A 135,030-nucleotide genomic window follows, 5' to 3' on the forward strand; every position below is an offset into this window, starting at 1 on the left:
CTCCAAAGGCTCAGCCCCGGCTGCTGCTCCCTGAGCTGGGTCTGCTGGTGGGGCAGGACGGGGTCCCCCGTGTCCCCCAGTGCCACCTCCTGCCTAACACCTGCTTTGGGGTGTCGGGTGCAGCTGTTTTGCTCAAGTTTTGCCAGAAAAGCAGGTGCCAGCACATTGCTGGGACACCTCAGCTGATGAGATGCTTCCCCCAGAGACTTTGTGGATTTCCCATCCCTGGAAGTGTCCAAGGCCAGGTTGGAAGGAGCCTGGAGCCACCTGGGATAGTGGAAGGTGTCCCTGTCCAGGGCAGGGGGTGGCACTGGGTGAGTTTTAAGGTCTCTTCCAACCCAAACCAGTCTGGGATTTTGGGATTCAGATGGATCCTCCATGTACAGCAGGGACCAGTGAGGGGCAGCAGGGAATGATCCACATTTAATTAAAGTGGTTCCTGCACTGGTTTGCTGGAGGCTCATGAATTCTGTTCTGACACTTTCCCCATCCTGAATCACCCTCCTGTGCAAAACCCCCTCAGCATCTGGACACGATGGATCACATCTGATCTAACTGACATGAGCAACATTATCCCTCCGCCCTGGTGTGGATTCCCAAAGTTGAGCTCAACCCCAGCAGGGCGGGACAGGCTGTCCTTTATTCCAATTGCACCCCAAGGGAGAGACAAAACCCCTGTGATCAGCCTGGAGCTGGGCAGCACAGGGCAGAGGATGCCAGCTGCTTCCTGCTGGGAGGGAGGAATGCCAGCTGCAGTGGCGAGAGCTGAACATTTCGGCCCGTGCACTGCCCTTGGGCCCTGATTGAAAGCAGGCAGCAGCCATGAGTCAGCTCCTGATGGTGGAAATTGTGCCTCACTGCACTCCTCCAGCTGAGCTTGATGTTAAAAATTCCAGTGTAACCCCTTTTTAGTCACTGTATCTCAACTATCTTAAGCTGCAATATTTTCAATAACTTGTACTGAAGTCTAGAGTTACCAACTGAGAGTACAACAACTGCTGCTGTCAGGATGGACATTCAGAGCTCCTCTGGGTGGCACTTCAAGGGAGAAGTGACCCTGAATCCTGACCCTGGTGCCCTCCCTGCAGCTGTGTGCCCCTCTGGAGCTGTGCCCCAGCCCGGCCCGGCCGTGGGCAGCGCCCCAGCACTCACCCATCCTCACAGGACACGTCCACTCGTGCTCCCAGCTGCAGGTCTGTGAGCGGCCCCGTCCTCCCCCCGGGCAGAGCTCCTGGGGCACTGCAGGACCTTCCTGGGGACACAAAAACGCTGAGTGAGACACGAGGCACAGGCTTGGAGGGGCGTTCCCAAAGGTTCCGGAGAGTTTTGCTCCATGGGCGATACAGCTGGGCTGGCAGGACTCAGCTGGAGGGAAGGTGGGGATCCCCCAATGCTCCACTCTCACTGCGGGGTTTCCAGCGCAGTGGAGTAGGAATAAGGTGTTTGACTGTGGAAAAACACTCCTGTCACACCACCAGTGTGAGTATTCCCTGGGTGCCACCACGAGGATGCTTTGCCTTGATGGTCAGTGCCAGAACAGCAAACTGGGATTTGTCCCCTGCGTGTGCCGTGTCCCAGTGAAAACATCCAAAAAAGGTTGGGAAAGACCTCTGAGATCACCAAGTCCAACCAAACATTCCCCAGCATGAAAATCAAACCAGACCTCAGAAAAACCAAAAATAACATCCCTGATACTTCTGCTGTCTGAGCTTAAATGGGAATGACAAGGAAAATCCACCCAAATTTGTGTTTACGGAGCTGTTGGGACGATAACGACCAGGCTGCGCTTTGGGATGCAGGCTGGGAGCAGCCAGGGCTGCTTTTTTTGGGGCTGTGGGAGCAGCAGAAATACTCACTCCTGCACAGCTCAGCAGGCTGGGACCAGGTCAGGTTCTGGAGGCAGGTGCTGGAGGGCAAACTCTCCGAGGTGTTCTCGTAGCCGGGCCGGCACACGTAGCTCACGTTGGTGCCGACAGGGAAGAAATTCCTCGTCTCATCCTCCTTGGACAGGGCAGCAAACCTCAGCCTGGTTGGGACAGCGCAGCTCCCTGCAGCCAAGGAGAGCTGCCCTGACAGACCTGCCCACCTGGAGCGTGGAGAACCCCCCTGGGATCACGGGAGTGCTGCTGGAGAGCTCCTGGCAGGTTAATTCGGCTTCCTCACCAGGCTGCAGGCACCAGAGCGGGGATGGAGGGGAGTTAGGGGCTCGGGGAGGGGTTTAGCACGACATGGGGAGCACAGGCACAGGCTGGGGGACACAGGAATGCCCAGCCCCTGAGTGACCCCCTCCCAGCCTGAGTGACCCCTGTCCCAGCCCCTGAGTGACCCCCTCCCAGCCTGAGTGATCCCTCTCCCAGCCCCTGAGTGACCCCTGTCCCAGCCCCTGAGTGACCCCTCTCCCAGCCTGAGTGACCCCTGTCCCAGCCCCTGAGTGACCCCTGTCCCAGCCCCTGAGTGACCCCCTCCCAGCCTGAGTGATCCCTCTCCCAGCCCCTGTGCCACCAGCGGCTCCGAGGGGAGCAGGAGTTTGTCCCTTGGGATGGGGACAGGGTCAGAGGGTTTGTCCCCTGGGACAGGGACGGTACCAGTCACCAGCAGGGACAGGGATGCTGGCCCGGGGCTGTTTCAGATAAAAAAACGAGGTATTTACGGCCGCAGGGCTCGGGCAGTCGGGACCAGATGTCTCCGGGCAGGCATTCCACGGTGTCGGGCAGCCCCGGGATCCTGCGGGCGCCCTCGGCGCAGGTGAAGGTCACCCTGGATCCCACCGGGAAGCTGCTGGAGCTGCTGGAGGGCCTGGAGTGGGTCATGGCAGGAGGGGGCCCACAGTCACCTGTGGCAGGAGAGCCCCTCCTCAGGTGAGGAACCCCTTCCCTGCCCCTTCCCCGCCCCAGGAGCGGGACTGGGATGGCCCGGGGCTTCCCTGGGGGAAAGGCACCAGCCAGGGCCGGGTCTGTGACAGTCCCCAAGCCTGGGGGGTGGCATCACCCAGCCCAGCCCCTGAGCAGCCAGGTGGGCACCAGGCAGGTGTCTCTGCTCCTTCCCATGGCCCCGTACTCACCGTGAGCCCCAGGAACGCTGAGGAGCCCCAGCAGGGCCAGGAGCAGCACGGGGGGACCAGGGGCCACCCCACAGCCCGGGGGGTCAGGGTGTCCCCCCCATCCCGGTGCTCCAGCCTTCATTGCAGCCGGTGCTGCGCTCCTCTGTCCAGCCCTGCTGCCTCCCAGGGCTGTGTGCAGGGCTGGGAGGGGATGCAGAGGCTCCACCAAAGCCTCTGGACGTGTGGAAACCTTCCCAGGACACCCACGGAGCCGAAATCTCCGTCAGGAGCATGGAGAGCAGCCAGGGTGGGGACAACTGTCACTCACAGGCTCGGGCAGAGCCTCCTGGTCCTCCTGCCCCTTGTGTCAGCCTCTTCCTTTGTGCTGAGCCTGGCTGGGAGCTCTGACCAACGCGGTTTTTCCAAAACTACGTTCCCAGAGAGGAAAAGACGCCGTTCCAGCCCCAGGCTGAGCCCAGGGTAGGAAAACACCTCCTCGGTTATTTGCTGGCAGGTGATGCACCACAGCTCTGCTGTCAGTGAGGCAAGTGAAAGCATTTCCCTTCTCCTTTGCTGTTTTTTTTTTTTTCTTCATTGACTGCCTGACTCACTGGTAATGAGGAACGGGTGTGAGCAGCTGCATCTGCACCCTCATCATCCCTGTGACACGTGTGACATCAGCCCGGGCTGCTCAAACTCCCTCTCGCACACACACCCAGGTTTTATCCACACTTGGGGGTGCCAAGCCTTGCAGGGGGAGATAAAACCCCGGACTGCAGTCCCAGGTGAGCTCAGGGTGGAGCGGACAGAGGTGTCACCCCGGGAAGGTGCAGCCCTGCTCAGGGAGCAGCTCTCCTGGCTGAGCTCCTCACCTGGAGGTGGAGGAGCAGGGGATGGATCCCAGAGCACCTGTCTGTGCAAAATCAGAGTCACCACCTCTTCCCTGGCTGTTGGTTAGGCTCTGGTAACAAATGAAGCAATTTTTAATCATTTCTAAAAGCACAAATCCGGCAGTGATGCTCGTGCAGGAGGTGAAGGCTCCTTCTCCTCCTCCTCCCACCCAGCCTGGCCTGCCGCAGCTCCCCGAGCAGCCCAGGGCTCACCCAGCTGCCAGGGCTCAGCTTTCCCCCAGAACCGCCACTGGATCTGGGAAATCCGCCCAGTTTACAGCCAACATGACGGATCACAATTCCCCCCTGGATAAACCACAGGATAACCCCCCCAGGAATAACCAGAGCGTCAGGGCTGCTCACAGGGTCTGACCAGCCTTCACTGGGGAACAGGGACGTGCTGCCCCATGCTCTGCCCTTGGAACTGGTTGAATTCCAGCACCTGCTCTGAGCATTTGCTCACCAGAAATAGGGATGTGGAACACGACACCGGCTCGGGGGTTTGGCAGGGCCGGGAACCTGTTCCCTGTTTAAACCCAGGGGTGAGGTCACTGCAGCCTCATCACTGCGCTTCCTGTGACCTGCCCTGACCCAGACAAACAGAAATCGGGAGCTGGAGGAACAGAAACCAGGTTTAACGTTTATTGTTTCCAACAGGGTGCCAATGTGCCCAAACCCAGCTGGAGCAAGGAGCAGAGGCACCTTCAGAGCCAGCTCTGGACTCGTCTCAGCTTTCCTGGGCTTCACTCCCATTTGCCTCAGCTTACCACAGTTAAGACAGTGGTTTTAAAAAGCTGAATTGAATTTCTTTCTATGCTTCCTAAGACGAAATGTGAAAGAACTCGTTAGTGAAAGAGCAAATCAAGCTTGTATGTTAGAGCAGAGCCCACTCCCTGCTCTGGCATCCAGCACTGTGAAAGCAGCCTGCCACGCACTGGTGATTATTTTCCTGGCTCCAGGCATGCAAACATAAACTATAAAACCACCCAGAGCCTTCTCAGAGCTGCTGTGGCTGCCAGACTGTGAGCTCACCAAAGGTGAGGGTTACAGGGGTCCACTTTCATTTCAGTTTTCTAGTTCCATCCCTAGTTTTTTAATCTCCAGGAAGAGTTTCTGGATTTCCAGCAGACTTTTCACTTCTTCTGCAGGCACACCGCATTCAAAGGTCGATTTAAGGTAATGAACCTCTTGACACACGTCAGCATCACCTTCTTTCATCTGTTAAACGGGAAAGCAAAGCCCAGGACAGCCTGTGGGGATGGGCTGCAGCACAGGCAGAGCCACCCACTCCTCAGCTGCAAGGCTGCCCTGTCCCCACAGGGGCTGCGTCCTCCTCAGGACCAGGAATGAAAAGATTTTGAGAAATTTCGGCAGGTTCCGTGTCAGAAATCAGGCAGCACCCCTCCCAGGAACTCAGCCAGGCTCAGCACCCTGGGGCTCTGAGCACCTGGAAGGGTTGGACCAGGGCAAGGGTGGAACTGGATGATCCTTAAGGCTCCTCCCCAACCCGAACCGTTCTGTAATGCCGTGGTACTCACACACTTGGGCAGGGGTGTCCAGCTGCCCCCAGGCAAGCAGGTGGCTGTCCAGGCCTCTTCCAAAGGCGTCATTTCGTTGTCCAGCAGCTGGTAGCCAGGCAGGCACTCCAAGGTGACAGTCTCGTTGGTCTGGTACCACGTTTTACCACCCAAGGGGTTTTTCACCCTCCCATAGGGCACCTGGGGCTGTGGACACAGAACTGGAAGGGAAAGCCAGGGCTGAAGGCGGCTCCCCAGAGGCCAGAGAGAAGTTTGGGAAGGCTAAGCCAGTGCAGAGGAACTGCAAACTGTGGAGCTGTGGAGTCAGATGCGAGAGCAGGAATGCTTCTCCTCAGGAGGGAGAAGGTCAGAGCAGCCCCTCGAGGTGCTGAGAATTCCTGACGGATTCGCTGTTTCCTGGCGGTGTCTCAATCCAGGCATCCCCACCACGGGGGTGGACACGGGGCAATGAGGGAAGGGGAAGTCAGTGAACTGCTCTCCTGGCTCAGAGCCTCCTTTACACACAGCTGTCCATAAAAACTCAACTGTTACCTGGAAAACACCGGCTTTGGGAAGGTTCCCCAAAGAGGGGAAGACTCAGAAAGCCCCAAGGACAGACCGAGCCAGGCAGTGCTGCTCCCCAAGCCCTCTGCTCTGCCCCAGGGGCTGTGGGCTGAGCGGGGAGATTTTGGGAGCACCCCTAAATTCCCATCAGATTTGCCGTTAGAAGGGCACAGTTTCCTTCACCCCAAACCACCATTTGTTGGTGAATCACTACATCCGCCCGCCGGGGGGGTTTGGGACACTGAACTGAAAGGAAAATGTGCATTAAAAATCAAGGAGGAGGAGATGGAGGGGAAGGTGCTGGCTCACCTGGCTGGCAGGTGGGCACGGGCGGGTCCCAGGTGCCATCAGCCCGGCACTGGCTCTGCGCAGCCCCGAGCAGCCCGAAGCCTTGGTCACAGGAGAAGTGTAAGAGCAGCCCGTAGGGAAAGGTGAACGTCTGTGGGCTCATCCTGCCCCTCTGCACCACGGGCCTGGGGCACCGAACGGCTGCGGGACAGAGCAGAGCTGGGAGTGGGCTCTGGGGACAGCAGGGCCTGGGCACAGCTGCTCCTGCCGACCCCCTGATGGCCCCAGGGAGGAGAACCAGGGTCTGGCACTTCCAGGTGGATCCCAAACCCTGACCCATACCCTGATCCCATACCCTGACCCCATATCCTGATCCATTCCCTGATCCCAAACCCTGATCCCCTACTCTGACCCCACACCCTGGCCCCAAAGCACTCACCCCTGCACTCCGGGGCAGGTCCGCTCCACGTCAGGTTCTCCCCGTCCTGGGAGGTGCAGTAGATGGACTCGTCGCCGATGAGGGACAGCCCCTCCACACAGCTGTACTTGACTTCAGAGCCGTAGGGGAACTCCTGAACCCCCGGCGCAGAGTGCTTCCCGTTGGCGATTTTGGGAGGGGGATCACAGACTGTGAGAGCGAAGGGAAAGGTCAGGTTTTCCTCGTTCCTTTAGGGGGGCTGAACGCAGGGGGGTAACAGGAGGGGCTGGTTCTCTGTGCTCTCCTCACACTCCTCCGTGCCTCTGGCCAGCTTTGGCCCTGGCTGTCCCAGAGTCCCCAGTCTGGCCCAGCCCATGAACCAACCCTCAGCATCTGTGCCCTCCCCTTCAGCCCCTTCCCCTTCCTCATCCCCTCCTCCCTTCCATGAGGAACGATCCTGCTCCTGAGCAAGGCCAGGGAATGCTGAGTGTCATAAATCCCTTGAAGAATCCTTTGGGAAGTGCCTGCAAGTCCCATTAACCAGCGGATTTCATCAGTCTCAGTTTTGGCAGAGGATGGAAGTGCTAAAACCCTTCAAGGCTGTGGCTTGGGCACCTTCTCCTGACACCTCATGCGATTTTCTCCCCGCAGTCCCTTCCCAGGGATGGCATTCCCAGCCCTGTGTCCCTCCCCAGGGATGGCACTCCCAGCCCTGTGTCCCTCCCCAGGGATGGCATTCCCAGCCCTGTGTCCCTCCCCAGGGATGGCATTCCCAGCCCCACTGTCCCTCCCCAGGGATGGCATTCCCAGCCCCACTGTCCCTCCCCAGGGATGGCATTCCCAGCCCCACTGTCCCTCCCCAGGGATGGCATTCCCAGCCCTGTGTCCCTCCCCAGGGATGGCATTCCCAGCCCTGTGTCCCTCCCCAGGGATGGCATTCCCAGCCCTGTGTCCCTCCCCAGGGATGGCATTCCCAGCCCCACTGTCCCTCCCCAGGGATGGCATTCCCAGCCCCACTGTCCCTCCCCAGGGATGGCATTCCCAGCCCTGTGTCCCTCCCCAGGGATGGCATTCCCAGCCCCACTGTCCCTCCCCAGGGATGGCATTCCCAGCCCTGTGTCCCTCCCCAGGGATGGCATTCCCAGCCCTGTGTCCCTCCCCAGGGATGGCATTCCCAGCCCCACTGTCCCTCCCCAGGGATGGCATTCCCAGCCCTGCTGCTGCTGTTCCCACTCACCCCGGGCACAGTAGGGCACGGGGGGTTTCCACGTCCCGTCCGACGAGCACTGGGCTCTGTCGCTGCCCTGGAGCACGTAGCCGTGGTCACACTGGAAGTCCACCTGCTGCCCGAAGGTGTACTCGGCTCTCCGGGGGCTGACCTCGCTCCCGTGGGGGATCACCGGGCTGGGACACTGCACCTCTGGGGAAGGGCAGAGTCACGGAGAGGGGATTTGCACGGAGGAGGGATTTGCACGGAGGAGGGATTTGCACGGAGCAGGGATTTGCACGGAGGGGGAATTTGCACAGAGCGGGGATTTGCACAGAGCGGGGATTTGCACAGAGCGGGGATTTGCACAGAGGAGGGAATTTGCACGGAGGGGGAATTTGCACAGAGCGGGGATTTGCACAGAGCGGGGATTTGCACAGAGGGATCCCCAGCACTGGTGCTGCACTGACCAGTGCCAGGCAGCGCTGCCTGACACCTCTAACCACAGCTGGCAGGCTCGGGCATGGGAATTACAGCCTAACAACCACTTCTCCGGTCAGGCAGAAGGATTAGAAGCCGTGCTGAGGGCGTGGCACGTCCCCGCCTGCATCCCTGAATCCTCGTTGGAGCCGCGGAACAAGCAGCGGGAGCCGCAGCTTTCCCTTTTCCAGCCACGCCGCCCTTTGAGCAGCCAAATTATTGCCAAAAGCGCTGGAGGAAGCGCTGGCGGCCCCGCAGCACGGGCCGGGGGCTCGGGAGCCGTGTCACTCCGTGGATGATTCCTTGGCAAAGCAAAGGGAGCGATTACTCACTCTGGCAGAGCCGCGGGGCCGGGGACCAGGTGTAGTTCTGGAGGCAGGTGATGGTTGGGGTCACCCCGGGGATCAGGGAGTAGCCCAGCCGGCACGAGTAGCTCACGGTGCTCCCCGCAGGGAACTCGTGGTGCTGCAGGTCGCGGCGGCGCCGGAGGTCGGCGAACTCCACGGAGGGAGGGTAGCGACAGCGCCCTGGGGACAGAGCAGGGGACACAGGGCAGGGGACAGCGCAGACCCTGAGCACCGCCCTGGGGACGACACAGACCCTCAGCACCGGCAGCTTTTCTTTGGTGGAAAACCCCCCCAAATCAGTGAGGGACAGCAGCGCCCGTGAGCGTGGCTGCGGGTTGAAGAGGAAGGGAAAAACAGCGGGAGAAATCCACCAGAGGGTGTGAGCGGAGGGAGAATCTTCATTTTCGGTACCTCGCGGGTGTCCCCTGCAGGAAGGGACAGCCCGGGCACGCTCCCCAGGGCGATCCCAGAGGGAATCCTGCCGGCCAGCAGCGCTCCTGGTGATGCCCGCCCTCCAACCCCCCTCCAAGCGTTTTTGGGGGAATGGCAGCAGCGGAATGCAGCTGGCACGGAGCAGGAGGGCGGGCTGAGCTCACCTGGCACGCAGGAGGGATCCCCCGGGTACCACCTGCCGAAGGACGTGCAGGTCACCGTGCTGCGGCCGCCCTGGGGCGTGAAGCCGGGCTCGCACTGCAGCGTGGCTGTGCTGCCGTAGCTGAAGTTCCCTGCAGGGCTCAGCTGCCCGTGGGTGATGTGAGGGATGGGGCACGGAATCCCTGTGGGTCACCAAAAAATAAAAAATTTTAAAAAAATAAGAAAAATAATTTAAAAAGGGCATTTTCGGGGGTGTTGTCGGGTGATGCCACCGCGGGGATCAAGTGTCGGGGCGGCTGTGTGTGTGTGAGGGGGAGGAGATAAACCTGTGTGTTAAATGCGGGGATTGAGGCGCGGGGTTTGGGGCTTAATGAACATCCTGAGCAGCCACCAACAGGACCCTGAACCTGTCGGGTTTCCTTCCCACACAGTCCAACACCTTTTCTGCCCTTCTCTTGGAGTGCTTGCTCAGGCAGGGCACAAGCGACCCAGCTCAGGGGGGTGACTCCGGGGTGCAGCCCCTCCAAAAAAAAAAAAGAGAGGCTCTACAAAAACTGCATAACATCTGTCACATCACTGATGTCCCCACAACAAACTCCTCCTTCCATGTGTCCCATGAGAAACACTTGGGGCCTTATCACCATATAAATAGAATATAGAATATATATAATAGGGAAAACAAAACTCCAGCAGCTCTAACGGGGATTTCTTCATGCCTGGCAGGTCACCAAGACAGAGTTAAAAACATATTTGGACATCCTGGTTCACATCCAGGTGCTGCAGCTTCCCACACCTGCACCTATGCTGCCTTTGGTGCCATCCCCATGGAAAATATCTTGGAAATTATCTTGTTTGTGCCTCCTCCAGGCCCCAGATTAATTACTGGCACCTCATTAGCAATGTTTGGCTTTGGGAAATGAGCTGAGAAGCAGCAGGGAGTAAAAGCAATAAATACCAGGAACAGAGCCCGTGTGCACAGGCCGTGCTGCTGCAGGGAGGGGCTGGGACGGGCTCTGCAGCCTGGAGAAGTTTCTGGGAAGGTTTGGGTTAAACTGAACCCCCAACTTCCAGACGGAAACCGCAGCTTATTCCCCTTCCCAGAGACATTCAGTGCTCAGCACATTTGCACTTCTGCAGTTTGGGGTCATCCCGGGGGACCCCTGGCCGTGCCCCAGCTGCCTTGGGCACGTCTGGGGCTGCCCCAGGGCTGAGGCGTCGCAGAATCAACCAGAGAATCGTGGAAGGGACATTAGAGTTGGAATGGAAGGGACATTAAAGCCCACCCAGTGCCACCCCTGCCATGGCAGGGACACCTTCCACTGTCCAGGCTGCTCCCAGCCCTGTCCCAGCCTGGCCCTGGGCACTTCCAGGGATCCAGGGGCAGCCACAGCTGCTCTGGGCACCTGTGCCAGGGCCTGCCCGCCCTCCCAGGGGGGAATTCTTTCCTAACACCCCATCTAATCCTGTCCTGATTCACCTTAAACCCATTCCCCCTGCCCTGTCACTCCCTGCCTGGTGAAAAGCCCCTCCCCAGCCTTCCTGGAGCCCCTTCAGGCGCTGCAAGGCTCCATCAGCTCTTCCCAAAGCCCTCGAGAAAGGAAAAGAGAGCCCCAGAAGACCCCGAGGAGGGAGGGAGCAGACCCCGAGGAAGGACAGGAGCAGAGGCCGGGGAGGGAGAGGAGAAGAGCCCGGGGATGGGGGGGAGCAGAGCCCGGGGAGGGAGGGGAGCTGACCCCGGGGAGGGAGAGGAGCAGAGCCCAAGGAGGGAGAGGAGCAGAGCCCAAGGAGGGAGAGGAGCAGAGCCCAAGGAGGGAGAGGAGCAGAGCCCAGGGAGGGAGAAGAGCAGAGCCCAGGGAGGGAGAGGAGCAGAGCCCAGGGAGGGAGAAGAGCAGAGCCCAAGGAGGGAGAGGAGCAGAGCCTGAGGAGAGAGGAGAACAGACCCTGGGGAGGGAGAGAAGCAGAGCCCAGGGAGGGACAGGAGCAGAGCCCAAGGAGGGAGAGGAGAAGAGCCCGGGGAGGGAGAGGAGCAGAGCCCAGGGAGGGAGAGGAGCAGAGCCCAAGGAGGGAGGGCAGGACACTCACTCCGAGTCCCCGCGGGCTGCAGCAGCAGAGCCATCACTGCCAGGAGCTGCCCCGGCCCCAGCAGCCTGGGCATGGTGAGAGCTGGAGCTGCCCTGGGCAGGAGAGATCCTCGGCCCCCAGAGCCCGCCAGGGAAGGGGAAGCAGCAGTGGGAAGTTGGGGACAGGCCACACACGCCACTGACACCACCCCCAGCCCTGAGTTCCAACAGGGTTTTACAGATTTACAAACCCCTCTGCGGCAGCCTGGCCTCGTGTCTGGAGCGCGTTTACACCTGGGCAGGTGGGGTGGAGGTGTAAACCCCACCTGTGCTGTGAAAACACCCCCCACATCCCTGCACTCATGGAACAGCACCTCATGGAGCTGTCTGTTCACATACACTAGAAATAAACCAATATTTATATTTATATTTATATTTATATTTATATTTATGTTTATGTTTATGTTTATGTTTAATGAAATATAAATATATCTAGATAAAGATATATAGATAAATAAATACATATAAAATATATATCACATGTATTATATATAAATATATTATATCAAAAATAATATCATTAAATTAAATCTGAAAGCATATATTTATATTATTTCTATATTTTATATTACTTTATATATTATATGCCCTTCATCCGTGTTGTACAAACACCTCCCTTTCCTAGAGACAGGACAGATCATTAAAAGCCAGGCAGAGCTGTTATTCCAATTGCAGGTTTATTCTAATCTCTGATCCCATCACAAGTGGCCCACACAGAGCTTCCCCTTCACTGGATGTTACAGAAAAGAAAAACCAATTTAGAACCCAACCATGTCTTTCTGTACGGTTTTATTTCTCCACAGAGATGTGGCACTGCCATGGACCCATCCATGCTGCTCGGGACGGAAATCTGGCATTTTTGCTTTGCTAGGACAGAGGCTTTGAGGTTTTCTTGGTCACAAGAAAGGTAATTAAGCAGTGAAAGGGTTGTCCCCACTAATGAGTGCAGCGTGGGTGAACTGGGCAGCGCTGGGATGGACTGGAGAGGTGCAGCAGCTGGAGGGGAGTGGCTCTCACCACCTCCGTGCCCCTTTGTACCCCCAAAATTCCCTTTCCACTCAGTTCCCTCCTCACTGTGCACTGCCAGCGTGGCAAACAGAGCTAAATGTGAAGCTTTAAAAGGTGTAAAGTGATCTACAAACTCAGCCCGGTGAGCCCTAAAGACTGACTCACGAGTCACTTCGGCTCCTCAAGTGACCAAATCTGGGCACAAATTGTTGAGTTTTGTCCTGGCTACTTCAGCACTAGCACAGATTACAAAGTCATTAAAAATGCTCGGTCAGCCCCGTGACCCAACACACAGAGGATGGTTCTTACAACCCCAGTGGCCCCAGTCAGCTGTTGGTGGTGATTTTTAGCTCCTTTGCAAGCTTCTGGATCTCCAGGTAGAGTTTCTGGACCTCCAGCAGGGTTTTCAGATCTGACAGGGGAATCCCACACTGGAAAGCTGCTTTGTTTCGAAGGATCCTCTCACACACATCGGGCTTCTTCTTTAAAAGAGCCAAAACAAAGGCAGAGTGAGACTGCGGGGTGGGGTGACCACGCAGCCGGCCTTGTGGAGCAGGAGCAAAGCTATTCCAGGCCACAAATGGGGCAAGAGGCAGGAAAAACGGGGCGAGAAACAGGAAAAACGGGGCAAAAACCAGGAAAATGGGGCAAGAAACAGGAAAATTGGGAAAGAAACAGGAAAAATGGGGCAGCTGGTGGTACTCACACACGTGGGTGGTGGTGTCCAGGTGCCATCAGCTGAGCAGGTGGATTTGGAGGGTGTCCCTGAGTACCCATCACGTTTGCAGGAGAAGGTCACCGTTTCGTTCACCTCATACCACAGCTTGTTGAAGTGAACCACAACGTCCTCCTGCCACGGGAGCCGGGGGCAGCGAACTGGAGGGGAAACACACAAGAAAACCAAATAATGGGAGGGGATGGAGGAGAAAACACCCCGAAAACTCCACTTGTGACCCAGGAGAGCAGCCCCCGGGCTGGGCAGGGCAGGGCTGGCAGGTGGGCAGGGAACAGGAGATGGAGGGGAAGGTGCTGGCTCACCTGGCTGGCAGGTGGGCACGGAACAGGAGATGGAGGAGAAGGTGCTGGCTCACCTGGCTGGCAGGTGGGCAGGGAACAGGAGATGGAGGGGAAGGTGCTGGCTCACCTGGCTGGCAGGTGGGCAGGGAACAGGAGATGGAGGGGAAGGTGCTGGCTCACCTGGCTGGCAGGTGGGCACGGGCGGGTCCCAGGTGCCATCAGCCCGGCACTGGCTCTGCGCAGCCCCGAGCAGCCCGAAGCCTTGGTCACAGGAGAAGTGCAGGAGCAGCCCGTAGGGAAAGGTGAACGTCTGTGGGCTCATCCTGCCCCTCTGCACCACGGGCCTGGGGCACCGAACGGCTGCGGGACAGAGCAGAGCTGGGAGTGGGCTCTGGGGACAGCAGGGCCTGGGCACAGCTGCTCCTGCCGACCCCCTGATGGCCCCAGGGAGGAGAACCAGGGTCTGGCACTTCCAGGTGGATCCCAAACCCTGACCCATACCCTGATCCCATACCCTGACCCCATATCCTGATCCATTCCCTGATCCCAAACCCTGATCCCCTACTCTGACCCCACACCCTGGCCCCAAAGCACTCACCCCTGCACTCCGGGGCAGGTCCGCTCCACGTCAGGTTCTCCCCGTCCTCGGAGGTGCAGTAGAGGGTCTCGTTCCCGATGAGGGACAGCCCCTCCACACAGCTGTAGGTCACCTTGGCGCCATAAGGGAACCTTCTGCCAGCTCCGGCAGAGTTGTCCCCAAAGGGGATTTCTGGAGGGGGCCCACACACTGCGGAACAAAGGGAACTGATGAAGAGAGACACGCGCAGTTTTCACCCCCAGTAGGCGAGGACCAAAAACATTCCTGTGAAATCAGCACAAAGTTCACTCCGTGGCGGGTGTGAGGCAAATTCACAAGGAGCTGCTGCCCGGATTCCGGCCTCTTACACCAGCTCAGGGCTCCAGAAATATCAGGATATTCCCAGTGGTGGCCCTCCCCGCTGCTGGAAGTGTGCAAGAAACACCTGGATGTGGCACTGCCACCACGGTGGGATTCAATCAAACCCTGGGCCTGATCATGTTGGAGGCATTTGCCAACATTAATGATTCTAATTGCAGCTCTGGGCAGGGGACACCTGGCTCTGGGCAGGGGACACGTGGCTCAGCTGGTGTCCCCAGGAGCAGGTGCTGCAGGCAGATCACCCAGAGGTGGCAGGAGATCTCCTGTCCCCTGTGTCACACGTACCTTTGTCACAGGAGATCTCCTGTCCCCTGTGCCACACGTACCTTTGTCACAGGAGATCTCCTGTCCCCTGTGTCACACGTACCTTTGTCACAGGAGATCTCCTGTCCCCTGTGTCACACGTACCTTTGTCACAGAAAGGCACTTGGGGCTCCCAGCTCAGATCAGCCCCACAGGTGATGCTCTTGGGGCCCCAGAGGTGAAATCCCTCCTCACACTCCAGCTCCACCCGGGTCCCCACCGTGTAGTCGCTCCTGCTTTTTTCCACCTCTTTCGCATGAGGGATCTCCGGCTTTGGGCAACGTTGTTCTGGAAAAAAGGGAAAAGAAAGGATGTTGTGTATTCCCAAGGAGAACTCCAGTCACGCTTTCTGTGGAGGAGAGTTGCCAAGAAACCTGGGCAGAAAAGTGACCATCCCCAGGTGCAGGTGTCAGGCTACAACCCTAAAGGGTCAGTTTTGGGAATTGTCCATGCTCTAAAGCTGCCTGCCCCGCGAGGAGGAGCAGGCTTTTCCCTCCTGGAAAGGTTTTCCCTGAGATTTTGTGGATGTTGCTGTGGTGCTGGGTCAGGAGCTGGAGCCGTGTCAGTTCTTTACACTCGTTTTCTCCTGACTGGGGAAATGCCTCGGGAACATCCTCTGCTCCCCAGCCTCGTGTCAGCAAAGCAGCCCCAAACACAAACCACATCCCCTTCCAGCTGGGTGAATGTCTCCCAGGGCTTCTCAGGAACCTCCCAAGCCTCCCGAAGCTCCCCACACGCCACCCTTGCCCCTCTGCAGACACCAGCTCAGCCCTGCCCAAACCCTGCCCTTCCTCCATCTGGATCTTTGGCTGCCTGCACATTCCACCTTAACCCAGGAGAAGAAGAGCTGGGGCCACCTGGAGTGGGGGAAAATCCTCCACAGCTTCCATCACGACCATCTCTGTCCCACCTGGGATGCACTCTGGCACTGCTGGGTCCCAGGCACCATCGCTGCCACAGCTCAGGGTGATGCTGCTGCTGCCACGGCTCTTGAAAACAAATCCTTCCGTGCACACCACCTGCAGCCTGTCCCCGTACTCATAACCCGCCTTCACTCGCCACGGGGACAGCAAGGGCTTTCCGTTTGGAATGCGTGGGTCTGGGCAAGGAATTCCTGGGAAAAGCCAAACATCAGCGAGGGTGAAACCGTGGCAGAGCCAAAAGTCGTCGTGAAGACAGGGATGGGTGTCTTGTGGGACACAGACACATCGTGACATTAAATCTGCCCCAAAAGCATCCCTGGGCTTTCCGGGGGGGGTGGAATGTTTGTGGCGCACCCTCAAGACCACAAGGGATGTTTTGCAGATGGTCAAGGGACCGGAAAGCAGACCTGGCTAATAAAGAAAACTCTGCAGCTGGGGAATAAATGAAAGGAATTCCCGAGTCAGCAAAGACCCTGGGGCATCCCCCTGTCCCCCAGGCAGTCCCCACCCCCCTGCAGCTCCTTTCACACGTCCTGGCAGTCGCCAGCAAGCCCCAGGCACCCACTTTCACACGGAGGTGGGCGTTCACTCCACACAAAACCCTGCAGGCAGCTGATGTTCCAGCTGGCTTTCCCCGTGCTGAACTGGTGGCCCTGCTGGCACTCGTAGGTGACCACGGTGTCCACGGGGAACAGGTTCCCAGCCAGCCGGGCTTTCACAGCATTCCTCACGTCTGGGGGGTCATCGCAGCTGCCTGGAGGGGAGACACCAGTTGAGGGCCAGTGGTGCATCCCAGGGATGGAGGGAATTCGGGAAAAACCCCTGGGCTCACATTGCTCATTCTGAGCTGCACTGAATCACCCAGGCTCAGGAAGGGTAAAGAGGGAATGCAAAGGAGACAAATGAAGATATACAGTTTATTTTATTTTTTTCCCTGGAGAGAGACTTTTCCCAGGGGGATGGGGTGACAAGACAAGGGGAAAGGGCTTTAAGAGGAAGGAAGTTGGGTTTCCATCAGATATTGGGAAGAAATTGTTCCCTGGGAGGGTGATGCCCAAAGCAGCTGTGGCTGCCCCAACCCTGGAAGTGTCCAAGGAGAGGTTGGACAGGGCTTGGAGCACCCTGGGATGCTGGAAGGTGTCCCTGCCCATGGCAGGGGTGGGTGGGGTGAGCTTTAAGGTCTCTCCCAACCCAAACCATCCCACGACTCCGTGATTTTGGACTCCATGGCGATTTTCACTGTTACAACAACCCATCACTTCCAATGCAGTGGATGCTCTCAGAGCAGGGAGGGGGCTCCCAGAGGCTGTCCCTGCATACTCACTGGGCTGGCAGAGGGGCAGGGGGGGCTCCCAGAGGCCGCTGTCCCCACAGGTGGAGGCTCTGCTGCCGCTGAGGCTGTAGCGGAAGTCACACTCGAAGAGCACGGTGTCCCTAAAGGTGTAGTGGGGCCGGTACCTGCTCAGCAGCTTCCCGTTCGCCACTCTGGGCTGCTCACAGCTCACCACTGCACCGGGGGAAGCACAAAGACAATCAGCAGTCAGGCTCCAGAGGAGAGGTGAGGGTTTTGAAAAGAATCCCTGACGCTGTTTTACACCACAAGGACGCGGACTCCGAGATTCAGCAGGCTGAAAATGACGCCTCTGTTTTTGGGATGTGTCTCCCTTTTATTCTGTTTCACACAGACCAATTCCATTGGTGACACAAAGGCAAAACCTCTTCACTCACATCGGTCAGACCAGAGGGACATCAAGAAGTCCCTCCTAGGAAAAGGAATGAATAACAAAGCTACAGTCTACAAAAACACTTCTTTTTTTGTCAATAGAAAATTCCCTGGGAGAAGAATTTCGGAAAACCAAAACACCTCAGGCACGGAACCAGGGCTACAAATCCCCATCGCCTTTTGTCACCAAAAGGGCTGAAAAGGGCCAGGAGAGCCAGCGGGGTGACACGGTGGGTTTGTACATCTTACCCCATGTTACAGGAGGGGATTTTAAGGCAAAGCACAAAGAGAACATGGGGCAGCAGCTCTGGGAATTCTCTGTTGTATTTTACAGCAGCTGCCCTGTGAGCACAGTAAAACCCCACTCCCACATCCCTGCTGACACGAGGGCAGACCCTAATTCCTGTCACAGCTGGTGGCTCCCATCTGCACCAGGCGGTTCCACTCCAGCAGGGTGAAGGAGAGGGGCGGTTCCAAGGGAGGAAAGAGCAGAGCAGGAGCTGGGGCTGGGCTGTGGGAGCAGCTCACCTTTGCATTCCGGAGCTGGGCCGCTCCACACACCGTTCAGGTTGTCCTGGGTCATGCAGAAAATTGAGGCCTCTCCCACCAGGGAGAAAGGTCTCTGGCCCATCGGGGGGCTGTGGCACTGGTAGATGACAGAATCCCCGTACACAAAGTGCTCCTTGTCCATCCCACTGTGCTTCCCGTTGGCTATTTCTGGAGGGGGTGCACAGGGAATCGCTGTGGAAGATCAGCATGAGAAGGAAGAAGAAGAGGGAAAAAAAAAATTAATTAGTTTTAAACCAAAGATCTGGCCAGAAAAAAATGGAAACAGGAGGTGGCAGAAATCAAAGGCAGGTCTTGAGGAGCTGCACCAGCCCTGAGTGGATTTGGGATATCTCAGGCTCAAATGCAGCTGCATCACTCCCAGAGAGTGAATGGACATTTCTGCAGGAAGGGAAACAAAGATTTAAAATGTCTTTCCAGGCTCCACCGTGCACTGAGATGCCAAAATCCTCAGCAGAGCAACACAACAGCTTCTTTATCCAGCCCCAGCCACATCCCAGATAATTAAAGAATAGATAATTAGGGAACCCTGCTTACCCTCACAAGTGGGAATATCTCTGCTCCACCTCAGAACCTCATTTCTAACCACACATTCAATCTCAGAGGGTCCAATCAGCCTGTACCTGTGTGAGACAGGGGAGAGGGAATCACTCCACACACTCAGCCCTGGTGTCCACACCACCAGCAGGAAGGTTTGGGCTCCTTTGTCAGAATTCCAGAGGATCAGAAACTGGTCAGTGGTCAAGGACACACTGGCTTTTGCCAAAATTAAATATAAAAAAAATGACACGTTTCTAAGGAAGAGCACATACTTTATCAACCACTTAGAGCCCTGAGCTCGGTGTTCACACCTTTCCTTCAAACACACACTGAAACATTGGGAATGGTTTGGAAAGAGCCAGGAGGGTGAAGGTTGGGAAGAACTTACCCGGAATTGCAGGTGAAGTTGACCGTGGAGCCAAAAGTGAAGGTTGCAGGCAGGACCAGTTGGCCGTTGGCCGGCTCCCCGGGGTAGCTGCACGCCTTGGCTGGGGACAACAGGGCTCCAGTCAGCTCCCAGCTCAGATCCTCGGCAGGGAAGCCAAAGAGTCCCCAAGTTCTGAGCCAGGCGATGGACCAGGGAGCTCCAGATCTCCCCTCCAGCCCGGGGCTGTTCTGTTATTCACGGTGCTGGCCAGCCCTGCCTCGGGAGCCCTCTGGGGTTTGCAGAGACCCCTGGCAGCGTCTCCTCCCAGCCAAAGGATTCTCCCCCTGCAGCTCAAATGCTTTTCCAGACACCAGAGTTCAAAATGCCGGAGCAGAAGGACATCCTTGGGGTCAGCAGCGAAGCCCAGGCAGCCCCAGAGCTGATTTCAGCTCCTGCCATCACTGCCGGCACCCAGAGGAACAAAACCGGTGCTTCCCTTCATCGCCACCGCCCCCAGGGCTCCCTTTGGGTGCTGCTCCGACAGGAGGAGCTGACAGCGCCAGCAAACAGAAACAAAACTCACAGAACCCCAGGGAAAAACAACCACAGGCTGGTTTGGGTTGGGAGGGACCCTGGAGATCACCTTGTCCCACCCCTAGGACAGGGACACCTCCCAGGAGTGGAGGGACACCCCAGAACACATCCCAAAACACACCCCAGAACACACCCCAAAACACCCCAGAACACACCCCAGAACACCCCAAAATACACTCCAGAACACACCCCAAAACACACCCCAGAACACCCCAAAACACACCCCAGAACACCCCAAAACACACCCCAAAACACCCCAGAACACACCCCAGAACACCCCAAAACACACTCCAGAACACACCCCAAAACACACCCCAGAACACACCCCAAACCACCCCAAAACACACCCCAGAACACCCCAAAACACACTCCAGAACACACCCCAAAACACACCCCAGAACACCCCAAAACACACCCCAAAACACACCCCAGAACACCCCCCAGAGCACCCCCCAGAGCACACTCACGGGTGCAGATGTCCGCGGGGCCGCGCCACTCCCCGTTCTCTCCGCAGGTGAGGAAGTTTGCCGTGCGAGCCTTCCTCCCGAAGCCCGGCCGACAGACAAAGTGCACCGTGTAGCCCATGGGGAACTCCTCCGTGCCCGGCAGCGGCTCCCGGGGCTCTGCCGACGGCAACCGCGGCGGAACGGGGCAGAGACCTGCGGACACACACGCACACAGAGCCCGGCACAAACGTGCCGGCAGGAACAGCACGGGGAGTTCTGCCCTGATTCACCCTCCGGGAGCTCCGCGGGGAAACCTCTCAGTGCCCCAGAAAAGCCAGGAGCAAAGAGGAGTGCAGCCTGTGGTTGGCAGGGACCCCTCCAGTGCTGCTCCTCAACCAGCAGAGTGAGCAGCTGGACACGAAGTCCAGACGGAGCATTTCTTCTCCCCATTTAGTATCAATTATTGCACTTTTTTTCAGCTAAAATGGTTTTGTGTCTGGGAGGGGGAAAATACAAGGCAAAGGAAGATGGATTCTGCTGGCAAGGATTTACAGAGCCCTTGAAGGCAAAAAGGCAAGGAGGAGGAGAGAAGGATTCAAGTCTTGCAAAAGCCGGCAGAGGGTTTTCCTTCAGGGGAGCTTGGTTTATCCTGATGGGCTCGTTCACTTACTGTGGACAGTCACAATGAGAGCGGCAGTGAGGAGTGACCCAAGGACACAACTCATCCTCCCCAGCTCCAAGGCTGACATGGTCCCTCCTGCCTGGAGATCCCACAGAGGTCACCACATTCCCTCCCTGGGCCAGGCTCTGTGAAGAGAGCAGAGGGGGATTTAGGGGTATTTCTACTCAGCTGTCTGATTTCTCCACCCCTGAGCAGTTCCCACAGTCACAGGAGATGAGGAGAAGGAGCAGGAGATGAATTTTTTCCTGGAAACTTATGGGGCGAAACACTTTATTTGTAGTAATAAATCTCTTGGCAGTCAATTGGCCGTCAGATGAAATCCTGCTGGAGTCAGCAGTACAGTCCCCTAACAATGAATTCCCCCCGGGGAGAGGGAGAAATATCTCAGCAAAAAGTTCCCTCGGTTCTGTGCAAATATTACCTGAGTCAAGCTGTGAAACTCAATCAAAGCAAACCGCTCTACAAAATGGGATTCAAGTGCAATTCGCACTCACCTGGCAGCCCTGGGGATCTGTCAGAGCCCTCTCTGAGTTACCCAGGGTCATTCACGAGCCTGAACCCTCCCAAAATTCCGTAACCTCCCACTGCCCTGGAGATGAGGGTCCCCCTCACTGCCCCCTGCCCCAAACCCAACGCTTCCCATGCCTGTGTCACTCCTCTGCCTCTTTCCATCCTTGCATCCTAAACCTCCTGGTTTAATTTTATTTAATTTCCTGCCCTCGGTGCCTGCTGGGGCTGCACAGAAGCTCCAAGCCAGCTCCCAGGAGCAGCACTTGGAGCTGCCTGGCTGGGAATTGTCTTACCTGGAGGTGTGGAGGCAGGAGATGGAGAAGCCCTGGAGCGTTCAGCACTTGCAGGATGAGACAGGGACTGCTCTCCTCCAGCCCCCCCGGCTCCAGCCCTGGGAAAAGGAGGAGTTTTATAACCCTCACGGGCTCACATCTGGCCCCACGAGAGAATCTTCAATTCTGCAGAAACCAGAGCTGACCCATGAACCATAAATCATTAAGGAAAGAGTTTATTCCACCCCCAGAGCAAAACACTACAAAACTGAACGCAACCCAGATGTTGAAATTGTTTGGTTTTGGTGCGTGGAGGTGCCAAGACTTTGCAGTAATGCTCTCTGGGACCTCGGGCACACTGAGGGGTGTCCTCAGCAGAGCTGCTTCACCCCAGGGCATGGCCACCCTGAATTCACCCCCTCTCACCCCACAAAGCCATGGCCAGGCGGTCTCACCCCATGGAACCCCATGGAAGCAGCACAGGAGGACCCCGAGCATCGCTGGGAGCTGAACACGCAGAGAATTCCAGAACGGTTTGGTTGGAAAGGACTTCAGAGCTCAGTTCCATGGAAACCCTGAGGTTCTGAACTCCAGTGAAAACATCCTTAAAAACTGAGGAGAGAAAGGGAACAGCAGCAGGGTTTAAGAGTTCCCCATTTTCAGCTCAGATTCCCAAACCGGAGGACACCTGCAGCCCCTCTTCCTCCAAACACATCCCAGTGGCTCCCCGAGAACCAGCACACGGAGCAGAGAGAGAGCAAACAGTGGAAAAGAACAGAGGAAACGATCTGTGTGTGTGGTTTTTTTAAAGTCTCTTTATTGTAAATAAACACCGACAGGTATTTATGCTCAAGCGCACAGGGCACACAACACGCAGCACGAGCTGACAGACACTGCAGCGTTTGAAACCTAACAACAAACCAAAACCCGCTTAGAAGGCAGCAGAGCAGGGAAGTTCACAAAGCAGCTGGGTGAGATCCCTCTCAATAAACACCCCGGACAGAGCTGCAGCTCTTGTGCAACCTTTGTTTATCCCGGGGTGTTTGCAGGCCCGGTGCCAAGGAAATCAGGTGGTTTCAAGGAAATCCCTGGCACAGGGAGCTGCCAGGAGATGCCCACTGGCATCAGCCCAGCCCTGCAGCCCCCCGAGGGCTCAGCAGGACCCAAAATCTGCTCCCAAAAATCGGCTGCTGCCCCGCCCCAGGCGTGTTTGCTTTCCACCTTTTCGAGGCTAAAAAAAGCAGGAAGGAAAAAGCTTTAATCAAAGCACTGAGGCACAAAAGCTGCAGAGGAGGATGAAATTCCATCCCACAGCCCCGAAAGGGATTTTAAAAAAAAACCCCAAATAAGTCACGACCACCAACACATCAACAGCGACATCCACAAATCCCAGCAGGTAAAAATATAGATTATTTTTTTTTTTTTTTGTCTCCTTACAATCATTCGCTGCCCAGTGACACGAACGCAAGGAACTCTCCAGCAAGTTCATCCCAGCGTTTTTTTGTGCGTAAACATCCTACAGTACGTTTTCCACTCCTCTCCCCGCAGAGCAGGAGGGGTTGGTTTGCTCAGAGCAGCCTGACGAGGACGGGTTTGTGCGTTCAGAGAGTTCCGGAGTGTGAGGACTGCCGTGGACAGGCTCGAAATCTCTTCCTTCAACATTTAACTGTGGGTTTTTTCCTGGTTTATTTCTAAGCACAAAAGCATTTAAAACCCAAGACCAGACCTGGGGGGGGGGAGATGGGAAGTCCTGAGGAGAAAAAACTCATTAAAACTCAATTTTTCACCACTGAATTCCACCCCTCTGTGGCACAATTGCTTTAGATCAACACATTTTTCTGCTCCTCAGAAATCCTGAGGGGTCCAGATTAGTGCCTTGGTCCTCTCTTATCTCAGTTTTATCAAATTACAGCTCTGGGAGTGTTTAAAACCACCAAATCTGAGCTCAAAATGCCCAGGCAAGCCTCAGGCTCTGGGGCTGCTGACTCCCCCACAGCCAGGGCACAGTTTCCCTGCTGTGAGAATACCCAACATTTATTTACACGTTTAAAACAAGCAACATCTGGGGCTCAGAACTGCTCAGATAAAACCTGGAGTCACCTGGGAACAGCGGGTCCAGAACAGCCTCCTGCTCTGCACCCAAAAGTTCCTTTTCTTCACCCACCCTCAGGGTGCTGCCCTTGCTGCAAGAGCAGCTGGGGGTCAAGACTTGGGGGAGAGAAGTGGAAATTTGGGGATTTTAGGAAAGGGTTTAAGTTAAGACACGCAGAGCCGCACCACCTGTGCTCTAAACTCTACAACAGCTTTAAAAACTACGAAAGGCAGCACTGGCAACGTTCACAGCTTATTCACAGGCGAGTTAAAAGCTCACTGTGGGCCTTAAATTTGGTGTATTATAAAGAAAACTGGTCAAAAAACCCTTGTGCTTCCTGCAAACCCTGCCCAGGAGCCCTGCTGGTCCCAGCCACGCTCCCATCTTTTTGGGGGGTTAAATTGATAAAATATCCCTAAAATGTTTTTAGGAACAGGCAAAAATGAGTGAGAGGATGAAGTTTAGCTGGGGATGAGAAGCTAAAATAGGTTTTGAGGTGGGATTTTGAAGCACTGGGAGCTGTGCAGCTCCCGGAGAGGGCCAGGAGGGTTTGTTGCCCTCTGTCCCTCACTGGAGGCAGCCCCGGGGATGGATGTGCTGGCCTGGCTGTCACATCCAGGCAAAAACATTCCCAGGGCAAAGGAACTGGCTCAGACTGGGGGGATTCCCACCAGCACCCAGGGAGGGAAAGTCAAACCCGACCTGGGGCTCCACCAAAAAAAAAAAAGAAAAAAAATCGAGTTTGAACTCGGATATCACTTGGAAATAACTTGGAAACGGCAACGGAGAAATAAAAGCTCAGGGATTTGGCCTGGAAATGCCTCTTCCAAAGAAAAGCTGCCTGACTGAGTAAAAACATGATTATTTTGTCCTCCCACTGCGGTTAATTTTGGCACCTGGCCAGGAGGAAAAGACGTGGGACACTATTTCAACACCCGGGGATGCGTTGGCTTACGAGCGCTAAAAGCAGCTTGGGGGAAAAAAAAAAAGTCTCCACAACCCATCTTCTCCAGCCCCGTGGACAGACATCCCAGCATTTGGAAAAGAAAAGACACACAGACAGGCTCGAAAGTCACAGTTCAAGGCGAGGAGTGGCCAGGGTGGCTCCAGGGATGCTCCAGGGGCAGCTGCTCCGTCTTCTCCTGGCCCCGGAATTCCCGGCTGGATCCAAGGTGAGAGCAGGAGCCCCTACACTGCTAAAGTGGCCATTCTCTGCAGGGAGGAGAGACACAGGAGAGGTCACAGCAGGGAAGGCAGCAGGGGGAACAGCAGGAGACAGCTCAGCACATGGAGAGGGGACTCCAGCTCCATGGATTCCATGGCAGGAACCACCTGAGCGTCTACTTCATCCCTTCCATCCGTGTTTCACTCTTTACATCTCCCCTCAACCTCCTGCCAGCCCTCCTGAAGGGTTTTCCCATCACAGCCTGAGCCCACACGAGCTCAGAGAGGTGGAGAAGCTCAGGAGTAGTGAGTTACTCAGGGCTGCTCACGTTATTTACCTCCTCCATGGGGACTCACACCTCCAGAACCACCCACAGTGACCACCTGGCATATTAACCACGATAAATACTCAGAGCTTCGATAAAACTCCTTCCTCTGCCTCACTCAGGGCCCAACAGACACCAGGAACACACTCAGGCAGCGAAAGTCAATAAATCCACGATCCAGGGACTCCTGCAAAATCCCTGAGAGCAGCAAGGCCACCACACCTTGTCCTGGGCACAGCCCCGCTCAGCACCGGTGTGGAGCCATCCCACGTCCTGATCCAGGGCTGGAGCAAGCTGGGCTCCCAACACAACCTGCAGCAGCCAGCGCAAGCACAAGCACCAGCACCAAGAGCCCCTGGATCAGCAGGCTCAGCCCCACGGATGCCCCCCAAAACCTCGGCTTTAATCCAGCACAAGATCCCTTCTGCTCCGTGGGTCTGCCTTTGCCCAGAGCGGTTTTGCCACGCAACACGAATCAAGAGAAATGCCACTTACTAAGCCCAAAGAGAGCACACCCAGAGCTGCCTGCAGTGGGACTCAGGGGCAAGCATTTCCCTCTGGAGGCTGCAAAGGAAACAGAGAAGCACAGCAGGGCTCATAGTGCATCTTAAAGGAGACTGAGATAGGAAAAGCAGCAAAGCAGAACGAGGGGAGGAGTGAGGCAGCCCCAGAAGTTCGTGTCAGCCCAGGGCAGGTTTGCGTGGCAGCAGGAGGTGGGAGGAGGCAGGGGCATCACTTGGCTGCAGGGAGAAAACCGGGACAAAGAGGGGGTTTGGAACTGCTCCAATCAGGTCTGAGCCCAGAGGCAAAACCCTGCCCAGAATGAACCCCCCTGCCAAAAGCCACTGATGGAAACCCGCCTGCGAGGAGCCTGATCCTGGACGACTGGCACCAGAATTCCACTCGGATGGGGGGGGGCGGGGATTTTTCTGTTTTGGGGCTGGTTTTCAGGAGTTTTTTGGTAGTTTTGGGGTTTTTTTTTTCCCCTTAATCCAATCCAGGCTGGATGATTTCCACGCACAAACACGTGGAACCCTGCTGAGGATCTTGGCTTTCAGAGAGGACCACGGGTGATGGTGGGGACGGGGGGAGCAGGGGGAAGGTACCACCTGGCCAGTGACCTCCAGCTGTGGCTGCTCAGCCCCTTCTGCAGCTTCCAGGGATGGGAAAGGCCCTCGAGCTTCCAGGGATGGGAGAGGCCCCGGCAGGTGCAGGGGTTTGCTGCCCAGGCTGTGGTGCCGCGGGCGCTTTACGGTGTCGGCGCTTGCCCGCGGGGTGAAGCTGTTCCTCCTCATCCTCACAGGGCTCTGCCTGCTGGGGGGCCCGTGCTGGTCCCACACAGAGGGAATCACCAGGAATGAAAAGGGGGGAACCGGAGTTTAAAGCCACGTCACACGCCTGCAGCACCCCACCCTGAGTGTCCCGGTGACCCCGCACCGGGCTGGGCCTTCCCCAGCTTGGGAAACAACTTCATCCATCCTGGACCCAACTGCAAAGCGATTTTTTCAGCAGTTTTAGTTCCCTTTGGGGTTTTTGTTTTGCTTAGGTGGCTCTGTTTGGGTTTGGTTTCGGATGTTTTTTATTTTTTTTTTTTTTCTCTCTCTGCACGATCAGTTCAGGGGGAGAAGAGAGATAAGCAAAGAGAAAACTCTCCCTCCTTCCTGTTTCTCCTGCCACAAAGCAGCTGCGTCCCCCAAGCAAAGCAAAGAACAGAAACAGCCTCCAAGAGGGCAGCAATGACTTCCATGCAGGGATCACAGAGGAGTGAGAAAAGTGACAAATCCCAGAGTGGTTTGGGTTGGAAGAACCTTTAAACGTCCCCTAATCCAACCCCTCGCCATGAGCAGGGACGTGCTGGAAACCACGAGGACCCAAACAAACCATGCCCAACATCCTCACTTTGGCGTTTGACAGCTCCACAAACCCTCCAGCCACAGCTGCAGCCCCTTGGCACAAAAGAATGACCAGATCCCAGCCCAAGAGCTCTTCATAAAATACAAAAAAAAAAAGCCTAAATGTACCAAAACCACCTAAAATCAGATGGATGCAGACTTCCTGTGAGCCAGCAGAGCAGAGCTGGTGTGTGCTCTCTAATTGGGGGCATTAATTAGAGGCAGTCACTGAGGGTTTCCCTGAGAGTCCCTTTGGAACACGGGGTTTGCAGAACCCAGGAGCTCAAAGATCAGCAGCTCCCCCAGATTTAGGACGTGGTTACAAGGTGGATGGCCAACAGCAGAGAGAGGATTTCACAAAGGGAAAACTCATCGAGACAAAGAGGAAAATCCCCTTTAACCCTTTTGCCAAGTCTTTTTTGAAATTACCAATAAGCACCAGCAACAAACACTGCATGGAAAACTGAGAAGGAGACCTGGAGTTTAAAATCTGTGCCCTAAATTTGCCCACTCTGTTCCCCACGACACCTCTGAAGAAACAGAAAAATATCAAAATATGAAAATATCAAAATATCCCCCCCTGGCCTGGGAAGCACTAATGCACGCTGGAATTAATTCTGCTTCTGGGGGTTATTTCTGAAGGCAATCCTTCTGCTCACTGAAAGGCACCAGGCACTCCTAGCAGGTCTGTGACTGATTTTGGAGAAGGTGCAGCCAGAGGGGTGCAGCCAAACTTACTGAGTTCAGGGAGGGTTTGTCCCGGTGGGTGTTCACTGCTTCCACATTCAGGGCAATTGTCTCCACTTTGCAGCCTTCACCCAAGAGAAAGAGAAGTTTAAATGAGTCATTGATTAAAAAAACAGCAGGGAAAGGAATAAATTTCTGATTTATAAACAATAGCACAGCTCATTAATCCACAGGTCACCCCACGAACAGAATTTTACACTTCGCCTGCTGGTTTGCAGTGTGAGAGCCCAGGCCTGCCTTATCTGGGCTGCACAGAAAAGCCAATTTGGGCACAGAAAAGCCAATTTTAACTGACTTTTAAAGCCCAAGTCTGGAGGCTACAGCCTGCCACACCCACAGGGAAAATCCAATCTAAAAGAGAGGCCAGGGGAGGAGACCCTGCACCTCCACATCTGCTCCCCCAACCCTCCAGAACCCTTTTCTCGGTTAATTGTTGCTTTGTTAACCAGGAAATAACCTGTTCGTGTACTACCAGAAGCTTCTAGAGCACGGCCAGGTGCTGCCAGACACGGACACAAACCTGCCCATAACATCCCCACACACAAAGCGGGACGGGAGTTGAAATTAAAAATTAAAACAAAGCAGTTTATTTACCATAGGCAACAGGTGTGAGCTTGAGAATGGTGTGGAGGGGGCAGCGCAGGTAGGGCAGCTCATCTGGGACAGAGAAAAGTGTTACGGGGTCACCTGGGATGCCACAGCCCCCCTGAACCCATCTCAGAAGGGTTGGATTAAACCCTTTTAAGGGGCCCTTCGACCCAAATGGAATGGAAATTGTCCTGGGAGTGCCTGTGGATGGCACCCAGACATTCCCTCTGACAGCAGGGAGACTCAGAAAATCAAAATACACGAGCTGGAAAGGAAAGTGGAGCCCAGTGTGGCTCAGGGCTCTCCAAAACCTGGCAGTGCTGGGTTTAGGGTTGGACCCAACTCTCCCAAAGGGCTTTTCCAACCCAAACAATTCCATCATTTCCACCTCCAAAGCACTGGGCCAGCCAGAGGAAACCCCTCCAGTGGGAAAACACCTCAGCAACAGCTGCCACGGGCCCACAGGAGATTTATTCAGAGCTGTGTTTGAAGGTTTATGAAGTCTGTTAGAAGTTTATGAACTTCATCAGCAGTTTTATGAAGCTCTAGTGCCACTCACTGGAGCCTGCAGCAGACTGGAACCTTCCAGCTGTGTGCAAGAAATCAGCACTTTCCTGGGATGGAGCACTCCTGCCAACCCTTCAAGGCCACTGAGGCACTTTAATTCATCAGGAAACTTTTTCTTTACATTAAAAACCAATCCCCTACACGTTCTGTAAGGGCTGCTGCTGGAAACAGCTCCAGGAACAACATCTGGGCAGAAAAACAGCAGCACATCCCCGGGGGAGCTCCTTGCACTGCTGCACTGCAAGGGTTAAAGCACTGCTGAAATGTCTCCTTTCCTCCTTTTTCAAACAGCTTTTCCCTCATTAAAACAACAAAAAAAAAAGCCAAACCAAAAAAAAAAAAAAACAAAACAAAAAAAAAAAAAACAACAAAAAACAACCCCAGAAAAACCCAAAAAAAACCACCCCAAAAAACTAAAAAAAAAAAACAAAAAAAAACCCCAAAAAACAAAAACCCCACCCAGTCATTACAAACCACCCCTCCCAAAAAAATCCCTGTGAGGAGAAGCAGGGAGAGGAGCCAGCCCCAGCACCATCCCTTTATTTCTGTACCTGCACTCTTGTCAAGGAAATAAGCCAGGAGGCACCTCATGACCGCCTGGTGGGAGATGACCAGGACGTTTCCCTGCCTCTCCAGCTCCATAATTACCGGCTCCAGGCGCTGCACCAAGTCCTGGTAGGACTGGAAAACCAAACAGGAATTGGTCGAGGGGTTGTGTAAACACGGGGTAGAAGCAGAGGCGGCAATTAAGAGCCTCACGTTCAGGGAAATGTCAGTTAAAGCAGCGAAATGAGGAGGTCATGGGTGAGGTGGTAAAAATAGTAAATAAAACCTCCACAAAACAAAACAAAACAAAAAAAAGCCAACAGCAGAAAGCAAAATTCAGGGTCAGAAGCCTCAGACTGTGGGAGGGCTCAGGTTACTGGGAACTCAGTGAGCGCAGTCAGGAAAAAACCCAAATAAAATAGGAAATGATTCATTTCAACAGGGTGGGAAGTCAACCCAGAAATGACTCCAGGCCACGCTCACGGTCATTTTGTTTCCCAGTGACAATTCCAGCCTGGGATTCAGGCAGAACCCAGCAAGTGGCCAAATGCATGCACTGAAAAGCATCATGTGCACACCCCAATGAGGGAAATCAAGAAACATTTCCCCCCAAAGAGAATTGGGCACCTAATGTTTTCAGTTTGCACGCAAACATGGGCAGAATAACTGAAAACTGAGTCAGTTTTAACTCCAGCCCCACACCTGAGTGTTTTCTTTGGCTGCACTGTGTATTGCTGTCTCTTTAGGGTGCTCACCTCCCCTCCAGGATAACGATAAAGGTATTTCTCCTGATCCCTCATGGCAAACTCATCCGGGTACTTGGCTTCGATTTCTGCGTAGGTCATTTCTTCACAGACCCCCTGAGGGAAGGAAAAGCTGCTGACCACAAACCCCATTTCACCAGAGACACGACAGGGAGGGAAGGAAAAGCACAGGCTGAGATCAGGGCTCCCTTTATGGCATGGAAATTTTGGGTGTTGCATCTGACCCAGCCTTGCCCCTCAGTGCGGGTTCCAGGGTGGTTTGAAGAGGCTGAGCTTTGGTTTTTATCTCCAAACCAAAGAAGGACAACGTCCCTGGTGTTTGTCGGGGATGAAAAATGAGCTCTGGCTTCCCCAGCAACCACCCTGCAATTTCCTGAGAGCATCAGAGTGGGAGCAGCAACCTTTGCCCAGCCAGGAGGGTGTGACAGATGTCTGGGAGCTTCAGTGTTATTTTCCTCCTCCTCACCAGCTGCAATGTCCCCAGCCAGACCTGGCAGCTCTGAACACCCTCAGCCCTGTACCCAAACCACCCCAAAGCTCGTCCTGGACGGCTGAAACCCACGATACAAAAAACATGGCTACAAATCCACCGAGAACAGCCGGCTTTGTGGTGATTAATTCAGCTCTAAACATCATTTCCCAGCTAGAAAAGCTGAGGTTTTGGAGCAGCCTCTCAACTCACAGCATCGATCTCGTTGAGGATCTTCCACTGCTCGTAGAGCACCCCCAGGGACTCGGCTGTCTGGATTGTCCTCTTCAGCTGGCTGGTCCACACCTTCAGGTCCACGATCTCCTGCTCCTCAATGAACTTCTTCAGCGCCTGGGAGAACTGGGGACAAAAGCTCCGGGGAGGTTAGGGGGGGCGATGCCTTTTTGGGCTCCCTAAAAACACAGGCCAGATCAAATTAAGAGAATAAAAAGCAGTTTATTTGTATTTATTGAAGGGCTTTCAGGTACATGTCAGGCAGACAAAGCCCCCCAACAATGAACAATTGTCACGGGTTTGCACACTTTAATCAGTTTGGTCCATTTGCATATTGGGGGTTAATCTTCCAATTACAGCTTCAGGTAATGAATTAATTTAACCCAAATTTGCCCCCCCCCCCCACCCCAACTCACTTTTGTTTAAATTTCTCAGGGCCTGAGGCAGTGAGGTGTCCTGGGTTCCCAGGCCTGGAGAGGAACTGTTGTGTCAAAATGAGAGAACAGCAGCTCACACTGTGTGTGGAGTTTGGAGTCACACACCAAAGAACTGCAGGATTACAAAGAGATGGAAAATATGAAAGATGGAATAAATGGAAAATATAAAATCCTGAGGCATCAAGGGGGCAGGGGAGGCTGCAGCTGCTCACAGCATCGAGGCTGTGGGGACACAGAGCCCTGATGCCTTCAGATTTTAACCTTTCCAATTTCCAAATCCTGTACTGCATTAGTGCCTAACTCTAAACTCCATATAAAGTGTTAATAGTATTAATTACTTTATACTGTCTGACTATTTTATACTGTCTATTTTATACTGTTTAACTACTTTATACTGTCTAACTACTTTACACTAACTATTCTATGTTGCCCAACTACTTTATGCTGTCTAACTATTTTATGCTAACTATTTTATATTGTCTAACTATTTTATAATGTCTAACTACTTTATCCTGTCTTCACACCTTGGGCAGACAAAACAATCCCTCTGGGCGTGGAACTCAAGGACACCCTACAGCCTCAGAAAAGTATAAACCAAAGTGAATTATGGGGGAGCGAGCTGGGGGGACGTGACTTCATTACCTGAAGCTGGAATTGGAGAATTAAGCCCTGATATGCAAATGGACCAAACTTATTTCGGTCAGAAGAACTCGTGGCCATCATTCATTTCAGGTTTAGTCTCTGGGAGGCTTCTGTGTGCCTATTGAAGGCCTTAAATAAACACCTGCTCCTATTTTCTTAGTGTTATCTAGCCTCTGCTCCGGGCAGCCACTCCAAGGGCTCAAGCCCAGCTCCCAGGGCACAGACACAGCCCCCACGTACCTGCTTCCCCCGGGGTGACAGCCCCGAGTCCCCACCAATCCTGCCCACCAGGTTGTACTCGCTCTCGCCGTGCCGGCACAGGTAGATGGTGCGGGGCTGCACGTGGATGTTCATCAGGTAATAGACAATTTTACTCTGGATGTAATCCTGCACCCGGTTGACCAGGAAGCGCTGGCCCACGTTGATCACTTTAATGAAGGAAAGGTCTCTGGAGTCGACATAAGATAAGAACGCCCACAGGGCTAGTTTTAAAAACGAGGTGCCTGCGGGTGGCACCCAGCTGCTCCTCCTCTAGGAAAGGCAGGACAGGCTCTGAACTGCTGGGCTTGAAAATCCCTCCCTGGGAGGGTGGGGAGGCCCTGGCACAGGGTGGCTGCCCCTGGATCCCTGGAGTGCCCAAGGACAGGTTGGAGAGGACCTGGAGCAGCCTGGGATAGTGAAAGGTGTCCCTGCCCATGGCTTTTAGAGCTGAGCTTTGAGATCCCTTCCAACCCAGACCATGCTGTGATTCTGCAGCACACAGAGAAAAATCCCTTCAAATCTCACTTGGGACCCGTGATCGACCTGCACACAGTCTCACCTGGGGAGAGCAGAGGTGTTGGAGCATCCTGAGCCCAGCAAAGCGGCTCAAGTGCCCGAGGACAAAGGGCACCTCAGGGATTATCTTACTTGTCACTGGCATCCGGGTCCAGGGGCTGGTAGGTGACCTTGTAGCACTCGATCCTCTTCAGGAAATCGTCCATCACGTTCTCCCGGTGCCTCTCTGGGTAGTCGGGGCTGGAAACTTTCACCTCCTGCCCAACAGAAAGGGAACAAAAGCACCGACGAATAACATTATCCCCCCACTTTTTGAAACAAATCCGCATTGTTTAAGGCTGCCCTGAGGAAAAAACCTGCTCCTGGCTGAGGAAACAAAGGGCGACTCTTGAGGCACTGAAGCGCTTGGCCCTGACAGACAGCGCTGGCTCCGAGCTCTGCCCTCCCTCCCTGGCCAGGACAGCGCTCCAAGGTCACCCGATTGCCCGGCTCCGTTTGATTTCCACACTCTCACATAAAGGCACCTCCGGCTTTTAATAAACCTGCAAATCCCGGCTCCTTATTCAGCAGGTGAAAGGCGAGAGGGAGGCGTTTGCAGAGATCCTCAGGAGCTCCCCCAGCCCGTGACCTTGCCCCGAGAGTTCCCACGGCAGCCCGGGAAGGGCAGCACGCACCAGGATATTGGCAGCGATGACCTCGGGATCGTCACACACAGACTCCACGAAAAACACCTCGGGAGAAGGCAAAGAAGCACATCTCAGAGTCCAAACTCGAGAGCTCCTGCGCCGGGGGAGCCACAATGGCCCTCGGGGCAGCGACTGCAAATTTAACAGGCAATTAAAGCACTACCTTGAAAGCATTTTCCTTCGCAAAATCTAAGATCAGGTCCCGTCGCTCCCGAGTCGTGTTGGTGGCATCAAACACCTGGCAGAAAAAGAGGAAGGAGCACCGAGCAAGTTTATCTTTAGACTTTTAAACCCCAGCCCCAAATCAGGTCCCCCAACACTCCAGGCAGCTTCGAAGTGCCCTGATGTAGAACTACTTTTAGTGCAGAGGATCTTACAGCGATCTGCCCGCACTCCTCCAGGAGATAAGACTTCACATCTTCCAGAGCCACCAGGGCACAGCGTCTGCGGGACAGAAATAGGGATGGTCACAGCTGATGGAAAGCATTCCCACAGCAAAGCTCCTGAGCCAGCAGGGAGGCATTCAAACACCTCCCTGCCACCCCTGCACCCCCCTAAGAGCCCCAGAGATTTGGGGACACCTCCATCTGTGACCTGACCCTGGGCGCCCCCGAGCTCTGTGCCAGCCCCAAACTCCCACGCCCATCCCTGGCAGGATCCCTGCACAGGCTGTGCCGTTCCTCCTTCCTTCCCCGGGCACTCAGGGTTATTTCTGCTCCTCGGACACGCAGCCTGCCAAGGCTCCAGTGCCCCCAGCCCTCCACGGGGCAGGGACTCACTTGCGGATTTCCATGGCCTCTTTGTTGTCGTGCCTGAAGAAATCGTAGGACTTGTAGGACTTCACCGCCTCGCGCCGATACACCCCTAAATTAAACACTTCACACACGGGAGAGGGGAGTGTGAGGGCCCTGCACTGGCGGGGGGGCCCGGCACGGGGCAGGGGTGTCCCCACACACCTTTGGTGGGCACCCCGATCCAGTTGAGGTAGCGGGTGAGCTTTTTGGACATGTAGGTCTTGCCCCGCGCGGGCAGCCCGATCATCACGATCAGCGTCGGGGAGTTGGTCATGTAGGAAGCCCATGCTGCAAAAAAAAAAAAAAAAACCAAACCAAAACCACCCCAAAACAGCATCAGCGGCGCTGCGGAGCATAAAGTGAGACCCAGACCAGCGTCATCCCATGTCCCGGTGGATAAAGCACCTCCGTGCATCCCAGGACGGGCTCGCGTTGTGTCCTTGTCGTTAATGAGCCGCTGTGACCACTCCGTGGTCACCCCGGTGTTTGTTAATGAGGCGGAGCGGCAGCATCGCTGCCTAATGGGGCTTTTAGCGTTAAAAGCATTTACCGTCCGGGCAGGAGCCGTCAAGGGCGAACGAAAGATGTTTTTAACAAAACGGTCACGTTCTCTCAGCAAACAGCCCGAGCAAGCTCCGAGAACGGCCGTGGAGAGGCGGGTTTGGGGGGCAAAGCACGGGATGGGGATGGATGCGGCAGCCGGGAGGTTGGGGGGGAGCGGGACAGGGGAACGGCGGGAGGGGACAGCCGGGGACCCGCGCTCGGAGCGCGTCCCGCGCGGGATGGATGCGAGCTTCGGGGCAAACGCGCGCTTCTCCCCGCGCAGCCTTCTCCCCCCGCAGCTCTTTATTTCATTTCTTGGCGGACACGGAGCGCGCATCCTCCCCCTCACCACCCGCCGGGGCCGGGGTTACTCACAGCACTGCTTCTCTCCGGCCCTGCCCCGCGGGGCCCCGGCGCAGCCCCGCGGCGCCGCCGACATGGCTCCGCGCCGCCGCTCCGCGCCGCATGCAAATGGCATGCAAATGAGCGGCGGAGCGCGCGCCCGGCGGAGCGGGGACGGAACCCGGGTCCCCGGGAGCGGACACGCGGGAAAAGGGGAGCGGCGGGGCGGGAGGACGGGCCCGCGTCACGCGCGCGGGGGCGCGCGCTGTATGCAAATGAGACCGGGTGGGCGGGGCAGCCACGCGTTGTATGCAAATGAGATAGGGAGGGCGGGGCAGCCTGGCGCTGTATGCAAACGAGGCCGGGAGGGCGGTGGGCGGGGCGAGAGGGGAAGGGGAGCGCGCGCGCCATGCAAATGAGATGGGCGGTGGTGAAAGGGGAGCGGCGCTCGCGCATCTATGCAAATTAAGGCGGGCTATGCAAATTAAATAGGAGGCAATCATCGGGGAAGGGAGGGGACGGGAACTCAGGGCAACACCTCGCGTTATGCAAATGAAATGGCAGGCGGCGTCCGGCTGCATGCAAATTAAATGGAGCGGGGGGGAGGGGTCACTTCTTTATGCAAATCAGACACCCGGCGTGTCGTACCAATGACACGGGCGCGGCGCCCGGCTCTATGCAAATGAGACACGCGCTATGCAAATTAACCCCCCGGCGGGGCCGCGCTCCGATTGGCCGCCCGCCGCCGGGGGGGGGGGTGGGACGCCGCGTGTCCTCGCGAGAGCGGGGCGGGGGCGCGGGGGCCGGAAGCGGAAGCGGCGGCGGCCGGTGCGGCGGCGGCCCCGAGGATGCTGCGGCTGCGCTGCAAGGCCCGGAGCGGCTCGCACGCGCTGCCGGGGCTGTCGCCGCACTCCCGCCTCCGCGACATGCAGGCCGCGCTGGCCGCGCTCACCGGAGTGCCCGCGCCCGCCCAGCGCCTCCTGCACGGCTTCCCGCCGCGCAGCCTCGACCTCAGCGACGGCGAGCGGCGCCTGGGCGAGCTCGGCATCCACTCGGGTGAGCAGGGCGGCGGGCGGCGCTCTGCGGGCTCTGCTGCCCCGCCGGCTGTAATTATGTTAATTAAAGGGGCCGCGGTACACACGCCCCTCATCAGCCGGCGGTCGGGCCGGTTCCTGCTGCCGGGGGAGGTGACACCGGCTGGGCAGCGCGTCCTGCTCGCTGGAAGGGCCGGTGGTGCTCGGGCTGCCTGGCGGGGCTCCGGAGGGGCTGGAGGGGACGGGGACCGGGCCAGGTGAGTCCCGCGGGGACCGTTGTGCTGCCGCCGGCTGTAGGCTGGGGCTGTTTCCCAGCGGGATGCCGGGCTGGGGAAACGGGCGGAGTGGCCGGGGCCGGGTTGGACGGGGCTCGGAGCGGCCTGGGCTGGCAGAAGGTGTCCCCGTCCTTGGGACAAAACCCCAAACCATTCCGTGATTCTCTTCTGCCATCCTCAGCAATGACAGCACAGCCGCGTTGTTGTGTTTGAGGAGCAGCAGCAGCTTTAAATCCCCCCCTTAACGTGCCTCTGACCCGTCCCTCCTCCTGTCTGGCAGGTGACACTCTGATCGTGGAAGAGGACACATCCAAACCCGAGCCTGCCTCTCCCGTGGTGGCCAAGAAAGCCATGTCGCAGCCTGTGCGGGAAGCCGTGCCCGTGCTGGCCAGGAGGGTGGTGCCAGCAGACAACTCGTGCCTGTTCACCAGCGTGTCCTACGTGGTGGAGGGCGGCGTGTACGACCCCGGCTGCGCCCCGGAGATGCGCAACCTCATCGCCCACATCGTGGCCAGCGACCCCGAGTCCTACAGCGAGGCCGTGCTGGGTAAAACCAACCGGGACTACTGTGACTGGATCCGCAGGGAGGAGACCTGGGGGGGAGCCATCGAGGTCTCCATCCTCTCCAAGTTCTACCAGTGCGAGATCTGCGTGGTGGACACGCAGACCGTGCGCATCGACCGCTTCGGGGAGGACGCCGGGTACAGCAAGCGCGTGCTGCTGATTTATGATGGGATCCACTACGACCCGCTGGAGCGGCGCCTGCCCGGCTCTGACCTTCCCCCCCAGACCATTTTCCCCAGCAGCGATGACGTGGTGCTGGCACAAGCCCTGGAGCTGGCCGATGAGGCCCGCAGGAAGAGGCAGTTCACGGACGTGAACCGCTTCGCCCTGCGCTGCATGGTGTGCCAGAAGGGACTGACGGGGCAGCTGCAGGCCAGGGAACACGCCAAGGAGACTGGGCACACCAACTTCGGGGAGGTGTGAGAGGCTCAGCCGCCGCCGGGAGGAAGGTGCCATCGACTACCTCAGCGCTCCGGGATCACGTTCTGGAGTCTCCAGATAAGCTGTTTCGTGTAATCATAAAGATTCCGTTCACGGAGCTCGAAAAGAGAATTGACTCGGTGGTGGCCGACGCGCAGGTTTGGGGACGGGGGGTTGGGAATGAGGGGACGGCACTTGGGCAGGTGGTGGACGGTGGCAGCCACACCTTGATTTCATCACCTTCCCTCTGTGTGTGTGTGATCTGAGCAGACAGACACAGCCAGGCTTGTCCAGCGCTGGTGTGAAGTCCACCTCCGAGGTGCTGAATGTACGTTGGCAGGGTAATTCAGTTAATCCGAGGCTTTGGGAAACACACTTACACTGAGAATTAGGCTCTGCACACGTGAGCAGCTCTCAAGAGGGCAAACTGCTCGTGTTGGTGCGTGATCTGTGATGGAAATATCATGTCCAGTATCAAAATACCATTTGTAGTGGGAAGAGGATCTCTGAGCTGCCCTTTACCATCAGGAATAGACTTTGTGTAGTTTGTGTGCAGAGAACTTTAGGGAAAGCAATGGCCTCTAAGCTTTAAGGTGTAGCCTTTAAATTAATGAGTAGATGGATAAGTGTTGAATAAAACCTATTAATCCTCCGTAGGTAGTTTTTAGTTGCTTGAAAAATAACTCTCAACCCCCCTGGTGTTTACACTGCATCAGAGCATAAGCATGTTTCCTGGAATACTTGGGATTCTTCTTCATAGTAGCATTGGAAATTCCTGCAAGAGGGAAGTGACTAGTTAGGGAAGTGACTCTGTTAAATACATTGAATATTTTACTTGAGTAGGGCCAGTCATGGCCACGGTGTTACTAAGCTGTTCCAGTTTCCTAATACTGTAAATGAGCACTTTAAGGTTGAGTTCTCGCTCTTTGCTGGTGAAAAGTTTTGCCCTCTGAAGGCCAGAGCCAGGAGGGAGGCTTGAAATTCCATCTGCTTTCTGCCTTAATGTGTTTGATTCGTCACCACTGGCTGTGGAGACTTCCATGGTGATAACAAAGGGTGCAGCTGAACATGCAGAACAAAATAAGCTGGGAAAAGTGCCCCCCCCCCACTCCTTGGGCTGCTGAGAACCAGGGAAGGTGAAACTGGTTTAGTTGGAACACCTTACCTCACAGTGGGGCTGTGGAGCTTAACAGCAAGTGCTTTTGAAGGCTTTTAAAAGGTGCTGTAAAGGTGCATATTACTGACGGGGATTTATGTTGTTTTTATTTGTTTGGTTTTTTTCTTTGAAATGCCTGCAACACATCCTTGTTTCTTGAATTTTAAAATACCCTTTGCCTGCCATTCTTCTGTTGCTGTTTTGAGTGGCCTTCCTTGCACTTTTAGGCTGGGCAACAAGAACGTGCCTCCTCGGACTGAGGCAGAAATAAACCCACTCTCCGCGTGGAGCCTAAAACCCAGTTTGAAAGGCCTCTGTTCCCTCGGGCACCTGCCCAAACTGGTGCAGCAACACCGCCTTTCCTGCAAAAATCACCTTTCAAGTTCTCAGCAGAGGCTCCCGGTCGGATCTCGAAAATGCAGGAGGGTTTTACTGAAGAAAGAACGTAATTGCATAAGTGCTTTGCTGAATTGAGGCATGAATAATGAAACAGCCTAGAATCACCCAGAGCACTGTGGACCAGGTTTGTTTTTAATTCAGTATTAAAACACATTAGCACTGTTGGGAGCTCCCTGTAGAAAGCCACTTTAGCTTCCAGTGTTAAACCCCGCTCTGCTTTTAGCCTGTCATTAGGAAAAGAAGATAAATCCCCCCCCAAAACCCAACATTAAACCCAACCCTGTAGAAGCTGATGCTTAAAAACTTCCAGAAATACCTGACAGTTCAAAGGAACTTGAAGATTACACTGTGTTATAACTACTTGAGCTGAAATAGTGGCTAGGAAGGAGACCAAGAGACTGGCAAGTGAGCTCTCAGCTTTCCCAGGGACGTGCCTGGGACAAGGAGCTGATCCTCCCCCTTTGCCACCTGTCACCTGGACACAATAACCTACCTCAGAGAGGTGCACGAGGTGTCTTTGAAACACAAGTGGAAGATCCATATTTATTGTCTGCCTTGCCTTTGGGGAGCAAACCCTTAGATTTTAGCTTTGTGTCCTGGATGGGTTTCTCTAAATGTGTAAAACTTTTTTTTTTTTTTTTCTGGTATTTCTCAGTTGCAGTATTTGACAAAATGAGCTTTATTTAATCCAGAGTGTTGAGCTTTGCTAGATCATGTTTGCATTGGGAATCTGCTAAGAGAGAATCAGTTCCGTTGGAAGGAGACGTGTCACTATCACTGCTTGGATGTTTTCTTTTGTTGCCTAGAAAATAAAATCTCTTTGGTTAAAAAAAAACAAACAAATACCTGTAATTTGTGGTTGTAAAAGTTGATATTGTTACAGGCCTGACAAAGAAGAAGAGAAAAATTTCTCCTTGCTCTCCTAAACTTTCCCAAACAAAAAAGTATCTCCATTATTAAAAATGTAAAGTCTGGATAGATTTAAAGTACAACTCCTTTCCTTTTTAAAAATTATTTTTAGGTTGTTTTTTAGTACTTTTTAACTAGAATTTTCCTGCCCTTAATGACACGGAATTATCCCAGAAATGGCATCCTTCTAATGGTGGGATAAACTCTGAATGTCAGAATGGGATGAGATGAGCTTCAGGGTCCTTCCCAAGCCAAACCACTCTGGGATTCTGGGAAATATGATACCTGAGATATCAGCTGTAAAGAGAGTTTTACATCCCTCCAGAATCTCTTATGCATTGAAATGTATAAATTATGAAGTAGACTTCACAAATATTTGTGTCCAGTATTACACAGATCTACTCCGTGGATGCAATAGACTGAAAGAGCAGTCTGGGGGAAAGTCAGTAACAACTGGAATTTCTGAAGGACAAACCTAATTCCGAAGTTCTGAGCAAACTCCTACCAAAGGAGCAGTTTCTGGGGACAATACTGAGAACAGGAACGTCTTGTTCCATGGCACATCTGAAATCAGCACCTTCCCCTGAGCACGGCCACAGCGGGGGCCACGGTGACACTTTGGGGACAGTCTCCTGTCCCCATCCTGCTCTCCTGGAGAATATCCCAGCTCTGGATCTGTGACCCCACAGCGGTGTTTGCCCTTCTCCTCTCGGGAGGGGACGGGGCCGAGCGAGGAGAGGACAGAAGTGTTCTGCTGCCTGCCCGGAGCTGGGGGAGTGTCTGAGAAATCAAACTGACACACGAGTGCTGAATCATCCCTACTGGGCTGATTTCACTGCAGAACCCACCCATGGAACCTCTCCCTGCCCAGGAAACTCTCCAGAAGAGGAACTAAAAGTTGTCAGCTTGCTGTTTGGAAAATTGCAGCTGCCGTGCAATTAAGTGTCTGCCTGCATTTGAAATCAAACTTTGCATCCAGCTCTAAAACCGCCGTCGGGTTTGCCCCAAATAAAACTCCTTCAAATCGGGTGGAATCACTCCCGCTGTTTCAGCTGTCTGAGCACCAAATGCTCCCTGAAACAGGAATATAACAGAGGAGGTAACAAAACCAGGTTATCCAAGATCACAGTGCCCTTGTCTATTATTTTTAATTAAAGTCTTGAGGAAGATGTTGGGGAGCTATTAAAGCTTGAGAGCTGCCTTCTCTCCTCTGGTGTTAATGGTAAGCAAGCTGTGGGAACACCTCACCTCCCTTCTCCAGCTCTTTTCTGTAAAACACAGATAATAAACAGAGCTCCTCGGCCATGTGGGGGTTTAATGAGTGCTGTGCAACGCGAGGCATTAACTACCTGTCATTTTCCATAACTGATTTGTCAGCACGCGGGCTGTGCCTGCAATTTGGGCAAAGGAGAAGTGCCCAAGAGTCCCACAGAGTCAAATAAACGTCCTTACCTCGACAGGAATCTTATCAGTGACGCCGTGTGGATTCTTTTCCTCCGGGGCCAGGCCTGAGTCACTCGTGCCCTCGTGTTTAGGAACAGGGTGAGGCTCAGCAGGGCTGTGGAGCTGCCAAAGTCCTTCCAGGGCACTGGGAAGTTTTCTCTGCATCACTTGACTCCTTGCATATCCTTCATGCCATCTCCGTGAAATCACACCTTATTTTTGGGTTGGAGCTATTTATGTTTGTTGCAGGGAGAGGGATGTGGATAAAGAACTGGTTCTTTCTGGGCTCCTGGTTCAAGAGGAGCTTCGAGATTTCTCCTAATGGGTCGTGGCACTTTCCTGACCCAGGCAGGGCTGCAGGCAGCCAGCTCTGCCTGTTTGACTGCCCACACTGGAGCCCTGCTGGTGTCAGGACACCCCTGCCCGTGCTGCTGCTCACTCACACCCTGCTGGCACTGCAATAACAAAATAACCCCGGCTTTGGTTCCCTCCCTCTCTCAGAGCAGCCTCAGCAGCACCGGGCGCAGCTCGACAAAACCCGCTCAGCTCTGAATTTCCCACTTCAAATTAAAATTAATGACTTAATTTAAAATCAAACCCACTTCGTTAATTAAGGGCACATTTAAACTCTGCCGATGCTGTGCCATCCAGCACAACTCCCCAAGCACTGGCACCAAATCCTGCCCTCAATCCCTGGTCGTCACACCATTCCAGCAGCTCTGGCTGCTCCCGACGTGCTGCATCCCCATCCCTCACCTGCTGCAGGCCAGCGTGGGAGAGCAGCAAGGGCTGGGGCTGGCTGGGGCTCTCGGCAGCCTCTGCTTTGCTGATTTGCTCTCCGGCACATTTTCCCTTCTGGAGCAGCACTTGGCACTGCCGGTGGGAGCCTCTGGCTCATCTGCTTTCCCTCCGTCTTCCCGCGGCTTTAATCAGCTGATGTTTCCACTTCCCCCTTCTGCCGAGCAGGGAACGCGTGTGGCAACAACAGCCTTTTGCTACAAATACAAATTAAAGGAGGGAAGAAAAAAACAATCATTGGAGCGTGGAAATGTGAATGAATCCGGCAGCTGTGGCAGCCCTGGAAATTTCCTGCAGGCTGTTTGTACATCTGCAGTGAGGTGAGCAGCACCTTGTCAAGCAGGTACAAGTCCACGCTGCGTGTGGGGAATGGCCGAAGCCTTCTTTATCAGCAGGAAAAGCTCTAATTTTAACAACAGAGCCCAAAGTCAGAGCGAGGAGGAGGCTCTGCTGGGAATCAGTGTCACCCTGCTCAGGGTGGGGACATCTGGGCCCTTCTCTGGGGGAGGCAGCAGAGGTGACACCCAGGGGCTCAGAGCAGGAGAAATGGCCCAGCAGAGTCCCTGAGGTGTGAAGATGAGTCCGATGAGCATCTCGGGGGGCTTTGCCTTTCACCAGAGGTGCAGGAACTGCCCCCGGGCTGCCTGGGGAAGGAGCCTGCCGAGGGTTTCGGTGCCCACAGGGAACGGAGCCAACCGGGCCAAAAGCAGCTGCAGGTCGGGACAGGCAGACGGAGCCTGAGCTGCGCAGACCTGGCCCTACAAATAAATCCGTGCCGAAGCTTCCCTTCCAAACCCCTTTCTCTGCCTGTCTTTCCAACCTCCTTCCTTTGCAGGCAGCAAACTTTTGGCTTCTGGGAAGCTGCGGTGAAAAAGGCGAGCACCAACCTGCCCCAGCCCGGGCTGGTTTGAGAGGCCAGCAGGAAGCAGCTCCCACCCCGAGCCGCGACATCCCCGCGCAAACCACCTGAGAGGAGAAACCTGCTGCAGGTGACGCGAACGCCCGGCCAAGGGACGTAATTATTGTGTGCAAAACCCGGCTCAGGGCTGCCGCTGTCAGCGAGCAGCTATGCGGCAGAACAGGATGCCGGATTAAGGAGTCCCAGGCCAAAGCCGTGCCCAGGACAGCAGGGGACAGCAGGGGACAGCAGGGAAGTGAAGGAGCTGGGTGGTACCGAGCGGAGCTGCGGGCGCAGCCGGCTCACACCCAGCGCGGCAGCCACGACCCAGCGCTCTGGGGTTTTTAGGGGCTCGGCCACGCCTGGAGCTGCAGGAAAAGCGCCTTTGCAAGGGGTGCAAGGATGAATTTCGTTCGCCCTGGCTGCAGGTGAGGGGCCAGGGATCACCTGTCACCTGCCGAGCACCCACCTACCCGGGCAGCACAGGCTTATCTGCAGCAGGGGAGCAGAGTTAATGTGTAACCCGGCTGTGTTTGGTTAGCCCAGAAAAGCAAAGAAGTCCTGGGATAGGCACGGCTGGGACAAGGAATTGGGCAGCACGGACCGACGGACGGCCTGGTAAAACAGCAAACGAGATTAATAATAATTTATTTCTCTTCCTGCTTGTCCTTTGCTCTCTGTGCTTTTCCTGCTGGATGGGCTGAGGGTGAGGGGCTCGGGGGCTCTGGGTACTCTGCTTTGGAAGGGCGAAATGTGGCGGGGGATTCAGCAGCGAAGCTGGACGAGGTGGTTTGAAGGCGGTGGGAGGAAAGCTGAGGAAACCTGTGCCCGGGACAGCAAACAGCTCAGGCAGCTGCTGAGGTGCTTCATTTACCTGTTGAGACAGGAGGAAACCCAGATCTGCCCCCGACCCCTTTCCCCTGAGCTGGGATCCGGCCCCCAGGGCTGCTCGGAGCTGGGACGGAGCCTGCTAAGGGGGGGTTTGCTTTGGGTTGTGTTTGGGGCTGGCCAGGACAAAGCCCTTTCCCGGGCAGGAGGGGTCTGGCTGCTCTGCCCCCAGACACCAAAACCGAGGTCTTCTAACCCGGCATAAAGAGCTTGGAGTGGTGCTGGCTAAAGGAAAGTAGCCTCTTCTCTAAAGCAATTAGCATTAATTGCTACCCGGCACCTCTTTGATGGGCTTTTAAAGGACAGTTATGGCAACGGCCACAAGAGCTGAGGGACCTGGCCTTTGGATTTCGATAAAAAACAGCTTCTTCTAAATATGTTTTCAGTTGGGGAAGAGAGCTACAGCACTGAAACCCAGCCATAAGACTGCTTTTGGAGTACTGTGTCTTTTAAATCAAACGCTCAGTCACGTTTTTAGACTGTGGCTGTTACTCACCGCAAAGAAGGAACTAAAACCCTTCTGAATCGCTAAAACTGGGGGTTTCAACACTGATTTTTCCCCTTTCCCGAGCTGGGTGAGTGTGCTGGAGTCATAATCACATCAGAGAACCAGTGGGCAGGAAAAGGAACTTCTTGTTTCGGTGCAGGTCCTCCGGCAGGCTCGGGCTGAACTTTGCCTCCCGTGAGCTGGGGCTCCGTGGGTGCCAAAGCCTTGGCAGCTGCTTTAGGTCCCTGAAAACGCTGTTTGAATGAGAGAAAATGATTTCTTTAATGGGCTGGAGTGCTGGGGGGGATCCTCACGGAGAAAATGCCTCCCTGCTGGCCCCAATCAGCTGCACACTCAAGTTCCAGCAAAGCTTTCACTTCCCCAGGAGGGTTTTGCTGTCAGAAATTTGGGAGGGAGGCAGCCAGGAGCAGCACTACAACCATGGCCAAGCCTCCTGCTACTAAGGAGTCGATTTAAATCTATAACTGTATATCTCCAGTTCTGATACAAATCTAAATTTCACGCTGTGGATGTTCCAGTGCACAGCAAAACCCTGCAAAGGTCCAAGGTCCCCCAAGCTCAGCTCTGCCTCCCCACAGCTCAAATCCCCAGCTCTGAAAAGATCTGAATTCAAAGAATCCAGGGAAGTGCTGCTCCAAAGCCACCACTTACTGCAACGTCACTTAAGCAGTAAATAATGCAAAGCTGAGACTGGAATATTAAACTCCTCCTGCGTGGAAGGATTAGATCTGTCAGGGCGTGGGTGTTGAAATCTGATTTTTGCGGCGTATTCCAATTACAAAGGAATTCTTTCAGGGTCTAACGCTCTGAACAAGCAGCCAGTTCTGCTCACTTATCGCTGGATCTAATTCCCTGATCCTGCTACAAGAAAAAAAAAGAGAAAAAGCAGCAGTGTGTTCCTGCCTGCAGGTTACAGCACAAAGGGCTCCTCTGTCTCCCGAGGAGCAAATCCTCTCGCGTGGGTCCCTGTGTCTTGCAGGGGCTGTTGGTGTTTGTTTTGCTGCTCCCTCTCGCCCCCACGGCCCAGTTCCCTCCCCAGGAACGGGGTGGTGCGTGTGGAGGAGAGGAATTGGTGGTGCCAGGAAATTTTGGAAGGTAAATCTAAATAGCGGGGGTTTGGAACCAAGAGTTCTGAGACAAAGGATGAGCCAGGTCAGGTCTGTCCCGCCTAGAAAATTGAATTATTTTACCAGCACGGGCAAAGTTTTCCATGGAGCAATCCGAGATAGTGGAAGGTGCTTTGTGTGTGCCAGTGATGACACCTTCTGTGGGTGCTCACGGAGCTCTGTGCAGGGATAACTGTGCCCTGTGCCACCCTGCCCCTGTGCCAGTGCTGGAAACCCAAATCCAGGCTGTTTGTCAGGCGGCTGCTGCCACACTGGGGTCCCACTGGTGATGGGAGCTCTGGGCTGCATCAGGGGGACGCTGCTGGGAGCAGAGGGGACTTTGGGGTGCTGCCTGAACCCCCTGGGCACAGCCCCAGCCTGCCCTGCTCCCCACAGGCTGTGCCAGCCACGTCCCCAAACGCACCCAAAGGCCTGGGGACACCTCCCTGGGGACACCTCACCGGGGAAACCTCCCAGGGTCCCCAAGGAAGGGTGGCAGAGGCAGCTCCTCGCCAGGAGGAAGCTCCTGACAGAGCGAGGATGTGAGTAACCAGCAGCATTTTGGGCCAGCACCCAAAGTTCAAGCTGCAGGGCTGGCACAGGGTGTGGCACGGGAAAGAGGTCCCATGAGTCGGGGCTGGGATTCCTGAGCTGGGCTTGCGGCTTTTTCCTTCTCCACCCCTCTGGGGTGAGCAGAGAGCCACCAACACGAGCTGGCCGTGCAGAGATGACCCCATTTCCGATTACTTTGGGGAAAACTTCAAGGATGATTTTTAAAAGCCCGGCCGTGCCTTCCCCTGGAAGCCTAAGATGGAGCACAGTTCCTCCATCCTGCACCCTCAGAGCCTGCCTGTGCTCCCTCCCAACGTGCTTGAGTCACCCCCGGGGGAATCACAACTTAATGCTTCTCCTTTCTCCTGCTCCAGCTGGGATATTCCCCCCGTGCCAGCCTCCAGGGCAGCCCGTGCTATGCCCAGGAAGGAGCTGGGGACGGCTGGCTGCAACTCTGGCAGCTGTGACAGCATGGCCAGCACGGCCTCCAACCACTCGCAGCGGGTGAGTAACCCCGGGGGGCCCAGCCCAAGCCGCCCCTCTGAGCTGAGGGAGGATTTGGGACAGATCTCAGCCCAAATCCGCTCTCCCTCGGGGCTTTGGAGGCAGCTGGAAGCCCTGAGACAGCACCAGGAGCAGATAAATCCTGCCCCAGAGCACTCCCAGCCTTCCAGGTGTGTGCAGCAGCTCTGGCTGCTGCAGGGGCTGCTCTGGGGCAGGACGGGATCCCTGGAGAGGGGGATCCTTTCCCTGGAGAGGGGGATCCTTATCCTGGAGAGGGGGATCCTTTCCCTGGAGAGGGGGATCCTTTTCCTGGAGATGGGGATCCTCTCCCTGGTGATGGGATCCTATTCCTGGAGGTGGGATCCTCTCCCTGGCCATGGGATCCTCTCCCCGGACATGGGATCCTCTCCCCGGACATGGGATCCTCTCCCTGGCCATGGGATCCTCTCCCTGGACATGGGATCCTGTGCTGCCAGGGGTGCAGGGTCAGAGCAGTTGGGTCACACTGGCACCTGGAGGAGACAGCGAGCCGAGCTCCTCCTGCCTGGCAGGAGATGAGTTCCCCAGTTAAGGCCGGATGAGCTGGGACCATGGGTGTAGATGTGGCATTTTTCACCATCAGTCCATTAGAGCTTGTTTGTCTCCCCACACCGATCCCAAGACTGATGGGCTAATTACATCCTGCCTGACTCGGAGCTTAATTGATACGTGTGAGGGCAGAGCTCAGCCCTGGCAGCTTTTCCATTTGATGTATTGCAAACCAGAACCAAACCCTCCGAGTTTAACTGGGATGGAAGAACTGGTTGTGATACTGCAAGGGGAAAGATTTGGATCTGGTGTCTCTGCAAAACAACTCCACCTGGGATAATTCCTGCCCCGCGCTGGTTGATCTGGCTCACATTCCGTCCTGCGCTTCACGGCAGATTGCAGGAATCACTGATTGATATCTGAAATTCCAATAACACATCTCCTGGTGCCCAAAATACAACAAAAAATCAAACAACTCTTGCCCAGGGATGAATGGGAAAACAAGGAGAGTTCATCACCTGCACAGAAACCTTCAGGACTTACGGTGGTTTCTAAAATTCTGCAGGTCTCTGTACCTACAGATTTGTTACCCCTCTGCTCACTTTTCAATTTAAAGAACTAAAAGTTAAAGGCCAAGTTCCCAAGTTCAGAATAATCCTCCTTCTGACCCACAGAGTAGGGTAATATAAAACAGGCTTTAAGTATATATGTGTATATATTTCTTCTTTTTAGAGGAGGTTGTCTAGTTTTCTGGAGCTGAAAATACTCATTCTTGAACAGCCACTGGCCAAGAAGCTGTCACAGGCTCCCTAAACTACCTGAATATTAAATATAAATATATAAAACATTAAAATAACATATAAAATATATAAATACATAATATTTATATATATACGGTTATATATATAAAGTTATATAGTTTTATATATATGAATGTTATATAAAGTTATATATATGTAGTATAAAGTAAACCTCTCTTATATATTTATGAAAAAATGTGATATATATATGAAGTATAAAGTAAACTTCTCTTCCTTGATATATATATCTAGTATAAAAATGTCATATATATATAGTATAAAAATGTGATATATATATAGTATAAAGTAAACCTGTCTTTCTTTTATATATATATGAAATATATATATGAAATATATCTATTAGAAAGTAAACCTCTCTTTCTTATATTTATATATGAGGAATATAGATATGAAATATATATATATAGTATAATTTAAACCTCTCTTTCTGACCTGCTCGGCCTTACCTTCTTTTTCCCAGAGTGACAACAGCTATGACTATTTATCCGTGGAGGAGAAGGAGTGTTTGATGTTCCTGGAGGAAACCATTGGCTCCCTGGACGCCGAGGGGGACAGCGGCGTGTCCACGGACGACACCGACTCCGGGGAGCCCCCCAAGGCCAGGAGGGGCCCCGCGGGCCGGGGTGAGCTGGGAACCTTCCTTGGGGGGTTTTTAATTAATTTTATCCCTGGGCAGGGAGGGAGGGAAGGAGCAGAGCCCCAGGTCGATGGGGCACGGGTGGTTCCCAGCCCTGTACCTGCGCCAGGTGTGCAGCAAAGCCACAGAACCACGGGGCACAGCATCTTTGAATGCTCAAATTCACTGAGCAGAAGTTAATTGCTTGCTTACAAGGGATTTCCAAACCTGCTTTCCTCACGGTGACTGACCTTCAGTTCATATAGGATTAAAACAATATTAAAATCTCTTTGTTTCTTTCCCCAAATAGTTTCTTACAGTTTCTTATTCTATTCTTCAAATAGTTTCTTATTCTCATTACATGTCCTATCTAGCCATGAATATTTTACAAAATTTTCTGACACCGCAACCCAACAGCTTCAAAAGTCTACAATTTAACAACAATTAACATTTACATCTAATTACCAACTAAATTAAAATGTTACAATTTCGTATCAATTGAAATTTACATTTAACCACCCTTTAATATCAATTAAAATCTACATTTAATTACAATTTAATATCATTTCATTATCAATTTACTTACAACTTAATTAACATTTACAATTCAACATTACAATAAATATTACAGCGTTTATTTACCATAAATATCTTGCAGGTATCCTGCCTAGTGTCAGTAGTCGCACAGATTAACGAGGCTTTGTCAGGCCCGAAGGATCTGATCCCAAATTTCCCCAGCAGTGACGGGTCAGAGGAATCGGGGGAGCCCTGGGCTGTGGCTCTGCTGGCCCAGAAGGGGTGAGGGATGTTTTGTGTGGTTTGTGTGACTTTAATTCCCTCTCCTCCCAGATTTGGGGACCAAGACTCCCCCTCCAAGCCGAGATCAGCAGAGACCAGGGGCCGAACAGAGGAGTGCTAAAATCATCTCCAGCCCGGGTAATTCCGGCCTTCCCAGGAACATCCCCGCAGCCAACGGAGCTTCTGGCAGCAAGGGCAGTGTCCACCCAGGAAAACCTGCCCAGGAGGAGCCCAAGGAGCGCAGGCTGGACCAGGGCAGCCACACCAAGTCCGTGATGATCCAACCTCCAGACCCTTTCCAGGAGGACCTGGAGTGGTCACGCAGCCGTGGCTCAGAGGCCAAGGAGACCAAGGTTCGGACTTCTTGGGGCCACCCGGAGAAATCGGCGCTGGAAGAGGCCCCTCAGGAGCCCGACGCCAAGCGTGGGCCGCCGACTGCCCCCAAACCGCGGAGGTTGCCACCGAACATCATCCTGAAAACCAGCAGGAGCAGCCCCGTGCCGCTGGCCACCGAGCACAGCCAGAAGGTAAAAGCAGCACCTCCACCCTCAGCCGCCCCTCACGCCGGCCCTGCCGGCGACAGCGCCGCTGAAAAGGGGAATTCGGCCCACCTCGACCCCAAGGAGAAGGAGAAAGCCCACCGGGAGGCCCTGGAGAAGCTGGGACTGTCCCAGGACAGGAGGGAGCCCAGCGCCCACCTCCATCCCCACCCCAGGACGGAGACACCGCTCCCCATGCCTGGGCAGGCTGGGCAGGGCTCCGTGCCGGGGATCCGGCAGATGACCTTCAAATCCAACACCCTGGAGCGCTCCGGGGTGGGGCTGGGCAGCTCCATGGGCGGCTCCAAGGAGCAGAACTCCAGGAGCAGCAGCAGCTCCCTGGGCAAGATGTCCTTCATCGAGCGCCTGGCGCCCGGCTTCCTGCGCGGCAGCCGCCCCCGGCCCGCCTCGCTCGGGGCTGGGAAGGACTTCGCGGGCCTGAAGGAGCAGGAGGAGCAGGACAAGAGCAGCAAGAGGAGATCCCACCCTCTGCCCGGCTTCCCCAGAGCTGCCCGCTCCGCTGTCAGCGTGAAGATCTCCCCCAAGGGCGCGGCCGACGAGAACCGGCGTGAGGCGCTCAAGAAGTTGGGGCTGCTGAAGGAGTAGCTGGTGGGGCTGCTGAAAAAAGGGGGGTTTTCACCCCAAATCCAGCGGCCTGCACTGCCTGGAGCCTCGGGCACGAGCGGCTGGTGCCGTCTCCTGCGCCAGCGCCTCGGGAGAGGCGTTGGGAGCTTCACACCAAATAAAGGAACGTGGGGTGTACAGGATATTTTGTATATAGCAGATGTATATGAGCTATTTATACGAAGCGTCTCTCAGCGTGGACGGGCTGTGTGCTCCTGCAAGGGCTTGAATGCGTTTTGGGGATTCATCAGAACAGGGAAGCCGTGGAATTCGGGGTTTGGCTTGTTTGCAAAGGGGTTGCCTGTGGATGAAGCGTCTCTGGGAAGAACTGCTGGACTTTCGCTGCTCCTTTAGGACTTTTTGGGGGTTTTTTTATTAATTTTATCACAGCCTTTGAGGCCTTAGCACTCACCTGCCACGTGAAAGTGCCTCCCAAAACCACCACTGCCTGCTGGGGCGGGCTGGAGGGCTGCACAGACATCCCACTGCCTCCCCTGCCACACTCTGCTCTCCCACCCAGCCCTGGCCACCCGGATCCAGCTCCTGGAAGAGGCTGGAACTGCAGGAAGTGCCAGCTAGGGAGGCTGTGCTGGTGTCAGTTCCAGAAGTGCTGCCCAAAATGGGGCAGATGCCAGGCTGGGAATGCTCCAGCTCATCCCTTCCGAGCTGTCCCGGCCCCTCTCAGGCTCAGCTGATGCTGCCAACACCTTGGGGAGCAGAGGTGTGCGTTAAATAAACCTGTGTGTGACCAGAAAAGTGCCGTGTGGTACAGATTTATGCCTCAGCCAGGTAAATCTGGAGAGCGGGGTTTGAAACCAAGAGTTCTGGAACAAGGGATGAGCCAGGTCACGACTCTCCCACCTATAAAATGGGATTATTTTATCAGCACAGGCAAAATCTTCCATGGAGCAACCTGGGCTAGTGGAGTGTGGCCCTGCGTGTGACAAGGGGAGCAACAAGGAGACCTTCGAGGTCCCTTCCAACCCAAGCTGCTCCATGATTCTGTCATTCCCGGCTCTCCCCGCCAGCACAAAGAGGGAATGCGGAATTCCCGGTGCTCCCGTGCTCGCTGGCAGGCTCGAACCAGCCCGATGTGCGGCCAAGGCAGCTGCGGAGGTTCCACCCAGCCCCGAGCTGCTCGGGCTGCGGACTTTGGAGTGCAAATTATTCACTTGAAAGGCGGCGAGAGCACGGTGTGGAGGGGAGGGGGGAGATTCAGATTCAGAGCCAGGTTAAGAGCTGAGTAAAAGGGTCAGCCAAGCTCCCGCCTGGGTTAAAGCTGCATTTCCATCCCCGTGCTCCTCTCCTCTGCCCACTGTGTCTCACCCAGGGCTGGTTCCAGCTATTTAATGCTCTCACTGCTCAGCACCTGCGTGATGCGAGTCCCAAGTCTCGCATCCTCATCCTCCTGCGAAACCTCACCTTGTTTATCTAACGAGGAAGGAGGAGAGCACTCAGGACCCTCTCAAAGCATTTTTTGCCCTGAAACAGAACATAAACATTTCTTAAAACCAGATTGTTTTGGAAACAAAAGGTTTCTCTTCCGATCCTTGGCTGTAGTCAGAGCCATTGTGTGCTGGTGTCACGGAAGCTGAGTTGTGTTCGGATTTCCAAGGAGAAATCTCACTCCCGAAGATCCCTTATCAATCTGTGACGTGGTGATGCTCACAAACGGGCTGGTATGAAATGGAAACAAAAGAGAGAATAAATTCAAACAACAGCCACAGAGCAGCAGGGTCATTCCTCTGGGAATGGACTCCACATTTCTGTGCCTTTCCTGGAGCTGCCGGACGCTCTGGGCTGGATCACTCACCACGGGCAAGCCCCGTTCCATGAGCAGCATCACTGTTCAATCCTGCCAGGGGAACGTGGAATTTTACCTGCTGGATCTGTTTGTAGCCCTTAGAAACGGAGCTGTTTATGCCCAAGGGCTGGACCTTATGTAAGAGCAGGCCCATGACTGTGCTGGTGCCACCCAGAGCCGAGCCCTGCTGCTGGCAGAGGGATCCTGTTCCTGCTCCTGATCCTACTCCTGATCCTGCTCCTGATTCTGATCCTGTTCCTGATCCTGATTCTGATTCCGCTCCTGCTCCTACTCCTGATCCTGCTCCTACTCCTGATCTGCTCCTGATTCTGATCCTATTCCTGCTCCTGATCCTACTCCTGATCTGCTCCTGATTCTGATCCTATTCCTGCTCCTGCTCCTACTCCTGATCCTGCTCCTACCCCTGATCTGCTCCCTCTCCTCCTCCTGCTCCTGAACTTGATCCTAATCCTGCTCCTGCTGCTGCTCCTGCCCCTGGCCCTTCTGCTCCTGCAGGGATTGAACCTCAGCTCCACCTGGAGCACCTGCAAGTGCCTTCCTGCAACCCAGCTGCTCCTTCTGCCTCCTGCTGCTGGAGAGTTTTCCCCTCCTGATGTGCAGGCTTCCATCAGGCTGGCCAGCCCCGGGAATTAATTCAATGAATTGCTCAGCTACAAACCAGCATTTCCCTGCTTGTTTCCTGCACCAGTGCCTCGCATTCCTTGGATTCCTTGCACACCTTTGGTGTGGGGCAGCTCTTTACTGGGATTCCCTCCCCTCCTCTCCGGGCAGAGCAGCTCCGGTGGCGTTTGGGGCGGGATTGAAAGCCCGAGTGTGGGTTGTGTCAGCCCGAGCCTGTTTGGTATTCACAGACCGTCTGGGGAAGGTGCTGCTGCTGCTGCTGCTGCTGCTGCAAGGTCAGGGAGGGAAAGGGCTGAGTGCGGCTCAGTGCTGCCAGCAGTTAATTAACAGCAGTAAATTGCTCAGTGCAATTACCTCCACGGGTCAGCCCCTCTCTCTGTAAAGAAAGCCTGCATTAGTTTGGGAATTAAATTGCCTGTGAGGAACAAAGGCTCTTGCTTGGTCATCATCCTAAAATCATGGAATTGTTTGGGTTGGAAGGGACTTTTAAGCTCATCCAGTTTCACTCCCACTATCCCAGCCTGCTCCAAGTCTGGGTGGGGGACAGAACAACACAAACAAAATCTACCCCCAGGTTCAGCCAGAGCCCAGCAGAACTCCTGGGTTCCTGTCTGGGGACCCCTGAAATCAAAATCAGACTTCACGCTCAGGCGGGGGGTGGAATGAGAGGAGCTTTAAGGTCCCTTCCAAACCAAACAATTCCATGATTCTGTGAATCCGATTCTGGGCGTATTTAACTTGATTTGTGCCCGGAAGGCAAAGTCCCAGCAGAGCCCAGACACAAAACAGCCACCAAGAGAGATCACAGCCTTGCAGAAGCACCGAGTCTCAGAGGAGTTGGTAAACGTACCCTCAGTGTCTTCATGCAGATCACCCAGACTGAGTTTACGTGTTAACAATGTGAGAAACAACAAAGAAAACACCCGACTGTGCATTTTGCCCAGAATATTCATCTCATTCCTAACTATCAGTCCCACCCTGGCTCAGACGTGTCATTTCCATGTCTGCCTGAGCCTGTCGGGACCTCCCGTCTCAATTAACAACATCCCTGTGCACATCTTTCATTACAAGGATCAGATTCAGTGGCTGGTGGGATCCTGGCAGTGTCAGGGAGCAGCAGCTGCACCAGGCCAGGGCAGAAATAATTGGTTTTAATAACAGCTCTTGTGCCTCCGGGGCGGCGTCAGCGGAGCCTTGGGGCTGAGGGGTGGGGAAGGAGGTTTGGATGCTGCTGAACCGAGCTGGGAAACACCAAACCTGGGCTCCAGGATCCAGCTGGGCTCCCTCCAGCCCTGTGGGAGATGCTGGAGATGAGGCTTTTTTATCCCAGCACGGTCTGGGCAATACCCAGGAGCTGAGGCTCTGCCCTTTCCCTGCTCACAAGGAGACAAGGACCCTCTCCAACCCCACCGGGCTTCTCTGCGTTATCATTTATTTTCTCTTTTTGTCCCTGCTCTTTGTTTCTAATGGAATTGCAAAGGAAAAAAGGCCCAACCTCGTCCCTGCAGCTTCACAGAGCCAACAACCTGCAAGGAGGAGTCGCAGCAGGGGCATTCCAGCCTCGTGCAGCAATCAGGGTTTATTGGTTTGGGGTTTTGATTCCCTCTGTTTGCCGGTGACGTGAATTTACCTGATAGTATCTCAAACCGGACCCGATGTTCCTCGTTCCTGCTCTTAAATCCCGGTGGGTTTGGGATCTCCGTGGCAGGGCAGGGGGTGAGGATCTCCAGTCCCCGAGGTCTCGGCTCTTTTCTTCCAAACACCTTCGGACCTGGAAGTCCGGGAGGAGACAGACAGGGGCAGTGTTGTTCCTCGCAGAGGGGTTTGTGTGCAGCAAAACCATCCCCGGCTGGTTCCAGGCAGGAGTTTGATCATTAACCCGGCCCTGTGGGGCAGCCAGGGGTTGTTATCAGTTATTAATTACGGCTCTGAGCACAGACAGGCTGGGCTGAGGTGCTGGCAGCGACCTCCACACCTGCACGGGGATGGGATTTGTGGGATGGAGCCTCTGCCCGTCCCGGTGCTGCTCCCAGGGAGAAGATTCCCCCTCGAGCCCAGGTTTGTCAGAGGAAGAGGAATTGCCTTTACAAGCACAGCCCAGAATTATAAATACTGAAAGACTTAGCTCTCCTTTAGCAGTGGAAGGTGCCAGGCAGTGGTATTAGGAGGGTGTCCTGTAATTCCATGGCTTTATGATCCTCTAAAATAACACTGAGTGTTCCCAAGGGGTTCCCACCATGACCTGTATCCCATTTTATTGCTCACACAAAGCCAGTCCTGGTGCTTGGCTGCTCTCGTGGCAATAAATGCCCCCAGGCTGAGCAGTTCTGCTGGAGCCCAGCCAAGAGTGGGGAATTTATGGCCCAGGTTTGGTACAAAACACAACAATTGCTGCAATAGAAGAAATCACATCACGATTAACAGCACAAAACTGCCCGGTGGAGATTTATCTCCAGCCAGGGAGATTCCAAAGTGCTCCGAGGATTGTCTTACACAGAAAACAATCAGCTCTGCAAGCCCTGTGTGACCCCAGAGGGGAAGATCAAGGTCCTGGACCCCACAGGACTGGAGAACAAAGTGGTTCCTCTGATGCCTGAAGTCTGAGCTCTCATGTATTTCGGGTTCTGTGCTGCCCAGGGCTGCAGCTGTGAGCCTCATATTAAGTGTTAGTGAGCTCTCTCCATAGGGGAGGTAGAGAAAAAAAATCCTTTTCCTGCTGCGCACCAAGGACAACTTTCAGGCCCAACAGCAAAACAACAGTGGACTGAAGGGAGAAAACAAGCAGGATGGGACTTCATAATCTGGAGCAGTAATGGGACAGTTAAACCCCAAAATGCAAATGGACCAAAACTTATAAAAGTGTGAGACCTGGTGACCAGGGGTCCATTTTGTGCCCATTTTGGGTCCATTTTGTGCCCATTTTGTGCCCATTTTGGGTCCATTTTGGGTCCACCTTGGGTGTGGCCCTGGCCAGGCTCTTCTCCTGCCCAAGGTGTACCTTAAAGACCTTTTAATAAATCTCTACTTTATTCTCGTAGCTCTGTCCAGTCTCAGTTCCAGCTCAGCCTTCCCGAGGCATCACCTCTAAATCTCCCCCTGAACTCCCCACATTGCTCACCCAGAGCTGTCCTGCAGGTCCTGGGGACACTCGTGGTGCTGGAGCCTCCTCAGAGGTGCCCCAGGTGGGTTTCTGTCTGCATCATTCCCAGTCTCTCCTAATGGAAGGCAAAGCAGCCCAGAGCCCCTGGCGAAGACTGAAATGCCTCCACGGGTTTGGAGCCATCAGCACATCCAAACTCCTCTCCGTTTTTTTGGTTCCTGCAGAAGAGGAATTGTGTTTGTGGTCAGGAGCAGACTGCCCTGAGTTCCACCTTCACACCCCGCGGTCTGAACCCACCTTGTTCACTTTTCAGGGACTGGTTTAGGACAAAAATTGAAGCAGGAACCATCTTTTTGACCCCAAAACAGGATCAAGGCTCAGTGAAGGTCCAGCCACACCGCAGGTGTCTGAGGAACCTTCCACAAAGTTCTTGATGTGAAGTTCTGCCTGGAAGTGGCTCACAAACACCATTTCATTAAAAAAACTACGTGTTTTATATTAGAGCAGTTTGCCTGCAGAGCAGGGGAATTCCTCTCAAACTCTGCAATTTCTGCTCCTGGCCTCTTCACCCCTTTTTTTTTTTCCCCCTTCCATGATGTCATCACATCCCTAGATGGCTAAAAAAGACCATTTTTGGGTCTTTTAGGTGACATTTCTGCTACTCCTCTGCGCATTTTGACCATCTCCACTCAGCTCAGCAATGCGCATGGAGACCTCTGAAGATTTTTAGTGTGCCCATTTTAAAAACTACACATTGATTTATGAAAAAAGAAAAAAGAATTAAACATCAAGAGAAAAGCGAAGACTGCCTGAGCTGCAAAAACAACTTTATTAAACAAAATCCAAGCTGGAGGTGAAGGAAGATAAAATTTCCAGCACCAGAATCATCACAATCAAAGGTAAGTGAGCCTCAATTTGCCCTTAAAATGCTGTTTTTTGGAGAACAGTGCTGTTGTGGAGTGATTATAGGAGAGAGATGTCACCTGCAGTCTGTAACAGTTCTGAAACCCAACATAATTATTTCTATAAAAACAAAGGTAGTGACTTATGATGATTTTTTCTCCCCACTGTGGCTTTATTTGTTTTTTGTCCTTTTAAAACTATAAATTAAATTACTGCCCTTTTTGGCCAAAAAAAAAAAAAGAGAGATGGATGAGGTAAAAATGCATCCCAGTTCTGGATGGTGGCAGGATAACGGTTTAATCAGGTGCCAGAAATGGATCCCATAAATATTTTCACACTATAAGACTGAAATAAAGACAGGAAGAACCCAGCCATCCACGGTTTGCTCCTGGGATTTCTCTGCCTCTTTCTTGTCTCTTTCTGCTTTATTATTTAATGCCCATTTGTGGGTTAGCACTAAAAAAACAACTCCCTGCCACAATCCCTCTCCTCTGCTTGATAACACAGAAACCAGCAAAACCCCGTCCCCACCGTGAGGTGTGTGAGGATTGCCGAGGGAACACTCGAGTGGGATGGACATGGTGCTTCTCCTCCTTTCAGCAGCTCTGCTGCAAGGTGAGTCACAGGACAGTCCCCAGCCCCTGGGGGGAACAGGTAAAGCTGGAACTGGGGACGAGGCCGTGTTCTCCTGGCTGGTTCCTCCCCTGGACACCCAACACCTCCAGCTGCGGTGTGGAAACCAGTCTGAGCATCCCCCTGCCCAGAGAGCCACCAAACTGTGGTGAGAGCTGGGATTCTCCTCCCCTGGACACCCAACACCTCCAGCTGCGGTGTGGAAACCAGTCTGAGCATCCCCCTGCCCAGAGAGCCACCAAACTGTGGTGAGAGCTGGGATTCTCCTCCCCTGGACACCCAACACCTCCAGCTGCGGTGTGGAAACCAGTCTGAGCATCCCCCTGCCCAGCCCAAACCTGCCGAGATCTGTGGTGAGAGCTGGGAGGAGAATCCCAGCCGGGAGGAGAATCCCAGCTCTCCTGCAGCATCCACAGGGAGAAGGACGTCACCAGGTCAGGCAGAGTTTGCAAATGCCAAAGGTTTTTTGGGGTTTTTTTTTCCCATTAATTTCTGCCCTTCACCTTTAACTCCAAGGCTGGAGGAGTCTTGCAAGGGGCATTGAGGGTCTCCCCATCCGTGCCAGTGACACCAGGGGCACCCAGGGAGGGGGAACGCCACATCCAAAAGGGATTTTCTGAGCCAGGTGTCCCCTGGTGCCCCTCAGAACCAGAGCCCTGCCTGGAAGGAGCCGTGCTGGGCTTCTGCTGGCTGCCTGGGAGTGACCAAACCCCCGTTTCTGTCCCCACAGAGCCCGTGGGCAGCAGCCTGTTCGGCTCCAGGTTCTTGGCAGGAGGACTCGGGGGCTCCGTCACCCACCAGTGCTTCTACTCCCCCACGCCGGCCAACAGGCACGAGCGGAAATATTGGTGTAAAATAGCGCCGAACGGGGTCTGCTACACCGTCGTCTCCTCCAGCAGCTCCCCCGCCGGGGAGTACAGCGGTAGGGTGGCCCTGGGGGACGTCCCCCACAACGGCACCTTCAGGGTGACAATGACAGGCCTGAGGAGCAGCGACTCGGGCACCTACAGGTGTGGCATTGGCAGCACCAACCAAGGGCTCTACGTCAGCCTCAACCTCACTGTTCTGGCGGGTAAGAGGTTTTCTTATTTTTCTTGGCTCCTGGGAGAGGTTTGGGATCAGGTGCCTCTGAGCTTTTTCTGCTAGCCAGGTATTTGTAATTTCATATATATTTCTTTATAATTTATTTTATGTATATTATCTATTTATTTATATAATTCTATTTCATATATATAATTATATATATATATTTATCATTTTTCTGTTAGCCAGATATTTGTCATTTTGGGGGTGGAAAAGCACTCGGGTTTGGCTAAATCAGAAATGTGGAAGGAAATCCTCTCCTGCCTGTTGGAAACACAGGTTTGGAGATTCTGGGGAAGGGCACGGGGGAAATGTCTGAGTGAACGCGTTTTGGAGAAGTAAAGGAAACAGCTGATGGAGTTTCAGGGTGTGAACTGTGTGTGTGTGGATATTACAAGCTAAAAGATGAATATTTATTATCCTGGAGCAGAGCTCAGGAGCACGGCCTGATGTAACTGATAGATCCAGAAGGATTGGGGCAGGTTTGGGGTCTCTGTGTGCCGACAGTCCTGCCCATAGCTCATAGAGCCAGAAGGATTGGGGCAGGTTTGGGGTCTCTGTGTGCCGACAGTCCCTGCCCATAGCTCATAGAGCCAGAAGGATTGGGGCAGATTTGGGGTCTCTGTGTGCTGACAGTCCTGCCCATAGCTCATAGAACCAGAAGGATTGGGGCAGGTTTGGGGTCTCTGTGTGCCGACAGTCCCTGCCCATAGCTCATAGAGCCAGAAGGATTGGGGCAGATTTGGGGTCTCTGTGTGCCAACAGTCCCTGCCCATAACTCACAGAGCCAGAAGGATTGGGGCAGGTTTTGGGGTCTCTGTGTGCTGACAGTCCCTGCCCTGCTCTCTCCCCACAGGTGCCACGGTGTCAAGGCCAACCCAGCTGATCCGAGGGGAGCTCCACGGCTCTGTCACGGTCCTGTGCCCCTCTGGGGACACCCAAAGTGACCACAAGAGGTTCTGGTGCAAAGTGGGCAGAAGCATCTGCACTCTGGTGGTCAGCTCTGACGGCTTCGTGGGCAGGAGGTACCAAGGGCGGGTCGCTATCACCCCCCAGGACAGCTCTGGGGCTTTCAAAGTCCTGATGAACGACCTAAAGAAGGAGGATTCGGGGCTGTATGTGTGCGGGACACGGGGGCTGAGCGGCCAGCACAGCCCACAGGAGGTGGTTCTGCAGGTGGCCACAGGTAGGACAGGGCAGGGGGGGCTCAGTGCTGGCTGAGGGGTGTGAAATGCTCACTGTGTGCCCTCCCCTGCAGCCTCCGCCCGTCCCCGGAGACCCAAATTCCTCAGCGGCACCGTCGGGGGCTCCGTGTCCTTCCAGTGCCACCACGACCCCAAGGCAAGCTACGAGAAGAAATTCCTGTGCAGGTGGAAAGGAGGGAGCTGCCAGGTGCTGCTGGACCAGGAGGGGTTTGTGCTGGAGTCCCACCGAGGGCGGCTACAGATGTCCAGCGGCGACCCCGAGCACGGGAGCTACACGGTGCTGCTGAGGCAGCTGAGGGAGGAGGATGAAGGCTGGTACTGGTGTGGGGCCAGCAGCGGCCACTCGGAGCTCACGGCCTCCCTGAAGCTGCTCATCCACAGGGGTAGGTGGCGGCTGCTCCCCAAACCCCCCCACGGCCTGAGAAACAGCAGCTCTCCGTTTTCCTTTCATTATTAGCAATAACAGTGGTGTTGGAGGTTTTAAAGCTGAGCTCTCACTCTCAGCTTTAAAAATTTCAGAAAGAAATATTTTAATTTTTTTTTTTCCAAAGAAATTTACTAGGTCTGGATGATGTTATTGGTTGATTATGATGCAAACCCCCCAGGATGTGACATCCTGCTCCTGGCAGGTGCAGCACAGGGCCCTGAAGATAAGCTGGAGGTTGTTTTGCAGTTTGAGAAACTGCAGAGCATAAACAGATCCATGGAACTGTTCCTCTGGCAGAGGCAGAAAGAGTGGGGTAGGAGTAGGAATGTTGGCCAGGTATCCAGGTTTCCATCGGTGCTTTCTGCAGCACTCCAAGGAGAACAGGCATGCCTGAGTCTGGGGTTTTTTCACACAAAATGCGAAGTGTGTAAATCTTTGCTAAATCTGACAAACACCTCTGCCAAACAGCCTCAAAATCCTGTTCTCTGCAGGAACCTGCTCCTCCCGGGACCCAGGAACGACCACGGCACCAAATCCTGCTGCCCACAGCACAGCCAGGCACGGGAGCGTGGCAGAGGTGACAGGCACTGTCCCCAAGGGCGCCACCATGGGCACTGTCCCCAGGGGCGCCACCATGGGCTCTGTCACCCACGGCAGCCGCTCCCTGCTGCCCACTGTCACCTCTGTCACCTCCCCAGGTGAAACCTTTCAGGAGAGGTGAGTCCCCAGCCACATCCTTGCTGTTTCACACCCCAGTGTCTGCCCCACTCCCCGGGCTCCTGGGGGGGCTGTGCCCAGCTGAGAACACCCCCAGGAGCCCCGGGAAGGGGGAGAGGGCGGCCAGGTCACCTCATGTCTGCGCACACTTTGAGCTTGTCCCTGACCCTCCTGCGGAGCAGATGCCAGAGTCAACAGCCGTGCTCCTGCCTGTTTCCCTGGGCACAGGAGGGACACAGGACTTTGGGAAACGTGGCTGAGGCTTGAGCAACAGCCCTGGTGACAACCTGGGCACCCTTTCCCCGAGCCCTGCAGCAGCCAGGAGCCCAGGGGCAGTGCTGGGAGCTCGCTGCTCAGCCAGGAGGGAGCTTTGGGCAAGGTTCATCCAAAGGCTGGCAGCGTTCTGGCCAGGAATTATTCCGTGGTCCTTCTCCACACCAGTTCTTGTGTCTCTTCCTGGTGGATTTTTCCTGCTGTGCTCGCTGTGAGCAGCTCCCAGCTCTCCCCCAGCTTCGCCCCGACCACATCTCCCCGTCATCCTGGCAGAAAGAGGGAAGACACCTTCCAAAAACCTGAGGGTCGTGACCACTCGCCAACAGGATGAATTTGTGAATTTGCGTTGTGCAAACAGCTCCTTTTCCCTCTGGAGGGGCTAACCCAGCTGGCAGCGCAAACCCCACACGTGGAAATCGCTTCCTCAGAAGCCAAACTCCAGATCAAACGATTGGAGCTCTCCTTGACTCTGTTGACTTTTGTTTGATTCACTCAGAGTTTACAGCTCCTTGGTGCTCTTTAGTGTGAAAATAACCACCCGCACGAACACCAAAGGTGCCTCCAAACCGGATTTAATCCTGGTGGTTCATGTCCCCAGCTCCTCGGGGGAACCACGGCTGCTCCCAGTGGTGTTACCAGCTCTGCTTCTGCTGATTTGCATCACCATCGCCCTCCTCACCCTGGCCATAGTCAAGTTTCAACAGCAGGCAGGTAAATTGGCCAGGCAGCACCTTTTGGGGTTAGTTTTTTTTGGGGCAGTTTTGGGTTTTTCAGTGGTTGTGTTCCAAGGGCTTTGCCTGTGGTGTCCAAGGGCTGGAGTCTGACCCGTGGAATATTTCCATCTCCCAGACACGTGTCCGTCCTGCGGCCCCAGAACGTGGCCGGAGCTGCAAGCAAAGTCCTTGAGAAGTTGTTTGGTTTTGTTTTAAACGTGCTCAAAGGCAAAGCAAATGAAGGAAATGGAAACAGCCCTGCTGAAAGCAAGGCTGAGTTTTGGTGTGGAGAGGATTTGTGGCTCCGTGGGTGATGGAAAATCCTGGAGGGAGGGACCTGTGTGGTGTGGGTGGCTTCACTCTGGGCCAAATCCTGCTCATTCCGTAAAAAACTGACAAGGACAGACCCAAAAAATCCCTCCTGTTAACTGATTTGCAAAGATACGTGCATCTATCCGAATCCAGACCGTGTTATATCCACAGAAATAAATTTAGGGACAGAAAACCCTTCGGTGATGACCACGGTGAGGGGAAATACATCATTCACAAGAAGGAAACTGTGAAATAGTGGCCTCATTTGGTGTCTGGGATACTTAAGAGGTGCTGGTTGGTGTGCTTTGTTTTTAAGGAGAAGAAAGAAGGACCACGGGGAGCCTGGAGCCAGCTTTGGGCCGTGCTGGGCTGAGCCCTGGAAGGGAGGAAAGGATGGAGGAGACCCCGAGAGCAGGAGAGGAGCAGGAATTCCGGACGGGCTCTGGCAAATGTAGGTGGGTGTTGGCTGAAACTGGCACTGCAGGTGTCGTCTCCCCTTGACGAGAGAGAATGAACCGAATTTTAAGCGGGGAATTTGTGGCTTAGCAAGGAAAACACCTCCCCAGGAGAGGCGCCGGGTTTGCAGTCCAGGAATTACAACCCGCAGTCCAAAAATCACATTCTGCTGCCAAACTCTTGCCTTTACTACTTCCCAAGAAATGTTAAGCCATGGATTTCATAAGACTTGCATTAAATCCTACATGAAGTTTATATATTTATTGTAGGGCCGATTATCATTTTTGATTGCAAGCTGTAAAGCTGCTATCGCTCTTCCTGCCTCTTTCAGTAAATTCTGATTCCTTATCACCTTCCTCAGAATTACACAGAAGTAATTATTGTTCTCTGTGTTGTAACCATGTCATTCTTTTTCGTTCTGTTGTGCAGGACAATCTCTGGAATCCTTGGAAATATCAGGATGACCAGCCTCTATGTAAGAGTCTCAGATTGTTGATGCTTTTTAGAGAAGAGCTCCTGTAAAAATCATCCAAGGAAATATTTTAAAGTGTGTTTAACCTGTAGGAACTTGTGTCAGTGAGAAGGACTCCACCGGAAAAAAAAAAAATCAGTGGATTTGTGGCTCAGAAATTTGTGATTTCATGTTCTCTCTTCAATGCACTCAGAGCCAACAGGGGTCTTCTGGGATAAAATAATATAAAGAATAGAATAGAAATATTCTATATTTAATATAGAATAGAAAGAAAAATACACAGATATTAAGATAAGATATAAATATAAAGAATATAAAGGAAATATAAATGTAAATATTAGAATATAAATATAAATATAAATATAAATATAAATATAAATATAAATATAAATATAAATAATAGAAAGAAAACACTACACCTCCCCTAAAACCTTGAAAATAAACTGTAAATGTTCTGTGAAAAACTCCAAAAAGGGAGAATGAAACCCAGAAATTGTTTGTGCCTTTTCTCCCCAGGGGGCTAAGGCCTGGGATATTTCTCTTAACTGAGCAGGAGGTTGACTCCAGAACTCGGGTTTCTCCACTTTTCTGTTCTCAGAGCTCCTGAAAACCTCATTTAAAACACCAAGTTTGGCATAAACACCCATGAAACGACTTCTACAAATACCATGGGGAGGCAATGCCGGGTCACAGCTTCTCCTCTGTTCCATTGTTTTACAGTTACCCTGTGGGGAAAAATTACTTATCAAGGTGCCTGATGAAGACTTGACCCAGAACCTTCTGTGAAAACCCCTGGGTACCTGAGCTGGGAATTTTCTCTGTGGAAAGCCAAGCCCCCAACACCTCCCACTTCTCTCCTCAGAACCCAAATCCCCAAATCCCCAAATTACTGAGAGCTGAACCCCCACACTGCCCAAACTGCTCCGTGTTCTGCAGCAGAAACAATAAAATAACCTGAACCCAGCTCTTGGTGGGTTGTTTCCCGGAGGAAAAGGTAAAGCTGGGGAGGGAGGGAGGGGGAAGGATAAATCTCTGTGGCTTCAGGGCTGCTCATATCAGAGAATCACAGAGTGGTTTGGGTTGGAAAGGATCAGGCTGCTCAAAAAATAAGGATTTTACTGGTTTTTTTTTTTTAAAAACCCTGATCCATGGAGTGGTTTTCCAACACATAAACCACGTCTCGTTTCGGTTTCTCCGACACCCACATTCCCACGGGCTGTTTTTCCTTCAGCTCTCCTGCAGGGACATCCAGAGCTCCAGAACCAGCTCAAATTCAGCCCAAACACGGCCCAGCCCCGAGCAGCAGCGCTGGCTTCACACTCAGGTCGTGGTTCATGCTGCAATCTGCGCTCCCCAAATAAAAGCGATCCGAAGGTTGTTTGTTTTCTGGAGATGCCAAAACGTTTTGGAACCTGTGACTTGGCAGGGAAACGTTTCCTCGTGTGCTAAAGCAAGGAAATGCATTTCAAATATATTTGCATGAGGTGAGGGATTGTTTTTACTGGAAACCTTGAGGGCGAAAAGGGGGGTTTGGTTAAAAAAAAACCTGTTCATTCACCTGGATTAATTTTTCTCCCTGAGATGCACCAGCAGCTACAGGCTCCCATATTTCTGCCAGGTTTTCCTCTGCCCATGGCCATCCCATCTTCTCCTGCAAGGTCTTAAAACCACATTTCCACCCCTCTGCAGGATCCAGGGAGGCTGATCCTGAGGGATCCATGTCTGGGAGAGTGGGAGCTGCAGGAGAGCAAACACAGCTGTGTCCACTGTGGTCGAGCCAGCACAGCTCAGCGGCCACGAGGCAAAAAAAAATAAAATAATGCCAGAATTACCTGGGGAATGTTTGGGATGGTCAGGGAAGCAGCACTGGGGGGAAGCTTGCACGGGGTCAGGGTTTGTTCCCATCCAGGAGAGGTGCTGGTGGCTGTTCTCTCCGGCCAAGATCCCCACAAAGCGCAGCAACAGCCAGGAGCTCCTTCCTCACCCCAAGTGATCCTTCCTCACCCCAACAGCTCCTTCTTGCTCCTTCCACTGGATGGGAACTGGCCAGGCAGTAGCTGGGCAGCTGCTGGGCACTGACTGGACAGTGGCTGGACAGCGACTGGGCAGTGGATGGGCAGTGGATGGACACTGACTGGATACTGTCTGGACAGTGACTGGGCATTAGCTGGACAGTGGCTGGGCACTGTTCGGACATTGGCCGGACACTGTCTGTGCAGTGGCTGGGCATTAGCTGGACAGTGGCTGGGGACTGACTGGGCACTGGCCGGACACTGTCTGTGCAGTGACTGGGCATTAGCTGGACACTGGCTGGGGACTGACTGGGCACTGGCTGGGCACTGGCCGGACACTGGCCGGACACTGTCTGTGCAGTGGCTGGGCATTAGCTGGACATTGGCTGGGCACTGGGCAGACATTGGCCGGACACTGTCTGTGCAGTGGCTGGGCATTAGCTGGACAGTGGCTGGGCACTGTTCGGACATTGGCCGGACACTGTCTGTGCAGTGGCTGGGCATTAGCTGGACACTGGCTGGGGACTGACTGGGCACTGGCCGGACACTGTCTGTGCAGTGGCTGGGCATTAGCTGGACAGTGGCTGGGGACTGACTGGGCACTGGCCGGACACTGGCCGGACACTGTCTGTGCGGTGGCTGCCCGGCCCTCCTGTGGGCAGAGCTCACCTGGCAGCGCTGCTGGATGTTGTTCCTTTAAGGCACGACAGGTGGAAATGCAAGGCTAAAGGTGCCGGGAGTATTTAAAGCCGGCTGGCACTGCCACAGCCCTGTGGGGACCGGGACACAGGACACTCACAGCAGGTCCCCAGGAGTGCCAGGAGGAGCCTGGAGTGTAAGTAAAGCTGCTTTGGCATCTTTGGGAATGCACAGCCTTTTGTAGGGCGGTGCTGGGATGGGGAAGGGGAAGAACACGAATCCTGAGCCGCTTTTGGGGACCCTTCCTCACACAGGAGGGAAGGTTTGGAATCATTTCATTTTCAGAGCTCACTGGTGGGAGGCTGATTTCTGAAAGATGCATTAGGAGCAGGCTTATGGCAGTTATGGTTTCTTCTCCACAGCGGATTTTTAATATTTAATTTCTGAAAAAAAAAAACCCAGATTAACTATCATTACAATATTTGCATTGAGTTTTATCGCAGGAAATAAAAGTTAGCAAATATTACCATAGTAATCTAAATTTTGTGGCTCAGCCTGAGGTCATTACTGGCTTTTGAGCCCCAACAGGCAGATTTTGAAATTTTAGAAGAGAATTGCTGCAGTCGTGTCTTAAAGGAGCTGCTTTAGAAGTTCCCTGAGAAGTTTGTAGAGTTGCAGGAAGATAAATAGAACCTGAAGCTGAAATGAATGGGCTGGATGTGGTCTCCTAAAATTGAAATTAGAGGAGCCTGGCAGAGCCCTGTCCCACTCAGGGTGTCCCACACACCCAAATTCCTGCTCTGCAAAGGGAACATTCCTAGAGATTTAATACGTTGCTGAAGTACAAATAACCATCACCTAATTGCAATTGGTAATGAGCCCACACTGGCACCATCCATCCCTGCAGACTCTTGGGCCAGGGGATGTTCCTGCTCCCTCCAGGGAGAGGAGAATTAAACTAAAATAATTTAATAGTGCTGAAGTTGTTTCACTTTCCAGCCCAAGGAACAAATGAACCGTGAAGGTCTGATCTGAAAGGCAACAAGTGGGTGAGTGGAGGATCAGAAAGGAACATAAAATCAGGTCTCAGGTTAGTGTAGAGTGGATCCAACAGCTGAAAGGAGCATAGGACTGGGCCAGCAGCACAATCTCAGCTGGGATCTCAGTCGCCGCCATGAGCTGCCTGTTTATTCCATTTATTTCCTTTTCTGAAAGATGTTGCCCATGTATTTAACCGACACACACATTCTTAGTTCCGAGGGTCCCAAGCACTGCAGGCATTCATAAAACTTGCTGATTTTTTGCTAAATCCTGATAATCTTCAGCAAGCTCTCCCTAAGTGCTTCTGCTCAGTGCATCTCCAAACGAGCCCTTCCTATGAATTCTCTCAATATTGTAAAGGAGGCATCTGCTTGGAACTGGAAATGTTGATTTTCTGCACGTGTTTGGGTCAGCTCGATCTTTTATCTGGAAGCTGATTTCTCATTCTTAACCCCATGAAAACGGGGTGAGTTGGTGGCTTTTCCCCATCCCACTGCAGCAAATAAAACCCGAGGTCAAGGCAAGATCAGCAATGATGGGCAGCTGGAGATGTGAATGGTCCAGTCCTGTGCAGGATGAAATTGGTTGCTGTGCCCTTTTTCTGGGCACAGGAGGCTCCAGCACCTCCTCAGACCACAACCCTCTCTACAGCAATTTGCATCTGCACAGCTTCCCCAGGGGTCAAGAGGATTTGAGGGGGGAAATATCACCTAGATATAAAATATATAGAATATATGCAATATATCACCTCCATGCTATTGTTTCTCGACTATTTGGACAGCAGCAAACATTCCACAAAAAGCCAGAAGTGCTCCCAGGCTGGAGTGACAAATGTTCACCATTAAACTTTGGTGTTTTGTCAGTCCCATGGCACGGCCTTGACGCTGGTCGTTGTCAGGAGCAAAAGTTAATATCTAATGGGCTGGACTGGGCTGATTCCTGGCAATCCCTGCAGCTGGAATTCAGCAGGATTTGGGAATTGGGAATTGTTCCATACCCAGAGAGAGCTGCTGCTGCTGGCTCAGGTTTGCACAGGTGCTGGTCTCTTCCAAATCCTCATAAATCCGAAGATAATTCTCCCCAGGACTGGCAGACAGAATCCCAAAAGCACAACAGGAACGTGGATAAGTCTTGTGGTGGATGAGATTTGGAAGAGGCAGCCTGGCCAGAGAGCACTGCTGCCGGAAACCTGGAAAATATCAAAATTTAGGTAAAAAATAGCACTGGAGAGGAAAGTGATGGTCCCAGCCCAGCTCCAGAGGAGTGTCCTGGAAATGACCATCAGCCAGTTTTAAGGGTAAAAACACATCTATAAAGAGGGACTGGCTGAGGGGGGTCTGCCCTCCCCAGGGCTGCACACACAGCACTAAAATGTCCCGGTCACCCAGTGGAGCTGCAGTGGGGTTTGGAGCCCAGCACCAAACCAAAGCAGAGTGTTTTTCATTCTCAGGACCACATGAAAACAACAACAACAACAACAAAATCTGTCCTGAGTAGGAAAGCAAGAGAAAAGGTCGTTATGTTGCAATTTTTCCATTTACATTTTAAGAGCATCTGAGAAAACAGGGCTGGAGCCAGCTCAGGGCTGTGAGTGTTGGTGGTGCAAGAGCACTGGAACCACTGGTTTGGGCAGGCAGAGATCTTGGGAACCCTTCCAGAGCTGACAGAACAACGTGGGCTGCACCCCGAAAGAAGCCGAACTTTTTGAAGAAATCAGTAAAAACAGATTATTTCAACTTCTTTGCCAAAAACTGTGCAAGGCTGAACTGGGTCCTGCTTGCACCACGGGCAGGAGGGCAGTGAGGTGACCATCAGGAGCTGCTGTCAGCCGGGGGCAAACATCAAGGCCCTCTTTGTGCCACCTTGTTTGCTCTCTGCAGATTTTGTTATGTTTGCCTTGCTGGCTACTTCTGGGATGTGTTTGAAAGAGAATTTTTCATGCTCAGTGAGTTAATAATTAGCCACGGACAAGCGGCCATTGAGCAAGGAGAAATCACAATACAAGGAAGAGGCACAACAGAACACCTTTCATCTTAACAGGGAAATAAAAGCTTTTCTTCTTCTGCCGGGAATTACCCTCCATAAAATTGTGTCACTTGATGCCCTGAAATCAAATTCCTCTGTTTTTTTTTAATGAGGGTTTTCCTTGGCACCTCTCGTCAGCTGCTGTGGGTGCCTTCTACGAACTTGGAACGGGCAGGTGGATCAAGGGGTGTGCTCAGGAAACACACACAGAATCTGATTTTTGGAGGAGCAGAGCTGAGGTAAATCCCCACAGCTCGCTCAAAGCTGAGGGAAGAATTAAAAAGTGGAGGTGAGAACAGCACCCTTTTTCTCCTGTGTGTGTCCTTGGAGAGATCAGGGAAGCAAAGAGTCACTAAATACAGGCCTCAGTCAGGAATTCCGTGACAGAGGGAACATTGGGATGAGATCCACGGGTAGCCCCGCTCCCATGCAGCAACCCAGACAAAATCAGAAATATCAACTCCCTTTGTCCCATCCAATTCCTCAACAGGAGCAATTAAACCCCAAATTTCTCTCTCCTTCACGTAGCCACAACCCTCACATCCTCCAAGCACGAAGATTATTAGATGATTAACCTTTTGCAAACGTGATTGTTCAAGACTTTCCGCATCTTTTTGCAGGGAATGAGAGAAAAATGACGTTACTGGCCTTCGTCTTCCTGCTCGCCTTGCTCCCAGCTGGGTCTGCAAGAGGCAGACACCCCCCCAAGGCAGCCAGTGAGTGTCACCCCTGGGACACAGGTTTTGGGGTGGCCGAGGACCACAGGTGGCACCGGGAAAGGGAGAGGAGGGTTGGGGTGATGCCTTGGGAAGGCTGAGCTGGAGCTGAGACTGGACAGAGCTAAGAGAATAAAGTAGAGATTGATTAAAAGGCCTTTACGGTACACCTTGGGCAGGACAAGAGCCTGGCCAGGGCTGCACTCAAGGTGGACCCAAAATGGGCACAAAATGGGCACAAAATAGGCACAAAATGGGCACAAAATGGGCACAAAATGGATGGCCAGTCACGAGGTCTCACACTTTTATAAGTTTTGGTCCATTTGCATTTTGGGGTTTGATTGTCCAGTTACAGCTTCAAATTATGAAGTCCCGTCCTTCTTGTTCCTCCCTTCATTCCACCATTGTTTGTGTTTTGGGGCCTGAAAACTTGTCCCGGTTGTCCTTGGTGTCCATCAGGAAAAGGATTTGTTTTGTGTCCCTGCTCTGAGCAGAGCTGAGTGACGCTGACCGTGAGCTCAGAGCTGCAGCCCTGGGCAGCACAGAACCTGAAAAACACGAGAGCTGAATTTAAAACCTCCCACGGCCCGCGTGGTGCTCGGGGCACTCACACCCAGCCCGTTCTCCCCGCAGTCTCCAGCCCCGTGTTCGGCCCTCGGGAGGTGCAGGGCGTGCTGGGCGGCTCGGCCACCGTGAAATGCTTCTACCCGCCCACCCCCGTGAACAGACACGACAGGAAATACTGGTGCAGGCTGCAGGGCTCCAGGTGTGTCACCGTGGTGTCCTCGGACTACGTGGCTCCCGCCTACCAGGGCAGGATCTCCCTCAGCGACCACCCCGAGGCAGAAAACTTCCAGATCAACATCTCGGCGCTGGGGCTGGAGGACGCCGGCACCTTCCAGTGTGGCGTGGGGGTCAACGGCAGAGGCCTCTCCCACACGGTCACTGTCAGGATTGTTGAAGGTAATCTCCACTTTGGGGACTCCCTAAAATATCGTTTCCTTTGAGCTTTTTCCCCCTTCTCCCTTTTAAGCGATGGCCTGTGCGGTGCCTGAGAGCCGCGGGGGCTTTCAGGGGGTTCAATTTCTATCCCGTCCCTGTGCACAGACCCACGTGAGGCGGCTGAGCTCTTCTACGTGAAGCTCCGCAGCACCTGGACCGTGTCCTGCAGCTTTGGGCAGGAGACTGCCTCCATCAGGAAGTACCTGTGCAAGCAGGAGAAGGGAGGCTGCCGCAACATCGTGGACAGCCATCAGGACATCGATCCGGATTTCCAAGGGAGAGTTCTGCTGACTTTTGAGGAGCCTCCAGGCACCTTCAGCGTCACCGTGACTCAGATGGACTGGGAGGACACAGGCCTGTACTACTGTGGGGCCGGTGAATACGGGAAGGACGACAATTTGAAGGAGCTGGACGTGTTTGTCTACGAGGGTGAGCTGTTCCCCAGGTGTTTTCCTCTTCCTCTCTCCTTCTCTTCAGAAGCATCACCAGCAGTCTCACTTTATTTAGCAAGAACTTGAATTTCTCTTTGCTATTATCCTATTCTCTCATCCCCACACTTCTTTCTGTTCATTTAACCGCCTGTAATGCACTAAACCATCACTGAAATAAGGCTTGGATCCACACTTCACCTTCCCAGAAGTGGGTGACTCTGTTCCCCAGCCCAGAACTCCCGGAGACAAATTCCACCCCCTCAGTCTGAGGCAAGCAAGCTGCCTCTTCCAGCCCCCAGATCCTTAAATCTCGAGCTGACAGATGTAGATGGTCCCTCCAGCAAAGGGAGCAAAGCTTTGGAATCTCTGTCCACAAAGCCAACAGCACTCAGCGAATCTGGGGAAAAGCAAGGCCTGGGTGACCCTTTAGGATCAATTCCCACCAGTGCCAGGACAACCTCCTGATGTTTGCACCCCTGAGCTTTGCCTGGCCTTCCTTCAGCCACAGCAGCTTCGTCTGATCTGATGGCATCGATTTTCTTGGGAGGGACTCTTACAACCCCTCATTTCATTCTTCCCAACAGACAAAAACTTCCCTCAGTTAAAGACCAAGGTAATTGGAAAAACTGGAGGTTCAGCAACCTTCGAGTGCCTCTTCGATCCTCTAAAGAAATCCTCCACGAGGTTCTGGCGCAAGCTGAGGAAACAGGGAGGGTATGAGACCATCATAGACAGCACCGGGTTCGTCAAGTACGGCTACGATGGAAGAGTGGCCATGCTCGACAACCCCGAAAACAGAAGTGTCACCGTCATCCTGAACCAGCTGCAGCCCAAGGACGAGGGCTCTTACTGGTGCATGTCAAATGAGCTGAAGGAGCAGCAATCATCAACGGAACTGAAGGTGGTAGAAGGTAAGGGCCGTGCTCTGGCGGTTCTCTGGAGGTTCAGGACCACCCCAGGGGAGCAGTGTGGGTTTTTAGCAAGAGACGTGAGCTCCGAGCCTGGACTCACCCCAGCAGCTTCAAAACTGAGACAGAAAAGATTCAGCTTGGTGGGAGTGCGCTCACGGAAAATTCTCGTGAAGTATTTCTTAAGCCTTGCAGGAAAAGAACCATAAACAGCACCTTTAGTGTTAATTCAGCATTTTTAGTGTTAATTTAGCAACTCAAGGAGCCCCTTCCCTCCAAGCTCCATGCCCAGCAGCACCACTACTGCTGAGTGCCATCCCCACCCCTGAAAGGGAAAATCCTGAATTCCCCACCCCTGAAAGGGAAAATCCTGAATTCCCCACTCCTGAAAGGGAAAATCCTGAATTCCCCACCCACACTCCCTGCGCGGGAAATGGATTTGGAGGGAATCTTCAAAGCCTGACAGAAGGCTCACACAGTCTTGTGCATCCATTTGCAAACTCTGGGATAAAGTGTGCTGATTTAGAAAGGCCATGGGGTGGGACAGACATTGCCGAGGGAGGAATTGAACTAGAAACGAGTTTGAAATGATGATCTTGCAAATAGACTGGCTAGTTTAGAGACATAGAACTGTGAAAGATGTATTGCAGCAAGACCACGTAGGGTAAAATAATAAGTGGTTGGTGTTAAAAGTTTTAACAGCGTTGTGTAGCAAAAGCTAAGAGGATGAAAAGCATTTATAAGGTATTGTAGCAAAGAAATAGTTTAGCTTCTAATTCTGATAGAGTAAACTGTACCATCTGTACCTTCTCAGGAGAGTGAAAATAGAATAAAATCCTTTTAAATGCCTCTCAGGAGCCCCATCTCTAGGTCAGAAAGACGGTTTTTCCGACACCCTGCAGCCCTGATGTCCTGTCTGCCCCCACAGGAAAACCTGCCCTGACGGGAGACAAGAGAGTGGAGGCCCAGCCGGGCTCCCGGGTGGATTTAACCTGCTCCTACCCCTGCCAGTACTACTCCTACGAGAAATACTGGTGCAAGTGGAACTACACGGGCTGCCCCGTGCTGCCGGGGCAGCAGCAGGGTGTGCCGGGGCCGGCTGCCAGCTGTAACGCATCCTCCAGGACGGTCCAGCTCAGCTTCGACCCGCTCACCGAGGATGATGAGGGCTGGTACTGGTGCGGGGTGAAGCGCAACGGCGCCTTCGGGGAAACCATGGCCGTGCAGCTGCTGGTGAGCTCAGGTGAGCTCCAGGCAGGGCTTTTCCTGCTTTTCCCGGTGCCCACGGAGGGCTCTCCATCACCGCTAGGCTGCAGCAGCTCGAAGCAGAAGCGCTGTCGCCCCGCAGCCTCACGGCCGCGCTTTGCTCCGCGCGATTTGCCTTCGGTGTTTTCATTCGCTCCGTTTTGACATCCCCTGTCATAAAAAAAAAAACCCAGTGTAAAACTCGCCTCTTTCCACGCCACGGTTTTACTTTTAACCCCGTGCTGATGAATTGTTCTTATTTGACAGTGTTTCGTTTAGGCAGCATCTGGCTTGACCTTGCAGGTAAAGGACTGATCAAATTCAGAGCTCTTGCTCCAGGGAAGTTCTTATCCTAATAAAAAGGAAACCAGTAAGGAGCAGGAGAAGCTGACACCAACAGCACGGGGCTTAGTCTCAGCTTTGGTGGGATATTTTGGAATTTAAAACATTTTATGGGGGAGGAATATTGCTAGAAGCACAGAAAGAGTAGAGCCCTGGGGATGGGATATTTCCCCATCCCAAGGGGGTGATGGCCAAAGTCAAACTGTGGAACAGCCTCATTTCATTGCTCTTGCTGGGCAAGGAGCCAGGAGGAAAAGACAAGCAAGGATGCAAAAATTGATCTGGAAAATTAGAGGCAGAAGTTAGAAGTGCAAGCCTTTTTACTTGGAAATGCGAGCCTTTTTACTTAGAAATGCAAGACTTTTTACTTAGAAATGCGAGCCTTTTTACTTAGAAATGCAAGACTTTTTTCAAAAGGTCATAGGCAGAGAGACACTACTGGAAATTCCTGCAGTAAATTATTTGGTGTGAGAGCATTTCGGGTCTCCAACCCCCGTTTTGAAGAGCCTCTCATGGAAAGCCAAAACCCACGGCAGCTCCATGTCCACCAAACACATCCCAGTGGTTTTTGTGCCCAGTTCTCATTCTGCTGTTCTCTGACCACCCTCCTTCCCTGCGACACACAGGGAGCGATGCCAAGCACAGCCCGGAGCTCCTGGAGGTTGATTCCAGCCGTGAATCCGGAGCTGTTCCCCCAGGAGGAGCCTACAGCGACGCTGAGGTGCGGAGAGGAGCTGTCCCAGAAAGGTGGGTCCTCTCCATCCCCTGCCATTTGGCGTTTTTTGTGGGGTTTACACGAACCCGTTGTGTTTGTACACCCTGTGTGTGTTGTTTAGCAACATATAAAAAACCTTATCCCCAAAAGAGGTTTGGTCTAACTGTCAGAGAAGATAAAAAGTGACAGCAAAGGGCGAGATGACTCATAATTAATCTCCAATTCAAGAAAACAGTATCAGGAGGAAATTATTAGAGTAGAAAGCAACTATTTGAAAGTATTTCTGTTATTATCAGAGAATTTTCCTTCACGTATTTATGACCAAGCTGCTGATGGAGCTGTTTCAGCCCGACCTCAAGCCTGTGTTTTTGATTTGGGTTGTACTTTATTCTATGTGCTAGAATCCAGTTAACTGATTGAGTTGCACCGTGCTCACTCAGAATTACCATCCTCCCCAAATTTAGCCGGCTGGATTTTCACATGCAGCATTGAAAATCTCTCTCCCTCTGCTCCAGCTCTGAGGAAAGCCGTGGCTCCAACACTCTGGCCCTGGTGCTGGGCCCTCTGGCCGGCCTGATCCTGATCGTGGTGACAGCTTTTGCCATTGTCAAATACAGGCAGCTGAAGAGGTCTGGTGAGTCCCTGCCTCTCTGGGCTCTCAAGAAACTGCAGCAGCATTGAGTTAAAGCAACACCCAAGTGCTGGGCTGAGCTAATCCTGGTACCACTCCTGGACGGGCAGGAAGGTCCCTGATCCTCCTGTGACCCCATCCAGAGGTCTCCAAACCCCTGCTCCTCCTGTGACCCACTCAGAGAGCTCCAGCTCCCAGAGTGTCCAGGCTGGGACACGGCCCAGCCCTCCGTGGGCTTTGCCCGCTGTGTCACAGCTTCGCCTGGCACAGAGGGTTTGGGTCTTGATGCGCTTAATTAACGTTCTCCCACCCACCCTGAGCGAGACCTGAGGGATTTTCCTCCGCCCTCTCGCCAGACCTGGTGTCCGTGGGGAGCTACAGGACCAACATCAGCATGTCAGACTTTGAGAGCGTGAGGGACTTCAGTGCCAGCAACGGCGCCAAGGAGATCCAGGAGACCCCCGTGGGAGGGGACGGTGAGTGGCCGACCCCAGCCCGGCCCCGGAGTCAGGGGCAGCCTGAAATACCCCACAAAAGCCCCAGAAACAGCCACTGCCTCCTCCCCAACACCTTCCTTTCTCCTCCTGCAGAGTTCATCACCACCGTGGACGCTCAGGAAAGCGCTGCTGACACAACGAAGGCAAAAAGGGTAAGAGGAGGCAGGAGAGAGGCCACTGACCTGGGAGACGTGGCCACAGCCCTGCAGTCTGTCCCGAAGGGGCTGTCTCCTCCCCGGGGCTTTATTGACACCCATTTTACCTGGACCCAGCCCCCGGGGGTGGGTCTCAGCCCTGCCCTGACTCCCTGGTTTGGCAGAGACATTCTCAGCAGTCACTTTGCTTCAAGAAATAAACCCAGGCAGCCCCAGGCAGCGTCAGGAAGATTTGGTTTGTAGCAGAAATACGAATCACTGGGATAAGAGGATGGCTGGAAACCATCACATCCCACTTCTCAGTGGTTCAGAGGGCACGGGGGGGCTCTGCCAATGCAAGGGCTGAGATTGGCTGTGACCTCTGCCTTTCCCTAATTTCCTCTGCCTTTCCCTAATTTTCTCTGCCCTTCCCTAATTTCCTCTCCCTCCCCTGCCCTCGGGTAAGGTTGGGGCACCTTTTGGCAGTAGCTGCAGGTGCCAGAGTCTGTGTTTTCCAAAGTTCCCACTAGCAGGAGAGGTGTAGGTGATGTCAGTGCCAGGAGCTGATCTGGAGCAATCGGAGAAACTGCCAGGACACCAGTAAAGCTTTAGGACAGGGGGGCTGGATGCCAACACCCAGGGACACGCTTGCCAAGGGATCCCAAACCTAAAAGCTTTTGGGGTGTTCCCGGGATGGCGCTCACATCACATCGCTGGATTGTCCCACCCCTCCAGCGTTATCCTGGGATATCCACAAAGATTCCATCCCCTCATCCCCTGACTGTGCCCTCCTGTCCTTCCCAGAGCTCCAAGGAGGACGCTGAGCTCGCCTACTCCTCCTTCCTCGTCACCTCGGACAGCATCGCCCAGGGCGGCTCCGGAGGGGACAGCGCTGTCCCGGAGGTGTCCCCACCCCAGGACCGGGTCTGAGGGGAGGGGACAGCGCTGTCCCGGACTGTCCCCACCCCAGGACCGGGTCTGAGGGGAGGGGACAGCCCCTGGCTCTACCTTGAGGATCACAACGTCAGCAAGCAACACTGTTCATCGCTCCCACAATTCGCTGTAGCTTGAGCTTTTGGGGTTTTTTTTGCTAAAATTCAGCTTCAAGTGGTGATTCAGGAGGAATGGTTTGATGATAAAGGGGGTTGGGCTGGGAGTGCAGGTCTGAGTGAGGAGGTTGGGCTGTGCAACAGCAGGAACTCGAGTGGCTCATCCCACCAGCAGCCCCAGTTCCCACACTGGGCTCTCACAGGTCAGAAGAAGCATTGTAGATAAAAAAAAAAAAATTAAAAAAAAATTCCATTTTCTTTTAAAGACCCTTTAGAACAACATGTGATGCTCTTGATTCCTCCAAGCTTTCCCGACCTGAGGGCAGCACCAGCAGGCCAGACACGTCTGGAGTGTTTGTAGGCATGAGAAATAAAGAATCCCGTGGCTTTCGCAGACTGGGGAGCTCAGGGTCTGTGGGATATCACAGGAGATCCAGCCCAGAGGGGCACAGGAAGGGTGGGAAAAGCTGAATATTCCACAGCTAAAGCAGCGTGGGAAGCTGTAATGACCAAGAGCTGACAGTGGCAGGCTGGGTTAGCTGGCAGACACCGAGGATCACCAGGAATTACTCCTGAATCGTGGATTCCGCTGAGGATAAAACACAATAAATTCCTGAACTGGGCGCTTTCAGCGCTGGGATGAGCAGGGCAGCACGTCCCAGGATTCCCACGCCCACCTTGCACCTTCCTGCCAGCCCTCCAAGGGAGGTGAGGGCTCAATAGCCGCGTGCCCTCAGCAGCGGTGGGAAGGGGTTTGCATCTCGGGAAAGGCGTGGAAGGGCAGGGACAGCTCCGTGGAAGGGCCGGGACAGCTCCGTGGAAGGGCCGGGACAGCTCCCTGGAGGGGCCGGGACAGGTCGGCGCCCGCCCGGAGCAGCTGGAAGGGAGAGAATTCCTGACTCAGGTGCGACAGGAAAGGCGTGAGCCTGGAAAGCGTCCCCGGCGGGCAGCAGCGGCAGGAGAACGCGCGGGTTTGGAAATCTCCGAGAGGAGAAAACCCCTTTTGCTCTCCCTTTGGAAATCCTCTTCCTCCTGAGCCTTTCCCCGGCTCCGCTCCTCCCTCGCTGCCCGGGGAGCAGCCCGGGCGGGGCTGAGCTGCGGGAGAGGAGCAGGGGCTGACAGACGAGGGTGGGCTGAGCATCCTGCAGCCCTCCCGCACCCCTCGGCTGCCTGCTGTGCCCCCCACCGCTGTCACCTCCGGCTGGCATCTCCTTTTCCAAAAGGGAACAGCCCCGGGCTGCTGCAGTGGGGAGGGAAGTGTAAAATCCCTGGGTTAGGTGAAAACACTGAGCCAGACAGGGATTGAGGGGTGCAGCGCACAGGGAGTGATCCACGGCTGGGATGGACTGGGATTATTGTGACATCAGCCCAAAGTGTGGAATAAAACCCTCAGAACGTGATCCAGAGCCCACAGAGATCCATGAGGAGCTCAGCAAGAAGCCCCTGCTCCTTCCCCAGGAGGATTTCCTGCGGTCAGGGACGAGCTGTGGCACCTCTCTCCATCCCAGCAGCATTCCCAGGGGTTGTTCCTCAACAGGCAATCCTGGAATGTCCCAGACACCTTCCCAAAAGAGGGATGGAGCTGAGGAATCAGCCCTCCTGAGCGCTGCAGAGCATGGGGAGGTGTGCTCACCTGCTCGTGCCCTGACACCTGGACAAACCAAACCCCTGAGAAAGGCAATTAACAGGATCAAAGCCCTGAGCAGCTTTCCTCTGGCATAAGCAAATACCCGAGGGAGGGCAGGGAGCAGTCAGAGATCTTTCCTTGGAAAGTGAATCACCAGATGCCACCCAGTGTGACACGTGCCACAGGGAATTGCTGCTGCTGCCCCCCAGCTGGGATTTAGAGCACACAGTGGGTACCGGCAACACCCCAAATGGGAGGGGACAGACCAGAGCTATAAATAACGAACAGTTTTGGGGACAAACTGGGGGGATTTAGCAGCACTGAGACCTGAGTTTGGCGTTTCTGGAGTGCCCAGAGGGATGCATCAGCCCCGGCGCGCAGGAGTGACAGCATCTGCTGTAAGAGGACGCCACGGAGAATTCAGAAAGTTTCACCAGCGAGAATCATGTAATTCCTCAGAATCTTGACAAACAGACTCAGCACAGTTTCAAGTGGGGTTTATTTACAGTCATCACAACCAATTTCCACAAAACTCACTCCTGAGTGTCAGTAAATTGCACAACGCACTCAAGAACCTTCTTTCTGTTCAGCAACCACACATCTTGCACGAAAGCTTTTTTACTGATAGGGCAGAAAACATCGTCTCAAAAAGGAAGCACGGATTTCTAGGCCCTGACATACCTGCTAGGACCTGTTCCTGGAAGCATTTCTCACACTGTACTTCTCATTTCAGCCAGATCCATCAGTGGCAGCAGCCCCGAGGCCGAGCCCAGGTTTGTGCAACATCAGCTGCACCAGAGTCCTCCCAGGCAGCTCTCAGCACTCATCCCCCACATTCCCTGGACCAAAAGAAAAAAAAAAGTCTGTAATTTAGACAATAATTTTATGCCATGATCACAGCTTATGTCTGCCAAGAGAAATCCTCGTGGTCTTTCCCTGGGAGCATCCTTTGGTAGCAGCGAGGGCGATGCTGATTTAATCAAACTCGTTATTTCTGCCTTAATGAAGACTCTGCTGATGTCCCTGGCTGGCAAAGCACTCCACGTTCGCCTGAGTGCAGCTGGGACTGCTGAGGAATTGCACTGATACAGTGAATTATCGTCCCCCTCATCTCTGCAAAGCCCCTGCAGCTCCTCCTGGGTAATTAACGCCGCCCGCTAACGAGATTTCTCCATCCAGTCCAGGAGGATGTCCAGCTCCCCCAGGGATTTCATGGCTGCAGATGTGACATTGAGCTGAAATGACACAAAGGAACGAGCTGTGAGCAGACACCATCAAGCACAGCCCAAATAAAGAGAATTTAAATATCTGTGTCCATTACCAGGCTCGGTCACCCACTCACCCCCTCGTAGTTTGCAAGTATTTGCTTGAATTTCTCCGTGGACTCCTCCCCACACGCGCAATTATTCTGCTCACGCTGGAAAAGCAAGATTTAATTCATTAGTCTGGGGGGTGAATTTTTAAAAAGATTTCAGTTTCTGATTTTGCTGGGCATCATACACGGTGGGAAAGGCTGCAGGTCCCAGAATGAGGATTTAGCTCACAGCAGCTGGATTGACAAACACCAGGACAGGATAAATATCGGGCTTTAGGACCAACAGGGGAGTTCAGTTTGCTGCTCAGTGGGCAAATATAAAAATCTCTCAGTGGACGGAACACTCTTCACATCACTCTGCTCTGTATTCTCATTAAAACCGTTTGGATAAATAGAGACTGTGCACCTTTGCAGGTGAAATATTAACAGGTTTCTATTTGCAGCCCCACTGGAGCAGACCCCAGGACTCACACACTGCCCCAGCCTCCTCCTGGCGCTGAGGAAGGAGTTGGCAATGCTGCTGATTTTCCTGTTCACAAACGAGTCCTCGGTGCTGCAGTGCTTGAAAACTTTGTCCACGTAGAAGGTGAAGAGCTGGTGGGTGATGCAGCACCTGTCTGCAGACTGAGAAAACGAATTTAATAACTAAAAGTTCTTCCAAAGGGTGTAACCTGCAGTCGCTCTCTGGGATAAAGCATCTCTGACAGGAAACTCAAGGCAGCTGAGCACAGCAGGACAGTTTGACTCAGAGAAAGCTTCAGTGGGGCCCGATTGAAGCTGATAAAATAGATGGGAAATCATTTCAGGCTGATTTTCCAGGAGAACCATCCTCAGCAAGTCTCACAAAACGAAACCAGCTGATTTTGCAGCTGGGTATCAGAGGCTGAAACCCGAGCAGCCACCCTTGCCCGGTGTGAGAAAGCTGAAAATCACTGATCTGTGATAAAATTGCACTTCTCAGGGTCACATTCACCTGCTTTCGCATCCTGCAAGGGCTCTCCCCAGGCAGGGCCACCTACCTTCACCTTGTGGAGGGAGTGAGGGTGGGACAGGATGCTCAGGGTCCGGATGGGGTCTCTGGATTGCTGCGGAGAGGATGGAGATGGGATGGAGCTGCTGGCTCAGAGGGGCTCCAGGAGCTGCCAGCGGCTCCCCCAGGAAAACACTCACAATATTGGCTTTGATTGCTGTGAAGCCAGCCCTGATCTCTGCCAGGCTCATGGAAACCCTGCAGGCTCCAAAGTGGAAGATTTTGTCCCCGGCTGCTGGCATCAAATTCACCCAGCAGGACGCAGAGAAGAGGCAGAGGAGCAAGGGGGATCCTCTCATCTCAGCTGCCTGGGGGACCTGCCCAAGGAAGAGAATATCCCTCATTATCTTCCTGGATAACACAACTCTGATCCAGATGAAAATACCCACATTTCATATAAAACTTGTACGTCTGTATCAACCCCCCCAAACTCATTAGTATTTATTTTACCCTCACCCATTTATTTACCTCACCCATTTTACCCTTCCCCATTTAATTTTTTTGCTCCCCATGAGCAAGAGAGAAAAAAAAAAATTCAAACAAGATCAAATATTGAACAGAAGAGCTCTGAAAGAAAAGGCAAAATAAATAAAATATCAGTTAAAAATGCATCTAAAATTCAGAGTTCTTCTGAAAAAAAATGTTATCAGAAAAATAAATACAGTGAAATTAAATTTTCCATTCTAATGACACAGAAGCAACAGGAGGTAACTGAGTGAAAGTAACAGATCCTGAAGTTTCATCCCCAAAGGAAAACACGAGTTTTCTGGAGTAGCACAAGTCAAACACAGGTTTCGTTAGCACTGAAAATTGAGGTTATTAATAAAAAAAAAATTTCAGAGATAGGAATAAAAGGAAGCCCCCAAAAGGACATGGAGCAAAGTGATAAATAAATTTAAAAATAAATAAATAAAGTAATAAAGAAATAAAATAAATTCAGTATCTTACCTTGTTCCTCGGTGTGGCTTCACCTCTCTCACCAACGTGTGACCTGGAGCGCTCCCAAGGACCCGTTTTTATCCCGGCACCAGGAGGAAATAACCCCTGGATTAACTTTTGGGAATTTTCTTGCTTTTCCCGGCACATATTTCCCTTTGTAATCTGCTGAATTAATGAGCTCGTGCGAGGGACCAGCTCCCTCTCCCACAGGTGTTTCCCTCACCCACGGAGGCGGGAACTCCTGGCATCACTGCGGGGCTTTTCCTTTTGGGAAGAGGGACGTGAGCAGAAGTTGGGACCATGGCCGGTCACGTCCGCAGACCGCCCCGAGATGGAGCAATGCTGGCAATCCCCTCCTGGAGAGGGGCCCTGCCCGGCTCCTCACGGAGCTTTTGGGGTGTGGGGAGCTCCGTGGCCTCACCGCACGGCGTGTCCGTGGTCCCGACATCCGCAGCGCTGGTGGAAGGGGTGAAACTCAGCTCCGGGGTTTTCCCCACCGTTGTCCTGGCACAAGTGGCCTTCCCCTGCTGCTTTCAGGGAATCCTGCTCCCAAATTTAAGGAATTCAGGAATTCCAGGTTCAGGGAGTGCTGTTCCCAATCTCCTCAGTTCCTGGACGCTTCTCCATCCCCCTGGTGTTGGAGACACACAGGAACACCAGCTCAGGAGTTTGGGAGGACACAGCTCCCACCCTGCTGTCACAAAAAGTGATTTCCCGCGTCAGAGGTGATCATTGTCCACATTCCAAACCTGTCACTCCGCAGAAGGACAGGAATTCCACTGACACCTTCCCGAGCGCCCCAGCCCGGTGGCACGGCGACATCCTCGATCATCCCGCCTCAAACTCTCCCTGCTGAGCAAAACTGGCTCAGCCAAGGGGCAGACGCTTCTCCTCCCAGCAGTTCAGCCCCAGGCTGTCCCCGGGGTTTGTCACCTGGGGCTCGTTGTCACAGGGGAAGTGGCAGTGCTGGTGCAAACCCCTGACCCCTGTGCTGTGGGTTGGTTCGGATGTTTCTGTAGCCCGTTCAGAGAGAGCTTCATTCAGTCTAAAAAATCAAAAATGCGCAGCTAAATAAACTCCCTGGAGTTTCTGGGGCCGGGAGGGATGGTCAGCTGGACGCAGAGGGCACTGGGGTGGCAAAGTCACCCCTCTGATGGCACAGGCAGCCTCCGGAGCGGCTTCCTGCCTGTGCCCGTGGGCCGGGGCTCTCCTGCACGGATCTGCTGGGTGACTAATTAATTTATTGATAGCCGAGCTCAGTCTTGAGCAGAGATCCATCACCAGGGGAGGGCTGGGCAAATGGATTTTCTGCCCAGGCTAGTCAGGGTTGCTGGAACTCGGATGTGCCTGCCGTGCCTCCCTCACCCCGCTGGAAACCAGCCAGGGGCAGGGCCCGGGCGGCTGCAGGTTGGATCTGCCCTGGCTGAGGTCTCGGAGGGATCCGGGACAGCACAGGGCTGTTAGTCCCCACCTCCCTCCCCCAAACCCCAGCCGCTGCCTGGAATTGCAGCAAAAGTTTTGCTGGAAGCAGAGGAAGTGGCAGAATTCCCGGGAGCCCGGTGCACACCCAGCCCGGGTGAGGAAACCAGGGAAGAGGCGCAGGGAGTTCTTACCTCATTATGTAAATGGCAGAAGACATGAAAGGATTTCTTTCTTTTAGGGTTTTTTTTCTTTTTTTTTCCTTTTGGTAACTGAACCGACGCCCGGCATGGGTCAGCCAAGTGCCAGAAGGCAAGGGAGGGACGGGGCTGTGGGGGAGGCGGAGGAGATGCTGGGATCATACAGGAGCAGGAGGGAAATGTTGGATTCTCGGGGTCCAGGGCCTTGCACAGATCTCTGCAGGCGTCCCTCAGCCTCTCTGTCCTGTCACCGACCTCCTGCAAAGCAAAAGGAACAGCAGGACCCTCAGCAAAAGGGCAAGGAGGAGGAAACTCCCACCAGAGAGATTTTGGGGGTTTTGCTGTCCGTGGAATGGTGGTGATGGAGCACCCCAAGGGTTGGACGTGGGGGAAGGCCAAAAGCCTCTCGCTTCAGGGGTGAAATCAGCAGAGTTACCAGGATGGTTTGGGTTGCGAGGGACCTCGTGGACCATACCCAGGGACACCTTCCACTGTCCCAGGCTGCTCCAAACCCCATCCAGCCCGGCCTTGGGCACTCCCAGGGGTCCAGGGACAGCCACAGCTCCTCTGGCCACCTGTGCCAGGGCCTCTCCACCCTCCCAAGGAAAAATTCCTTCCCAAAATCCCATCCATCCCTTCCCTCGGGCAGTTTAAAGCCACCAGCACGTTGGACCCAACCCGGATGGAAGCAAATCGCCCCAGCGTGGCTTTCCCTGGGCTGCCACCAACCCGCCAGCTCCAGCAGCACGAAAACACCCCCGGTAAAACAGCAAACCATCCCTCCTGCGCTCTGGAAGGAAGGGGGAAAGAGGGAACAGGGATTCCTGAAACTCAGCGTGGTGACGCTGCCGATGAGCTCAGTGAATTGGGAAGTGATTCCCGCAGGCGCTCTCGGCATCGTTAGAACCTTTGGGGCACCGCAGCGCCGGGAACGGGGCAGGGAAAGCTCTCCCATCCCCAGGAACGCTTCCAGCTCACGGGGGAGGGCTCCTCCCTCGGGAATTTATGGCAGGCACGTTGTGACAGGGCACTCCGAGGGTAGTGACGGCCCAAAGGACAAGCAAGGGCAGTGGGGAGGGTTGTGAGCCCAGCTCCTGGTGCTCAGGAACTCAAACCCAGCCCTGGGTGTCATTAACTCATCTGAGAAACCGTTTATGCAACGCCCGCGGTGGGCAGCCCAATCCCACCTCACGCTGGCACGGCAGGGGCTGAGTCAGGAGCTCAGGGAATATTCCCCGGAGCAGCTGGAAAACCACGCTGGGAGGAAGGAGCCTCCTGGAGCTCCCAGCTCTGTCACCCGGGCACCATCACTGCTGTGGTGCCCAAACCTCTGCAGCGTGGCAGAAAGCGCCGGGCTGTGCAGACGCGCGACTTGGGGCAGTGACTAAGGCAGGACACGGCCCTGGAGAGCCCGGGAGCGTGACGGGGATCAGACACTCGACAGGGACCCGGCACTGACTCACCCCCGGCTGGTTTCGTGGGGAAACTCAGCCCTGCTCCATCCCCTGAGCACCCCACTGGTGTCACCGGGAGCTGCTGCAGCCCAGAGCCCGGCCCCAGCCAGCTTAATTAATTCCCAATAATTCATTTCAAATCATTCATTTCACCCTAAAAAATAAAAAAAAAAAAAAATCCTTAAAGAATTGCCATCGAGCAGTTCTGATCCAAAGGCTCTCACGGGCTGGTCCCAGACCACGTTTAACACCAGGTTTCCAGTAAAGCGTTTCGGGGTGATAAGGCACCTGTTTCAGTAGTGCCTTTCAAGGCACTTCTTGAGCTCTAAGAAGTCCTGATAACACTCGAAAGCCCAGCCTCGGTTTGACAATTCTTTGTCATCTCTGTCGTTTCACAGCAGCTTTAGGCAAACCATCGTTTCAGATATGAGCCTGATAATGGTTTTTCTCAGATCCCCAGAGACGGAGAACGTGAGTGGCAGAAATGCTCCCAGAAATTTTCATAAAGGAGGAATTGAGCCTTAATAACAACATCCAGCAACAATATCTGGGCTCGGGAACCCTTCCTGATCTCCTGCAGAAAAAGAGCTGCAAAAACCGACTCAGCCACGTGAAACAAAGATGATTGTGGGATGTTACACCTGCCCTGATGATGCTGCAGCTCACCCGAACCCCTGTCAAAGAGCTGTAATTCTGCTTTCAGCAGCAGAAGAAAATGTTTCTGCTCGGTTTCTCCGCACTGGGGTAATTTCTTGGACACCTGAAGCGATGTAATTTGTGAGCCAGCCCTGCCCTCTGCGTAGCTGGCTGTCAATGGAAAGATGAAACACACTTCTCAGCTCCCTAAAAATCAATATTTAATTGTCGAGAAATCCCTGTCCCTCCAATCCAGAGCCAAAATCCTCGTTTGAACGAGTGCAAATCTGGCACCATCCTCCCGAACCCAGGCAGGGACGGCAGCACCCGCAGGTGCCACCCCCGATGTCACTGTCACCTTGAGCTTGGCCCTCTCTGCCATGTCACCGTCTCCTGCCAGCCCTGACAATCAGACTGCTCTTCTCCCTCTTAATTAGTGCAGCTCATTATGGGCAGAAAGGCGGGCCAGGGCCGGCTCCATCCCTGCCCTCACCCAGCCCCAGCTCTGCAGCGCTGCTGACAGAAGTTTTAAAAAAAAAAAAAATTGTTTTTCTCGGTAAGCTCAACAAATGAGTCAGAAAACACTCAGTGAGGAGGTACTGCCGGAGAGGTACAGCGTGTACCCTCTCCTCAGTCACGTTTCAAGCCACAACCACTTGAATAATTCTGAAAATCAAACACTGGGTGCAGCCTCGTAGGGCGCTGAGCATGGCTGGCCTCGGGGAAATGCGATTTTTATCCAGCCGAGCTCCAAGAGACACCCGGAGCAAAAGTTCAGCTGCTCTCCAGGATTCTTCCCAAGAGGTTCGCAGTGCCCAGGACTGCCAGCAGAGAAGATCCTTTTCCAGCGCTGGGGGGCTCAGGCAGCTTTGGAGAGGCTGGGACAGTCATCCTGTCATCCAGGACAATATCCCTCATCCAAGACAATGTCCCTCACCCAGGACAATGTCCTTCACCCCAAAACAATGTCCCCCACCCCAAAAGAACGTCCCTCATCCAGGAAAATGTTCCTCATCGAGGACAATGTCCCTCATTGAGGACAATTCCTGAATCCTCCTGATCTAGGGCATCACCCGTGGTTGTCCCTCTGGGGCTCTTCCTGCCATTGTCACACACCACCAGCCCAGCCCGGGGTGTCCCCAGGTGCAGCAGGAAGGTGACAGTGCCACGTCCCCGAGGGAGCATCACCCAGCGCTGGGGGTCACCCTGGGCTCCCCCTGTCCTGGCTGGGCGTCCTTGGCCAGGTCAGGGACACGTCCCAGCAATGCCACCTCCTCCTGTGCCACCTCCTGCCCAGCGCAGACGTGACACACGCCTCGTGACTCACTGCTGGCACTGCTGCTGAGACAGGATTTCACCCTGTAAGAGAAAAGAAATTGCCAAAAAAAAAAAAAAAAAAAAAAAATTTAAAAGCTGATTTTCTTTTTTTTCCCCTCCTCTTGTAAGGTTCACCTTTGAGGAAGAGGAAAAGCGTGGTGGAGGATCTCGAGCATCAACAGCTGTTCTGCAGAAAATTCATTTAGTCACCAGGGTGGGGGGTGTGGAAGGTTAGATAATTGTTTCCCCTGCTCTGGCAAAACGTGAAGTCCTGTTTTGGTTATCATAAATGGCATCTTCCCCACAGGGAAATGCATATTTCAGGTTTTTAGAGTTAAATAATTCAGCTCAAAAAGTGCTGCTTTTTTTTTTCTTTTTTCCCCAACACTTGGGTTTCAACTGCCGCCTCTCTGTCCGTGTGAGTCCCCCCGAAGTGCCCCTGTGCCCAAACCCTGCCTGTTCATGCTCCCTGTGATGCCAAGGGCCAGCCCAGGGCAGCCCCACTCACCCCTGCCCAGCTCAGGGATCAACCGGAGAATTAAACAATCTTTGGGAAATTTTCATCCCGAAACTGCAACAGCTCAGGAGTCGCCCAAAAAGGGGAGGGAACTGTCCATCACATTCCAGGAGCGGTGCCACCAGCAGCGCCAGCACCACTGGGACCAGCACTGGGATCTGAGCCAGGGTCTGCTGGGGTTCCCAAACCCATCACCAGCTCCCCTGCTCCTCCCACCCTGATTTCTGGAGAGCCAAAAGCTGCCGTGGCAGCAGAATCACGGGGGCATTTCACAGAAAGGCAGAATCACCCAGCTTGGAGGAGACCCTCGAGGTCACCTGGTCCATCAATCAACCACGGCAGCCCCATAACCACCCCTAAACCATTTCCCCAAAAGGATCTTCAGATGGAAACGCAGGCTTGGCCTGAGGCTGGAGCAGCCCGTGGATCTGACAGCCCCACGCAGCCCCTGGGTTTGCCCCGAGGGCGAAATGTGCTGACGGTGCGGGCAATAAATGACACCTAATAAAGGAGAAACTGAGAGCTGGCTGCTATCAGCTCCGTTTTTGAGCCATCCAGGGAGCAAATGAATCACTCCAATAGCCAGGCAGGTTCAGCTTTCACCAAAACTGAAAGCTGCCTTTCAGTAAATTCGCTGCTGGCTCTTGTAACGCAACCGGCTCTCGGCGCCGGGTTTCGGTTTTGGGTTAATGTTGCCCCTCTCCATTTCACAACCCCGAGCAGCCAGGGCTGGTTTCGGGATGGATACACGTGAGCCCGGGGAGTTCTGCTCCAGCTCAGGGCACAGACAGGGGCAGTCAGGGACGAGCAGGGAAGGCTGGCACGTCACAGCTATGGGGCTCCACCGATTCCTGCCCAATTCGGTAACACCTCCCGTGGGAAGGGGAAAAACCAAGAGAATTGGGCGCTGCTTGTTTGCCTCTAGGTGTAAACTCCTGGGAAATCGTGTTCTGACACGAGGTGGATTTTTCCAGAAGCTTCTCCAATCCCCCTGGACAGCTCTGCCTGATCCTGGCACGCACGGGGAGCACCAGCTTGGCCTTCTGTCCCCTGACCTCGGAGGACACTGAAGGAAAATGCAGGGAATTTCCTCCCTGCAGAGCCCCTTTAACCATCAACATAAATCAGGGGCACTGAGAGGATTGGGGCTCTTCGTTTGACTCTGTATTTTCAGCACACGTTTCCATTTGACTCTGTATTTTCACCAGACATTTTCATTTGATTTTGTATTTTCAGCAGACCCTGCTAGACACTGCCGAGGAGCGGGGATGAAGTTCTCATCCCTCCTTTCCCGACAGCAGAAGAAGTTCGCTTCAGATCATGCTTTTTTCTTCTTTTTTTTTATTTTTTTTTATTTTTGTCTTCTTATTTTTAAACAGTGAGAGGGGTTTTCCACCATTCGACTTCATCTTCCACTTCCTAGTTGCGGTCCTCAAAAGTGACAGGGAAGGCAGCAACCAAACAGAAACATAAATGCCTGATGTTGTCAACGAAGTAAATCTTCCCCAGGCTTCCATAGGAAGATGAATCTTATTGAAGAAAATTGTTGAAGAAGCTCGAGGAGAGCAGCTCTGAGCAGGAGTGGAGCTGACATGGGAAGCAGCAGGATTTTAATTGAACTCTACTGTTTTTTACAACTCAACTTCTGCCCCAAGGCAGGGAGTTGGAAATAAATGATCTTTACAATCCTTTCCGACTCCCACCACTCTGTGATTCCATGATTTCCTTTGGGTCTCCATATTAAGATATCTGTCAGGGGAAGGAGGTTGGATCACCTGTTCCCTCTGTAAAAAAAAAAAAAAAAAAAAAAAAAAAACAAACAGAAGGGGGATCTGAACACTTTTAAAACCTTCTGAAACCTCTGAAAAACTCATCTGGTGGATCATTTTTTAATCAAAAAAAGCCACAGCAAAGCTTTTGCAGCAGAAAGACACAGAGGGAGCACATGGAAAATCCCCTGGAGCACCGGGGATGCTGCAGCATCCCTCCAGCTCCAAGGATGAGCCACATCAAATCCCCGGCCACAATTGGTGTGGTGGCAAAGAAAACCCGGGATTTCCAAACCCATCGCACAAAAACCACCCCAAAACCCCGTAGGGGGAGTTGCCAGGGCAGGGTTGGCTGCAGGGTTTGGTGCTGCTGTGGAAAAGGGAGCAAAGCTGCCTCTGAAATTCACCCCGGGGTCACAGGGAGCTTCCAAGCAGCAGCTGGGCCTTATCTGATTTCCCAAACCGTGATAAGGAGTTTCTGTCTTATGACCCCTCGGCGCTATAAATAGTCTGGGTTTGTGTTATCGGTCAGAGTTTTGGTGATAAATCATGACAAAGTCAACATTCTCCACAAGATCCACACATTTCTTCCCCCCCGCCCCGCCACCAAAGTAATACCAGAACTAGAGAAAAGAAACTCCTCAAAGCAGCACTTGTGCAATGAGCTGATCAGGGCAGGAATTGCTCAAAATGGCATCTGTAGGAGGCTCAAAAAAAAAAATAAAAAAGAAAAAAAAAGGCAGTGCAAGTGATTTTGGGCCAATGGATTATATATTCAGGGGAGTTTTTTTGCATACTTTTACACTTTTTGGCTGTCTGCAAAGAAACTCACCGGAGGAAACCTCACTTGGAGCGTACAGTCCCCACTCCTGAGACTCCAGTGCCGAGATCCCGTTGGTTTCTCCAAGGACGGTGCTGTGCGCATCATCAAATTCCTGTCAACAGCTGATTTCAGGGGAGAATAAAAGAGGTGAAAATACAACAACACCTCTGTTTGCTTTGTGGGGTGGGAAAAGCCCCACGTGAATGATGGCGGCATCACCGACCTCACCCACGACTCCTCACACGCCTCAGAGAGGGGCTTAAAATGGCAAAACCACACAGAAAATGGGGAATAAAGCACAGCTCGCTCCTCTAGGTTGGTAAAGAGCAGCCTGGAGTTCCAGGGGGAATATTAAATTTGGATATTACTCAATCTCTGCCTTGGGCTGCAACAGAACTGCAAATATTGGGAGGTTTATGTGAGCGATTCAAAAGTGCAAGTATCTCTCAGTTGTAAGTTCATCACCAAAACTGAATCTGCAGAGGAGAGGAAGCTCTCCATGACTTGATTCTTTCACGTGGCAATTCCAGATAGCTCCTGCTTAATTTAGATCGCATGGAAGTTCTCGACCTTCTAAGAACTCCTTATGTAACGCACCCTCTGTGTCACATTAGAAGTCACATCAAATGACACCAATTCATGATTAATTACCCATTTCTGGACAAGACAAACCGATGACATTGGTTAAATTTCCAAAGAGCAGTTTGGGATTGACCTGTTGAGGTCAACGTGAGTCACGCCGCGCGTTCCGACCGGGCACTCCTATGCGTGAAATATCCAACGTCACGCCTCGCCAGCAGGAAAAATTCTTGAAAAAAAAAAAACACCAAGCAGAGCATTTGGTGCTTCAGCAGGAACTGTTAGTCATCAGCACTGGGCTGCTGAGAGAGCAGTGCCATGGCTTCAAACACAGGGTGAAGGAAAGGCCACCAAGTCCTGACTTCCCCCGCCACGAGCGTCACCGGCAGCAGAGCGTCCAGATCTGGAGGGATGAGAAATGGGGAATTTCTGTAGAGGAGGGAAAGAACAACACCGCTGTGACAGCCTGGAAATCTGGGGGATCCTCCAAGTTATGTCTAGAATAGATAGTGCAGGAAGACACAGAATCATAGATCATTGAGGCTGGAAAGGACCTCTGAGATCATCAAGTCCAACCTGTGAATGATCCCCGCCTCGTCACCAGACCAGAGCACTGAGTGCCATGTCCAGGCATTCCCTGGACACCTCTAGGGACGGTGAAACCCTTCCAGATATTGTGAAACCCCTCCAGGGATGGTGAAACCCCTCCAGGGATGGTGAAACCCCTCCAGGGATGGTGAAACCCTTCCAGGGATGGTGCTACACAACGTCCCTCTGTCCAAAAGCAATGCAGAGATCAAGAAGGAAAAAAAAAGAAAAAAAAAATTATCACATCAAACCGTGACAAGATAAGAAAAGTCCCTTCAATTATCAGGGCGAGGTGCCACCCTCCTCCAGTGATGGGACCCTGAGGACATCCAACCCAGAACCATGTCCAGGACCAACTTTCCTCATGGCACACAGTTGGAGAAAGTGTTTGCCCACTCTTTTAGTGCAGGGGCAGCGTTTGCTGCCCCATCGTTCCTCGTGAAGCCTCAGAACTTTGTGGGAGGTGGGGTAAGAGCACACGAATGTCTTTCGAGCCACACGCTCTCTCTTCCTGCAGCGATCTTCTTGGCAGAGACAAAAGCTCCGTTTCCTAAAGGCTCCGCGCTACGCCCACGGCCCCCGGACACTCTTTAGGAAAAGGTGTTTTTGTTCATTGATGAAGCTCCGTGTGTATGTGTGTGTGTGCGTGTGTGTTGTAGTAGCGCGGCCGCCGCCTTTCCACAGCACTCAGCAGGGCTGAGTCACAGCGAAACTGCACCGTCAAGATCTCTGACGAGGCAGAGGAAACGCAGGTAAACACAGCAGAGAGTCGCCCCTTGCGCACGCCAGAGTTTCCTCTGCGGAACGGGCACGGCTGCCTGACGCTGCTGCCGGCCCCAAAACACAGCCCGGCCTTCCACAACATGCAGCAGGGGAGCCGAACGAGAGCCGGAGCGGCCAGGCGTGCTCGAGATGTCAGGTGTGACCTCATGGAGAGCCGGGGTGGCTCGAAAGGAGAGGAGTGGGGAAATGAGCGCTCAGCTGCTGGGCGGGGTGGAAAGGAGGGTCCCAACACCTTGGGCTGCTCCATCTCCTACGTCCCCTAGGCTGGATGTCAGGAAAAAGAGTGATGAAGTACTGGAAAGTGGTGGAGTCACCATCCCTGGATGCGTTTATTAAAATACTGGATGTGGCACTCGGTGCCATGGTTTAGTTGAGATGTTAGGGCTGGGTTGGACTCGACCTTAAAAATCTCTTCCAGCATGGTGGTTCTCTTCTCTTCTCTTCTCTTCTCTTCTCTTCTCTTCTCTTCTCTTCTCTTCTCTTCTCTCTTCTCTTCTCTTCTCTTCTCTTCTCTTCTCTCTTCTCTTCTCTTCTCTTCTCTTCTCTTCTCTTCTCTTCTCTTCTCTTCTCTTCTCTTCTCTTCTCTTCTCTTCTCTTCTCTTCTCTTCTCTGTTTAGTTCAAGCCCCTCTGCCACACATCCCATAAAAACACCAGCTCCTGAACCTCCAGCTGAGGCAGAGCAGCCTGGGGCTGTGTCCTTCCCTGCAGGCAGCAGGATTAGCTCCAGGGTTTGAAGATCACACAAACCAACCTCACACATCAGCCCCCATGCCCTGATGGAGCTTCAGCGGCCACGCTCCTGGTCTTGGCACTGGAGATTTATTTCAATCAAATTAACGATTTGATTTATTGCATCAAATTAATGCATGAGAAGCAAAACCCTGTTGCTGTGTGGGATCCCAGGGAAAGGTGGGATCCTGCCTGTGGGATTTGAGTTTAAGATTAATTTTGTCTGATCTTTCTGCTCTTCTCCTTTCCGAAGGATTCTGCTGACGGTCAAGGGGAAAAACCCCACAGTTGTGTTAGAGCAGGGGAAGAAAAATGTGCCACCAGAAACATGACCCAGGCCATGATTCAGCTGCACTGATGTCCCTGCAGTGATTCCCCAGGAGCAGCTTCCCCTTCACCTCTGCAAGAGGCAACACCAACAGGAAAAAAAGAGAACAAATGACAAAATCCCACACTAAATCCCACAGTTTCCCTGCCTCGGACTCTCCAGTTGCTGGTGTTTCACCCCCTCTGCTCTCACACGTGTGCATGCCAACCATTCCTCTCTCCTGCTCCTAAAAATAAAGTGAAAAACTCTCAGTATGCAGGAACAAACAATACTTTGCATTTTTCCAGCTTTTCTTCCAGCAATAAATTCCCTCTCAGAGGTTCACAAAGTCAACTTGAAAGAAGATCATTGTGATGAAGGAGATGAGAATTTAAGGGATTAGTTCCCTAATGGAAGAAAGCTTCCCTCCTGGGAAGAATGAGCTCTTCCAAAATAACACCAGGAATTTCAAAGAAAACCCCCTGATTTCAGAAAAAGCCAAATTTATCTCCCCTCTCACTTTCTCGGATGCCAAATTCCTGAATAAATAAGTGAAATCTTTATCCCAAGGAAGCAGGGGGTGTGGGCTAAAACAGATATAGAAAGAGAGGAGAAAAGAGAGGAAAATGAGGAGACGTCACAGGAATTCTCTGCGGCTCCAAAGGGACACTTTTATCACAACTGGGACAATAAGTCGCAGCTGAGACAGGACACGCTGCTGCTTGGATGGGGCTTGTGTCCATTTCTAGGAAACAGAATAAGATTTTAAAGCCTAGAAAATGAATTGTTGTGACCTGCTCATGCACTTCAACTCCAGGCATCAAACCCTGATCCTGCCCTGGAGGATCCACAAGGGACCAGAGCAGGGCTGGAATCCTCCCCTGGGATCCACTGATCCCGTGGGCATCCAGCTGATATCTGGGAGCACAAACTGAGCCTGCTGAGCAAAATTCGCATTGGCTTCAGCTGACATGTGCATTAACTGGGAAAAAAAAACAACCAAACAAAAAAAAAAATGAATTAAAAATGAAGATTTCAGATGATGGTGTGCTTGCAGATTAGAATGCCAAAGGAAGAGAAAGAGAATTTGTACAGTTCATGAAAAGCAATTCTGCTGAGTGATGCTCTCTGCAGGTTTGATACCGAGATTTAAAAGTGGTGACACCTTTTTTTCCCCCCCCTAACCATACAACATTGATCTAAAAATAAAAAATGGAACTGTTAGAATAAAGTAACCTCACACAGCCCCTTGGTTTCTTCGTGTGTCTCTGAAGCTTTCCTCCTCAGTCACAGCTAAATTTACAAGAAACAAGCAATGTTAAAAAAAAAAAAAAAAAAAAAAAGAAAAAGAAAAAAATTTGCAGAGTCTAAGCACAAAAAATTGATGGGCTGTGTGGAGAGGAGGGGGGTCAAAGAACAGGAAACCAAAGTTGACGGGAACCCAAGTGACATTTGGGCTCAATGAATGACTTAAAACCCCAATATTGCTCGTCAGGAAATGGGGAGAGGAAATGGAGCGATGTTTTGAGAGTATAAATGAGGGGCTCCATCAAGGTGAACGCTGCAGATCTGCTCCGGACCCTCCCGTGGGATCCAACCCAGAGCTGCAGAGAGGGGAGCAGCCCTTCCCCGACAGCATGAGGAGCTGCTCTGGGGGCGCAGCCCTGCCCGTCCTGCTGCTGCTGCTGCTGCTGCTGCTGCTGCTGGGCACGGCGCCCGCCCAGCCCTCCTGCCCCCACTTCCCCGAGCTCCTGCCCGCCAAGCTCAAAGAGCTCAGGGTCAAGTTTGAGGAAATCAAGGATTATTTTGTAAGTATCATCCTTTTTTTGTTTGTTTGTTACTTTGTCTTCTCGTTTTTTGCCTTCCTTGCAAAGGGCCGGGGTCTGGAGGAGGGGGAAGAGCTTCCTCCCTGCAGAAATGATTTGGCTGGGTTGTGTTACGGGTGAGCGAGAGCAGCAAGAGCTGCTCGCTGAGAGAAGATCTGCCAGGCTTTTCTTCCTAGTTTTAATGACAGCGAAGTCGAGGTTTCATAACGAACCTCTGCAAGCCTTCCTAGCCAGGCTTCCGCCGAAGTGCTGCAAACCAAGTGATTGTCACTGAATTAATAGGAAGGAAATCGGGTTTTTTTGTCTTCAGGGCAACAAGGTCCAGCCCTGCTGAAGTCGGTGACAGATGAAAAGCGAAATCTTTGGCTACAGATTTTTTTTTTCTTTGAAAGAACCACAAAACCTGCAGAGGGTTTTTTTATGAGTGGGGGAGCACAGCAGACACCGAACACCTGCCCTGGTGCCTGTGCGAGGTCCCTGCTCCGCAACACAGGAGCCTCAGGGCTGCTGAGCACACTGATGCACTCAGAGCACTGATGGAGGTGCTCGGTCACAGCCCTGGCACTGCCTGGGTCCGTGGCAATGTGTTTCAGCAATAAAACAAGGTAATTCTCCAGATTAAATCTCAAGCTAAGGTCACGGCTTGTATTTGTCATCAAACGAACCCAGCCAAGGTTTTAGATGTAGAGCTGGCTGCCAGTCTCCCAGATAACGCTGGGAAGGAATTTTTAACCTCTCGGGGCAGCTTTTAAAGCCTTTAATGCTCTGGGTGGTGCCAGCCCGTCCCGCTGCAGTTGGTGCAACAGAGGCACCACGGGAACAAACCCCCATTTTCCCCATCACCTGGAGCTCTCAGGAGTAACCAAACCAGGGGTTTGAACCCTTCTGCCCCGGCACAGAGCCTGGGGCGGCTCCCAGGGCTCTGAAACCTCCCTGCAGAGCTTTGCTCTCTGCAGCAGCAACACCCTGTGAGAGCGAGCGGCTCCAGCCCAGCCCCGGGAGTTTCACATTAACAAATTCGATGGCACCAAAGGCTGTGATTTCATTTTCTTGCTGGCCTGATCTTGTGCTGCGAGGTTGTGGCGCAGAGTGACTCCCCTGCCTGGTGTCACTGTGCTCTGCTCACACGTCCATGGGTGCCCTTTGCTGCAGGGAGACCCCAAATGCAAACGGGGGCAAACGGAAAGGGTTGACTGCCCGCCTGAAAACTCATTTTTCAATTCCATCCTCCCCCAGCAAGCAAAGGACGAGGACCTCAGCATCCAACTGCTCAGCTCGGACCTGCTGGAGGAATTCAAGGTAAGGATCTCAGTCCTGCGCGAGTTCCTCCTCCTTGCCCATCCTCGGGCGGGCGTTTCGTAAGAAGGGAAGCCGGCTGGAATCTGGGGCATGTGCTGCTGTCACGCCAGGCGGGCTGTGCCCCCCGGCAGGGACACGTGTGGCTGTGGCGGGGCTGGCACCGGCTTCCCCCGCGGCCAGCACGGCTCCCACACCCGGGGCTGGTTTGGACCAACCCCTAAACCCGGCTCTGCTTTGTCCAAACCCTTAAACCCGGCTCTGCTTTGTACCAACCCCTAAATCCGGCTCTGCTTTGTACAAACCCCTAAACCCGGTTCTGATTTGTACCAACCCCTAAACCCGGCTCTGCTTTGTCCAAACCCTTAAACCCGGTTCTGCTTTGTACCAACCCCTAAACCCTGCTCTGCTTTGTCCAAACCCCAAGCCCAGCTCTGCCTTGTCCAAACCCCACCGGGTGCTGGTGGCCGTCCCCAACCCGGCTTTGTCCCCCCGCTGTCCCCAGGGGAGGCTCGGCTGCCGCTCGGTGTCGGAGATGATGGGTTTCTACATGGAGGAGGTGCTGCCCAGCGCCATGAGGACCAGCACCGAGCACCAGCACAGCGTGGGCGACCTGGGCAACCTCCTGCAGAGCCTGAGAGCCATGATGAGGCGCTGTGTGAGTGGGGCCCAGCACTGCCGGGGTGGGCAGAGGGTGCCCAGGAGCAAGGGAGGGGCTGGGGGCTGGGATGGGGTGGAGGAGCAGGGGTCCAGGCAGGCTCCGGGGTGGGGTTTGTGCTCTCAGCAGGTCAGGGATGATGGAGCAGGAGCTCTATGTGCAGCCAGCCCTGCACATCAGAGTCTGCCTGAAGAGAAAGGGAGGGCAGGAGGAGACCTGTCCCTTACCTGGGTGCTGAAGCTGCTGAAGTCACACCTGGTGTGGCCACGAGCCCATCGCTGCAGTCAGGTGGGACAAACCCCGTCCCACACAGGGAGCTGCTGTCCCCAGGGGCTGGCAGCAGGGACACGGGGCTGGGGACACTCCGGGCTCCTTCCATCAGGTGCAGACCAGCTGGAATCGCTGCCCCTGTGGCCACAAAGGGGAGGAGCAGCGGTGACAAGGGACAGGAGGAGGGGGCAGCCACCCCCGGGGCTGGGGAGGACGGCCTGGGGCTGAAGTTCGTGTCCCTTTGCAGCACAGGTTCTTCACGTGCGAGGAGAGCAGCAGGAGCATGAAGAACATCAAGGAGACCTTCACCAGGGTGAGGCCACACCCGGGGGCCGGGCTGGGAGGAACCCGCTGCCGCTTAGAGGGGAGAACAGAACCCGAAAAAAAGCCTTTAATCACACAAAAATGTTTAATCCCACAAAACCCTGCAGCGGAGGAACCAGAGAGCGATGGCTGAAGGGTGGGAGTTCCGGAATTCCCGGGGGATCGGGCGGAGGAGCTGGAGGTGTCCGTGGGAGGGGGATTTGTCACTGCACATCACTCTGTGACAGTCACATTAACACACCCGGCTTTCCCCTGCAGATGGACAAGAACGGAATCTACAAGGCCATGGGAGAGTTTGACATCTTCATCAACTACATCGAAAAATATTTGACGATGAGGAGAAGGAACTGAGAGCACCCCTGGGGCCACACCAAACCCTGCTACTTCTTTTAAAAAGTCACTTTAGGCTGCAAATTAAGTTATCCCAAGGTTCAGGTCAATAACTTCCAGCTTAATATTGTATTTAAGAGTTATTTTTTTAATAGTTGGATTTGTTATTTATTACTTCTGATACCTCAGTGTTGATGTTTACAGTATGTTTTGAAGCAAGGAGTGATGAGCTTGTAAATTACTATTTATTGTTCAATATTTTAATATTGTTTATTGTAGTGCTATTTTATTCATAGCTTCGAAACATCCAAGGCAGCATTTTTCTGGAGGGCAGACAATGAGCTGAGCTTATCCCGAGTGAATTCCACTCCTGATTAGGAGCAAGGCCAGCTCTGAGTTCAACCAAATTTAATTTTAGGCAAATGACCCTCTCCTCATATCCTATATCTCTATTTATTTATTCAATCAGGTGGTTTTGGGAGGAGAAAAAGCCACAGCAACAGCTTGGCTGACTCCGCTTTAGACTTCAGCCTGTAGATTAGTCCAGACTAAATTAAAAAAAAAAAAAAAAGAAAAAAAAAAAAAAAAAAAAAAAAGAAAAAAAAAAAGTAATAGGAATGAAATGTTTGGTTCTAATAGAACTTGACTTAAATACTGCTCAGTGTCTGCCTTTCCAGAGCTGCTGGCTCGGCCACTCTGCACTTTCCAAAGTTACCCTTAATATTTCCCGGTCTCTGAGTGGGTTTTACTGCTGTTACTTTCCTTTTAGAAGTTAGAGGATATTTAATTCACCACCATTTTAAGGTGGCTCAGGTAATTTGTGTTCAGATCCGCGGGGCTGCTCCCAGCGCTGCCCAGGGTGGGGTTGGATTTTTGATCCCCATGAGCAGCGGGAGCAGCTTTGGTGCCCCCCAAAAAGTGGCCGATTTTAGGGCTCAGCTTCCTCCTCACCCCTGCGGACCCTGAAAAACGCCACGACCCCAAGGGAGGCTTTTACTTCTAATATTTAGAAGTGGAAGGGCCCCCAGCCGATGGAAACGCTTTTTTGGTGTTTGGAAACACCAGTTTTGGTGTTTGCTGTGCGAGTCCCAGCTGAGGAGAAAGTTTTTATGCCGGATTTATTCTCGGTGGACATTCCTGGTGGCGGCAGGGAATTCCTGCTGGCTGCCAGCCCGCACGGGAATTGGAAATCCCGGAGCAGGAGAGGAATTCTGCTCCCTGGGTCGCTCCTCCTGCTGAAAGCTGAGGCTCAAGGGCAGCCAAAGACTGTAAAACTTCGAGTAAGTTTCTTCCCTGGGCACGTTCAGCTCCCTTTGAGCGGACTCTGTGCTTCATTTTTCCCCCTCCGAACACCCTGGATGTTGTGGGAGAAGCGAGGACAGCCCGGGGGCCAAGGACAGCATCAGCTCCGCTCCTGGGGCGGCTTCTCTCGCTGGGTGAACTCTCTCTTATTTATCTGTATGAAAAGAAATCCTGGATTTTTGCTAATAAAGAATCCCTGATGAAGGCGGCCTCTTGTCCTGTTCCTGCGAGCTGTTAGCAGGGCTGTAAACCACCTGTAAATCACCTGTAAACCACTTGTAAACCACCTGTAAATCACCTGTAAATCAGCTGCAGCCCGCGGGTGCTGTGCCCAGCGGTCACAGATCCAGGTGGGAAGAGACCTTGCTCGTGTTAACGGCCAGGGCAATGAGAAAAGCTGAGGTCGTCACATTCAAAAGCAAATTTCTCACCAAATAGCCGTCACTGACCTCTCCCAGCAGGGAGGAGCAATCACCCGACTCCTCCACACCGCGTCCTCCAGCAGCGTTTTCCCACTGCTGGAGCTCTGTCCGCAGCAGTGCCAGGATACACGGCTTAAAGAAACCAGGGAAAAAGCCCAAAGGGCAGCTTGGAGAGCCGGGAGATGCAGGGCACCCTCACAAGTCGTCCAGGTGACCCAATTCCAGCCGGAATCCTGGCACCAGCATCCCCCAGCGCCTCTCCAGGCTGCACCCTGCCCTGTGCTGGGTGTGGGCAGCAGCTCTGCAGGGCCCTTAGGTCCCAGCATCAACTAAGCCCAAAATGTCAGTGTCTGGGCTATAAACCCCAGCCTGCTGCTCCTCCTGCGTCCCCAGGAGCTGCTGTGAGCCCGGGCACGGCTCCTGAGCCCCCGGGGCTGATGTAGTTCCTGCCAATCTCAGTGGCAGTCTGGGTGTTACAGGAAGAGCAGGAAGCCGTGGCAGAGATCAAAGGTGGTGGTTTCTGGTTTTGTTATCCCACAGAAGTCGGGTTTCCTTGCTGGGTATCCTCGCCCTGCGAGCGCTGCCTGCTCGGCAGCCCCAGCCCTGAGAGCCCAAATCACCTCCCGACCTCCCTGCTGCTGCTCTGCCCCGGGGCTGAGCTGCCCAAAGCCTGCGTCCCCACCGGGGCTGCCTCGGAGCTTTCTGCTGCTTCTGCTTTTGCTTTTTTTTTCTCCCTTCAGAAACTTTTCCTCAAAGCCACAAGCACCCCGAGCTGTACTTGCTGTCGGGAAAGTAATTAACTTTCTTCGTCGTCTCCTCTTGGCTGGCAAACGCCAGCTGGGACAGCAGGGTGGAAGTGTCCCCTGGGCACAGCAGTACAGACAGAGAGACACCTCCAGACTGAGGAACCAAACCTCACTGGCCTCTTGCTCGGAACAGGAAAAAAAAATTGTCTCTTGTCGGGAGGAAGATGAGCTCCGTGACCCTTCAGCCTCCCAGGGTGCCACCAAGAGCAGGGACGAGCCTTGAGGTGATACAAGGGGCAAAATTAAAACAAGTAAACTCTGCTGTAACTTCTTCTGGATTGCAGAAGCTTTCGGAACTTTCCTCATTTTGTTGTGGTTGTAGCTAGCGCTCGTTACTTAACTCGAAGTGGCTGCAGGCCCACGCAGCTCCTGCCTCGCTGTGTCCTACATTTGGGCTGCACGTGACCGAAATTGGGGCTTTTGTCGTGAAAGGGGCCAGATGAAACAGCAAACACAGGGCTGTGAACCCCAGCTGGGGACACAGACCAGCGAGGGGAGTGGGGGGCACAGCCCCGACTTCGCAGAGCTGCCAATTCCTCCCCTCGGGCGGTGAGAGGCTGAGTAATTCCCAAAGCTGGGGATTGCTAAAGGTGCCGCAGTGATGCTCGTCTCCATCCCCCGGGGCCAGCAGCCCTCGGGCCCAGCACCACAGTGAGGAGCTTTGGAGTCAGCCAGCTCCTGTTCCAGGGGGGTGGCAAGGGGAAAACGGAGCTGAGGAGCCCTGGGAGTGCACCCAGAGCCCCCCAGGGAATGCACCCAGAGCTCCCCATCACCAGAACCCCGCCAATCCCCATCCCAGGGGTGCTCCCGAGGGGGGAAAGGGATTCAATCCTGCCACACCAACCTGGCAGAAGCCTTCCCCCATCCCTGCTGCTGTCAGACCCCGTCCAGAGCAGAAAAAAGAACTGATAAATGCTGGTTAGGAGGCAGGCAAAGCCACACAGCCCTCGAGGCTCCTCACATCCCTCCACAGCCCTCGAGGCTCCTCACATCCCTCCACAGCCCTCGAGGCTCCTCACATCCCTCCACAGCCCTCGAGGCTCCTCACATCCCTCGTACAGCCCTCGAGGCTCCGCACATCCCTCCACAGCCCTCGAGGCTCCTCACATCCCTCCACAGCCCTCGAGGCTCCTCACATCCCTGCACAGCCCTCGAGGCTCCTCACATCCCTCCACAGCCCTCGAGGCTCCTCACATCCCTGCACAGCCCTCGAGGCTCCTCACATCCCTCCACAGCCCTCGAGGCTCCTCACATCCCTCGTACAGCCCTCGAGGCTCCGCACATCCCTCCACAGCCCTCGAGGCTCCTCACATCCCTCGTACAGCCCTCGAGGCTCCGCACATCCCTCCACAGCCCTCGAGGCTCCTCACATCCCTCGTACAGCCCTCGAGGCTCCGCACATCCCTCCACAGCCCTCGAGGCTCCTCACATCCCTCGTACAGCCCTCGAGGCTCCGCACATCCCTCCACAGCCCTCGAGGCTCCTCACATCCCTCCACAGCCCTCGAGGCTCCTCACATCCCTGCACAGCCCTCGAGGCTCCTCACATCCCTGCACAGCCCTCGAGGCTCCTCACATCCCTGCACAGCCCTCGAGGCTCCTCACATCCCTGCACAGCCCTCGAGGCTGGCTCACAGACGGAGCAGGGGCTCTGTGGGGCTCAGTGCGGTGCCTGGCCCTCTGCAGGTTCCCAGCAGGTTCCCAGCGGGTTCCCAGCGGGTTCCCAGTTTCAGAGAAGCTCTGTTCACACGGGGCCGTGCTGCAGCCGAGCCCCTGGCAGCCCCAGAGCTGGAGGTTTCACAATGACTCAGGGCTGGTTTGCCTGAGAGAGGCAGAGCCCGGGCAGGCTGAGGGAGCAGCAGCCACGGGAGCAGCAGCAGGAGAAGGAGCAGCAGCAGACAGCGCTCGCTGTCCCCTCTGTGCTGGATTGCTGCATGCTCACACGGCCTGGGGCTCTGTGGGGGATTCAGATCCAAAACTGAAGCCCAGGGAGGCTCGCGGTCACAGAATGGTTGGGTTGGAAGGGACTTTATTGATCATATCGTTCCCACCTCATGCCGTGGGCCAGGACACCTTCCACTATCCCAGAGAGTTCTGAGCCACATCCAACCTGGCCTTGGGTGTTCCCAGGGTCAGGGCAGGCACCACCTCTCTCAGCAGCCCATTTCATGTTTTACCAAAGTTTCTCCCTTATATCTAGTCTAAATCCACTCTGTTTTAATTAAAACCCATCTTCCCCTGTCATCTCACACCCAGCTCCTCTGAGATGTTCATGAGGAGCCCCCTTTGGGTAGCACAGCCCCCGCAGCCGCAGCAGTGACAGGGTGAGGGCACAGAGCTGCACAAACCCTGTGGCATTTCACACCCGGCGGTTCATTCGTGTGTGACAGTGTGTGGGACACGGCCACTGCCGCCCCTGGGGCTGTGGGATGGGGATGAAGAGCGAGGAAGGGGATGGAAGCCCTCCCCATCCCTGCCAGACCTTCGGGTGCTTCAATCTGAGACTCCTCTGGGCTTTCCGACGGCAGAGGGGATGGAGATTCCAGCCCACGGTGCAGGGAGAACACCTCAGCTGCTCAGGGGTGGAGACTGAGGGGTTTGACACCACCAGTTCTCATTTTGTGCCTTGTGACCTGCTGCCTTTGGCCTCTTGGCAGGGTCTCTCCACCATTTCATCACACCCTGAAGCAACCAAACCATCTCCTTCGCTCCAGAGCTGGACCACGAGGTTCCTTTCCTGGCAGCAGCACCAAATTCACTTTTTTTCCGAGCTGAAACTTGATTTCCTGACTCTTTTGCAACGCTGAGCCCAGCTGCTGCGGCTGGCACATCTCACACACCCCCTCCACAACCTGCTGGCTCTGATTTTCGGGGCACTGAGGAGCAGCTCTGCCTTTCCTGGTTGGAAAAAGCGCTGCAAAAAGCCTAGAGCAGGATTCCTGCGGGCCTGTTCCACCCTGGTGGTGCAATTTCTGGAGAGAACCTTTACTCTGAGCAAAAAAAAATCACATCTCAACCTTCTGCTTTTACAGCCAGATTTCCATCAGCACCTGTCATTTCACAGCCAGCCCTCAGCAGGATCCCTGCAGCCCCAGGTCTGAGCAAGGCTGATGCCAACAGGATCTTCCATAAATCCACCTTTTTCTGAGCATTAAAGCAATTCGGCTGTGAGCTGGCCAAGCCTCGCACCGGGAAACCCCGACGTCCCCCTGATGTGCCTGGTCCTAATTCTTAGAAAAACACAACCATCCGAGTGAATTTTGCACAGAGTTTTTGCCCTTTTTGAGTTGTCCGGCTTACCAGGAGGCACAAACCAACCCAGGGCAGAAAGGCAACCAAGCCAACGCCAAGAGAAGGAGGGAGCTGGCTGCCAGAGCAGCTCTGCGAGTCCTGAGAGCCCAGGCAGGGAAAAAACCAACTTCTCTCGGTGGTGAATTAGGGCAATAAACGGTAAATAATCCTCACCCCCGTCGCAAAACAAAGGGCAGCAGTGAAACAGCAACCAGCTGAGGGCTCCTCGTGCCGTTGCACAACGCGCCTTCCTCCCGCACTCCCACAGGACGTTTTGTCCTCCTGGGGCTGCCCAGAGTTGACCAACACCACGGGAGCACAGCAAACCACGGCTGGAGGAAAGGGGCTTCACCTCCATCCTCGCAAGAGCAGCAGACGCTTCTCGTGTTGACAGAGAAGAGATCTTTGTGATTCATCCCTCCCCAGTGATCGGCCTGGAGCAGAGCCAGACTTTTGATCAAAATCGCCTCAAAAGCAAGAGATATATGTATATTATTTTTTTCCTAAGCAGGAAGCTTGCTGCTAAAAATAAAGCAGGTGGGGTGAGGAGAGAAGGGGTTATTTTCCTATTTAAAAAATTCAAATGTTGCAGTGAATCTCTTTCACAAATTCCTTTGCAGTCAGCAGGTCGCAGGTGCCCCCAGGTTTCCATCTCTGCTCCCACTGCAGCTGGCTCCTGCAAATAATCGTGGCCATCCCCTCCCGCAGGTCCCAGACCAGGCCCTCAATCCGAGATTTCGTATCCTGGCTGCCCCGGGGTTGTGTTTCCCAAAGGTGATGGAACCAGAGAACCCCAGAGTGATCCTGGAAGGGACTTTGGATCTCACCTCCCTGCCACGACGTGTGGATCCATCTCATCTCCCCCAGGCAAAACTGGATTCCTTCCCGCTGCTTTTCCCATCCTTACCTGATCCCAGACGACACAGACCCTCCAGAATTCCAGCCCCTCTCCTCTGCCTTCTCCGCTGCTCTCCAGCCGATTTATTTACAGCTCCTTGTGAGCAGATCCGTCCCAAAATTCGGGTTTCAAACCCAAAATCACCAAAATCCGGCGCCAGTGTGAGTAAGCCCGTTCTCACCCGCCACCCACACTGCCCCAGCTATTCCTTTTAGCATCAACAGCTTCACAGAAAACGGCCCCGGGTTTCATCCACCCAGGCACTGAAAGCAGTGACAGAAAGAGAGAGCCCGGGCGCTGCAGGGGGGCAAAACCCCTCCGGAGGGACATTTCTGCCGGGGAGGGAGGGAAAGTGGAGGCTGGAGGGGGTGACACCACGGGTACACCTTCTTCTCCAGGTGTTGGGGCGTTCAGGAAAGCTTTGGGAGCTTCAGGACCACCCAGGGAGAGCTGCTGGCCCCTGAAGGCTTCAACTGAGGGGAATGGAGCGGCGGAACCAGCCGTCGGCGCCCGCGCTGCTCTTCCCTCCCCGAACACGCACAGAAAACATTTCAAGCCGCAAATCTTCCCGCCGGGGTTGAGATTTGTGTCAGTGAGCACCGTAATTTCCAGAACAGGATCTCGGTAACAAAAAGAAACCCGAACCTCATCCCGCCCGAGGCGCGTTACCAGGATTACGTTTGTTGAGAGAATCTTTTTGGTTTTTTCCAAAACGTTCAACCCGCGCAAGCCCGCGAGACCTCGGGGGATGGAAAATCCTGCCCGTGCTTCACACCTCTGCCTGCGCCTCACCCCTCTGCCTGCCGGCAGCGGCCACATTTCCTCTCCTGGGGACAGCGGGCTTCGAGCAGCAGCCCCGGGGCAGTGCCAGGGACGGACCCGGGCCAGGGATGAACCCGGGCCAGGGATGAACCGGGGGCAGTGCCTGGGATGAACTCCCTGCTCTGGAGCTCGGCAGCCCAAGAGGCCCAGGGATGCACAGCAGAGCCCAGGGATGCACAGCAGAGCCCAGGGATGCACAGCAGAGCTCAGGGATGCAGGAGGAGAGCCCAGGGATGCACAGCAGAGCCCAGGGATGCAGGAGGAGAGCTCAGGGATGCACAGCAGAGCCCAGGGATGCAGGAGGAGAGCTCAGAGATGCACAGCAGAGCCCGGGGATGCAGGAGGAGAGCTCAGGGATGCACGGCAGAGCCCAGGGATGCACAGCAGAGCCCAGGGATACAGGAGGAGAGCTCAGGGATGCACAGCAGAGCCCGGGGATGCAGGAGCAGAGCGGGTTCCGCTCGCTCCACGGCAGGAGGTGAGGAGGGTGAAGAAGGCACGAGGGGACCGCGACACTTTCTCCCCTCCTGCAGCAGCTCCCGCAGCGCCGGCGGTGACAGCGGGGACCGGGCACAGCCCGGGGGTGACAGCGGGGACCGGGCACAGCCCTGGGGGTGACAGCGGGGACCGGGCACAGCCCGGGGGTGACAGCGGGGACCGGGCACAGCCCTGGGGGTGACAGCGGGGACCGGGCACAGCCCGGGGGTGACAGCGGGGACCGGGCACAGCCCGGGGGTGACAGCGGGGACCGGGCACAGCCCCAGGACCGGGCGGGCAGTGTCTGTCCCTGCCAGCACCCGGCACTCGTGGCCACGTGTCCCGCCCCATCATCCACAGTATCCCACACCATCATCACATCATCCCACATCACCCCATCCCATCATCCCAGCATCCCACCCCACACATCACCCCACACCACCCCTACACCGCCCTAGTGTCCCACACCCTCATCACATCACCCCACAGCATCATCATCACCCCACACCAGCATCCCACACCACCCCACAACATCCCACACCAGCATCCCACACCACCCCACATCCCCCTACACCATCATCACATCACCCCACATCACCCCAGAGCCCAAACCCCGGGGGTGACACGTGCTGGGGGGACAGTCCCTGGGCAGCCCCCGGAGCTGTCCCCAAACCGAGGGATGTTGTGTCCCCGGAGAACACCCTGGGGAGCTCAGCCTTTCTGGTGGGAGAAAAGCAATTTTAGGACACAGGGAGAGCAGCTGGAGCACCGGGGGGGGGAGGTTCTTCACAGCCACACAAGCAACAGGAGACACAGGGTGACTCTTTAAGTGTCTTTAATCCAAAGGACTGAAGAGCAGACTGGGAAGATTAGTATAAGCCAACAGGCAAAAAAAAAAAAAAAAAAAAAAAATTAAAAAAAAAAAAAAAAGGGAAAAAAAGGGATAAAAACCAGTTTTCAAAACAAATTAAAATTCCATACAGAGTCTAAAAGATCGCCTAAAAACTAAACATCACCTTAAAAAATCGGGTCTTTTCCCCCATTCAAACACATTTAACGAAGTGAAACATCGTGACAAATAATAATAATAATAACAATAATAATAATAACTCGTGGACTAAAGACTTCAGAGCAGCCGCAGGAGCCACCCTGGGCGGGACAGCCCTGGCCAGGGAGGGCTCAGTGCTGGCCCCAGCTGTGCCACCTCCACCCGTCCCCTGTCACCCGCTGTCCCCAAGGACCCCCCCAGGGCAGGGGACGGGCTGAGGGGGGGACACATCCCTGCAGAGCCCCCCCCGAGGTCAGAGCTGCCTTCCAGGGGGGAGCCACGAGCAGCTCCAGGCCCAGGGACAGACACACAGCCCACACAGACAGACAGACAGAGCCAGGGAGCTCGGGGGGGGGGGCTGGGCCGCTGCTTTTTTTTGGCTCCTGTGATTTATTCCGTGGCCACAGAGATTCCCCCCCACCTCAAGGCCAGCAGGACAGCGGGGAGGGCAGCTCTCCTTCCCTGACCCCGTCTCTGGGCAGCATCCACACAGGGAACACGCTTGTCTGGGGTTTTCAGCTCTACAGTAGTTTTTTTTTTTAAAAAATATTTATATGTTTATATATACCCTAAAAAGGTCACCACAGGAGTTTTCCGTGTCTTTGGAAGGAAGGAGGAGGGAAACAAGCAAACAAAACAAAACAAAAAATTATATATATAAATCAAAACTGTTTCACAAAAGAAAAATTTAAAAAAAAGAAAAAAATCCAATTATTGGCGGCGTTCACCTAGAGGACAAAAAAAAAACCTCCCTGGCTGCAGGTGTGGGTGTGAGGGGGGAGAACTCACCACCTGCCCCAGGAAGGTCAGAGACACAGGTGAGTAGCTAAAAATAACTAGTCTGGTATAAATGTCTGAATTCCATGCGCTCGATAGAACAGTCTCGGTTTTTTTTTTTCTTTTTGTCTTTTTTTTTTCCTTAAAAAATATATATATATAATAGTTATTGCTTTTTTTTTCTGGAGGGCCAGGGCTGGGGACCCTCAGTGGGGCAGCGTGGTGGGCTCGGGGGGGTTGGCTTTCTTCCTCCTCTTCATCAGCAGAGGGTTGGAGGAATCCTCGATCTTCTTGATCTTGATTTGTTCGTAGTCCACTCTCATGGTGGCCAGGGCACTGGTCATCTCCTCCTGCGGGCAGGGGGGACACAGAGCCATCAGCCAAGTCCCCCCAGGGTCCCCAAAGCAGCTGAGAATAAATTGCAGCAGCGCCTGAGTGTGGCCACTGTGAAGTTTTCCAAGCGTTCATCTGCCCCACACTGGAATTGTGGAATTGTTCAAGGCTGGAAAAACCCTCCAAGATGATTGAGCCCAGCCCTGTTCTGCCCCGGGATGGAACTCCCAGAGGAGCTGTGGCTTGGAGCAGCCTGGGATACGGGAAGGTGTCCCTGCCCTGGCATTTGAGGCCCAACCCAAACCATTCCGTGGTTAACCCAGCACAGCCTCTCCACCAAATCATGTCCCCAGGTGCCACATCCACGCAGTCACTGAACACTTCCAGGGACAGCGACCCAGCCTGGCCTGCAGCCCCACGGGAGGGGACGCTTCCCAGGTGACAGAGGGGTGCAGACAGGGACAGAGAGAGGTTTTACCTTCACATCCTCCCACAGGTCCTTCTCCTCCTTCAGCACACGGCTGGTGTGCAGCGGGGTCTGGGGCACCTGCATGGATTGCTGCCAGGAGAGGGGAGGAGCGTGAGCTGGGAGCCACAGGCATCCGTCCCGCGGATCCTATCCCGTCCCATCCCCTCGATCCCACCCCATGGATCCCATCCCATGCCATGGATCTCATCCCATCCATCTCATCCCACCCCGTGGATCCCACCCCACAGATCCCACCAAATCCCATCCCATCCCATAGATCCTATCCCATGGATCCCCATCCCATCCCACCCCATGGATCCCATGGGTCCCACCCCACGCTCACCATGATCCAGGGGTGGTTCATGAACTCCGTTATCGTCATGCGCTGGGTCGGGTCTGTCTTCAGCAGGTTTCGGATCAGCTGCTTCACTGCAGGGTTTTTTTTGGGCAGGCTCAGGAGCCAGCACCTCCCAGGGGGGCTCTGCTGAGCTCCAACCCCAGCCCCAAAACAAAGCCCTGCACACCCCAGACCCCTCCTGTGTGCCACACCCCGCACAAACCCTCCAGGAAAACCTCTCCAGCAGAGGGGGGAGATGGACACACCCCCAGCCCTCCAAAGGACACCTCAGCCTGGGGACAGCCACCACAGGGACCACACTGACCTTCCTCTGACACCTCGGACCACTCGGGGTTGGGAAACTCGTACTGGCCCATTCGGATTCGCTTCTTCATGCCCGGAGAGATGGCCAGGCCGTGGTTGGAGTAGAAGGGGGGGTACCCGCACAGCCTGCACCAGGAGGGGGGACAGAGTCAATGTGCCACCCCAAAAAACTCCCCAGGAGCACCCAAAGGGCACCAGGCAGTGCCAGGAGCGGGAGCTGAGCCCGGCAGGAGGGAGAGGAACCCTCATGTGGGAATATACAAGACAGAGAGTAAGACAGATTTAATTAGCATAGCCGGTTTGATGGCTAGGATGCCACAGCAGGGACAAACTTTGAGTTTACAAGAAGACGGGATTAAACCTGCTCACGGGAAGAGGAGAGATTCAACCAACCCCCCACCAGAAAGATGCTGTAAAATGCATGAGCTGCTTGTATGATCTTTTAACCTAATTATTGTAGTGGAAATTATTGACCTCCCTGAAATGGGATATAAGCTCTTGGAAAAGCTGAGTAAAATCGAATTCTGATCACGAATCAGTATTCCCGTCTCTCCATCAATCACCGACACCCTCAGACTTACAGAATATACATGATGACGCCCAGGGACCACATGTCACAGGACTTGTCGTACTTCTCCGGGCCCAGCACTTCTGGGGCTGGCAAAGACAGGGAGAAAATCCTCAATGCAGCAGTGTCAGCACCCATGGAGACACCAACGCAGCCCTGGGCGCTCCGGAGCAGGGCAGCGCTGCCCCCAGCTCCAGGCTGGACGGACGCAGAGGTGATGGGCTGCACGTGGCACCCTCCAAACCCCCCCAGCTGTGCCCCCCCAGCCCCACAAACCCCCCCAAGGCACTCACCCACGTAGTAGGGCGTGTAGCAGGGCGTGGCCAGGGAGTTGTGCGTGGTGGTTTCCTTGGCGAAGCCGAAGTCGGTGAGTTTGAGCACGGCGTTGGGCCTCTTGGAGGTGTACAGGAGGTTCTCGGGCTGGGAACACGCAGGGGACAAAGGGGTGAGCAGCAGGGCTGGGGCAGCCTGGCCCTGGCACCGCCCAGGGGGGCTCAGCACTGCCTGGGGGGGCTCAGGTGGTACCTTCACGTCCCGGTGCGCGATGTTGATCGAGTGCAGGTACTGGATGGCTTCCCCGATGCTCTTCATGATCTCCGAAGCCTCTGAAGCAGCCAAGAAACCATCCGAAGCCTTCAGAGGCCAGTTTAAAAGGGCACCACTCCCCGGGTAACTCCAGAAACTCCGGGGGAAGGGATGGGGCAGAGCCCAGCCCCTGACCCTAACACTCAGGAGGGGCTTGCACCATTTAGGGCACCGGAATCCAGCTGGGAAAGGTTTCCCCTTAGGATGGGGAAGTCAAGGGGGAAGGGCTCACAGTTTGGGTTGGGTGGTTGCTTTTCCTGGCCAGAGGACTACAGGGAATGAGATTAATGAGATCTATGAGAACCACAGCCCACGGGCTTAATTCTTTGAGGGAGGTGGGTGTTCCTGACAGGATTGGGACGGACAGAGTGTGGGGGCAGCTGGGAAAACACCCCCTAACCCTGTTCCCATGAAAAGCAGGGCCCCTTGCACCCACGCCCCCATTCCCTGAGCGCAGAACTCTGCTGGGGATCCGAAAGAGTCACTGAGGGGATGGAGAGGACTGAAAGCCCAGCAGGGGTGGGCTCCATACCCCGCTCTGTGAAGGCCTGGTCTCCCCTGTCCTGGATCCGGCTGAAGAGCTCCCCGCCATCCAAGCTGGAAGAGAAGCAGCTGCTGTTACCACGCTGTGGGTCCATCTCACACCACCACAAACTGCACCAAACCCTCTGCTGCTCAGCAGGAAACTGTGGACTCGATACCTTCTGAGCTTGAGAAGAGCCAGCTCTTCTCAAGGGAAACTTTTCAACAGTTTTTCTTTTTCCCAAAACAACCTTGTGTAAGCAATGTTCCTTTCCCATAACAACAGGAGCTGTTTGCTGTTACAGAGCCAAGGGGAGAGGTGTCAGCCCTACGGACCAACAACGTGACTTTTAGAGCAGCATAAAAGAGCTGAATGAATTGTAAATAAACCTGATTTCTGCTGCCTCCTGACTGGAGTCAACCTTTATTTCATGTCCTGTAGCGACAGGAAACAATCCCCTTCTCCATCCAAGGCCTTGGGCTGGCGCTTCTGGGGCGTTTCAGAGCCTCCCTTTTCCTCCCACGGGCAGGGCAGAGGCGGACGTGGTCACCCCAGCAGCCACAGAAACACATTTACAGTAAAGGCAGCAAGTGTGGCTTGAAGTTGGTGAGAGCACTCCCAGCACTTGTGGCCTCCTTTTTTTTTCCTCACAAGCCTCAGCAGCACCGTGACCCAGCAGAGAAGTGCTGAGCAAAGCTCAGGGCACGGGTTAGGCATCAGCTGTGTCACTGTGAGCTCCCCAAGCTGTGAGACGCAGGCTGGAGCTCACTGCAGGGCAGTCAGGTCCTGTGGAGGTGTTGGAGAACCATCCCTGGGGTTCCCTCCCCAGGTACCCACAGGGAAAACGCAGCTCCCAGAGAGCTCAGGACTGAGAAATGGGAGAATTCTCCACGGGAGCAGGGATAATGGCACTTCCTGCCCCTGCCTTATCTGACTAGAGCAGGAACAGTTTGGCTTTCCCAGCGCTGATAGCATCTCCTTGACGTTCACTCGACATCTGCAATAGCAATAGCCGGCAGTCCCTGGGGCCCTCTGCTGCACAGGGCCTGTGAGGATGGACCCAGGGCATGCCAGGATGGACCTAGAGCCTGCCAGGATGGACCCAGGGCATGCCGGGAGGGACCAGAGCCTGCCAGGAGGGACCAGGGCCTGCCAGGAGGGACCCAGAGCCTGCCAGGAGGGACCAGGGCCTGTGAGGATGGACCCAGGGCCTGCCAGGATGGACCCAGGGCCTGCCAGGATGGACCTAGAGCCTGCCAGGAGGGACCCAGGGCCTGCCAGGAGGGACCCAGAGCCTGCTCCTGCTGGAAGTCAAATCCTGCCTTGTGACGGGTGTTACCCCCAGAGCATCCCTCGCTCACACAGCCAATCCTGGGGACTCCCCTCCTTCCCCTCAGCCGTTCCTTCCCTCCCCACCACACACCCTTTTCCCATCCCTGTCTGCCCAGAGTGCCAGGCTGGTTCTCAGCTGCCTGTTCCCGTCCCCGAGCTGCTCTGGGGGCTGCTGTGCCCCCGGCCCTGGCACCGCTCCTGCACCCCGGGCCACCTACCAGCTTGGCAGAGGAGAGCTTTTGGCAAGGAAGCTGCATCAAATCACAGCTGCGGTTGGGATGTGGTTTCAATACTTTCCCCTTCATCCCTCCTCCTCGTCCCCAGGTTCATACCAAGCTCCTACCCAGAGCAGAGGCGCCCTGCTGCTGCTGCAGGAGGTGCCGGGGCGGTACCAGAGGGGTCAGGGCAGTACCAGGGCGGTACCAGAGGTGCCAGCTGGGCTCGCTGTCTGCCCCACCGCAGCTGCCGGGCTGCCAGGAGCCCGCTGTGCCTTTTGCTGGCCAAAGGCAGTTTGGTTATGACCCACCTGCGAGAACCGCAGGCCCGGAGCCGAGCAGAGCCAAGAGCGCTCTCGGGATGACTCAGAGCCAGCGCGGCCCCGGCCGCGTCCCCGTCCCTCCAAGGCCAGCAGTGCCCGGGCTGCCATCCCCGCAGCCGCATCCCCCCGGTGTCCCCAGTGCTGGAGGATGCCCAGCCCGCTCCTGGCAGCCCCCCCAGCACCCCTCGGGCCCGGGGGTGCCTCGGGCCGGGCGCTCACCACTCCATGACGATGAGCAGACACTTCCTCCCCTGGTAGAGGTTCTCGTAGACGTCCATGATGCGGACGATGTGCGCGCACTGCGACGCTCGCCAGTGCAGCTCCACTTCCCTGCGGGCCTTGGGGCAGTCCTGCAGCATCTGCGGGAGGAGTGAGATAGCCCGTCAGCCCCCGAGGCACCCCCGCGGAGCTCAGCGACCCCCCCGGCCGCCACCGTGGCCACCAGGGAGGCCGCGGGGGCGAGCGCCGGGCGCTCCCCGAGGGCGCGGCCGCAGCGCTCTGCCAATGCCTCCATCCCCATCTAGTGGGAGCTCTGAGAAGCCTCCTGCCCTCAGCTTGCCCTTCCTCCCGAGGCTGCTGAAAGCTTGCGCTGGCTGCCTGCCACCTCCCGGTGCCCCAGCAGCAGGATCTACAGCATTTATGAGCCAACTTCGGCACCCTGACACCGCTGCACCCCCGGGTGCCACCGGGCATCCTCACCCTCCCCTCGGCTCTGCTGTCCCCCATCATTTCCCAGCCATCAGCCTGCTCCTCCTGACCACTAAAGCTGCCTCACCACAAGTGCAGAGCCCAGCAGCCCCCGTGCCTGGGGAGGGGACAAAGCGAACATCCAGATGTTCCCTAAATTGCAGCTCTTTAACGAGCCCCCTGCCCTTCCCAAAGACAGCTCAGAGTGAGTTCCCAGGCGCAGGAAGGATCTGCTTGTCTGCCATGGAATATTAATTACGGTGTTGGTCAGGATAAACAACGAGCCTCAATTATTGTGCTCCTAAATATAGAACAACAAACGTGTCTATCTTGAGCGTGGCTCGTTTTCCTTCCTGTCTCCGGGAGCCTTTGGGGCCGGGCTCAGCCCCTGGAGCAGCTCTGCCCCTCGGAGCAGTGAGAGGGGGTGCAGGAAACAGCAGGTTTGGTCATTTCACCAGGATTCAGAGAGAAAAGCCCTTCTGACCCCTCTGATGTCACCCCGACACGCTCCAGGAGCGGAGCAGCATCAGCCCCCAGCTCTGCAGGACCCGGGGTGGTGCCAAGCACTGGGGATCTCACAGGAACAAGGATGAATTCCCAAAAACCCCACACTGCCCTGTTCAGAGATGAAACACTCACTGATGGCACTGCCCTGGCAGAGTAACCCTGGAGATTTGTATTTCTGCCTGGAACAGCAGCCAGCCATCCATCCATCCATCCATCCATCCATCCATCCATTCAACCATCCATCCATCCATTCAACCATCCATCCACCCATCCATCCACCCATCCCTCCATCCATCCATCCCTCCATCCATCCATCCATCCATCCATCCATCCATCCATCCATCCATCCATCCCTCCATCCATCCTTCACCACGGGGAAAGGCACGTGCAGGATGTGCCCTCCAGCCACCCACCCAAAACACCACTCCCAGGCTTTGGGCACACCTCTGCCACCTCCTCAGCTCTCCTGCTTGCCCGGGCAGAGGAAACCTGGGGCCACCTGTGCAGCTGGGGAGGCTGCTGGCACCAAACCACCAGCGAGGATCGACGTGGCCAAAGCCAACCTTTGCACAGCCCACCGACAGCCTCAGGGGAAAAGGAAGACAGGGCAGGAGGTTGGACAGCCCCTCCTTGCTCCTCTGTTGCTTAATTACCCCAAAAGCTGCATCCTGCAGAAGGCAAAACCCTGAGCAAGAGTAACACCAGCCCCCCAGGAGCCCTGCAGAGGGGACTGGAGAACAGCCTGGCTATTTGCAGCCCCGCTCTGAAGAGCCTGGCGCGGGGAGCCAGGAAGCTGAAGAGAAAAGAGGAGAAAAAAACAAACACAAAACAATTTGTAATTACGCTCCGGAAAAATGGACCAGCAGGAAGCAGCTAGTTAACATCATTCTGCACAAGACAAGCAGCAGAGGCACAGCAAAATACATCCCATTTTTACAGGTCACTCCGAGCGCTTTTAGGGGAGATTAATTGGATTTCTAATGAAGCAGGAGGCAGCAGCCTCCATTACCTGCATCAGCAGGGCCCTGACGTTTGTTTTCTGTACCCAGACAACCTCCAGGAGCAAACAGCTGCCCCGGAGCTCTCGGAACACCCAGCTGTGATCCAGCTGCCCCCTCTGCCCCCCTGCTGGCTCTGCACGGAGAGGTGATGGAGAGGCTTCCAGAGGGCCACATTAAGCCTCGTTAAGGGAGTGATTTGGTTAATTTAGGAAATGTTCCCGGTGGCAGCTGATGCACAGGGGCTGTGTGGGGAAGGCCACTGCTGGCCGCAGGAGGGACGTGGGGATGGACAAGCCACAGCAGAGGCAGCCCACAGCCCCAGCAGCACCCCAAAACTCCTGCCCTGAGGGATGTGGGGATGGATAAACCACAGCAGGGGCAGCCCACAGCCCCAGCAGCACCTGCTGCACCCCAAAACTCCTGCCCTCAGCACAGGCACCGGCTCCCTGTGCCCTGGGATGCCGGGAATGTGCCGAGCCTGACACAGGGCTGGGGCAAGAGCAGCATTTCCACCGATTTCTCCTCTTCAGGTGGGAGCCAGCAGCTCCCAGAGCTGCCAACCTGCCCTCCCATTGCCCAGGCAGCAGTGAAACCTCCGGTGGGTGATGTCCTGGCACTGCTCTGCCCACTGGAGCTCCTCACCCGATGTATTTGGGGGTGGCAGCACTGCCCACGGCCCTGGTTCCGCTCCCGTGCCCAGGAGCCTGTGACCGCAGCAAGATTTACATTCCTTGGCTCCCAGCGAGGAGGCTGGGATGGGAAAATCACCTCGTGTTTCCCCTGAGGTCCAGCAAGGATGAACGGCCCCCAGCCCACACCGGCTGATTTTGCAACCCAGTAATCTGGAGCACAACCAGGGTTAACCCTTCGATGGCAGCAGCCAGGACGAGCTGCTCTCAGCTCAGCTTCTCCAGCTCTTATCTCCTGTTCCCCTTCCAAAGAAGAGATCTCCTTGATCTCCTAGGAGAGCCAACTTCATTATTTCAGCTGGAAAACGCTGCACGACCTGCCTGCTCCTGCTGGAGAGGAGGAGGGCTCGGCAGCTGAGGCGGGCAGTAACCGGATCCCCGAGTTACACAAGTGTCCCCGGGCAGGGCACAAGGGCAGCGCTGCAGCTCGGCCACCACCTCGCAGCAAATCCGGCCAGGATTCAGGCAGGAGGAGCTGCATCCCTTCCCCGTGACGGCTGCCGGCTGCTGCAGGTGCTCGGATTTGCTGCACGTCTCCAAACATCAGCTCACGGTCACAGAGCAGCCGTGTGTGTCCCTTCGGCGCGGCAGGGGACAGGGGACAGGGGACAGCCAGGAGAGCTGAGCCAGCCCAGAGCTCTGCCCCATCCCATCCCTGCTTCCCACCGGGGCACCTCCCCGCAGGAAAGGAGGGAGAGCAGGGAAAGAGCCGCTCCACCCTGCTGGCAATTAGGGAGGAAATTCAGCTTCCAGCCGCATTCCAGCTCCCCTCCCAGCGGCCTGACACCTCCGAGGTCTGGGCAGACAGCGTCTGCTGCCATCCTGTGCCTTGGCTCAGCCCAGCTCCCCCAGGAGCCTTCCCATGCTGCGAGAGAAATTAGTTCTGTGTTCCTCTAAACACCCTCATTAGCTCCCTTAGAGCCCTCCAGCCACTCTGCTCCCATCAGAGGATGGCACAGCCCAGCCCGAGGTGCTCAGGACCCCGAGAGCACCAAAGGCTCCTCACGAGCTCCAGCAGCACCTCCAGCTTTTCCCCACCCTGGAAAGACAAACCCTGGAAGCAGCTCCTGAAAACAGAACAGCTCATCAGGGCTCCTGAAGGAGGGCAGCACCCGCTGAGCAAACCCAAAGCCAAACCCAGGCTCCAGCCTGGTCCTGCAGCCATCAAAAATGAGCTTCGGCTCCAAGGAAGGGCTCAGCAGCACAGGGAGCTGAATTTCCCCCCCATCACCTCAGGACAGGCACAGCACGGGTGGGTGGGCACAGGGAGGGAGGGAGGGAGGGAGGGAGGGAAGGAAGGAGGGAAGGAAGGAAGGAGGGAAGGAAGGAGGGAAGGAAGGAGGGAAGGAGGGAAGGAGGGAAGGAGGGAAGGAGGGAAGGAGGGAAGGAGGGAAGGAGGGAAGGAAGGAAGGAAGGAAGGAAGGAAGGAAGGAAGGAAGGAAGGAAGGAAGGAAGGAAGGAAGGAAGGAAGGAAGGAAGGAAGGAAGGAAGGAAGGAAGGAAGGAAGGAAGGAAGGAAGGAAGGAAGGAAGGAAGGAAGGAAGGAAGGGTGGGTCTGGAGCAGTGCAGGGGCTGGAGCTGCCCACGCTCACGTTCCCTCCCCAGCCTGTCCTCAGGCACCACTGATTCAGTCTCGCCGCCTCCTCCTGGGATGATGTTCCATGAGTCACGACAGGTTGGAAAAGGAAGCTGCCTCCTCCCCTGGCACGGCAGGAGGTCACCGAGGACACTGTCCCACCGTCCCTCCTCGCTGTGGGAGCCACCACAGCCCCAAACGCTGCTGCCCCTCGGCGAGCCAAGCACACCCAGACGGGCAAGATACCCCTGCCCAAGGGGGAAAACTCACCTCCCACGGGGAATTTCTATGGAAAGTGAGGCTCAGGCTCACACCTGTCCGTTCTCCAGAGCTCAGGCTCACCGCGAGCACTGCAGCTGCTCTTGCGGGCAGGGTGGGTTTATTTCCGTGGGTATTTTGATCCCACCCGATTCTCCTCGGTCCCCGGCAGAACAGCACAGGCCATGCAGCACCCACCCTCCCACAGGACCTGCAGGGGTGTAGCCAGGCCCCAAACCACCCCCAGGAGCTCTCCTCTGCACCACAGGGGTTAAAATAAACTTCTTGAGCTGCAGTAAGAATGAACCTACAGCGAAGGGAGGCAGGCTGTCATCCCCCAAATTATCAGCAGGGAAGCAAAGCAGAGCTTCCCCCTGCCTGGATCACACACACACAGGCTTTGGATTCCCCTGACCCGGCCAGCACAGGGCAAGGAACAGTTTTTCCTAAAAAAGCAAAAGGGTTTCTCTTCAAAGGATTTTCCTCTTCTAATCTTCCCCTGCAAACTCGCTGCCAACTGGCGTCAGCTGCTTTACACATTTGCAGGGCCAGTGCTGGAAGCTTTGCACGGGCTGTTCCCACCTCTCCCCGGATTGAACCGAGCCTGTAACGCCAGAATATTTGGGGAGCCCACCGATAAATGAGCCCAAAGCTGCCCCAGCCCCTGCCAGCAGGGAGAGGGCAGCGGAAGGACGTGGAGGCAGCAAACCTTGGTTCCGCTTTCGGGCTTTATGAGCCACGAAAGAGAAACAAAATCACGAGCCCCAGAGCCCCGAAGAGGAATTGTGCTACCAAACAGGGGGAAATTCATGGTTGAACCACAGGGCAGGAAGAATTAAAGGTGCAGCTCAGGAAGCCTCCCCCAGATCACCGTGGCTCTTCTATAAACCTTTACATTAACCCCATCCCCGCTGCCTACACCCACCACCACCTGCCCTGCTGCCCTGGCGACGGGACTTTCCCGAGCTGGGCTTCATTTCTGCTCTGCCCACGCCCAAAGAGCCACAGAAAGTCTGAAGGCCCAACAGAAGAAAAGAGGAGAAAGCCTCGTCCTCACGTTTGTTTTGCCCGGGGAAAGGCAGGGAGCAGAGGAGGAGGAGGAGGAGCCGCGTGTGGGTCTGGCAAATCCTGCCCTCAGCGTGCCCCATCCCAGCCCAGCACCACTGCTTGGAGGGCTGGCTCTGCTCCTGATGGAGATGGCTTTGTCCGAGGGAATGAGGGATGAAGGCAAACCGCCCTTCCAGAGGGATGGAGGCCACCAGAGCCGGGTGCACACCGAGGCTTCGACCCACACGAGCACCATCGGCTCCATCCTCCACGTTCTCTCGCCTCGGGGGAGATGGAAAGGTCGGAGAAAGGATCCCAAGCACGAGAGGATTATTTAGACGAGAAAGAGCAAGGCAGGAGAGGCCGTGCAAATGCGAGCTGACACACACACACACACACAGACACACACACACACACACAGACACACACAGACACACGCTGGAGCTGCTCGGCCGCATTCTCGCAGCCTGAATGATCCCAGCGCTCCCGGGAACACCCGGAGCCGCGGCGGCGAGCTCGGCGACAGTCTCCCCGCCGCACGAGCAGCCAGCCGGGCATGAAGAGGCTCCGTGAGCCCGGCGAGAGCTAAAACCCCTGCCGGGAGCAGCTGGCAGGGAGGCAGGCAGGGAGGCAGATGTCGCGGCGGGGGCAGATGTCGCAGCGCGCTCGTCCCCGCCGCTGCGGGCGATGTCGCAACAACGGGGCGGAGGATGGAGACGGGGAGAGGGAAGAGGCAGCTCTCACACGCCGCTTTCACAAGGGGAAAGCGGCCTTGCACAAGGTCCCCCCGTGCTCTCGGCTCCCCCCAGCTCGGGGGGGTCCGTGCCCGGCCGGCGATGCTCGGGACCCCCCATCCCGCCGAGCCCCCCCCGCCCTGCCCGGGGCATCTGCTGAGCATTTCCTTGCCCCGCTGCTCTCCCCCTGCGACAGATGCAGCAGCCATTCAGCCTTTTCAGGCGGCAACAAAAGCCTCTCGAGGCACACAAAGGCGAGGAGCAGAAGAGAGGCCCGGGTTTAAGTAAGAGCCACCTGCCAGGGGCCCGTGTGTCCCCCCCCTCCCGGTGTGGTCGGGGCGCTGCCCCCCCTGGCCAGCCCCACGATGCAAAACCCATTTCCCAGCAGCTAAAAAACGTCCTCGGCCCATCCTGAGGAGGGAGAGTCCAAGTGGGAATCCGGGAGCAGCACGTGGATGCTGAGGGAAGGGTCCCAGCGTGGTGGAGGCGTCGAGGAGGGAGGAGATGGAGGTGGGCGGGAAGGGGCTGCAAAACTCCCAGGAACAAAGTCAGAGCAGGTAAATGGCAACGAGGCAGCGGCACGAAGCGTCCCCGCTGACTCACAGCCAGCAACAGGCTGGGGCTGGTGTTTAAAGGAGAGAAACAAAGAGTGTCGGCTTCATTTATCTGAGAAAAACAAAATTAGGGGCCTATTCAGTCCCACGTGTTTGTTTTGGGAGCCTCTTCTTCCTTCCAGCCCTCAGCAGCAGCAGCAGCAGCAGCAGCAGCAGCAGCAGCAGCAGCAGCAGCGCTGGCTTTGGCTGACTCACCCCACGCTCATCCCTGCAGGAAGCTCCGGGTGAGGAGCAGGAGCAGCCCAGGCACGAGCCACGGTCACGGGGTGCCACGTCCTGCCTGGAGTGACAGGGCCACCACCCTGCCAGGACCTCCCTGGGAATCCCACAGCGACAAACGGGGTCAGAGCGGCCAAAGTGCTCCAGCCCAGCTCATCCCGTCCCATCCCATCCCATCCCATCCCTCTCTAAGGACATCCAAGGTGTCCCTGCCCACCAGGAGCCACCACAGCACTGGTCTTGAGCAGGGAAGGGACCGACTGATTCGGGGACAGAAGGAGCCACAGCCCAGCTCTGAATGGAGCCACTGTGGGCAGGGATGCTCAGATGCTCTCTGCAAACCAAACCCCTGATCCTCTGCCGGGGCCTTTCATCCACACCACGCGGAGTGAAAGGGAAACGAGGAGCCGTGGGAAGGGTGCAGACCTCCGCAGGCACAGCTCCACACACAGCTCCTCCACCTCGCACCTCTGCGCACAGCTGAGGGCCGGGGTCAGCTCCTCCTCCCAAAGCCTCTCCCTGGCAGAGTCGCTCGCAGAGCTGACGGCACCGAGCGGAAAAGCACGCACGTGGTTTTATGATGGGAAGCGGTTGATATTTGCAGGTGTGATTAACACCGAAGTAAACACTGATGTAAACCATTAACTCAGGCCTGACCTCTGTCCTTTGCGCTTCCCTCCCACAGGCTGAGCTTGAAAAAAAAACCACCCTTATCACCAGCCGTGCACGGAGCTGCCTGCAGCAGCCCTGCAGCCACAGCCTGGGGCTTCCCCTCAGGGTAAGAGGGACCACAAAGCACCCAGAGCATCTCCTGGCCCCACCAGCCTCACACCAAGCCTGCCTGACCTTCCCTCTACCTCTGCCAGCCCCGCATTCCCCACACCTACATCCCAGAGCTGCTTTGATTTTCGCACGTGTCCACCCCATTCCCTGAACGTTTCAGCTGGAAGTGATTTTGGGGAGAGGCCCAGCCCCACGCCTGCAAGAGGAGCAGCCCCGAAGCCCTGCCAGAAGAAGCCCCACAACACTCCCTGCCTCCCAAGGCTTGAGTTCAGCCAGAATCCTGAAATTTCTCAGGGCTCAGCCCACGGGCAGGGCCCCCCAGGGGACAGAGCTGGGCTGCCACCCACCCCCCAGCACGGGGACCCCGCCTCAACACAGATCTTAGTGCGGCACAAATCAACACGTGCGGATTCAAAGAAAGGAAAAAAACCCCGACTGAAACACAAAGCTGCCTCGAGGCCAGCCCCTGCCGAAGCTCCACTTGGCCCTGGCAGCAGCACGGCCTCGGGATGTGTCTCCTCCACCAGGGCCAAGCCTGAGCAGGGTTCCATTTCCACACCCCCGAAGCTCGGTGACGACAGCGCCGCTTTGCATCACCCCGGCCTCCCTCAGCTGTTTATTGAACACGGTTTCACCCCTTTGTCAACAGCAGGGCACGGCAAACACCTTGCTGAGATAAGCCCAGGACGCGCAGCCCAGCTCTGCAGGGATCCAGAGCAGAGCATCCCCCCGGCTGCTGGGACCTGCCACCCACCTGGGCAGTGCCAGGGACCCACCTGGGCAGTGCCAGAGGGGCCGGACCCACGGAGAACCCACAGCAGGCACGGTGCCCACAGCAGCCTGGAGGCTGCCGGAGTGCCGGGAGCAGGAAAAGGCCAGGCCAGGAGCAGCTCAGGGATTTCGTAACAGGGCTTTGTCTGCGCAGGTGCTCAGAGAGGCAGGGGACCCACGGCCCTCCTCCTCCTCCTCTTCCTCCTGCTCCCCTCACACGGCACAGCAGACACAAACCTCTGTCACCACCAGCCCCGATGCCCAGGGCAGGGAGAGGGGCAGCAATGTGTGCCAGGAGAGGGGATGGAAGTGAAGGGGCAAGAGGGGATTGCACCCCAGAGCTGGTCGGGGGCACACACCCCCCACCAGCCTCTGTTTTGCCATCTCCCCAGACACCCCCAAAGCCCTCACTGCAGTCTCCAGGCTGTCCCTGCCCCACTCCCCGTCCTCCTCCCATCGCACTGAGGCTGTACAAGCCCAGCACCCAGCAGGACCTGCAGAGGAGCTGCTGGAAACCCCCGTTGGCCACAAACCCACGTGGCTCCAGAGCCAAGCAACAACCCAGACCCAGCCCTACCACAGCAGTCAGCGTTTTAGGGGAAATCCTGGGCCCTGAAGCCAGGCAGTGAAAACCTGAGAGCCTCCTGCCAACCCTGAGCAGGGCACTCCTCCTCCAGCAGCCACCCCGAGACTCCTTCAGCCGGCAGGAAAACACAGTTGTGTTTCTATTTTAAAAAAAAAAAAAAAAAAAGTCCTTCTCTGCATCCTGCTGGCACCACATTAAAGCTCTCAGGACACGGGGGCTATTCTTAGCTCCCTGCAGGCTTTTGGCAGCCCCAGGAGCCTCCAGAGCACCTGTTGGCAGCAGCAGCCGCGCGGCCCCGGAGCTGGGGAGGTTGGTGAAGCTGGGACAGAGCCTGGCCCAGGGTGTCCCAGCACCTCGAAACACCTGGGTCAACAAGTGCTCAAATCTCACTGTGTGACGACGTTGTACACCACAACGATACCAAGATTTTGACTTTAGAAGGTTGGAAAGCGACCTTTTTATTTTTGGGATGTGTTTCTTTTTTTCTACCGTTTTACACGGACCAATTTGATTGGTGACAAGGAGATAAACTTCTTCAGTCACACGGGTCAGACTAGACTAGACTTCTTCTCTAAGTCCCTCCTGGGGAGAAACATGTAAACAAACTTACTGTTACAAAAACATGTCTCTTGTTTACAGAAAATTTCTTGGGAAAGGAATTTCAGAAAAGCAAACATCTCAGGCACAAACCAGGGCTACAACTGTGAAGTGCCTTGGGTACACAAACTTCCAAAAATCCCCGAGGGGGAATCTCCCCCCTGTTGGTGTTACCAAGGCTGGGCTCAACACAGAGCGAGGAGTCGCTGAATCACGGAGTGGTTTGGGTTAAAAGGATCCCTAAAGATCATCCCATTCCCACTCCTTGCCACGGGCAGGGACACCTTCCACTAGAGCCCCATCAAACCTGATCCAGCCTGGGCTCACAGCAGAGGTTTGGTGCTCTCCCATCTTTCCAAGACACAGCAAAAACGTGTGGAAAACGCGCAGGGAGGAGTCACTGATCCTCCCGTGGATGCTCAGCACCCCACTGCTCGACAAGGTTTACCAGCAGGCTACTTGATTTCCTCCCAAATCCCACAGGCAGCGAGCGGTTTGGACTCATTCTGCCTGCTAGATTAAAACGGAGATGGGATAAAAGGATAAAGGCACGGATATTTAAACAAACCAACAGAAAAAATCTCCTCCTGCAGCTACTGCTGCTCCCTTGGCAAACAGCCTGGGCTCCTTGGGCATTCCCAGAGCCAGCTTTTTAAAAAGAAACCTCTCCCCTCGGCCAGCCTTGCACACCCGCTGCTCCCGGGGCGGCGTTACCCGGGACCCCTGGGTGTGGGGTGAGCAGGGGGCAGCTGCTCCCTCCGGGTCAGCCAGGGGCTCCTGGGCCCTGCTTTGTATGAATTTAAGCTTTTCTCAATCCCACTTATTCACGAGGAGAGCTCAGGGCCGGGGGAAGGCAGAGAGCAGAGACAGGGCAGCCTTTGTGTGGCTCTGCCGCCCACCCCGGGGCCGGGGCAGCCCCCGCGTCCCCCCACACCCCCCGAGGCACAGCTGGGGCTGGCACGGCCCCGCAGGGCCCTCAGCAGCACCTCGGGTCAGCACAGCCTCGTGTCCTGAGCCACAGGGAGAAATGAAGGCTGCAACAGCCCCTGTGAGCAGCTCCCACGCCGCACGGCCCCCCCGCTCACACAGCACGAGGCTTTTGGCTTTTCCCGGGGCTGCTGGCGGGGATTGGATCCGAGGTGGGTGCGAGATCCAGATGCCCACTGATGGTCGGCAGTTAAGTCGCTGGAACCCTGGAAGCATCGGCACCATGTCCCAGGCCAGCCCTCCTTCAGCTACACTTCCCTGGGTGTCTCCGGGCAGTCTTTGAGGAGAAGGAAACACGAAAGGAATGCTTTGGTTAAAGCCAGAGGTGCTTGGGCTGCTAAGAACGCGCTGCCCTTGCTGCCAGAGCCTGGCAAAACTGAGCTGAGGGGACACACTGAGCTCCCGAAAGCCTCTCCTTGCTGCACCCACAGGGCCAGAGCCCTGCCTGCCCCACAGCCCCTCCAGGAGAGGCCCAGAAATGGCAATAGCCCCCCAAAGCACTGCCCTGAGGCACACAAACATCACCTTCCACAGCTCCCCCAGACCGTGGCAGAAGCCTCAGACCCACAGCTCCTGGGGAAAGCAGCTCTGGCTCCCACCCAGCACCTGCCCGAGCTGCTGCTCAGCAGCACCCAAGGACCACACTTTAACCCATCCAGAACCTCCTCACCCAGCATCTTCCTCACCCAGCTTCCACCAGCCCAGCATTTGCACCCCCAAGGCCAGGCAGGGCTGGGGAATGGGACCACCAGGACATTTCCTAAACCCCCAGGGACCTGCAGTGCTCCCCTGCTGAATCCCACCACCCAAAGAGCATCTCCTGTCCTGGCTGAGCTGTTCTTGAATCCCACCACCCAAAGAGCATCTCCTGTCCTGGCTGAGCTGTTCTTGAATCCCACCACCCAAAGAGCATCTCCTGTCCTGGCTGAGCTGTTCTTGAATCCCACCACCCAAAGAGCATCTCCTGTCCTGGCTGAGCTGTTCTTTACAGTTCCTTACAACGGGAGATTGGGAGCCTGAACTCCGAGATGGGATAAGGGGATGGGGAGGAGATGTGAGTGGTTCCAACAGAACTGCACAGCCCCCCACACCGGGAGCAGGGTCATTCCTTGTGGGAAACACTGAGGACAAAAGCAAAAGGGCTTCCCAAGCCTGTCCCAGCTCCTGGGCCGGCCACGGGAAGATGTTCTCTCCAGGAGCGTGGGCAGGCATCCAGCGAGGGCTGCAACACCTCCGGGCTCCCCAAACCAGCCCTGCCCCCGTGCCAGGGCTGCTCTGCCGGAGGCACGGGAGGAACCCAGCCCAAAATGCCAAATTCACAGCTCTGATGACTTCCAGGAGATAACCTGAGTTTAAACTTCCTGGCAAGCCCGCCCTTCCCAGCACTGCCGGAGCCTCTTGCGCAAGATCCGCCCGCCCGGGGCTCTTTTCTCTCAGAGATCTGCCCAGGTTGGGGAACGGCCCAGGAGGAAGAGAGAGTCACAGCAGAGCCCCGAGGGGACCGGGCAGGCCGGAGGAGGCTGGCACAGGTGACAGTGGCTCCTTCAGCCTGGCCGGAGGAGGCTGGCACAGGTGACAGTGGCTCCTTCAGCCTGGCTGGAGGTTGGCACAGGTGACAGTGGCTCTTCCAGCCTGGCCGGAGGAGGCTGGCACAGGTGACAGTGGCTCCTTCAGCCTGGCCGGAGGAGGCTGGCACAGGTGACAGTGGCTCCTTCAGCCTGGCCGGAGGAGGCTGGCACAGGTGACAGTGGCTCCTTCAGCCTGGCCGGAGGAGGCTGGCACAGGTGACAGTGGCTCCTTCAGCCTGGCCGGAGGAGGCTGGCACAGGTGACAGTGGCTCCTTCAGCCTGGCCGGAGGAGGCTGGCACAGGTGACAGTGGCTCCTTCAGCCTGGCCGGAGGAGGCTGGCACAGGTGACAGTGGCTCCTTCAGCCTGGCCGGAGGAGGCTGGCACAGGTGACAGTGGCTCCTTCAGCCTGGCCGGAGGAGGCTGGCACAGGTGACAGTGGCTCTTCCAGCCTGGCCGGAGGAGGCTGGCACAGGTGACAGTGGCTCCTTCAGCCTGGCTGGAGGAGGCTGGCACAGGTGACAGTGGCTCTTCCAGCCTGGCTGGAGGTTGGCACAGGTGACAGTGGCTCCTTCAGCTGGGCTGGAGGAGGCTGGCACAGGTGACAGTGGCTCCTTCAGCCTGGCCGGAGGTTGGCACAGGTGACAGTGGCTCCTTCAGCCGGGCTCTGGGACTCAGGGTGACCCCCAGAGCCGTGGTGGCAGCTCAGTGACAGCCACGGTGGCCGGTTCACTGGAACAAGTGGGAACAGAACCAGTTTAGGTTCCAGCACTTGAGCTGGGAGATGCCACCGAGCTCACTGCTGCTGGAATTCAAAACACAGCCCCGCCACCAGCCCCCTCCCCTGCTCTTGGTTTTATTTACTGCTGTCGCGAGATGAAGCTGAGGATAACACGCATACCCTGGGGTCGGTTTGGACCTGATTGCATCTGCTTTTCCCCCAGCCCGCTGGAGATAGGTGGGATGGCAGCTCCATTCCCAAGGAACACCCCTGGGAGCCGCTCCCGCCCGCACCTGGGACCGCGGGAGGGATGAGCCGCCGCTACTGGAATTGCAGCCTGACAGGGGACGAGCTGCCAAATTTCCACAGCAGCCCCGGCTTGTGTTCCAGCCACATTTCCCCGAAAACACACGCTTGGCAGGACATGCAAGGAGCCTTCGGAGAGGCTGCCCCAGCTCGGTGCCGGGCGGGAGGACAGCGGGCAGGGAGAGCGAGAGAAGATGCTCCCAAAGAAGCCAGGAGGGGCTGCAGCCCGTGGGAAAGGGACTGCACAGCCCCAGCCTGCCGTGACACAGCTTTAGCCCGATTCAGAGTGTGAGGCATGACCCCAAACCTGCCTGAAAGGCTGAGCTCAAAACGGGCAGCCACCTGCAGCCAAGGGCACAAAGCAGCAAACTCAGTTAGGGTGACAAAGGAAATGAATCCATGCCTCCCCGGATCCCCACTCTCTAGGCCACACCGGGTAAGGACACCCAGAGCAGAGCAGCAAAGCCCCAGCCTGGCTGGGCGCCCCAGGAACATTCAGATCTGGGTTTGTGTTTTGGACTTTATCTCTGGTTTAGGCTGCAGCTCGCAGGGCACAGAACCACGTGCGGCCCTGACGCCAACGGCCTGAATAATCTCATTACATCCGACAGAGAGAAGGGCTGTGCCAGCTCCAACAACCCCTGAGCCACCGAGCTCACCTGCCCTCCCCACCGGGACAGGGCCCAGCACTGAGGGAAGGCCTTCATCCACAAGAAGATGCCATCGTGCTCCTCACCAGAACGAAGATGGAGGCACAGGGGAGCTCCCGGAGTGCCCAGAGCAGATCCCGTGTCCTCCTCCCAGCGACACGTTCCACGTGACGTTTTTCACGCAGCATCTCCAGCAAAACTTTTCTCGTTTCAGGTCATCTGAGGTCGGGCAGCACTCAGGGACTCGGGGTTCTATCAGTCCCCTGGCCAGGCCACAAAGGAGCAGCGAGTTAATGCAACCATTAAACCTGCCGGCCGCTGTAATCCCCACCTCAGCTTGGGAAGATCTCAAAAGGCTGAAATGTCTGAAATGACTCAGCCGCGGGGTGCAAAGGCTGTTAAAGCTCTCTGCTTTCAGACCTGCTCGTGCGTGCCCTGCTCCAACCCCCGCACGCTGCTCCCCCTTTCCATCTCCTTCGGGGACCTTCCCCTCTGGGGAAGCGGCCACGGAGCTCAGAGCCCTCCCCAAAACGAGCCCCCGGGCACGGCGCACACTCACAGCCCCTGTTCTGAAAGGAGGAGAGCTCTGCAGAGAGGAAGAATCACGACATGGTTCGGTTGGAAGGGACCTCGAGGGTCGTCTCCTTCCAGCCGTGGGCAGGGACACCTTCCACCGGAGCAGGATGGTTTATACATCCTGCAGCAAATGAAGATGGGACCCACTTTCAGTGGGATACAGGCCTCAGGGGCTGCGAAATTCAACTCTGGCACCCCCAGACGTGACCACGAAGCTGACCCAGAGTGACGGCCAGGGCTCCGAACTGGTTTTTTGGGGAGTGGTCAGGCCAAGCTGAGTTCCCATGCCGACCTCTGGAGATGGTGGAGGGATCGCCCTGGTCCTGCTTCAAACCCTCCCTCCTCCAAAACCAGCGTCATCAGCCAGGTCCTGAAAACCCTCTCCCAGCTGCTGCCAGAGCCCTGCAGCCCGCAAAGGGCAGAGGAGCTGAGCAGCCTGGGGTGGGCACGGGGCTACCTGGGACAAACCAGAGCCCTGGAGCCAACCTGGGGTGGGCACGGGGCTACCTGGGACAAACCAGAGCCCTGGAGCTGGCCTGGGGTGGGCACGGGGCTACCTGGGACAAACCAGAGCCCTGGAGCCAACCTGGGGTGGGCACGGGGCTACCTGGGACAAACCAGAGCCCTGGAGCCAACCTGGGGTGGGCACGGGGCTACCTGGGACAAACCAGAGCCCTGGAGCTGGCCTGGGGTGGGCATGGGGCTACCTGGGACAAACCAGAGCCCTGGAGCCAACCTGGGGTGGGCACGGGGCTACCTGGGACAAACCAGAGCCCTGGAGCTGGCCCGGGGTGGGCACGGGGCTACCTGGGACAAACCAGAGCCCTGGAGCTGGCCCGGGGTGGGCACGGGGCTACCTGGGACAAACCAGAGCCCTGGAGCTGGCCTGGGGTGGGCACGGGGCTACCTGGGGACACCTGGCACAAGCCAGAGCCCTGGGGCTGGCCCACACCAGGCTGTGGCAGCCGCCCTGGCCCTGTGGCCAGCCCCTGCATGGCACAGGGGAGGCAGCAGGGGAGGCAGCACAGTTATTCTTGGAAACCAGGAGGTGAGGTCATGCTGCCTGAATGCTGCAACTTGAGGCCAGACGAGCGGGGCCAGTTGTGCCTGGAGAGGAGCCTGACTCTGCAGCGAGGGCCGTCTGCAGGTCGGGAGGCTGCCCGTGCTCCGAGCTGGAGGAAAAGGGCTTCTGAAGGAAGGAAGGAAGGAGAGCTCTTCCCTCTCAGCTTCTCAGCAGACAGCAAAACCACAGCGAAAGGATGGGTTTGAAAAGGGCAAAGCCCTCGGAGCACCCCGGGGTGGGGCACAGGAGCCCACCAGGAAGGCTGGGAAGGAGTGATGCTGCTCCTGTGCCACAGGATCAGCCCAAGGGCCACTCCTCCGGATGCCTGCCATGTACCTGCACCGCCCAGCAAGAGCTCTCCCGCCTCCCCAGACACCACAGCACATCCCCGAGCCGCCTGGGAGGAGAGAAGTCACCAACTTGATCCTTCAGGCTTCCTCGGCAGGAACCTTTGGGAGTTTCCATCACCTGTGCCCACCCAAAGGCGCCAGCAGACGCGGCTCTCTCAGGCTGCACAGCTTCAGTCATTATTTACACACGGCTTTGGTTGTTTCAGAGCACGTTTCTGGCGAAGCTCAGCCTCTGTTCCACCTCGCTCAGTACCCGAGGCAGAGCCACCACCAGAGCCCCAGGAACCAGCACTGAGCCTTCCCTGCTGCGTGTGTGTGGAAGCGACGGCACAGAAGGCACCAATCCTGCCAGGGCCAGCAGGGCTCAGAGCGAATGGCAGAATCATGGTTTTACCTGCTGGATTTGGCTATTCAATCCCACATCCAGGGGCGGTGTTTCCATCCTGCGTGCCACAGGCAGCTCAGCTCCTCGGCCCGGTGCTGACGTTCAGTAAATCACTGCATCTCAGTTCCCCGCCTCCGAAAACATGGGAAACGCCTTTTGCAAGAGCCATGGCTGATGGCATGAGATTATTACCGAGAGGAAGAGCCCCGCCACTTCCTGAGCACGTACCAAAGAGAAAACCCCTGCTCCTGGCCTTTATCAGCCCATCACAGCCCTAGTTCTGACTGCTCAGAGCATGTGAAGTGTTTAAATGAGATCACGGCAAATCCTGAGTCGTTTGAACAAACTCAAAGCCCGAGTTTGAGTTTGACTCAATTGACTCGGTAGACTCCTTCGGTCAATGAGATAATAAACCACTGCTTTGGAAAAGTCCCGGTGATGTCACTGCAGTTTCCACAGCTCCTCAACCACAGCTTGCACAGAAGGCCACAGCGAAGACATTTCTGATTATGTAAAATACGTGGCAGAGCTAATTAAATAAACATCTCTCCATTGACAGAGGGACAGAGGAACAGCAGACACAGCAAGCTGTCCCCCAAGAGCACGAGCCCAGGATCTCCATTCGCTCCCTCACTTCAGGGATGTTTTTCCAGGTGGATTTTCAGAGGGACACAGCATTCGAACCCAGACGAAGCTGCGGGACGCAGGGTGCTCGTCCACAGAGCTGCTCAGCCGTCGGCTCCGAGCTGCCTGCCCTAATTCCACAACAGGCCCCTTCCCAGAACAGCAAACCACAAGCACCATCCCTCTTCCTCCTTCTCCATCAGGGGAACCATCACTCACAGATTATCAGATGAGGCCGAGACTGAGAGTGTTTCGCAAACGCGCCCCAAAGCACCAAGGATGCTCCAGAAATGGGCAAATCCACAGCCCTGAGCTCCTCCAGCCCTTCCAAAGCTCACCAGTCCAGGTGAGGATCTCCTGACCAGTCCAGGTGAGGATCTCCTGCTTTGAAGCTGAAGCTGGCAGCGAGGTTTGTTCATTTATTTTAAAGGAAACCTGCTCCACAAAGAGCTCCAACGTGCAACGCATACAACAAACTCATCACCTGCAATTCCAATCCCCACTCTCCAGCCTGGCTTAGCTGCCATTTCCTCGTGGAATTAAGGCAGCCAGCCCAAAGATTAGTCTTAAAAGTGGAATTTGCAGCAGGCAAAGAGCTCTCGCTCCCAGCCCCACCACTGCAGCCCGACCACAGCCTGCCCTGCCAAGTCGGGCCAGCAGTGACCTACATACAGCAGCCTCCACAGAAATTACAAGCCTAATTTTGCCTAATAATAAATCACACCGAGGTACGAGGAAGAGCAGGGTAAGGAACCAGGCGTTACAGCTCCATCCATCACCTCTGCCCCGGCTTTCTGTTCCTATCCTGCAGCAGATCATCCTGCTTCAGACAGGGCCAGGTCACGGGTCACTGGGACCATCCGTGCCTGCCTCACACCAGGTAATTCAGGGATGCCACACTTCAGGCACCAAAAAATACAATGAAATCCCGGGTGGGAGACAGAGAGATGAGCAAGAATCTGTAAGAAAAGTAGAGGAATCTCGTTTTCACCCAGGTACTACACGGCAAGCAGAGCTACCTTCCATTAACTCGCACACAGCATCATTTTGTTTAATGATGTGTCTCTGCCACGGACTATTGCTCTAGAAGGAGAGGAAAACTGGCTTTAATGTTTTCACTGCTGCTAGAACACTGTCCCCAAGCTCAAATTCTCCTGGAGCACTGAAAAGTTCTCTTCAGCAAAGTGACTCTCAGCAAAACCCTTACCAAAACCATCCCTTGATTTGGGAGGAAAAGCTTTTAACAACTCAACAGTTGCTCGTGACCCAAGAGGAAGCACAACATGACCGGAAGACACCGTTCATGTCAGGGCCAGGCAGTGAAGGATTGCATTGTTACACAAGATTTTGGAACAGCAAACCTAAAGGATGACACTCCAAATGGAAAGGTTCACTGCACAACCAAAGCAGGCAGCAGACGGATTTCAGCTGCGGCTCCTGGCGATGGGCCATCAGGATTCTTTTAAGCATCATCTGAAACATGACAACTCGATGCAATCACTTCTGTGGATCCTGCTTTAGGTCATCTTTCCACTCTGATGCAGCCCATGAGTAATTTGGAGCCAAATACCTCTCCACAGGTCTGTAGCAGAGACGTCAGCCCAGCTGCGTACCCGGGGAGGGGATGAAGTCAGCACACATCATGTCTGGGGCAGTCACCCACACCAAGTTTGGGCTCTGCAGCCCAGTCCAAACACCCCAAAGGACAAAGCCAGGCCTGCAGCTCACTCATGAGGGCAGGACGGGCACCCACGGGCTCATCCCAGAGCCCAAACTCCCAGCGCAGCAGCTTTGAAGGTGCTGGAGGGAATCACTTACACTAGCAGCTGTGCTGCTCTTTGAGAAGCCAGGGACACGTCCAACCACTCAGCTGAACTCGTCCCTCCCCGTCAGGGACGCCAGGAGAGGCCAGGACAGGGGACAGGCAAGACAATCCCTTCTCCTAAAAGAGACTCAGTGTCGAATATACCTCACCCTGCAGGAGCCACAGAGACACTCTGCGTCACCCTCCTCCATCCCAGCCGGCAGCCCTGCACTCCTGAGGCGTTTCAGCAAGCCCAGGGACCCGTGTGACATGTGACACAAGCCCTGACCCCTCGCCCTGGCACGGGCAGGGTGACAGCCCCGGTCCCGTGCCCCAGCCAGGCCGGGCAGAGGAAGCTCCGGCCTCTTCCTCCTCTTCCATCCTTCCCCTTTCAGGGCTGCGAGAGGGAAGTGCTGTGGGATCTGTGCTTTAAATATGTGACTCAACTTCGGAGGCGAGGAGGAGCCCGTCTGTCAAAACAAGAAGAGGATTTCGCTAATTTTCAACCCAACGAGATGACAACACAACGTCGCCCCGGAGTGCAACGCGGGGTGGCTCACGAGCAAGGTCTGTGGCGTTTCTGAAGGAAAAGCCCAACTTTTACCACTTAAGTGACCCCCTCATCCTTAACCCCAGACATTCAGCACCGTACCTTGCCCACGCCACCACCTCTGCAGCACAACTTGTACCCCCAAAGCCCCACGTTCATTCCCTCACTCAGGGTAGGACCCCCAGACGCCAACAGAAGGGCAACTCCAAACACAAAAGAAGAGTGGTTACGGGTTTCGGTGGGAGTTACAGGGTTTAGCTGAGGGTTATGGGTTTAGGTGGGGTGTTTTTAGCCTTCCCAGCTCTCGGGGTAACGCCAAGGACTGGAACAGCTCATGTGTGGGCGCAAATTGCACGGATGCTGGAGAACACGGCGCTCCCACCCAGAAGCCAGCCCTGCTCCCGCCTCACCCGGCGTGTCAGGAATCCATTCAAACTTCCCCGAGCCTCGCTGGCAGGGAGACACTCTCCCCTCTCTGCTCAAAAACCTCGTTTGGAAACGAGGAGAAGGGCGGCATCACCTAGAGCCGGCTCAAACACACCTGGCCATCCACGCCGGGCAAAGAGAGGCGAGTTAGGGACGCGGGGTAACATCGCAGCGCTGAAATATTCCCTGTGGGAAGCTGGGGACGGCAGTCGCTCGCTGTTAGAGCCGGGAGGGGACACGGAACGGGGACAGTGAGCGGCTGCCGGTGCTTACAGCACTCACACCAACGCCCCACGGGGGGAACCCCGCGTTCCCACACCCGGGGATGCGGCCCCCGGCGTTCCATGATGTGCATCCCCCGGGGGGATCACAGCCAGGCCACGGCCTCCTCCCCACTCCTGAGCCCCCCCCTCCCCAGCCTGGGGCTACCAACATGTCATTTCGCTCCGTTCCCCACTACAAAGCTGGAAAGCCGCGTCTCGCTGCTCTTAAAGGGGGGGAAAAAATAAAGAGATTAAAGCGCGGCCGGAGGGGCGGGCGGCAGCTCATTGTCCGGCGGGCCCCTGTGCCGCCCACGGCCCCCCCGGGACCCCCTTCCCCCGCAGCAGACACCTTCCATCACTGTCAGCGGCGCCGCTGCCGCTCCCCGGGCCCCTCCCGGCCCAGCGCCCGCCCGGTCCCCGCGTCGCCCCCGCCGGTCCCCGGCCGCGGGGGGTCCCCGCCGCACCTTCAGCGCGAACTTCTCGCCGCTCTTCTTACTGAAGATCTCCAAAACTTTCCCGTTGATGCCGAGCCCCAGCACTTGCGTGGTGACCTTGTAGTCGTCCGTGATGGCATTCTTCCGGATCTGCAGGCCGCCCTTCCCCGGGAACGGCGGCGGCCCGTGCGGGGGAGCGGCGGGCGGCGGCGGCGGCGGCGGCTGCGGCGGCGGCGGGCTGGGGAAGCCGGCGGGCGGCGGCGGCGCCCCGGAGAGCATGGCGGGCACCGGGAGGGCTCCGGGAAGGGCTCGGCGGAAGGCTCCGGGAAAGGCTGGGAGCGGGCGGGAGGGCGGCGGAGCCCCGCGGGCCGAGCGGGATGGGCCGGGGGTGCGGGGGGTGAAGCAGCAGCGCCGCCGCCGCCGCCCCCCGCCGGTGCGCCCCGGCCCCGACAAGAGCGATGGCTCCGGTGCGGCGGCGGCTCCTCCTCCTCCTCTTCTCCCTCCTCCTCCTCCTCCTCCTCCTCCTCCTCCCGCCGGCCCGGCTCTGATGTCAGCGCCCCGGCCGCCGGGGGAGGGACGGGGCGGAGCGGCCCCGGGGCTGAGCCTGCGCCCGCCGGACCGGCCCCGCCGCTGCCCGAGGGGCGCCGGGGGGAGCTGATCCCCCGGGGGTACGGGCCACCCCCGGCCCCGCCGCCGCTGGTGTGCCCGGGTGCCCTGGAGCCGGCGGTGCGATGGGCAACAGGTCGCGGCGTTCCCGGTGACCCTCCGGTGACAACAGGAAAGAGTGTTGGCAGGAGCGCGGAGCGCCGGGACAAGGGGGAGAGGGGCTCAGGTTCAGACAGAGGAGGTTTGGGTTGGATGATAAGAAAGAAATTGTTCCCTGTGAGCGTGGGGAGGCCCTGGGGGAGCTCTGGCTGCCCCTGGATCCCTGGAAGTGTCCAAGGCCGGGTTGGAGCAGCCTGGGATGGTGGAAGGTGTCCCTGCCCGTGGCAGGGGTGGGATGAGATGATCTTCAACACAAACCCATTGTCCCCTTTCTGTGATTGTACGATTCACCCATTAACAGAGTCCCACCCGTGCCTGGTGTCTCCGCGCTGTCCCGAGAGCACCCTGAGGTGACAGAGGTGACAAAGACGTGCGATCTGCCCTTCAGTTGCCTGACATCCAGTAAAATCCGTGAGGGTTCCTTCTCCTAGAGCACCACAGGAAATCCAGATATTTCATTTATGGATGTAAAAGGCACTCTGATAATCCCTGCTTTCTAAGTAAAGAACAAGTGTGTTTTGACATCCCTCCCTCTTTCCCAGCTGTCCCACAAAAGGCCGGGAGTGTGCTCTGGGGAAGGGATGAAGGAGCATCAGGGTACACAGGACCTGCACCACGTCCTCCACAAGCAGCTGCCACCGCAAGAAAGAAGAACCCAGGCCCTAAAAAGGGACAGGACAGGGAAAGGCAGGACAGGGAAGGGCACGCTCTGTCCCCACACACAGGCAAGGCCACCCCGGAGCAGGAGGCATCTGCTCCACCTCTGCCACCTCAGCACCTTCTGAGATCAATAAAATCCTCTCGGGTCATTTTAATCAAGCCAATAAAACTGCTCCCAGTTTTACACAGGCCGTTCTTACGGCGTGGCTGATCAATAGCTGGGCGAAGCAGCGGATCCAGCTAATCAAGATACGTCATTAGCAGCAAGAGACTGAGCGTCTGTCAGGAGGTGGCAGTGACAGTCACCAGATGGGAGAGTGAGTAAACCTACACCAGGCGCTGGCAGCTTTATAAATAAAACTCTCGTCGAGCTCCCCGTGCCTCTCTCACCGAGTCCTGAGTTTCCCTGAGAAACCTGGAGAGCAGCAGAGGCCTCTGCCCGCTCCTGCAGGGAAATTTCCCCCTTTGGGAAATGGATTCCTTCTGGGCCTTGCAGCATCTCCCAGAACGATCTGACTCTGCATCCCTCACCCCAGCTAACAAGGGGCTTTGGGGGGTGGGAGTTAAATCCACCAGGGCCTGTAACCACAGATCAAAGCTGCTTCAAAGCTGCTGCTCTGTGGGGTTTTCCCAGCTTTGGCGTCCCCTGGCTTGGGCTCGTCCCAGCACGTCTGGGGGAAGGAGCCTTTCAAGCCAAGTTTTTTCTCCACGGAGGAATCTGGTCAAAGGAAAATGATTGACCCGTTTCGTT

General features: G+C 55.0%; 9 protein-coding genes across 15 annotated transcripts; 5 read left to right on the plus strand and 4 right to left on the minus strand.

Annotated features, from left to right (window-relative positions):
• Positions 1-4,559: 4,559 nt before the first annotated feature.
• On the minus strand, positions 4,560-21,981 carry LOC136301264 (complement receptor type 1-like). The gene is made up of 22 exons (XM_066204192.1): positions 21,831-21,981; positions 21,397-21,494; positions 20,582-20,718; positions 19,933-20,124; positions 18,893-18,992; positions 18,502-18,587; positions 17,926-18,138; positions 16,999-17,181; positions 16,240-16,428; positions 15,662-15,865; positions 14,857-15,039; positions 14,089-14,277; positions 13,671-13,850; positions 13,180-13,349; positions 12,805-12,955; positions 9,348-9,527; positions 8,737-8,931; positions 7,955-8,137; positions 6,739-6,927; positions 6,321-6,500; positions 5,469-5,668; positions 4,560-5,148 (listed from the first exon to the last, which is right to left on the minus strand). Exons 3-22 carry the CDS (start codon positions 20,658-20,660, stop codon positions 4,996-4,998), a joined length of 3,399 nt encoding a protein of 1,132 aa, XP_066060289.1. The 5' UTR covers positions 20,661-20,718; positions 21,397-21,494; positions 21,831-21,981; the 3' UTR covers positions 4,560-4,995.
• A 187-nt stretch (positions 21,982-22,168) lies between these two features.
• On the minus strand, positions 22,169-35,186 carry PFKFB2 (6-phosphofructo-2-kinase/fructose-2,6-biphosphatase 2). Of its 4 annotated transcripts, XM_066203839.1 has the most exons (15): positions 35,019-35,186; positions 34,263-34,388; positions 34,086-34,182; positions 33,684-33,750; positions 33,470-33,544; positions 33,295-33,351; positions 32,753-32,877; positions 32,084-32,291; positions 30,744-30,890; positions 30,053-30,157; positions 29,303-29,432; positions 28,191-28,253; positions 27,588-27,661; positions 26,067-26,285; positions 25,453-25,521 (listed from the first exon to the last, which is right to left on the minus strand). In XM_066203839.1, the coding sequence occupies exons 1-15, from the start codon at positions 35,119-35,121 to the stop codon at positions 25,495-25,497; spliced, it is 1,623 nt and encodes a 540-aa protein (XP_066059936.1). In that variant the 5' UTR covers positions 35,122-35,186; the 3' UTR covers positions 25,453-25,494. The 4 variants fall into 4 exon arrangements, with proteins under 4 accessions (XP_066059937.1, XP_066059936.1, XP_066059935.1 ...); XM_066203838.1 differs by lacking the exon at positions 35,019-35,186 and having other exon boundaries at positions 34,263-34,925; XM_066203840.1 differs by lacking the exons at positions 25,453-25,521; positions 26,067-26,285; positions 35,019-35,186 and adding an exon at positions 22,169-24,679 and having other exon boundaries at positions 34,263-34,925.
• A 647-nt stretch (positions 35,187-35,833) lies between these two features.
• On the plus strand, positions 35,834-42,135 carry YOD1 (YOD1 deubiquitinase). Its single transcript, XM_066203790.1, has 4 exons — positions 35,834-36,041; positions 36,575-37,436; positions 38,662-38,957; positions 40,129-42,135. Exons 1-2 carry the CDS (start codon positions 35,834-35,836, stop codon positions 37,279-37,281), a joined length of 915 nt encoding a protein of 304 aa, XP_066059887.1. The 3' UTR covers positions 37,282-37,436; positions 38,662-38,957; positions 40,129-42,135.
• An 825-nt stretch (positions 42,136-42,960) lies between these two features.
• On the plus strand, positions 42,961-51,115 carry CUNH1orf116 (chromosome unknown C1orf116 homolog). Of its 2 annotated transcripts, XM_066203789.1 has the most exons (5): positions 43,173-43,309; positions 43,423-43,499; positions 46,310-46,439; positions 48,249-48,411; positions 49,254-51,115. In XM_066203789.1, exons 3-5 carry the CDS (start codon positions 46,353-46,355, stop codon positions 50,345-50,347), a joined length of 1,344 nt encoding a protein of 447 aa, XP_066059886.1. In that variant the 5' UTR covers positions 43,173-43,309; positions 43,423-43,499; positions 46,310-46,352; the 3' UTR covers positions 50,348-51,115. The 2 variants fall into 2 exon arrangements, with proteins under 2 accessions (XP_066059885.1, XP_066059886.1); XM_066203788.1 differs by lacking the exons at positions 43,173-43,309; positions 43,423-43,499 and adding an exon at positions 42,961-42,972.
• Positions 51,116-56,584: 5,469 nt separating this feature from the next.
• Positions 56,585-64,068, plus strand: LOC136300980 (polymeric immunoglobulin receptor-like). 2 transcript variants are annotated; one of them, XM_066203749.1, is made up of 10 exons: positions 56,585-56,810; positions 57,322-57,429; positions 58,178-58,519; positions 59,387-59,716; positions 59,789-60,118; positions 60,654-60,879; positions 61,751-61,863; positions 62,494-62,632; positions 63,063-63,108; positions 63,826-64,068. In XM_066203749.1, exons 2-10 carry the CDS (start codon positions 57,387-57,389, stop codon positions 63,889-63,891), a joined length of 1,635 nt encoding a protein of 544 aa, XP_066059846.1. In that variant the 5' UTR covers positions 56,585-56,810; positions 57,322-57,386; the 3' UTR covers positions 63,892-64,068. The 2 variants fall into 2 exon arrangements, with proteins under 2 accessions (XP_066059846.1, XP_066059847.1); XM_066203750.1 differs by having other exon boundaries at positions 62,494-62,628; positions 63,826-63,854.
• Positions 64,069-65,832: 1,764 nt separating this feature from the next.
• LOC136300979 (polymeric immunoglobulin receptor-like) lies at positions 65,833-76,886 on the plus strand. The gene is made up of 11 exons (XM_066203748.1): positions 65,833-65,952; positions 69,443-69,538; positions 70,172-70,501; positions 70,646-70,969; positions 71,556-71,882; positions 72,808-73,122; positions 74,093-74,213; positions 74,697-74,815; positions 75,169-75,288; positions 75,403-75,461; positions 76,248-76,886. Exons 2-11 carry the CDS (start codon positions 69,457-69,459, stop codon positions 76,371-76,373), a joined length of 1,923 nt encoding a protein of 640 aa, XP_066059845.1. The 5' UTR covers positions 65,833-65,952; positions 69,443-69,456; the 3' UTR covers positions 76,374-76,886.
• Positions 76,887-78,602: 1,716 nt separating this feature from the next.
• On the minus strand, positions 78,603-81,438 carry LOC136300981 (interleukin-20-like). 2 transcript variants are annotated; one of them, XM_066203752.1, is made up of 6 exons: positions 81,413-81,438; positions 80,605-80,781; positions 80,454-80,519; positions 79,906-80,058; positions 79,462-79,536; positions 78,603-79,354 (listed from the first exon to the last, which is right to left on the minus strand). In XM_066203752.1, exons 2-6 carry the CDS (start codon positions 80,761-80,763, stop codon positions 79,277-79,279), a joined length of 531 nt encoding a protein of 176 aa, XP_066059849.1. In that variant the 5' UTR covers positions 80,764-80,781; positions 81,413-81,438; the 3' UTR covers positions 78,603-79,276. The 2 variants fall into 2 exon arrangements, with proteins under 2 accessions (XP_066059849.1, XP_066059848.1); XM_066203751.1 differs by lacking the exon at positions 81,413-81,438 and having other exon boundaries at positions 80,605-80,808.
• A 12,724-nt stretch (positions 81,439-94,162) lies between these two features.
• IL10 (interleukin 10) lies at positions 94,163-97,262 on the plus strand. The gene is made up of 5 exons (XM_066204193.1): positions 94,163-94,333; positions 95,588-95,650; positions 96,153-96,305; positions 96,823-96,888; positions 97,158-97,262. Exons 1-5 carry the CDS (start codon positions 94,163-94,165, stop codon positions 97,248-97,250), a joined length of 546 nt encoding a protein of 181 aa, XP_066060290.1. The 3' UTR covers positions 97,251-97,262.
• An 8,802-nt stretch (positions 97,263-106,064) lies between these two features.
• MAPKAPK2 (MAPK activated protein kinase 2) lies at positions 106,065-133,330 on the minus strand. The gene is made up of 10 exons (XM_066203863.1): positions 132,885-133,330; positions 112,300-112,439; positions 110,220-110,284; positions 109,628-109,707; positions 109,396-109,522; positions 109,116-109,191; positions 108,536-108,660; positions 108,217-108,302; positions 107,883-107,963; positions 106,065-107,421 (listed from the first exon to the last, which is right to left on the minus strand). The coding sequence occupies exons 1-10, from the start codon at positions 133,131-133,133 to the stop codon at positions 107,278-107,280; spliced, it is 1,173 nt and encodes a 390-aa protein (XP_066059960.1). The 5' UTR covers positions 133,134-133,330; the 3' UTR covers positions 106,065-107,277.
• Between the last annotated feature and the right edge of the window lie 1,700 nt (positions 133,331-135,030).

Source organism: Chamaea fasciata, unplaced genomic scaffold (assembly GCF_029207755.1).
Source record: "Chamaea fasciata isolate MVZ Bird 193981 ecotype frontalis unplaced genomic scaffold, bChaFas1.0.hap1 SCAF_25, whole genome shotgun sequence".
NCBI lineage: Eukaryota > Metazoa > Chordata > Aves > Passeriformes > Sylviidae > Chamaea > Chamaea fasciata.

Bases quoted from the DNA above. Each gene is read 5' to 3' on its own strand.
- LOC136301264 (XM_066204192.1), bottom strand. From the start codon at position 20,660: ATGTCAGCCTTGGAGCTGGGGAGGATGAGTTGTGTCCTTGGGTCACTC. The intron at 20,125-20,581 runs GTAAGTGAACGA...GTGTGTCCGCAG, and splicing joins TCTCATTGTGACTGTCCACA to GTCTCTGCCCCGTTCCGCCG. The intron at 15,866-16,239 runs GTGGGTGCCTGG...GGCTTTTCCCAG, and splicing joins ACGCCCACCTCCGTGTGAAA to GAATTCCTTGCCCAGACCCA.
- PFKFB2 (XM_066203837.1), bottom strand. From the start codon at position 34,515: ATGCACGGAGGTGCTTTATCCACCGGGACATGGGATGACGCTGGTCTG. The intron at 33,352-33,469 runs GTAGTGCTTTAA...CCTTCTCCCGAG, and splicing joins CGAAGGAAAATGCTTTCAAG to GTGTTTTTCGTGGAGTCTGT. The intron at 28,254-29,302 runs GTACAGAAATAA...TCTCTGTCCCAG, and splicing joins TTTCCTTGACAAGAGTGCAG to ATGAGCTGCCCTACCTGCGC.
- YOD1 (XM_066203790.1), top strand. From the start codon at position 35,834: ATGCTGCGGCTGCGCTGCAAGGCCCGGAGCGGCTCGCACGCGCTGCCG. The intron at 36,042-36,574 runs GTGAGCAGGGCG...CCTGTCTGGCAG, and splicing joins CGAGCTCGGCATCCACTCGG to GTGACACTCTGATCGTGGAA.
- CUNH1orf116 (XM_066203788.1), top strand. From the start codon at position 46,353: ATGCCCAGGAAGGAGCTGGGGACGGCTGGCTGCAACTCTGGCAGCTGT. The intron at 46,440-48,248 runs GTGAGTAACCCC...TCTTTTTCCCAG, and splicing joins CCTCCAACCACTCGCAGCGG to AGTGACAACAGCTATGACTA. The intron at 48,412-49,253 runs GTGAGCTGGGAA...CTCTCCTCCCAG, and splicing joins GAGGGGCCCCGCGGGCCGGG to ATTTGGGGACCAAGACTCCC.
- LOC136300980 (XM_066203749.1), top strand. From the start codon at position 57,387: ATGGACATGGTGCTTCTCCTCCTTTCAGCAGCTCTGCTGCAAG. The intron at 58,520-59,386 runs GTAAGAGGTTTT...CTCTCCCCACAG, and splicing joins CAACCTCACTGTTCTGGCGG to GTGCCACGGTGTCAAGGCCA. The intron at 60,880-61,750 runs GTGAGTCCCCAG...TCATGTCCCCAG, and splicing joins GGTGAAACCTTTCAGGAGAG to CTCCTCGGGGGAACCACGGC.
- LOC136300979 (XM_066203748.1), top strand. From the start codon at position 69,457: ATGACGTTACTGGCCTTCGTCTTCCTGCTCGCCTTGCTCCCAGCTGGG. The intron at 71,883-72,807 runs GTAAGGGCCGTG...CTGCCCCCACAG, and splicing joins GGAACTGAAGGTGGTAGAAG to GAAAACCTGCCCTGACGGGA. The intron at 73,123-74,092 runs GTGAGCTCCAGG...TGCGACACACAG, and splicing joins GCAGCTGCTGGTGAGCTCAG to GGAGCGATGCCAAGCACAGC.
- LOC136300981 (XM_066203751.1), bottom strand. From the start codon at position 80,808: ATGAGGGATATTCTCTTCCTTGGGCAGGTCCCCCAGGCAGCTGAGATG. The intron at 80,520-80,604 runs GTGAGTGTTTTC...TCCTCTCCGCAG, and splicing joins CAGCAATCAAAGCCAATATT to CAATCCAGAGACCCCATCCG. The intron at 80,059-80,453 runs GTAGGTGGCCCT...TCGTTTTCTCAG, and splicing joins ACTCCCTCCACAAGGTGAAG to TCTGCAGACAGGTGCTGCAT.
- IL10 (XM_066204193.1), top strand. From the start codon at position 94,163: ATGAGGAGCTGCTCTGGGGGCGCAGCCCTGCCCGTCCTGCTGCTGCTG. The intron at 94,334-95,587 runs GTAAGTATCATC...ATCCTCCCCCAG, and splicing joins AGGAAATCAAGGATTATTTT to CAAGCAAAGGACGAGGACCT. The intron at 96,306-96,822 runs GTGAGTGGGGCC...GTCCCTTTGCAG, and splicing joins GAGCCATGATGAGGCGCTGT to CACAGGTTCTTCACGTGCGA.
- MAPKAPK2 (XM_066203863.1), bottom strand. From the start codon at position 133,133: ATGCTCTCCGGGGCGCCGCCGCCGCCCGCCGGCTTCCCCAGCCCGCCG. The intron at 109,523-109,627 runs GTACCACCTGAG...GCGTGTTCCCAG, and splicing joins TCGCGCACCGGGACGTGAAG to CCCGAGAACCTCCTGTACAC. The intron at 108,303-108,535 runs GTCAGTGTGGTC...AAAACCCTGCAG, and splicing joins GTCCGAGGTGTCAGAGGAAG to TGAAGCAGCTGATCCGAAAC.